This window comes from Mytilus californianus, unplaced genomic scaffold (assembly GCF_021869535.1).
Source record: "Mytilus californianus isolate M0D057914Y unplaced genomic scaffold, xbMytCali1.0.p SCAF_6, whole genome shotgun sequence".
Lineage (NCBI taxonomy): Eukaryota > Metazoa > Mollusca > Bivalvia > Mytilida > Mytilidae > Mytilus > Mytilus californianus.
Window position 1 is genome coordinate 53089359 of NW_026262712.1, and position 144179 is coordinate 53233537.

The 144179-nt window shown below is 32.5% G+C and overlaps 4 protein-coding genes and 3 long non-coding RNA genes across 7 annotated transcripts; 5 read left to right on the top strand and 2 right to left on the bottom strand.

Moving 5' to 3' along the window:
* The first annotated feature begins 30675 nt into the window (after nucleotides 1-30675).
* On the top strand, nucleotides 30676-52104 carry LOC127706227 (uncharacterized). Its single transcript, XR_007984332.1, has 3 exons — nucleotides 30676-30868; nucleotides 31574-31795; nucleotides 51570-52104. It is a non-coding gene; the product is annotated as an uncharacterized LOC127706227 (long non-coding RNA).
* Nucleotides 52105-55535: 3431 nt separating this feature from the next.
* Nucleotides 55536-59231, bottom strand: LOC127704946 (uncharacterized). Its single transcript, XR_007983586.1, has 3 exons — nucleotides 58937-59231; nucleotides 57227-57364; nucleotides 55536-56499 (listed from the first exon to the last, which is right to left on the bottom strand). It is a non-coding gene; the product is annotated as an uncharacterized LOC127704946 (long non-coding RNA).
* An 11565-nt stretch (nucleotides 59232-70796) lies between these two features.
* On the bottom strand, nucleotides 70797-79502 carry LOC127706546 (uncharacterized). Its single transcript, XM_052211202.1, has 5 exons — nucleotides 79224-79502; nucleotides 77356-77434; nucleotides 73268-73423; nucleotides 72417-72523; nucleotides 70797-71013 (listed from the first exon to the last, which is right to left on the bottom strand). Exons 1-5 carry the CDS (start codon nucleotides 79500-79502, stop codon nucleotides 70972-70974), a joined length of 663 nt encoding a protein of 220 aa, XP_052067162.1. The 3' UTR covers nucleotides 70797-70971.
* A 1372-nt stretch (nucleotides 79503-80874) lies between these two features.
* LOC127706954 (uncharacterized) lies at nucleotides 80875-91917 on the top strand. Its single transcript, XM_052211687.1, has 3 exons — nucleotides 80875-81014; nucleotides 88862-89366; nucleotides 90916-91917. Exons 2-3 carry the CDS (start codon nucleotides 88889-88891, stop codon nucleotides 91554-91556), a joined length of 1119 nt encoding a protein of 372 aa, XP_052067647.1. The 5' UTR covers nucleotides 80875-81014; nucleotides 88862-88888; the 3' UTR covers nucleotides 91557-91917.
* Nucleotides 91918-95301: 3384 nt separating this feature from the next.
* Nucleotides 95302-100885, top strand: LOC127706955 (uncharacterized). Its single transcript, XR_007984670.1, has 2 exons — nucleotides 95302-98697; nucleotides 99200-100885. It is a non-coding gene; the product is annotated as an uncharacterized LOC127706955 (long non-coding RNA).
* Nucleotides 100886-107967: 7082 nt separating this feature from the next.
* Nucleotides 107968-116395, top strand: LOC127704881 (uncharacterized). Its single transcript, XM_052209114.1, has 3 exons — nucleotides 107968-108379; nucleotides 114150-114287; nucleotides 116068-116395. The coding sequence occupies exons 1-3, from the start codon at nucleotides 108160-108162 to the stop codon at nucleotides 116259-116261; spliced, it is 552 nt and encodes a 183-aa protein (XP_052065074.1). The 5' UTR covers nucleotides 107968-108159; the 3' UTR covers nucleotides 116262-116395.
* Nucleotides 116396-128842: 12447 nt separating this feature from the next.
* Nucleotides 128843-134284, top strand: LOC127704860 (uncharacterized). The gene is made up of 3 exons (XM_052209085.1): nucleotides 128843-129207; nucleotides 133123-133260; nucleotides 133962-134284. The coding sequence occupies exons 1-3, from the start codon at nucleotides 128991-128993 to the stop codon at nucleotides 134168-134170; spliced, it is 564 nt and encodes a 187-aa protein (XP_052065045.1). The 5' UTR covers nucleotides 128843-128990; the 3' UTR covers nucleotides 134171-134284.
* Nucleotides 134285-144179: the final 9895 nt, after the last annotated feature.

Genomic DNA, 144179 nt, shown 5'->3' on the forward strand with positions numbered 1-144179 from the left:
TAATCACCTTTCAAAATACGCTCATGTGAAGCTAGTCTGACCTATTAACAAATGTACGCTTTTGTACATCCACGGTTCTAGGTAAACAAGGCCAATAAAACCAAAGTTCACAAGTATAGAGAATTATAATACTAGTACATCATTAATGTTCAATTCTAATTGTTTTGTAAGAGAACGTCTTCGTGATTTAGATGTTTTAATTGGACCATACCACAATGCTATGAAAATATGTGCACACTATGCTGTGCAGGAGATCATCTGGTATTCAACTGTAGCGGAGTCTTACCAGGGAGATATGTAAAACTTATGATGAGGAGAACGGAATATCTCCATGTAGCTGAAGTGAAAGTTTTTGCTATGACATAATGAATTGTTGTTTTCTTTATATTATTGTTATCATATTTCTTTGTTATAGATATAAAAAGAAGATGTGGTATGATTGCCAATGAGACAGCTCTCCACAATAGACCAAATGACACAGAAATTAACAACTATAGGTCACCGTACGACCTTCAACAATGAGCAAAGCCCATACCGCATAGCCAACTATAAAAAGCTCCGAAATGACAAATGCAAAACAATTCAAACGAGAAAACTAACGGCCTAATTTATGTACAAAATAAAGAACGAAAAACAAATATGAAACACAGCAAGAAACGACAACCAATGAATTACAAGTTCCTGACTTGGGTAAATAGAGTTTATTAACGCACTAGAGTAATACATGCATGCAAATAATAAAAAGACATATCGTCTTCAAAATTTAAACTTTGCACAACGTAACCATTGTTGTCGTTAAGAAACAAAGTAAGAGTTATTGACTCTTCTTGAAATAGCCTCTAAATGGTTCCATTTTCCCGTAATGATAAGAAAAAGAAAGTATATAGTGTATAATCTATATCGTACGCGCAATTCACTTGACCTGAAACTAAGGAAAAACACTTTTTTTGCTATTCTTCATCGAAAAGTCACAGTGGGAATTTCAAGGATTGTGGCAAAAGCTTGTATCCAAATGCAAGAAAAAAAACGGCAACGATGGGAGCAGGATTCTTTGCCTAATTTCACGGGTAGTCTCAACCTACAAATGATGACACAGACGTCCGGCTAGGGTTTTTAAAAACATCTCCATTCATATATTGATTTATTCGAAAATATTTCACAAAATAATCTCAACCCATTTATACATATTCCGAGTTATCATGACATCTTCTTTTAATGAGATGTTTACCACATAGAATCCGTGATTCATATTATGAGATAAAAATATCAAAACACAGATTATACACACATTGACATATATATTTATAGCCATCGATACATCCGTGAAATTGCACCCCATTGATATACTAGTATTTGACATTCCAAAATTGTGACTCATACAAAGGCCATGTCTCTGTATACCTCTATTTAGGGAGAGACCACCGTGCGCGATTGTATAAACATAATATAAGGGTAAAAAAAGTAAATACTATCACATTTTGCAAGAAACTACAGAAATATTTGGAGAACCACTGGACACATGTAATATTTGGAAGATAACAGGATAATATAAAGATGTCATTTTTTTTTCTTGTGTTGTTGGATCTCATGGACATATGCTCCGCACCTTTCACATATAGTTTTGCCTAACTACGCCTTTTTAATCAGGAGCACAGGTACAAATGGTGCTACAAAAACTTCACTTTAGAAAAGTTTAGATTTATTAATGAATTTATATATCAACAATATTTGTTCCAAATTACACTCTTCTAGGTGAATGAAAGCAATTCACTTTTTTAAATTTGTTTGAAGAAAAGTTTATCATCTATGGAAAAAAAAAAACATTTTTTCATAAAAATGTAGTAACCAAGAGATGTAGCTTTGCTTTTTCAAATTTGATAATTTCGCATTTTCTTGTCACCATTTATATACAATGATATATCTTTGTTTTAGCCTTTCAGTCCAGAATAGTAAAATATCTAAAACTGAATTAATTTGTGAAGTGCTGTAAAATCTCTTTTTTGAAAACTAATCCGGGAATGTTTGCGATGCACTAAATTAAGGCAAAAGTAGATGTCCAAATCTTGTAACTCGATAAAGAAGAGACAAATCAAGGTGAAAAACAAAACATGAGGGAATCGTATCAACTCAAAAAGGGCGAATCGACAGGCATACGTGCTACTGTAGAATCAATAGTTTCACACAATACATGAACAGTAATTACTTCCATTCGTTTCGTTTGATTTTGAAAGTTTTTATTGACTTTCCCCTTTTTGAATTTTTATCTTGAATTTTTTTTTTACTGCTTCATTATCGACGTCGTGAAATCACTTGTGCAACTCAATAGAAAAGTATGGAATGCCACAGCTATCTTATGTGGTACTCTGGTATTACGTTACATTGTTTTATTTTGTCTTTACATACATGTAATATGGTTTTGACATTACGTAATGATGTTTTGATATAACTCAATATGAAATAGTCATTACTTAATGATACTTCAATATTACTTGATATGGTTTCGTATTGAATTGTTATGTCATTACTTAATATGGTTTGGTCATTACTCGGTCTGGTTTCACCATTATTTAGTGTGGCTGTGTCGTTAGGCAATGTTGTTTTAACTTTACATTTTTTAGATTTCTATGTTGTGTTTCATATACTTTAACATTGTTTATCTTTTGTACGCATACAATTATGTGATGAGGCTTTTTATCAACTGGCATGTGTCAAATTTGTGCCGCTTAATATGCTGTAATACGCAAAAGTGCAACTTCGATCTTTAAAAATTCTGACGAAGCGGTTCCGATAGTGATTTACGAGTTGCGTATCTTTGTTGACACTTTTGAAGAACAAAGGTATTTGTACTATTATATATCAGGCTGATATCCATTTGAAGTTAAACAAAAGAAATGGAACTCTTCATTAGAGAAGGTAAAAATGGTCTTGTTGGTATATTTGAATTGTTTAAATCGGTTTCTATGGTCTTTAAAAGTTTAATGTAGGTGCTTAAATTATGATGTTTTGCATCTTATATACATGTTTGCATTTTGTTTAAAGCATGGAGCTTTGAGATATTTGTAAACTTTTAAACTAGAGACAAATCATTAAGTCGTTTATGCTATGTGCAAATACATGTGGATCTTTTATGTGCATAATCAAAAATTCAGATTAAAAAAAAATCCACAGAAAGATAAAAAAAAATGGTCTTTTTTAAGCAAAAAGTTGCATCTCTGCCCCCGACAACATTTTTTTTTTTTTGGGAAACAATCCTAAAAAAAAGTCAATAATCTCATCTAAAAGAGAAAGTTGGGTACACCTTTTTTGTGTTCAGGCGTGTTAGAGTTGGCTGTTTTGTCTTGAAAACGTATAAAGCAACAGTATGTGAGACCCAATCTCGCTTCCGGCTTTATTATTATTATTCATTAAGGCTACATATTTATATAATAATAATAATAATTCACAGTACCAAAGATATATGTATATTGGTCAAGCGAAATACCTTTCTAATGAGCCATGACAACAGAGTAGGTGTGTTTAAATATCAAGTTTATAATACAAAATAACAAAAAGCACTTGTTACAAGTGGATCTTAAAAATGCATAATTTTAAAACAAATTCTCATTTTTTGTGTATATTACCTAGTGTAATTCGTCTTCAACCTCTGAAAGTTATTAGTGTTTCCTTCCACAAAATATTCAGTTACATGTTTTTGATGTTTTTGAACTTTTGGAAATTCACCCTGACAAAAAAAGTAAAATAACAAAAATACCGAAATGCAAGGGAAATTCAAAACGGAAAGTCCTTTATAACATGGCAAAATCAAAAGCTCAAACACATTTAACAAATGGAAAACAACTGTCATATTCTGATCAGACAATAGTTTTAAGTTGACAAAAGGCATACAAGTAAATTACATGATGCTTAAATGCTAGTAGATAAATTTTGTCTTTTTTAAAATATAACTGTCATGTTAGAATGGTAATGATGCTATGTGGACAAATTATCAGTTTTCAAGAGCTAAATTGACATCCCGACAATGCCTTCCATTTTCGAGATTAAAAAATAGAAAAAATAAGTTTGCGTAATAGGGAGATAATTTTGACGAAGTAGAATCCGGACTAATATATTTAGCACTTTATGATGTTAGTTACAAGTAAACATATTTAAAAATAAGTAATTACATTTTAACTGAATATAATTGATTATATTTCTATCCTGCAGTTATACGTAAATCATTGTCGAAAACAATCAAGACAAATATAATAGTATATTGACGTTGACTAATACTGAAATAAGAATAAGGCTTAGAAACAGGGAAATTCGAGACAGTATTTGCCAAATGTTCAAATCGTTTTATTTCAAGTCAATATTTTTGTTGTTGTCATATAATGAATTTTATTTGCTAATTTTCAAAAAAAGAAAAAAATGATATTAGACAGTAGGGTAGATTAATTGTTTGTTTATTGCTATATTGAAAAAAGAGGGAGTTATTTATACTGCACATGTATGATGTCTCTGCAGTGGTCATTAATGTCTGAATCCAACGGCAAGTAAGAAACAGAAAACAGATTTTTTTTTCTGAATTGCCGCCAATTAAACTTTTTCCGCGAAAAAAAACGCAACATTAGAATGGCGTGCTTAACTATCAGTCCCGTTGTTATCTTTAGAAAGTATCAACAACGGTCGTTTCTAAATGTTTGTTTTCCGACTGATCTGGTTATTTGACATATCATTTCATATTTAGATAATTTTTCAATTATCAGTGCTATCCCTTCCAAAAAGCTAATAAGAACAAAAACAAAACAAAACAGAACAAGCAACCAATACATACGACTTGTCATGTTGATAGTTCTGAATTCCTTATGATATGGATTGCCATATATAATAAGTCGCCTTTTGAATGCACACATCAACCTTGCACAAATAATGTTTACATCTTCCAGTCAGCCCTTAAACAATAAAGGATTATTAAGCATTCTTTAATACAATCATAAACTTTAGATTACTTTTAAATATTTTACTTCAGCATTAAAAAACACCAACTTATATAGAAATAACATGTCAAAGACTAGACGAATACCTAATGAGCAGTTAGACATTAGATCACAACGGCTTTTAATAGAATTTCGTGTTGCTCAGTCTTTAGTTTTCAATCTTGTGTTATGTATAATGTTGTTTGTCATTTGGTTTTTTTTTTTGTGTTTTTCAATGGCGTTGTCAGTTTGTCAGACTAATGAATTTGAATATCCTTTGGTATCTTCAACCCCTCTTTTAGACCTTAAAACTGGAAAGTGTGGAATGAGAACTATCGAAAACAACCCTTTCGTCTTAAACTTTAAATAGTTCTCGTATGATCCTCGATGCAAATTGTCGAAACGTGTGTCATTTGTATCTGTGGTAACTTTTACATTGCATTCAATGGGACGAATGTCACCACCAAACGTCAAATAACTTGCCGAGATGACAACATATTTACCGCGGAAGGTAAAGTTAAAGGATAAAACTAGTTTCCGTTCACTACATGTATTTATGAGAAATTCTGTCTGAAGTCTGTATCATACAAACACGAGTACAAATGCTTTTTTCGTGTATTATAACTGTAACTGTTAGGATACTGGTGAATAAAGACAAATATAATTATAGTATATTGACGTTGACTAATACTGAAATAAGAATAAGGCTTAGAAACAGGGAAATGCGAGACTGTATTTGCCAAATTTTCAAATCGTTTTATTTCAAGTCAATATTTTTGTTGTTGTCATATAATCAATTTTATTTGCTAATTTAAGAAAATGAATAAAATGATTTAAGACAGCAGGGTTGATTATTTCTGTTTGTTTATTGTTATACTGAATCAAGAGGGAGCTATTTGTTCTGCACATGTATGATGTCTCTGCACTGGTCAGTGGATCAGTTTTGTCAAACGTAGTTAGTCGATTATTGTTGAGATAAGATAACACGTTTTACGTGTATAGAAATTCAACTAATGACCAGTGCATGATTGGAGTACGTCTTCCTTATTGGTCAATGATTCTTGCGGAGTCAGCACGAGTTCATGTGTATGTATGTACTTCCTTTTATCACCAGTTTTGACTTGTTAATTTGTTATTCCTATCAAGTAAGTTATGTGAAATTTAAATTCCCTACCGTATACCTCCCTTAATGTTCCGTGTAAGATGTCTGTACGGGGTTTACCATTCGGTTTTGTTGTTCGGTTGTTTCCATGTTTTAAACGTAAAGGATCCGCGTTGGTTGATCGCAAAGGAGTCATTTAATGTCAAACTCCGCGTATAGGTTCAGATAGAGAAAAAAATCGTTTAAATGTATACATGTTTTATTTTTAAGTTTCATAAATTTTTTCCCATTTTTTTTAAAGTGGATAAATTTTAAACAATAATAAAATAAATTAAAATTTATCGTTTGCATCACTATGATAATGTTATTTATTGACTTTTTTACGACTGTTTAAATGTCAACCTGTTTACTAGTATTGTAAATCACTGATGTCATAATCTAGCAGTCAAAGTTATACTTTCTAAATGATTCCAATCATGCCTCATATTTTCCGCAGGATTCAGAAAAAAAAGACTTTACTCTTATTTGTATGTGCGTTTATTGTACTATTTTTGTTTACTAAATTTTATCATGTTAAATATGACAACAGAATTGCGTCTACAAACATTGCTGTGGAAGACCATATGGTAAGATCTGGAAAAACAAATATAAGTAACAGTCTGTTTAATCTTCTGAACGAACTAGATATCACAATTCGTAAAAAAGCAACAGAGCGAACGATATACGGGAATATATACAGTGGTAAGGAGAAAGTACAAATAGAAAGTTATATATCAGCTATAAAGAATTTTACAAAAAAAAGTCCTGTAAAGACAATTTGCGAAATTGGATTTGCCGGAGGACACAGTGCAACCCTTTTCCTTTTTTTAACAGATTCCGCTAGTTATACGGGATTTGATATGTGGAATCAACCTGTGTATGAAAACACTGCAATCGAATGGGTAAGAAAGCAATTTAATAATCGCCGAATTAAACTAATTAAAGGTGACTCTACAAAAACAGTTCCTCAATTTGAAGGTCAATGTGATATTATACATATAGATGGCGCCCACCATGCAAACTTCCCAGAAACGGATATGAAAAACATGGCCCGTGTTGCTTCCGTTAATAATTTATTACTGGTGGACGACTGTTCTAAATCTTGGCCTGCTGTACTAAAGGGGGTGGAATATCTGAAGACAAATGATCTATTGAATAACATTCAAATGCATGTACCAGAGGGCTGGATCTACAGAGGCGCTAAGAAAGGGTGGTGTATAGGCAGTTATAATGTAAAATACCAAGCAGATACTATACCAAGGAATTTTACGTTTCTAAATAAAACGTTTTGTACACCGTCATGGTATGGAGACAACTGCGATGTATTTTTTTCCAAATCTTGTTCAAAACTGAGCGATCAATGTTTTTATAGTAACGTTACTGGGACCCTATCAGTATCATGTCAACGCTGGCATGGTGCACAGAACACTGAAAACATAACATGGGATAAACGATTTACTGCCAAAGACAGGAACGATGCACATGCAAAATCATTTAATTATTATAAATCTTTACCCCAAAATTTAGGCAGTATAATTGAAATTGGCGCTGGTCCGTTCACTCAAGCACAAACAATATTACAAGGTAAGACAGCAACAAGTATTACCTTGATAGAACCAATGGCATTCCATTATATGACAAACGTGAAGCGTTGTTTCTACAAGAATGGAAGTTTCGGAAATCTTCCGACCACCATATTATCTATACCTGCGGAGGAGCTCAGTAATACACGGAAATGTGATACTTTAATCATGATTAATGTTATTGAACATGTCTATGATGCTATATCTATATTTAATGCAGCCGTTAATTTGATTAAAGAAAATGGCGTATTCATTTGGCATGAACGAATTTGGAATAACTATCTAGGGGTTGCGAATTCTGAACACGATCGCGAATTTCAGTTGCATCCGATTCGAATCAAGCAGGTTATTGCAAAACAAGTTTTGTCTATGTTTGATGAAAACTATATTTCCTGGGACACAGAAGAATTGCGTCGAATACAAAACCATGGTGTGTATTTCATTGGTCAAAGGAGTAATATGGTTGCAAAAACGTTCATTCCACAACACCGTCCGTGTTTTGAACAGATTGGAGGCAGGCAAACAATCATATTTTTTGTTTCAAATGAAAATGCAACATTCATTCAACTTCAACTGAAATTGGTGAACAATGCAGCTAATACCAAACTCATCGTGATAATACAGACAGATGAATTTAATGATACGGCAATATCAAATGTTCTCCAATTTTCCAAAATTCGGATATTAATTTCACATCAACATTTACGCAACTGGAGGAACGAAGTTAGTAATTATGTTGAGCCTTGCCTTTTCATTATTCCACATTTAACCCGAGCAATGCTAGATGGCTCCGATACTTATTGTGTCGGCAACAGTGGGGTGACAGTTATTCTAATGGGATATTCATCCAGAAGGCTGAATAATTACGGCTTAATTTTGCCAGCATATATACATATGCCAATAATCAACCAAATAATATTTATATGGAATAACAGAAATAAATCGTTCACTCCTGAAATCGATTCGCCAAAATTTACGTTTATAAAAGCAGAAGTTAATAGCATGAACAATCGTTTCAATGTATCACAATATGTTCATACAGATGCTGTTCTGATAATTGACGATGATGTTTTGATTAGTGAATCCTTATTGTCATTGTTGGTATTGCGATGGAGTGAAAATATGGATAGATTAGTTGGAATAAGCAGAGACATGCGGTTTGTTAATTCAAAAAATGAATATCTTGTTCAAGGTAAAGAACCATCCTTGGTTATCGGTAAAACAATGCTTTTTCACCGCAAGTACTTACAAAAATATATTCAAGATAAAGCATTGGTAGAATGGAATGATAAACGGTTTTGCGAAGATATTTCAATGAATGCTTTAATTTTTAAGGAAACAAAATTAAAACCGCTATTTGTTCCGATGACTGCACATAGTTCACGCAGAGATCTCTCAGATATAGACGGTGCTTCTATCATAGATAAAAATTGGTCTTTACGTAGAACCGAATGTGTTCAATGGGTTGCTGGATATTTCCAAATACAATTATACTGAATCAAAAGGTTGAAAAATTCAAAAGATCAATGTGTTGTTTATTATAAAATAACTCAGCGTGATAGCTTACTTCATTGTCTAGTTTTTGTGAGGTGGGGATAAGTAAAATATTGAAATAATTGTTCATATCCCTCTCTCTTTATATTTTGGTCATTTTTTTACTTGATCATAGAAACACTAAAAATCGTTGAAATATGTTACAAAACAAATATCAAAAACTACTACATGCTATATATCAAGAAAGTTAAAATGAATGTATATTTTCATTTTTGGTATTCAGCAAAATATTTCTTGTCTGATCCTTTTTTCCAAACCAAATGAACTGTTATAATAAGCTCATAACATTGACTATCAGCCTTTCTTCTGAACTGTACGACAAGCAGGGTAATTAAACCTCGCCTACCCGAGTCCCTGACATTGCTGGATTTTACTCTAAAGTAATTTACATACATAAAATTGAGAATGGAAATGAGGAATGTGTCAAAGAGACAACAACCCGACCATAGAGCAGACAACAGCCGAAGGCCACCAATGGATCTTCAATGCAGCGAGAAACTATTGAAGCTCTTGTCTTCAGTGTTGATTTTTTGATTTTTTGCTTTTTATTTTTTATGTGTTATTTGGAATGTTGTCATATATTTGTTTGATGTTATAATATTTTGTCGATTTTGCATTTCTTATGTTTGCTAAAATCTTACGACGTGCAAACATAACATAAGTTGTTTTGAAGCTCCAAGCAGGGTTAGAAAAAAACAATTTTAGTATTTAAGAACTATACCGGGAAAGTATGATCTAAATTAATATTTCAAAGTTAAAATAAAATACGAGAAAGATATCTTATTACATACTAGCTAATAAAACAATATTAATTGGGTTGTTGTACTCTTTTTTATACGTGTGCTCAAAACAAAATACAAAATGTTGTTAACTTTCAAGTAACACAATCTGTTCATAAAAACCTTATCATTGGATAATTATTTCTATTTTAATGACTTTTTTTTTTATTTTTAATGAATAAATCCAAAGTTTTCTGTGATTAAAAAGGTTAGATAAAAAGCACATAATTATATTATTTTATTACAAATGTCTTCATGAAAACGAAATTTGTTCAAATAAAATAGTCATAATAACTTATATAGTTATTTATTTAATGGTATATATTTTGATCTGGTTGACAAATATTTCGTGAAAAATAAGTAATTAAGTATTCTTATAAATATTGAGGAACAATTCAATCGAAAACTAATATATATTGGCGCATTAAATTGGAAACCACACTAAACGTGCTTAACAAATACTATTTTTCTCTTTTAAATGATATCACGGTATACAAGTATAATCATGAAAAAAAAATAAACCCTTGATGTATAATTGTTATAAAACATAATTAAGAGCATTTTCTTTTAGATTAATACACCGCACCGTTCGCATTTGGAGAACATTATTGTCAAAAGAATAAAAAAAACATTCAATTATTTGCAGAATCAAATGTTGAGTCTACGAATCAAACATTGTTGTTATTGAAGACAGTTCGTTACATATAATTAAGTAGACTTGCATAGACAAAAATAATAAATAAAATAGAGCACAGCCGTTGACAAAACGATGTCCAAAGCTAAAAACTCTGACACATTTCCATCTTGACGCTTCTTTAATAACATCACAATCAAATCTGTCCACATGGCTTGCATTCAATTCAACATTTCGAATAATCTTTCATCGACATAAGGAAATGCCTGTACTAAGTCAGGACTATGACAGTTGTTTTTCATTCGTTTGATGTGTTTCAGGTTTTGATTTTGCCATTCGATAAACGATTTTCTGTTTTGAATTTTCCTTGCGTTCGGTATTTTTGTTATTTTACTTGTTTTTTTTTCAGAGCTGAAAAAATATTAACATGTAATAACGGAGTCAATTTTTTTTTTAATTTTTATTTTTGTTAATATATATAGACCAAATAAAACTCAAAATCTACCGTCTTTTTAGACTTTAAAAATGGTATTTATTTGATTTTAAGGAACATACATTCAAGTGTTCCCTTGTTCGTTATTCATTTATGAAACAGTCAAGATATTTATCTCAAGAAAAATTGCTTAAATATTCTTATGACTATTATGTGGACAAAAAACTCTATCAAGCAAAAGTAACATATTCACTATGAAATTACGCAAGGTGACTATTTAAATTTTATCTTTAGATTTTGTGTAATAAAGAATATTCTTATAAAGTGACTTATTTCAATAATATTTCATTATTATAAAGGATAAAAAAGTGTTATAATTGAAGTAATCTTAAAACGAATAAAAAACCAGTTATATTTAATCTAGTACATATCTATGATAACTGCGATATGTTATTTTTGTAAAACTTATATCTTTAAATTTTGTATGATAAAGAATAAGCTTAAAAATTAAACAAGAGATTTATTTCAATTTACAAACTTGTTTTTGCATTTTTCATTGTTATTCAACGCAAAATAATTATCTAAGATACAGATACCTGGAACGATCTCATTTCATAAAGGATCGCTTTTGTTTACTTATTGTACCTCGAACTTATTAATTCGGTGTAGGTCTTTAAGTTGAGGTTCTATTTACTAAAAGTTAATCGGGCATGATGAAATTAGACACGTCCTTTTAGAATCAGGGGGTCCAAAATAGGATCGGGAAAAAACAGCCAACAAAATACCATAATTTGCTATTTCAGAGAATCAAAGTTCTTTTGGCTGATTATCTCCGGTCAATAATCAGACGGTATTTGAGTGGAAATACAAATCTGTCCGAAAAAAGAAAAGGGAGGGGGACTAATAGCTTAACCTGCGACTTTAATCATGGTTTAACTTTATTCTAGAACGGCACACGTTTTACCTCTAGCCAACGCTCTGTCTTATTAAATTGTCACTCTAGCATTGTTAACATTTGCTTCAGATCGATCCACTTTGCATCTCGTCGTGAATATGCCTGATATATTTGCCACTGGGCGTTAAGGGAGCAATCAATTAATCAGCTTCATTAAGTGATGTATAATCATTAGTCTTCAGTTGATAATTGTCTAAAATCGTTTTTTAATTTTTATATATTTGATTTTTTAAGCGAGGATTTAAATAAAAATGACATTTTTGAAGTTGCATTTACATGGATAGGTTTAAAAACGTCTATAATAGGGAATGCTACATATGAAAAATACGTTGAATATATTTGCAAATCGATTCGGTTTTACTTGAAATAAAAGATTTATGGTGGTAACTAAACATTCAGCTAAATATTACAAACAACTAAATAAATGTTTAGCTTTAATTCGTATTGTCAATCATACCAATGCTAAAATACAAATGTGAATGGTAAAGGGGCGACACATAATGGGATTGATTTATAATGTGATGTTTGAAGAAAAAGAATGGAATCATAATAAAATAGTGTAAGAACTTTTGATGTTTTATGATTTTCATGATTTTATTTTAGATTTTATTCCACCAATAGCAAGAAGATCTGAAATAAACGTAAATTTTAGAATTTCTTTTCCCATTTTTCTCTTTCCATTTAATTTTAATGTTTTAACATTAAAAAAAGTAGTCCACATCAAGGGTTACATTGTATCCTATCAAGCTAAATTAGGGGAGGGGAGTAGAACAGAAAAAAAAAATGTCATTAAGTGGCAATAAGTCATATATTGAAGCGTACAATGATGGCGGTCTTGCCTAGGTAACAAAATTTGTTGTTTCAAGTTATTTTTATCTGGTATAGTTGTCATAAAAGCAAAAATGGATAAAAAAAATGTTTTAAAGGGCAACAATTTATATGAGGATTCAACTTATTTTGGCCGTTTCATTTAATTGTTAGATATTGTCTTACTGTTTAGTTTTGTTATTTAAAGTTTTCTTCATCTTCAATTGTCTTTGCAAAAGGCGCCAAATAATGTGTTAAAATCAGCCATGCGACTTATTTGAAGATATAGCTGACCTTTCTTGTGGTTTAAAGATTTAAATCATTTAACTTGTGCGTAGATCGTATTTCCCCCTCAAAGATTTATTCAAATGGTTCTGGCACAGAGTGTTGAACAGATAACATGGGATAAACGTGTCACTTCCACCGATCGGAACGATGCACAAATAAAATCTATTAATTACTATAAATCTTTACCCCCGAATTTAGGCAATATCATTGAAATTGGCGCTGATCCGTTCACCCAAGCGCAAACAATAGTAGAAGGTAAAACAGCAACAAGCATTACATTGATAGAACCAATGGCGTTCCATTACATGACAAACGTGAAACGTTGTTTCTACAAGAATGGAAGTTTTGGAAGTCTGCATACCATGATATTATCTATACCTGCGGAGGAACTGAGTAATACACGGAAATTTGATACTTTGATCATGATTAATGTTATTGAACATGTCTATGACGCTATATCTATATTTAACGCAGTCATTAATTTGATTAAAGAAAATGGCGTTTTAATTTGGCATGAACGACTTTGGAATAACTATCTAGGGGTTGCGAATTCTGGACACGATCGTGAATTTCAGTTGCATTCGATTCGAATCAAGCAGGTTATTGCAAAACAAGTTTTGTCTATGTTTGACGAAAAATATTTTTCCTGGGACACAGAAGAATTGCGTCGATTACAAAACCATGGTGTGTATTTCATTGGTCACAGGCGTAATACGGTTGCAAAAACGTTCGTTCCACAACACCCGCCTTGTTTTGAACAGATTGGAGGCAGGCAAACAATTATATATTTTTTTTCAAATGAAAATGCGACATTCATTCAAGATCAACTGAAATTGGTAAACAATGCAGCAAATACAAAACTCATTGTAATAATACAGACAGATGAATTTAATAATACCGCAATATCAAATGTTCTCCAAATTCCAAAAATTCGGATATTAATTTCATATTAACACTTACACAACTGGAAGAAAGAAGTTAGTAATTATGTTGAGCCATGTCTTTTCATTATTTCACATTTAACACTGGCAATGTTAGAAGGCGTTGATACTTATTGTGTCGGCAACAGTGGGGTGACAGTTATCTTAATGGGATATTCATCAAGAAGGCTTAATAATTACGACTTAATTTTACCAGCATATATACATATGCCGATAACTAACCAAATAATATTAATATGGAATAACAGGAATATATCGTTTACTCCTAAAATCGATTCGCCAAAAATTACGTTTATAAAAGCGAAAGTTAACAGCATGAATAATCGTTTTAATGTATCACAATATGTTCATACAGATGCTGTTCTGATAATTGACGATGATGTTTTGATAAGTGACTCCTTATTATCATTAATGTTATTACGATGGATTAAAAATATAAATAGATTAGTTGGTATTAGCAGAGACATGCGCTTTGTTAATTCAAAAAATGAATATTTAGTTAAAGGTAAAGAACCATCCTTGGTTATAGGTAAAACAATGCTTTTTCACCGCAAGTACTTACAAAAATATATGCAAGATAATTCATTGGTAGAATGGAATGATAAACGGTTTTGCGAAGATATTTCAATCAATGCTTTAATTTTTAAAGAAACAAAATTGAAACCTCTATTTGTACCGATGACTGCACATAGTTCACGCAGAGATCTCTCAGATATAGACGGTTCTTCTATTACATGTATTATAGACAAAAACTGGTCTATCCACAGAACAGAATGTGTTCAATGGGCTGCTGAATATTTCAAAATACAAATATCCTGAATCAAATGCTAATCAAAAAATTAAAATGTCAATGTTTAAATGTGTTGTTTTTTTTTTTAATTTTAGTTTTAAGCATTTTTCTTTAGTGTTGTTGTTTTTCATTTTATCAGTCGGTTATATCCTTGTACTTTGAATGTTTGTCCAGGTCTGTTTTCAATATGTAAAAATCCTTGTAAGTATGACGTGTGTCTGTCCCGGTCTATTATCAAGATGTGAAATTCTTTTTTCAATAGGATATGTCCTTGTGATTATGAAGTTTGTCTGTCCCGGTCTGTTTCCATTGTTCGAGGTCAATCTCTTTTGCCAAATTTTCATATCTGAAATCGACAAAATGTGTTGTTTCGTGAAGGTTGCAAGTTATGTTTCTTTCGAATATTGCGTAATTTGGAAACATGAGCTTATTCAAATGTCTTTAAGTAGTATAACAGCAAAAATGGAAGAACTTTTTATAACATGCCAAAAAATATTCTATATCAATGTATCTCCTAAATTCCAATAATGAGAAATATCATGAACATCACACATGTTTTATGCCCCCCGCCGCTAGGCGAAGAGGGCATCAAGTTTAACCCTTGACCGTCTTTCCGTCTGTCCGTCTTTTTGTCTTTCCGTTCGTCCTTCTGTCCGTCTTTCCGTATGTCCTTCCGTCCGTTTAAAAATGTATTATCACATATTATAAGCAAGCTTGAGCGTGGGCATTTGTGTCCTCAGACACATTATTCTTTTATTTTAAGAAGCTGTATGCTACAAGGTTGAAAAAAAAGCTAAATTATGATGTTCGAATTATACAGCCAAAATCACAAAAGCTAAAAAATGCGAATTGTTATTCTTATTAAATAATCTTAAAAACAACAGTAACAATTGGGTCAACGTATCCGTGTTTCAGATACATGTACATATAACAAAATATTTAATGTTGAAGCAATAAAAGCTATAACTGTAAGTACAATTATAAGGCGATTTCTATTTCTATTTTCGATTTTTAAATGAAAATAACTTGAAATTGATGAATGAATCAAAATTTTTCTTTAAATAAAAACACTTCATACAGAAACAATATTTAAGAACATATAAATTGTTTTAAACAAATGTGTTACTATAAACTTTATAGTATAGATTTTGAATTTGTTGACACACACAGGTTTGGTGAAATGATAAGTAATTTGAAATTCTCAAAAACTTATCTATTGGTCAAAAAATGATATTCAATATTTTTTTTGTAATTTGGTTAATGTCAAATTATTAAGAAATATTTAGAAAACGAATATGATTTGGATCATAAAATTTAATTAGACGCCTAAAAATATTAATTGATCTTTTTAAATGCTTACACGATATCTGTAGAGGTATACACGTGATAAATACACAAAATTGTCACTGGAATCGATAATATATATCAAACTATCATTGATTTTCAAAATTGAATGTTGAATCTGTGTACTTTAATAGAATATTGTTGTGTTATGCGTTTGATGCCTTATACAGTCTTATGAGGCAGAATATTAAGTAAAATTACACATGTTGTTGATTTGCACATGCTCAGAAATAATATAGAGCACATTCGATGCCAATAACGGTAAAAAGATTAACTTATTTACTATTAAACTTTTGAAACAGTTTTATTTGGCCATCACAATAAAATTTTGTCATCATGGTTTGCTTGAAAATTAAAAAAATCTTTTCAATGTAATGTTGATGCATATTTTTTTTTCTGTGAAGCCAAAACTCGCCTCCTTAAGTTTTAAAAAGTAAGATAAAAAGAATCTTTGATGAAATTTACAAGCTTTTCCTACTTTGTGATTTTTCTGAAAATCAATAAAATCTAAGATAAAAAATATTTCTTATGACGGTTATGCGAATTTTAAACTTTATCACCCAGATTTACTTTAAAACCTACGCTAAAAAATATTGTCAATTTGATTCGTTCAAAAATATTATTCAGGTGCATAGCTATAACAACTTTTATATTTTGTTTCGGTAAAAGTTATTTCCTTAAATTTTGAATAATAAGAATAGTTTATAAAAGTGAAAACAACAGGTTTATTTCAATGTAAGTTCGTGTAATTTTGTTATGTTTAAATTTGTATTAAATTTTGTGTTTTAAATATATTGCTATGATGATAACTGTATCATTTAATATATTTTAACTGCTATCATAAATTAAATCGTGCATGATTAAGGATATTCAACAGATTATTTCAGTATAAGTTTAGGTCATTTTATTTTTTTATTTTTTTTTTTTTTGCCATTGTGTTGTCCGTTTCTTTTTTACTTATAATTGTTGAATATCCACTTTGTTTTTTCGCCTTTTTTATAGAAATCTTTGATATTTGTGTTAAAGTCTTATTCAAGTAATTATTATACGATTATCAAAATATTATTAATCAGTTCCAAGTTGACATTTCTAAGTTCCAAACTGACCTTTCAATTCTCTATTCCAAGTTGAAATTTCTCATATCCTACTTGGAACTGAGAAACGGTAAGATGGAAGTGAGAAATTCGACTTAAAAATTAGAAATGTAATGTTTGAAATTAGAGATTTTAGCAACAGCATGAGCAAAATGTAGTCAATGCAATACTGATATAGATCATGTATACGTTCTATATATCCTATGTTTGGCAAAATATTGACTGTTTACAACTTCTGTGGAGATCAACTTTACACAACTTCATTATTAAATCAGTTCACATGAAGCATTCAAAAACATTGACATCATAAATAGTTATTTGAATATTTGTATGTTCAAAATCAAAGCTAAATATTTGGAAATTATATATAAATAAAAACAAAAAAGGGGTATTATTCAATACGACCAAACTAAAAGCAGTTTATACTATTGTGTGGAGAGAGGCAATGGCTCTTCAGCACAAATATTCAACATACAGAAATAAACGTAGATATCCACAAGATTTCCCTCATAATGACATGCAATGGCATATCTGCTTCAGATTATCTTCCAGTAGTACTATGCGGTTATCAGTGAACGGAGAGCATTTTTTCCTTTTTTCCTTTGACATTACAAGAAATAATCAAAGTGTGGAAGACCATGATTTGTTTATTAGTTATTATTGGCCTTGAACTATATTGTACTGTTACACCACTGTCTTCGGTAAGGGGGAGGGTTGAGCGCGCATAATCCTGTCTAACGCTGCTAGATGTTTTATATGCCGGTCAAGAACCAGAAGCGTGTAATTCAGTGGTCATTTTTCTTTTATTGTTGTTAGCATTAACCAGTCATTTCGTTTTCTTTTTTACAATTGTTTCACGATCCGTCATGCCGTGCCTTTTATGTATGGTATGGATTTGTTCATTGTTGAAGGCCATACGGTGACCAAAAGATCTCTACATCCTCGTCATTTGGTCTCTGGTGGATAGTTGCCTCTTTTGCAGTCATATCACATCTCCTTATTTTGGATATTTGTCTTTACAAGATGACAAGCTATTAATTGTCTATAAAAGCCGTTTATAAAGGATGAATTGAGATAAGAGTCATTATTTTGCTCCTGAATTACTAATCACTAGCCAGTCAACACTGAGGTTGTGAGTTCGAACCCCGCTCGTGCGGGTGCATTCGACTCCAATCTTAATTGACTAGGATTGTCAGTTTTCCTACCGAATGTCGGTGCTTTTCTCCGAGGACTCCGGCTTCCTCCACCAATTAAAACTAACCACCGCGAAATAGCACAACAGTGTTTAAAGTGGCGTTAAACACCAATCAATCAATCAGTCATAACTGATGTGTGTAAATTTGAGGCTGTAATTATATATTAAACATATGAAAAAGAATAAATTAAGCCGACTATTAAATTTCTTTAAAAAAATCAATAAAAATACAACCACCGTGACGACAGTATAGCTAGCTACCGAATACATTTAATTAATTTATGGTCTATGTATACGCAGTTGTATTTGAGCTGTACTTCATTTCAAGTGTTGATAACAGGTTCCTATATAATTTTATAAGTGTCATAATTCATATTTTATGTTATTTATTCAAAACTGTTGACCTTAAATATCGTGTTTTATTGAGTAACATGAACTTTTCATGTAGTAGTGAAAGTGAGTCAAATCAAAACTGAAAATCAAAATTTATAAAAAAAATCTAAATTACGACCATGTTAAGGGAAGTGTGATTAACCACTTATGTTCCTCTATGATAATATTGCTAACGAATTATTTCAGAATAAAGCAAGTAAAACTCTACACATTTTTTCTTATGCATTTGTTGGAGATTTGAAAATTAAATAAAAGTTTATATCAGCCGATAGGATGTTATGATCATTAACACAATGTGTGTAGTTTTTGTTACGAGAAACAAAGACACATAGGCTAATATGTTACCTTCTCTCTTTAGTCCAGGCATTGGAGAAGGTGTGATAGAGCTACCATTTGGCCCTTGAATTTAAAATCACGTTTTATCAAAATCAATCAAATAAAACCCTTGAGATGTATTTAGGTCATGCATCCATTAGATACCAATGAAAAATCAAATTTTGTCGAAAATATTTGCCATAGGCCTTTTCACACTTGAAAGGTTATGAGACTATTAAAACTGCCAAAAATTCCTCTACCTAGCGTCTTTCGATTATACTTATATACGAGCAACCGACTTTCCTCAACACATGTTTTGCCACAATATTTTCAAAGATACATAACATCATTTTTGGAAGATATGCATCTGCTTCATTTTACCATTAACGACTTGTATAATGCACCTCTTTAGTAATCTATGTTAATTTATGGCAGTTATGCACTAGCACGAGCAAATTGTGTCATCTTTGATATATGTAAGTAGAATGACATGGTATAGTCACACAATGTAGATGGATTACAACAATTACGCATTCACCAAACTTGTACAGAACTAAACAATTCAAAGTGACAAATATCAGATGAAATATATCTCGGAGTCCATAGTCTTCATCTCATATTTGATTTGCATAAAATTTAAACAAATTGGTTCCTTGTTTCTGTTGCAAGATTTATGATATTTACATTTACTTGATTTTTGACTTATCACTATACAAACGTCAATGGTTTATACTTAGTCTATTGTTTAAAAAATTATTAAAAGTAATACAAGGAAGATACCTACATAATTGTGGTCTTTAATTATAAAAGACTTAATGTATTTTTATCCTTTTACGATGTCTGTCGCAAATGTTCAAAAATGTAAACACTGACAAGTACTGATAGCGTTATCTTTATATCGCTCTATTGCCATTCTATATAATATGTAGTGGTGTACAAGTATGACTAGGATGTTCTGTAAAATTAAAAAAAGAAATATTTTACTATTATGTGTATGTGTTATAGTTGTGCTATTTCTGTTCATTAAAACCGAACACGTTGAAATAAGACAGAAACCTAATAAAATTGAAACGTCTAAAGCAAGTATAAGTGATAATTTGTTTAATCTTCTGAATGAATTAGATATTACAATCCGTAAAAAGGCACCTGAGAAAAAGATATATGGGAATATATACAGTGGTAAAGAGAAGATGCAAATAGAAAGTTATATTTCAGCTGTACAGAATTTTACCAAAAAGTATGAAGTAAAAACAATTTGTGAAATTGGATTTGCCGGAGGACATAGTGCAACCTTATTCCTTCGTTTGACAGACTCTGCTAGTTATATAGGATTTGATATGTGGGATCAACCTGTGTATGAGAACACTGCAATTGAATGGGTAAGACAGCAGTTTAAAAATCGTCGAATCACTCTTATTAAAGGTGATTCTACAAAAACCGTTCCCCTATTTCAAGGGAAATGTAATATTATACATATAGATGGCGCCCACCATGCACACTTCCCTAAAATGGATATGAAAAACATGGCACGAGTGGCTTCAGTAAATAATTTGTTACTGATGGACGACTGTTCGAAGTCATGGCCTGCTGTGCTGAAGGGTGTTGAATACTTGAAGACAAATGATCTATTAGATAACCTTAAAATGCATGTACCAGAAGGCTGGATCTACAGAGGTGCACAGAAAGGATGGTGTATTGGTAGTTATAAGGTTAAGAACCAAGCTAAGCATATCCCAAAGAGTTTTACGTTTCTAGATAAAACGTTTTGTACATCATCATGGCACGGACATAACTGTGAAGTTTATTCTACCAAACCTTGTTCCAAGCTGAGTGATGAATGTTTCTATAGTAACGTTACTGGTACCTTATCAGTGTCTTGTGAGCGATGGCATGGTGCACAGAGTGTTGAACAGATAACATGGGATAAACGTGTTACTGCGACCGACCGGAACGATGCACATGCAAAATCTTTTGACTACTATAAATCTTTACCCCCGAATTTAGGCAATATCATTGAAATTGGCGCTGGTCCGTTCACTCAAGCACAGACAATAGTACAAGGTAAGACAGCAACAAGCATTACTTTGATAGAACCAATGGCGTTCCATTATATGACAAACGTGAAGCGTTGTTTCTACAAAAATGGAACTTTTGGAAATCTTCCGACCACGATATTATCTATACCGGCCGAGGAGTTAAGTAATGTACGGAAATTTGACACTTTGATAATGATCAATGTAATTGAACATGTTTATGATGCAATATCAATTCTTAATTCAGCCATTAATCTGATCAAAGAAAATGGCTTATTTATTTGGCATGAGCGACTTTGGGATGACTATCTAGGAGTTGCTAGTTCGGTCAATGATCGTGAATTTCAGCTTCATCCGGTTCGTATAAAGAACGTTATTGCAAAACTGGTTATGTCCATGTTTGATGAAAACTATATTTCTTGGGACACAGAGGAATTGCGCCGATTGAAAAATCAGGGCGTTTATTTTATTGGCCGCAAGCGTAAAATTATTGCAAAAACAAAAGTCCCACAACACCCGCCATGTTTCGAAGGAGGTCATGGTACACAAAGTGTAATATTCTTTCTTTCAAATACAAATTCCACAGAAAAAATATTTCAAGATCAACTGATGTTGGTTAACAATGCAGCTAATACCAAAACTATCGTTATTATACAGACGGACAAATTTAATAATACAGCTATAACAAATCTTCTCAAATTTAGTAAAATTCGGATATTAATTTCATATCAACATTTACAAAATTGGAGGAAAGAAGTCAGTCACTACGTTAAACCTTGCTTCTTTATTCTTCCGTATCTTACATTGGAAATGTTAAAAAGCTCTACGACTCATTGTGTCGGCAGCAGTAGAGGTCACGTGTCTGTTGTTCTCATGGGATACTCATCTAAAAGGTTTTCAAATTATAACGCAATTTTACCAGCATATACAAATATGGAAATAATTGACCAAATAATATTGATATGGAACAATAAATATGAACCGTTTATTCCCAAATTAAATTTGACAAAAATCACGTTCATTAAAGCGAAAGTTAACAGCATGAATAATCGTTTTAACGTGTCTCATTTTGTTCATACAGACGCCGTTTTGATCATTGATGACGATGTTTTAATGGGTGAATCTTTGTTATTATTAATGTTATTAGAATGGAAAGAAAATACTGATAGACTAGTGGGTCTCAGCAGAGACATGCGCTTTGTGAATTCAAAAAATGAATATCTTAGTCATGGTAAAGATCCATCATTAACTATCGGAAAAACCATGCTTTTTCATCGCAAGTATTTAGAAAAGTACATGCGAGATGAAGTGTTGGTAGAATGGAATAAAAATCGGTTTTGCGAAGATATTTCAATGAATGTTCTAATCTTCAAAGAGACAAATTTAAAACCGTTGTTTATAGATATGACTGCAACTAGTACGCGTAGAGATCTATCAGAAATAGATGGTGCTTCTATTGTAGACAAAAACTGGGCCATACACAGGACAGAATGTGTTCAATGGATTTCTGAATATTTCAATGTCCAATTATATGGAAACAGAAGCTTAGTTTAGAAGTCTGTGTCCGATGTGACAACTGTAACAAACTTGTCTTACAAAATATACACCAAGAAAATATTTCATATTTTTAATAATCTAGTTGGTCTACTTTCACGTTTTAGCTACAAATGACACGTCTCTTGTTTGTTTGAAATTCGCTGTCAGACAAATTGGGAAATCATTTTAAATTAAGAAAGATATCCCCTTAATGCATATTTCTAATACCTTGTCTGGATTTGTCTATACTTTAATTCCTTTCTTATTATATTATCAGATCTTCAACTTTTAATTAGGTTTTGGATTTGCAAAATTTTAGCCACGAGCATGCACATCACTGAAGAGACATTAATTGTCTAAATACGCATCTGGTCAAGTCCTATTGGTACTGTTAAGTTTGTTACTACTACTGGATCAATACCTTTACTGTTGGACTGTAAGTCTTCAAGTGTATCACTAGCCCAATAGCCAGTACCTTGGTAATAGCATGAACATACGGACATTGTTTTATTGAAATTGCTGTAATAACATTTTGGAAAAAACATTTTGAATTAAGGAAAATATCTCCCTCGTGCATAGTTCAGATGCCGTGTCCGGATTTGACGATACGTTTAGCCCCTATTTTATTTTATCAGCTCTTCGACGTTTATAAAATAGGTTTGCTTTTGTGCTTATCTAAATGTCATATACGTAATATAAACTATTGTAATTTCTATTGATATCATCATCGGTCTTTAGTGCAATCCACATGTAACTCAATATTTGTTTTGGTTTTTAACTGTTGAATAGATTTTTTTATTTCTTTGTCTGCGTAGCCTGGTTGCCCCCTTCGTCGTTAGTTTACCGTCCAGTTAGCCTAAATTTCTCTATGCTCTTTTGGCGATTGATAAACTTCCTGTTGATTCTTATTTTCATCTTTTTAAAACTTGTATGAAGATTGCTTAGTTGTTTATTTTGCAAGATCTTTGTATCAATTCATATGAATATTTTTACTGGGTTTTCTAGTTTGAAAACACTGACGACACGCATGCAAATCTGTTATTCGCAATTCGCAGAGCTTTCGTGTGAAGCATTGTTTCTGTGCAGACATTTACTTTCTTATCCAAACCCCTCTAAAAACTTAACTAAAACAAATACAAAAACAAATAACAATGAAAAAAAATAAAGATAAAAAAACGATAAAAAATCAGGAAATGCAGTTATGATAATTTGTTTTTCAAATAATAAAGAAAATCAGAAAGAAAAAAAAGCGTTCCAAATGTTAAATTTTGTTTGATGTAGAGAAATATCGCGGTTAAAACATGTCAATATTTATAAAAGCGGGAGGTTTGGCATGCCACAAAACCAGGTTCAACCCACCATTTTTTTCTTAAAATGTCCTGTACCAAGTCAGGAAAATGGCTTTTGTTATATTATAGTTCGTTTCTGTGTGTGTTACATTTTAATGTTGTGTTTTTGTTGTGTCGTTGTTCTCCTCTTATATTTGATGCGTTTCCCTCAGTTTTAATTTGTAACCCGGATTTGTTTTTATCTCTATCGATTTATGAGTTTCGAACAGCGGTATACTACTGTTGCCTTTATTTATAACACTATAATAATGGTTATAAAAGTTTTAATTTATTGAGCCAATAAAACTTAACCATTTTATTATACATGCACTACTATAGCATGAAAGCATAAATTACATCATTAAAAATACACTGACGAGTATTTTGGTATCGAAAAAAAAGGAAGAAAAAAATGGGAAATTGTTGATTATTGAATTAAAATTTAAATACTTCATATATTGACACGAATATAAAATTGTAGTAATACATTCGGCGTTAGGAAACAACATTGCCCTTAAAGATATCCGATATAAAATAAAGAGGTTTGGCCTGATTGCTAATGAGACAGCTATTCAATATAGTCAAAATTACATGGCATTTATCAACTGTAAGTCACCGTACACACTTCAACAAAAATGAGGAAAACCCGTATAGTTAGCCATAACACGTCTCAATATGGCAAAATGTGAAATAATTCATACGACAGAAAGAAAAAATTACGGCATGATCTATAACAAAACAAAACGAAAAGAAAAGAAAATATAGACAGCAAACACAACAACCAATGAAAAACAGGCTGGCACATAAACAATGTGGCGGGGATAAACATGTTTGTGGGCGTTCAACTCTCCCCTAACCTGGAAAGTGTTGTAATAGAACAACATCAGAACAAACTGTAAAAATCAGTTGGAAATGATTTGATCCGTCAGATTGGCGCTTAGCACAAAAACAACTGACATTAAACAAAAGACACAGAGAGTCCAATTTAAGAATACTTACAGTTACTGGAAACAGACAATTATAACTAATAAATAAATCATTCTTTCTCAGACTAAACATATTAGTTTAAAGAATTAAAGCATTGCTTCCTACACTCATATATCTGCGATAGTACTTCTGAATAGATTTCATATCAGTGAATATGTTGAAAATCTTACATAAAACAATTAAAAACCGTGTGATGCCGTTTAAAAATAATTAATCCAGTTTATTTTGAACGTACATTATAAGTCATATGTTAAGACTTGACCAAAAGAAACCATATCCAATTGTCAGTTAAATTGTAAAACAAATTATGATTTATTATATGAACATTATATGCAAAAACTGATATCAGTAATCAAAATCCGCACGAATATTACCCATAGGGTTTCCCTTCAAGTCAGTTGTTGTCTCATCTTTTATATTGTCGGTTGTCATCTAGGGAACCGAAAACTGATGTAAAGATAAGTAGATGTGTTGTGATGATTGCCAATGAGACTTATATCCCCCAGTGGCTAAGGACCAGAATATAAGAAATTTGATAGTCTGTTTAAATGTGTTCAACATTTCTTGTTTAGTTTTGCACTATATAGCGCTTTTGCATAATGTATACATCTTGACTAGTTGTTGAAGTTTTTCAGGGAAATGATTTCTACAGCAAAAAAAAACAGTTGATTGTGTCATATTTAATTTATTCAATGTAAATTGTACAAGCTTAAGTTTTCCTATACAAATAAATCGTTTGAACAACACTCAATCTATCAACCAATCAAACGTTCGCTACACGTGTGTATATATTACCTAAGGACCTCTTTATGTGTTTGTGTCGTTTGGTAGCTGTCTCATTGATTTATACTATTCGTCGTCTTTATTTCATATTTTCATAATATATATCTCCACTCCAACATATTTATTTTTATCCTACATTGTCTGGTTTAGTATAAGGGCTCACAGAGTGGTCATAAATACTTTTTTGTGCAATTGAAAACTCATATAGTAGGTAACATCAGGTTTAGGAAATTAAAATCAAATAGAATCAACCACCAGATATTGGATTTGCGTTGATAAATCAACTGTTCATATAGTTTCTAGCTTGAAATTGTCGTATATTCTGCATGTGTGTTTTTTTTTTTTTAAGTACGGCATGATCTATATATAACAAAACATTAAACGAAAAGAAAATATATATAGCAAACAACAACAACCACTGCAAAACAGGGTGGCACATATAGAATGTGGCGGGGATACACATGTTTGTGAGCGTTCAACTCTCACCTAAACTTGGAAAGTGTTGTAATAGAACAGCATCAGAACAAACTGTAAAAATCAGTTGGAAATGATTTGACTCATCAGATTGGCACAAAGCACAAAAAACAACTAACATAAAAACAAAAGACACAAGAGTGTCCAATCTAAGAATACTTACAGTTACTGGAACCACAATTATAACTAATAAATAAATCATTCTTTCTCAGACTAAACATGTCAGTGTAAAGAATTAAAGCATTGCTTCCTACACTCATATATCTGCGACAGTACTTCTGAATAGATTTCATATCAGTGAAAATGTTGAAAATCTTACATAAAACAATTAAAAACCGTGTCATGCCGTTTAAAACTTAATCATCCAGTTTATTTTGAACGTACATTATAAGTCATATGTTAAAACTTGACCAAAAGAAACCATATACAATTGTCAGTTAAATTGTAAAACAAATTATGATTTATTATATGAACATTATATGCAAAAACTGATATCAGTAATCAAATCTGCACGAATATTACCCATAGGGTTTCCCTTCAAGTCAGTTGTTGTCTCAGCTTTTGTATTGTCGGTTGTCATCTAAGGAACCGGAAACTGATGTAAAGATACGTAGATGTGTTGTGATGATTGCCAATGAGACTTATATCCCCCAGTGGCCAAGAACGAGAATGTAAGAAATTTGATAGTCTGTTTAAATGTGTTCAACATGCCTTGTTTAGTCTTGGACTATTTAGCACTTTTATATAATGGATATACACTTGACTTTTCTTCAAGTATTCAAATTTCAGGAATATGATTTCTACAGCAAAAACAAGCAATACAGTTGATAGTGTCATATTTAATTAATTCAATGTAACTTGTACCAGCTTAAGGTTTCAGATACAAATAAATCGTGCATGTGAACACCAATATATCTATCAACCAATCAAACGTTCGTTACACGTGCATATGCATTATCTAAGGACCTCTATAGGTCTTAAAGTTTTTAGTGTCGTTGGGTTGCTGTCTCAATGATTTATACTCTTAGTCGTCTTTATGTCATATTTAAATAATATATATCTCCAGCATATTTATTTTTATCCTACATTGTCTTGTTGATGATAATTACAGGCTTGTAGAGTGGTCATAAATAACTTTTTTCTTTTTGCAATTGAAAACTGATATAGTAGGTAACATCAGGTTTAGTAAATGATAATCAAATAGAATCGACCACTAGATATTGGATTTTTGTTAATAGTTCTCTTCTTAATATAGATTCTATCTTAAAATTGCCATATGTTCTGTACGTTTTTAAAAAGTACTTCAAAAATTTCTAAATTGATATCTACCGGGAAGCCGATCTCTATTTATGACCTCACAAAATATATAATTTGAATTCGTGATCGTTATTTCAATTTCGAAGATAAACTTCATTTCTCTTATGGGATCAGTGCTATGTGGATTATTAGCTGATATGCATCCTGCTCAAGCATTGAAATAGTTTCCAATAAAATTTGGTTTATGCTTAGTAAAAAATTAAGAGGAATGGATATCCCTTAATTTGGCTGGTGAGGCAAACAGTGCAACTGTATGGTGACATTACCGTTATATGAAATGAACTTTGGCAGAACTTTTTGGAGGATATACTTTTTAAGACTTATTTAATTTAATCCTTTAAATACATAAAATTTGAAAGTTGAAATAAATCATTTTTAAACGTCGAAATAAAATTGATTGACGATCGGTGTAAGTGATGTTCTGTATAATAATTCAAAAACATTTTGTAAGTAAAACAGTCAATATTTTGTTTGATATTCGATTATTTATTCATGTTTGTTGTCACTCTACAACTGCGTATAAAACGTGCAAGTAAGTATTGTATTATATTTTAAATTGATTTGTGAAATAGAAATTTAGAATATCACGGTTTTTTTTTCATTCAAGGGTGCCCAGTACGTAAATCCGTCCATGCGTTACTTTTATAAAACAGTAGATCTGGATATGTTATCAGGACTACTTTCACGTATGCCTTTGATAAACACCCAAATTGCTTTCAAAGTAATGTAACGGTGCGAATTTAATGGGATAGATTTTGGTTTGAAAATAAAAAAAAAAAAAAAAAAATGTACGGAAAAATGGTTGACTATTAAAAATTCCATTCGAAATAATAGATTTTCATCGCAGTCATATGTTATACCATTCCAAAAGGCCTCTATATCTAATTTATTCTTCTATCACACTTTTTACAAACACCTTGCCGGTGTTTTCTCCATGTTGTATGCAGAAAATATATAATAGAAATTTCACTGACAAAATTTGGATCATGAAGTATAGCTAGGTCCACTTGAAAACAAAATCTAAATGAGATCATCTCAGTCTGTAAAACTGAATTAAAGAGCGTATGAATATTTCTATATTTTCGATATTTTACCCAACGGTGGTACGCACACTGTGAAACTCTCATCGAGAAAACGCATATGTGACTCATACTACAAAATAAAACAAGGATTGCCAAAAATATTTGACATATGAACAGACCACACCAACCACCAACAACCAATAAAATAGAGGCACATACCGAACCAATTTGCCTTTATTGTATACAGATATAAACTACATTAGTAAGTATTGTTGCAAGCCTACATGTAGATACTGCACGTGGTTTGTTGTTGACCGTCAGTTATATTCATTAGTGATACACCCGCTATAAAAGTATTTGACAAAAAGGACATTGATAAGCGATGGATGGGAAAACGCAACTTACTAACTCAGTCAGAACAGGCTATAAAAACAAGTAGTCGAGAATAGTTCAATTCAATATAAATGCAACGCCGAAAATATATGAAAATAGAAGATGTGGTATGATTGCCAATGAGACAAGGCAACTCACCAGCAAAGACCAAATGACATAAAACTTTTAACAACTGAGCCTCCTCATAGGGTTTTTGATTATGTGATTACTTGGCCGTTTTTATAGTGATTATTTGATTACCAGACCAAATATTTCATGATTATTTGATTATTTAATAATCTAGGACTGTTTTTTGATTATTTGATTATCTTTTTTAAAAAAATAATTAATGATTATGTGATTATATTGGCAAAAAAATTGTGATTATGTGATTACTTGGACACTCCCATGAGGGGCCGCACAACTATAGGTCACCGAAGTTACACATTTAGTTCGGGTTTCTATTGTGTGTAGAAAATTATTTTTTTGCAATATTTCTATTGTTAAATATTTGTAACTGATCATTTTTATTTGACAGACTGCACATAATGATATAATGCCTGTCCCAAGTCAGGATCCTCTAGCCTTTGTCAGTATTTTGTACTTTTTTAAAATTTTGGTTCATTTGAATGTTTTGGAGTTTTGTGTGGCGACTATTTCGCTGAACTAAAAATAAGAAGATGAGGTATGAGTGCCAATGAGACAACTATCCATCCAAGTCGCGCATACATTGTTGTTTAGCGGCCAATTAAAGCCCGCCTCAGGGTGCAGGATTTTTTTCGCTGCGTTGAAGACTCATTGGTGGCCTTGGGCTGTTTTCGACTCTTTGGTCGGGTTGTTGTCTCTTTGACACATTCCCTTTAGTTTCTGCTTAATATTTTATCACGGTACCCCTGTTTGTTGTAAAATAAGATATCGTAATGATTAGAATTCGTGAATATGTGCTTAGTACTAATGTATTATAATACGCCGAATATTTTCTTTTGGGACGAATATAAAAAAGAAGATGTGGTATGATTGCCAATGAGATCCATTAACTTTCCACCAGAGACCAAATGACATAAAGGTTAACAGCTATAGGTCACCGAAGTTACACATATAGTTGTTTTTTTTTTTGTGTAGAAAATGAAATTTGTGCTATCTTTCTATTGCTAAATATTTGTAACTGTTTTTTTTAACAGACTGCACAAAATGAACTTCGCATATACATATTTCAATCAATTTTACGGAAAATTAGCATGTTTTTGTGATACTTTATTAAGGCAAAATTGGTTTATGGGGTAACCATATGATATCCTGCAGGGGTAGGGGTAGGAGGAGGTGTTGGAAATAATTACCTTGCCAAAATAGGATCGAAATGAATGTATTGCTCAAGAAAAAGCCGGATATATTAAAAGTGAACATAATTAATTTTCCGTCAGATAAAATATAATCTTGGAACCCCTAGAATATCAAAGTATCTTCCCGTTATATAATAATAGTACAAAAATGTTACTCAGCTGATTTTGATATTTCGAAAACACCAATAAATGCAACGATCTATGAAACCTAATTATAGTATTGCGTGTAAATATATATACTAGTATAACTGTTTATCGACTTTGGAAGAAATCACAGAAAAAAATAATAGACGTGTTATCAGTGCAAGCATTATATGATCCAGGAACAGAATGTATACAGGAAAAGTGTTTGTTTTCTTTGTACTATTTGCAACTGGAGTAGTATCTACTCAGATCAATATCTTACAGTGGCTGGAATCTAAATTTAATAAAAACACATCAATGTTGAGGGAAATATTAACAATTCTTTGAAAAGGTAATTTTGATTTTTTAGGTCAAACCTTGCGTGTACCAAATTTTGTACAGCTCGACTATCAATAAACATGTGTTAAGGAAAATGCGTCAGAAGCCAATTGAAAGTAATCTTTGTTTCTATTGAAAATAAGTAAAAATAATAATCATCAATGAAAAAAATGATTAAAGAAAATCTTGTTCAAGCTTGGTATTTAAAAAAATATTTTTCTATTAAAGTTTAAAACAATTATTTGAGATGAGAACCCCACTCCACCACACACGCAATAATACTTGTGTTTTTTTGTTTTTTTTACAAATACAATGTTTTTATGATCACCTTCGTTTTAATAAAGTAGTTGCATTGCAAGATATAAATAAAACATACTTTTTTTTATCTATTGAGCTGCGTCGGGTAGAAATCGACCTTTTGCAAGTGCATGTATACTTGTTCCTGTATAAGACTGATTAATTTTGGAACATTCAGATACGAAATAAAAGAGTAATTTTGGTCTGTTTTGTAGGGTTCTTATAACAAATAAATTTCAAACAGTTACAGACTTTCCGTAGAGATTTTTTCAACCCGAAACATGTTAACAGGTGTATTGATTTCATTTGCATAAGGTCGATTTCTATCCGACGCAGCTGGATTCTTATCTGAAACTTTCTGGTTATTCGTATTAAACATCATATTTGATTTTTTTTTATATAAAACTATATTTTTTTGCAGAGAACACGCCCCATTTGAGAGAAGTTTCCTATAGTAAGACCAGTTACCAAAGTTCAACTGCTGTAGACCATGGTAATCCATATTCATCGAATCTTGCTGTTGATGGCAACATGGATACGTTCATGCACACACATACTGAAAATTCACCATACTGGGAGGTAGACCTTGGAAAGAATTATCAAATCAAACGAGTTGAAATATATAACAGAAGAAATTGTTGTGGTAAGGCATTGATGAATTTATTTGTTTTGCATTTTCTTTTTTTTCTCTCGAAAATTTCATCCTGAGTGGTAATAGGATATGACCCAAACACCAGAGACGTCAAGTCATATGAGAATGCAGAAAGTCTCATACGACGGACAAATGCAAACACCATACCGCAAAAATCTTGTCTATAAAATCTCGCCGGGTATAAATAAAAATAAGGAGTTTGGTATGAAGGCCAATGAATAATTTTACATCAAAGACCAAAAGGGCGAAGATATGAACAACTTCAGGTCACTGTACGACCTTCAACAAAGTACAAAATCAACACCGCTAGCATTACGATATAAAAGAAACCGGGATGTCAAAATGTGAAATAATTCAAAAGGGAAAACTAACTGCATGCATGCTTATGCTAAAAAAATAATAAACAAAACACAATTATGACAGACAGCAATCACAAACAATTACTGGATTACAGGTTCCTGGCTTGGAATATGCACATACTTGATGTGTAGGGTAAAGTAGTGTAATAGAACAGCAATAAAAAAATGTAAAACTCATTTGAAAAGGAGCACAACTCACCGAATCAGTATGAGCACACATAAAAAACTAAAATATGACAAAAGACACATAGTACCGACTTAAGATTACTCGCAGTTACTGAAATAGGTCAAAGGCAAATATCACTTAAAAAATAAAACAGGTCTCCTGACCTGAATGACCTCCAATGGATTAAGAGTACAAACGTAAAAAGCGGCAGTATGAGAAAAGTGTGACCTTGTACAATGCAAATATATTAGTATCGCCAAGATACAGGACCATATGTGTTAAAATTGGTTAGCAGTATATTTTTATATTATATATTTTTTTCTCCCCACCTTTGCTATTCTTTGTCATTTATTCAATTGATATGATATTAGTTGATGTAATTTCGTATTAATTATGTATTAATATTTCATATTAAATATGAACTTTTATGTCAAATGTTTTATTTGCAAAATGTATTTTTTGCATTTTATGATTTTAAATAAATGACCTTTTTTCGTCAGTTTAGTTTTTATATCATATAGCAAATCAAGCTCAGACTCTGGCCTGTGTATACATAGTATGTTTATTATGGCGTACGGAAAGGGTCAAAAGTAAAAAGAGGTGCATAAGCTATAAAATATAGCTTATGCTGCTTTGTAGCATAAGCTATATTTGACGTCCCAAAAGGGTCAATATATATTTGTCTGGTTATGCTGCATTTTTATCGCATATGCTATATCACAAACATTGACTATGCAATATTTTTAAATTGTAGCATATGCTGTACTATTTCAAACACATCATTAAAGGGTCAAAACTCGAAAGTAGCATAGGCTGTATAATTTATTTTGATTAGACTGTATATCTTACTGTTGGAAGGCGTGTTTAACGAATCTAGTCAATTATCATCACTAAAGTCTCCGCCCTTTTTTATCAGTACTTATAGAAATGAAATGTATAATGCGATCATTTGAAAACAAAAAAAACTTTTTTAATGATCAAGTCCGAGTTTATTGAAAAACAAATCATTTTTTAATATTATTACATTTTATATATTCATATGTTTTGCCTGGTATATAATTAGTGGATTTTATCACACTGGCATCGGGTCACTAATTTTAAAACAAGTGGAATTGGAAACGCGGCATAAATGAACAATAATTTTCTTATATCATCTCTGTCTCGGGTGATGTATTAATTATGTACCCAGCAGAGCCTTTTCGCTAACAAATATTCACATGTACGTCCCTGCCGTGGCATTTAAGGGCATATCCAACAATTTATTTCTGACGGTGAGAATTTTTCCCTTTAAGATATATAGGCTATTTTTTACCTGCATAAATCAAATATGTAATAAAAAATATACCTTCATGTGCTACTTTTTGAGTAAAATGAGGTCAAAATTTCAGATATTTGTTCAAAATTCGGATTTGTGGACGTATTTTTCCTCCCGACAGATGTGCATAACTTTTTTGTTTTAAAAGATAAACAGATAAACACAAGCTGTTTTTTTGTTAAATTATTTATAAGTTCTCTTTTATATAAGTATCCTATAAATTTATGAAATATTTTGTTTAGAAATAACTAAAAGGACAAGGTACGATAAGCATCAGAGAACGGCCCCCGATTTCGATTCAAATTAAAAGTGATATGCCATAAATTATAGTACTATATTTTTAAAGTTTAAAACCTATATTTTTGTAAACATCAATAGATCTGTCAACTTTCAGCTGATATTATTCATGCTTTGTTGCTGTAAACACCTCAAGATTCGCGAAAACGGCAGATAAATGGCAGTTTCTAAATGTTTTTCTGCATTTTAAACTATGAGCGTACCTACGGCCCACGATAATATTTAAACCTAACATTCCTTGAATATAAATGTTGATGCAGTTCAAATATCTTAGTGGGCCGTAGGTACGCTCATAGTTAAAAATTAATAAAAGGTGAAAAAAAATCGTCAGTTTTCATTGAATCATCGAAATATTTAAACAAACTGCGGACCGGAGATGATTTCCGGTATTCACTGGATTCGACAAAAAGACTTTTCTTCGTGCTAAAATGGCTAGTTTTTTATGACAAATTTTACATCTACGAGAAAGGAACACAGAATATTCCTGTATTTATTATTGTATGAATTTAAAGTGAGATTATAGCAGATTGTCGGGGTTTGACACAAATCAGAAGAAACTGTGACAAACTGCAGAGAAATTTTGGGAATGTAAATCACTAACTGAAACCAAAGTTATTAAATAACTGGTTCATGCTCAAACAGTTCCTTTTTGACTAAATTTCAATATTTGGAACACTGTGACACAGACGTTGATTGGCATGTCGAAGCATACATATCGTTTTTTTTGTAGCGTAAAAACTGCACAGATTTGTTAAACATGTTATCCATGGAATGGTGTATTCTAAACAAAAACAAGTTTTGACTATATATTCTATACTCAACAGATTGATAATGGCAATGAATGGTGTCAACATTAAATGTTAGTACAACTTTACCCGTCAGAAACTTGTATTTTGTTTTATAAATGACGAAATCGTGGCCCTGGAATCTATTAATCTCCGTTGACGCTTTTGTGAAAAGTCCTTTCTTTCACGTCTTTCAAGATCAAACAAAACTATCCAACACTATTGCGAAATCATATTGTGTAATTGTTTTACCATGATATTTATAAAAAGAAGATGTGGTATGATTGCTAATGAGACAACTCTTGACAAGTGACCAAATGACACATAAATAAATTAACAACTATAAGTCACCGTACGGCCCTCAACTATGAGTAAAGCCCATACCGTATAGTCAGCTATAAAAGTCCCCAAAATGACAAATGTAAAACAATTCAAACGAGAAAACTAACGGCATAGTTGATGTACAAAAAATGAACGAAAAACAAATATGTAACACAGTAACAAACGACAACCACTGAATAACAGGCTCCTGACTTGGGACAGGCACATACATACAGAATGTGGCGGTGTTGAACATGTTAGCGGGATCCCAACACTCCCCCTAACCTGGAACAGTGGAGTAACAGTACAACATAAGAACGAACTATAAAAATCAGTTTAAAAAGGCTTAACTCATCAGATGGATACAAATAGAAATACATCTAACAAAAACACAGAGTGCATGGATTTGTTTGTATTTATTGGACTTATGATTTGTAATTGTCCCCCGCCTCCCCGCTGCTCTTTCAAGTTCAACGACAACGCGTGCAACTTCGTATTTCTTGTCTGAAAATTGTTCTCTACATTACATTCAATCAATCATATCTCCTCTTAATTTGCAGTACTATAATGACTTTAAACATACTTAAATAAATAAAAATGGTTATTTTTTTAATCAGATATTCATACGTCAAAGAAAAGAAAAAAAAACGAATATTGAATATCAAAGGAAAAAAATGCATCATAGTCAAAGATATCATGCTAGTAATTTTGTATGTGTGTTTCGTGTACAAAAGGTCGATTAAAAAAGTCATTAGATCATAAAAGGCCCAAGATTCCGGAACGTGTTGCCAAATACAGATCAGGTTATCTATTCCTGAATATAAAATTCGTAGTTTGTCAAACAATTCAAAGTTTTACTCAACAGTTTATTTATTAATTTGACCATATCAATGATAATTCATGTTTACACAGAAGTGCTGACTACTGGACATCGTGTTAATGCATGGGTTGTTTGTGTCACTATTTTTAATGTGCTGACATATCACCCTAACTGGACACTATATATTCTGACTCCGACCCAACTAGTCTTTGATCTTGCCCCTTAATGTCACGTGATACGGAAAATCAGCAAATACCAATTTTAAAGTCTTTGGTTTGACCCGGCCGGGGTCAGAACCCATGACATCTGACACTCGAGTGAAGACGCCTCCACAAGACAACCGAGGCAACGTTTGTCTCACGAGTTTAACGCTGGGTGAGAAAATGACTAACCCAGCGAAAATGTGCACCTAAATGTGCATGTTGTTTTAAAAGATGAATATTTAATATTCTCAAATTAACTACAATAGACAAATGTGATTATAAGTATTTAATATTTCAAACTTGGAAAAAATTGGACATTAAAACATTGAAACGTCTCTTTCACATGCGTGTGACACACATGTGAAAAAATTGGAAGTATCATTTAGTAAATGTTCAGATCAATAGGTCTAAGTATAGTATTGAATGCTTCTTTAAGTAATTTCATAGGGTTGTACATGTATTAGCGTTGACCGCGCTTCATACAAAATGTAATTCGGTCAACCCTTTGAATTTACACAAAGAAGCATTCAATTCTTAAATAAAATTTTCAAAACCTGATAATAAAATTATCAAGACTGTTGAAGACATTGTCCAAATAATCCTTGAACTTTTGGCTAAGGCCGAAACACGAACAGATATGCCAGTGACAAAAAAGTACGTACATGCAGCAGGAGAATTTGATTTCAGCTTTAAAGTGGGACTAAGTTCATAATTTAATGAAACATTTTTTTAAAGTTTTTAAAAATATTCACTGGCTATAGTACTGCTCTTAATAAGACATTTACAGGAACATTTTGGGGACTACTCTTCAGCTGCCGACGCCAAGTTCTTAATTTGAACAAGAAATATAGAAAAGAGTCTTAACGGGCTATTCCTTAAATTAATTCTAGAAAAATTGCATCCAGGAAACTTACTTTCTATTTTGAAGTGCTACCAAAATCTACGTTTTATCATACATAATTCTATAGTTTTTGGAAATATTCAGAGCTCTCTGTAACATCCATAGACAAATAAAGAACACAAAAAAACCAGAACAGAATGAATTAACTATTTCCTTGAAAATCGGCACAAGCAATAAAACAGAATTTCAGCTTTAGAGCGAGAGCAAGAGGTCATAATTCTATATAACACAATTTTGAAGTTTTTAGCCGGACAGAATCCAGAAACATGGGGAAAAATTAATATATCTCATAAGTGAAAAAGTTCGTGTATGTTTTGTTATAATAAAACACCCATGCAACAACGCATCCCATATTGCATGATAGGACCCGACACTACTTTTATTTAGTGTTTCGGCAGTTAAGCTTGGGATGGTCATTTTAAGATGCATTATTTGAATATAATCAAATATGAAAGTTATTCATGTATATATTGATATATTTATATTTTAATTCTTCTTCAATAGATCTAGTTATTATGACAGATCTGCCATCATCAGGGTTCCAACTGTCAATTTTATGTTAAAGTCTTTAACTTTGATCTACTAAGCATATCTCCAACACTCTTGTGTTTGCTATACGCAACAATTGGTGCTGTATTGAATATTTGTACACAATCTTCGTCTAACTGTAATAAATGCCCGTGTTTCATAATACGTTTCTTTATTTTACGTATATATGGATTATATCTAGTTATTAAAACTAATGGAATATTTTGTTTTTCTTTTGATTTGTTTTGTTGTAGTAATTCAGTACTGTGAATTGATAAAGCATCAGTAATACCATAGATGTATAAACCCACATCTATGGTAATACTATCATCTATTTCCACGTTATCATAACCCCTATCTAATAATTTCACTTTGAAATTAGTTAGTTTGTTTATTAATTTGTTATGGTCACTTGTGTTTCTAATTTGCCGTATTGCTTCACCTTTAATAAATCCTCTGAATACATGCTGTGAGTGACAGCTATATCTGTGCAGAAACAGATAAGAATTGGTTTCTTTAAAATGTAGTCAAGGTCAAGCATGCCATGTGTTGTAAATCTTTGACCTTTGATTACATCAACATCTAAGAACGACATTTTATCGTTTGAGATTTCATATGTGAACTTTAATAAGGGTTATAATTATTTGCTAGACGAAACGAATCTATAATTTAATCTAGATATGCAGATCTGATTAACTTTCATAACTTTGCTACTGCAAAAATATTTTGTCATTGTTCATTAATTTTAACTAAACAAATGATTAACTACGCAAAAATTACTCCAAGTACAGTACTTGTCTGTACTTCTACAAGGAGGGCTAATATTTAAAAAGATACCAAAGGAACAATCAAATTCAAAGGTCGAAAACAAACCGACACAGCCATGGCGAAAAACGAAAACCGACGAGAAGACAAACAGCAGCCAACATATCACAGCATAGAAAACAAAAAACTTAGCAACACGAAACCCATTTAAAAACTGGGATGATCTCAGATGCACCGGAAGGAAATTAGATCCCGCATTTTGGCCACGGAGGATTTTTTTTCAAATATGAAAGTAATTGTGCAAAAACAATCTTTTTTAGAAAGCCTTCAAAGTTTGTTTATATGAACATCAAGATTATTTTTCACTCGTTTTATGGGTTATTTTCTTTTTGACAGTCCGTATTTTCCTTAGATCCAGAAATTTTTGTAGTACAAAATGTATATGTTTCAACACAGGGAGAAAATTTCGCACCCGGTGGCGGGCTACATCTGGCCCCTAAAAGAAAATGTGTACTAATTCATTGAAGAGGCCCCTGACTTGGGAGAGGCACAAACATGCAGCGGGGCCAAATGTTTACAAAATTTTTTTTTCACACGATCTTTTTGACGCAACTTTACAAAAAAATGAGACGAAAGTCAAATGATTTTTATTTGATCTCTTGAAGGATATATGTCAACAGTTTGAGAAAAGGTATCACTCCAAGGAATTGAAATTTCAACTTTTGACCAAATTTTGAGGAAATGTGTGACACCTTTACACCACTTTTAGCAAAAACATGTAGGCTTATACGTCAAAAATACATTCTAGCTTTAACCTTTCAACTTCTGGATATCAAATCTATACAAAATACTGATTACATACATATACACAAATATGACACAAACAGTAGGCTTAATTTGTAAGAAAGGAAAGAAAAGGGGCTGGTAAAATTTATGTGTATTGTTATATAACATAAGTACCAATCTGAGGACAAATCTCATTTCATGATGTCATTTTCAAGAAAAGAGCAACAAAAGCTACCATAACATATCAGCTTCCTACTCTACTGTGAGGACTATTTTATAAACATTTGGGGTCTTCTTTGTTGAACTCCTGCAAGTCTTTCATTTTGCCCATACAGCTGTCATCGTGTCGACCTCTGTCTCACCTAGATTCTTTGGCGCACGTTGCTGTCTACGACTTTTTGTTCGTCTTCTACGCCCTTTTCAAGGTACTTCACAGCTATTAACCTGACATTCTGGAGGACTAACCACATTGCCTACAAATCCAACTGTTTTATTTCGACGTAGATATCTTAAATGTCTGATTTTACTCAGACCTTCTGTAAACTACTGAATCTAACCAAATGAATTAAATAGAGAATGTGTCCATGGGACACAAATAATGGCCCGCTTGCATATATATATAGAGCATTATAAAGGGTCATTACTCAAAATCGATAAAAGTGACGCCATCCAAATTAGCACATGATCTGTGTTTTATGGTAATAAGCATTGTGTATACGTGTCATAACATTTGGTTGGGGCAAAATTTAGAGAGAAGGGAAACTAACTGATTGGACGTACACGTGTACGGACGGACAAGGTTAACACTTAATGCCCCCATTTTCTGATTGCCATTTCTTCCAGCGGAGGAAGTTGAGGACGGTTTTGCTGACGATATAATGTCAGATGTTCCTGATAATAAAAAAATGAAATAAATTTGGCGACTACATAAAAGAAATTTACGTAACTAGTGAGTTGAAATTTCAGTGTGGACGATTGTGTCTAATGAAGTAACAAATCGTACCAACAATGGTCCAGTCTTTTTACAGCTATTACCACATGTATTATACCCATCGCTATCGCTCGGAAATAATCCAATATAAATGCCCAACCCATTGTAAAATGAAAAAAATCTATACGGCTGCCACAAATTATTTCTTAAATATAAGAATTGAAAATGTGGTATGCAAACTATGTTCTTAACAAATATGATAGACAACCACCAACATGTTATCTCATTTTCCTAAAAAAAAAAAAATCATAAAAATCCATAAAATTCAGGTTATTCTCACAATAAAAACTCAGGTGAAAACTCAGGTGAATTACAGGTAGATTCGCGCAAGCGTATTAATACAATTTCTTCGCGCAAACGAAATGCTTGTCATTTTGAATTTCGCGCAAATGGAGTTCGCTCGTATAATACGTTTACGGTCGCGCAATCAAAATCCCAAAACAAGTTATTTTATACATATAAAGTACCAACGGGATTATATGTTTATGTACGTTACAATGTATTCGGCGTAAGATGCTTAACAAATATAAGAAAAACTGCAGTCGCACTATATATCATGACACCAAATATCGAAACGTAGCATCACACAAAATAACTCTTTTGATAATAGCAAAAAAAAAACCTTAAAAAAAACCCAAATGGTATTGTCATATAAACTATTTGCATATATATGTAAGACTCATCTATCTCTAATCGACGGCCGTTCCTCAAATCGACGTTCAAATCCGACGACATTAAAATAACATGCCAAATCGACGGCCAATTTTATACCCCACTAATCGACGTCTTTTTTGTTGTTCTCAAATCGACGTCCACTTTTTAGCTTCTCTAATCGACGTACGCTTTATTGATTTGTGCAATGACGTCATAACTTTATCAAATGACCGATGTTTATACAGGTTGTGATATCAATTTTAAATGTAACAGATTATATAAAACTAAGGAGATTTGGTATGATTGCCAACGGGTCAATTATGCAATAGAGTACAAATGAAGTGGATGTAAGCAATTATAGACAACCGTACGGCCTTCAACAATAAGAAAACCCATTCCGTAAAGTCGGCTATGAAAGGCAACGACATGTAAAATGTAAACAATTCAAACTAGCAAACAAACGGTCTTATTTATAACAAAACAATTCAGAAAAACAAATATGACAGGCATAAACCAACGACAACCACTGAACTACCGGTGTTATATAGACATTCTTCCCCCATGCCAGTTCCCCCCCCCCCCCCCCCGGGAAAACTATCATGATCCAATTTTACCCCCGGGGAAATGTTGTATCATTGCCATTCTTCCCCCAGCGAAAAATTGGCAATACGTATACATATAGTCACTTTTCCCCCATGCAAATCTTTCCCCCACAGTATAGATTTCACTATATACAGTCAAACCTGTTTTAAGAGACCATTTATGGGATAGCAAAAAAGTGGTCTCTTGATAAAGGTTCGATATTTATGAAATGTACTATACAGAGGGATCTAAAATCGGTGGTCTTTTAACACAGTTGTTTGCTTAATACAGGTGGTCTCTTAAGCAGGGTTGACTGTATGTCTAAAAATTAAAATCAGTGTTAGACATAGATTTTTATGTTGACAAATTTTTTGCCCATTTACATTTACACAAGTCTGTCTACATTCTCATCGGTCCGTCTATGTGTCAACAAGTCTGTCTTCATGTTCACCTGTCTATCTACATGTTTACAAGTCTGACTATGTCCACTAGTCCGTCTACATTTTCACCATTCTGTCTATGTGTCCACTCGACTAGTCTGTGTCTACATGTTCAAAAGTGTGACTACATATTAACCAGTCCTTCTTTGTGTCTTCTATTCTGTCTACATGTCCAACAGTCTGTCTCTGTGTTAACTATAGTCTATTAACATGTTTACCATTCTGTGTATGTGTCCACCAGTCTGCCTTCATGTCCAACAGTCTGTCGACATGGATATCAATCGGTCTATATGTCTACCAAGCTGTGTCTACATGTCCAACAGTCTGTCGACATGGCTATCAGTCGTTTTATATGTCTAACAATCTGTGTGTACATGTCCAACAGTCTGTCGACACGGCTATCAGTCGGTCTATATGTCTACCAAGCTGTGTCTACATGTCCAACAGTCTGTCGACATGGCTATCAGTCGGTCTATATGTCTACCAAGCTGTGTCTACATGTCCTACAGTCTGTCGACATGGCCATCAATCGGTCTATATGTCTACCAAGCTGTGTCTACATGTCCAACAGTCTGTCGACATGACTATCAGTCGGTCTATATGTTTACCAAGCTGTGTCTACATGTCCAACAGTCTGTCGACATGGCTATCAGTCGGTCTATATGTCTACCAAGCTGTGTCTACATGTGCATCAGTCTGCTACATGTCCACCAGTCTGTGTATGTATAGAAAAGAAGATTTGGTATGACTGCTAATGAGAAACTCTCCAGAAGAGATCAAATGATCGACACAGAAATTAATAGCCATAGGTCACCGTACGTCCTTCAACAATGAGCAAATCCCATACCGCATAATCAGCTATAAAAGGTCCCAAAGTCACAAATGTAAAACAATTCAAACGAGAAAACTAAAAGCCTAATTAATGTACAAAAACGATCGAAAAACAAATATGTAACACAGCAGTCTGCCAATAGACACAGCTTGGTAGACATAATGACCGACTGGTAGACATGTAACCTTGTGCTGTTTTCTGCTCTTTGTTGGATGGTTGTCTCTTTGACACATTCCCCATTTCCGTTCTCAATTTTGTTGTTTTCAAGATAGAAAAAGGCATAACTTTATATAAATACAAACAAAAAACAATATCCCAACTTCTAATTACGTAGGTTTTCTGTCTCTGCACGGGTTTCTCATCGTTGTTTTTTTTAATTTTTTATTTAACTATTCCTTACTGGCAATTCTTGTTTGCGTTCAAATGCCAAACAGTTTTCGTTGGGGTTCATTATAAGCCAAGGAAAATTTTAATATGTATCGCCAAAAACAATTCACGTTGCAATTTTAGTTTTTTCTGACAACAGGCTAGTATAACTAGTAAACCTGTATTTCAATGATGCAATTAAAGCATCAAAATTAAAAAGCCTACTTATATCCGGTTGACAAACTGTCGTTTCACAACCATAATAAATATACATGTTTTCGCATTTAATGTCTGTCTCTGCATGATTGGTGTCCTTTTTTATATGGAATGTAGCATTGTTTCATAGATATATATCTCGTTAGTAGTTATTTCGTTATTAAAGAACAACCCGTCTGGAAGAATATAGTCATATTAGTTGAAATTGGCTTTGACATAGCTTTCGGTAAATGAGTGTGCTCCTATTTCGGTGCTTTTTTTGTAAGTTAATTGTTTATTAAAAAAACACTTATACTCCCATAATATGAACCTATGGCTTACAAACATTACACATGATATACATATAATACAGTAACGCAATGAAAATGAACAATATTGTAACCCGTACCTCTAAAGTTTTAGTGAAGCAAATTGTAATTGATATTTTACAGTTTTTTCCTATTGTGTGCTGTCCTAGGTTGGAGCTTTTTTGTAATTTTTTTGGGGGGATGGGGTGTCGAGCGCCCACGAATATGTTTAATCCCGCCACATTCTGTATTCGCCATTCCCATGTTAGGTGCTTGTAGTACAGTGGTTGTTGTTGGTTCGTTTTGTTTTCGTAAACTATTTTGTTTTAATAATTAGGCCATTAGTTTTCTCGTTTGAATTGTTTCACATTTTTATTGCCTGGGCATTTTATAGCCGACTATATGGTATGGGATTTTCTCATTGTTGAAAGCCGTACGGTGGCCTCTAGTTACTTATTGCCACGTCAGTTTAATACGTTGGATATTTGTCTCATTTATGCTGGATAGAGTCGACCCTGTGCACGTTTAGGGCATGCGGGATCTTTTTGTAGATCTTGTACAGCTACAACTGATGGGGTAGATATCTGCATTCGATTGACGTAGTTTCTGGTAATTCCTGTACCTCCACGTCTCCCATGCTGGTTTGAGCGGGTATACCGATAACCACTGGGTTTGATGATGTTTCATCCGTATCGGACTTCTTCTGAAAGAAAGCTTTCAGGCGGCGAGTATTTTTCTCTGTCCAGCTTTCGATGTGTTCTTTTTCTTTGTCATCTCTCTTTTAGTTGTTATCTTTCCTAATGGCGGCCATCTAACTGGTAGAGTGTACTGGCCATTCCTCCTGGTTAAAGACCAGTCGGCAGTTGTACTTCCTTGTACAGCTAGTACATGTACCGATGTGACATAATTGGGTAGAGATAGAGTAGGTTCTTTGCATGATTCATATGAAGTCATTTTACCATACTAGTATTACGAGACATCATAAACATGTCTGTCCAGGGGAATGTCTTCTTACTGACCTGAAGTGATGTAACTAATTGTATTCGTCTAGTCATATGATACTAAGGGTTCACGAATGAAAATGGATGTGATCACCACATAAGAATGTGCTTCATGTATATATATATATATATATATATATATATATAAGTATTCTGATATCAAATGTATATTAATACGCCAAAGGTTCGGTACCGCTAAACTAATCAAAAGAAGTTACTATTATTTTTGGATTTCTAACTGACATCGCCGATGTTAATAATTTACAAGGGGGAAAAATTAGCTTCTCGTTCTATTCGGGGGGGGGGGGGGGGGGGATTGGCCTGATCCTGGTTTGTACCCCCTTTCCCATCACGCTGAGGGGGAAAAAGTAGGATCATGCCAATTTTTCCTGGGGGAACTAGATCGATCCAGTTCTACCGCCCGGAAAAAAGTATGGGGGAAGAATAGCAATAGGACACCGGCACATAAAGAATTTGGCGAAATTCAACATGTGTGTGAGGGGGTACGCCCGACAGTCCGATGCCTCTTTAGTCCGACTGTTCAATAGTCCGACGGTTCGAAAGTCCGACAGTTAAATATTCCGACAGTTCGATAGTCTGACAGTTCGATAATCCGACAGGGTGACACATAATTATACAAGTCAAGGGCTTAAATATTCTTGTTTTTGTCCCGCTATCACACTTAGAGTGTTTGTTCAGGCCTTTCAACCCTTCTTAACTTAAAAGCAATTTCTCTTCTCAGTTTACCCCGAGTATGATTTAACGTAACATATTGTAACAATACGCACGTGTCAATGTGCAAAACCAAACATAAAGTGTACATTTTTTTTTGAACTTCTGCCATTAAATGTTTAAAACTATTTGAACCTTCAAAGAAAAGGACTTGGGCCAATTTTCCCGCTATTTGTTCATATACGTACTGGTGTAGTTCGATAATTGAGATAGACAATCTCAAATCAATCAAACATGTAATGAGGTTTTTTTTCTTTTTTTTTAATTATTAAACAGTGCTTTTTAAATAAAAGATAAAACCAAAATGCTGATACTTGGATTAATCATAAATCACATACTTTTTTCGGGAACTTTAAAATTTAAACAATAATACTTCTTCATGGTTGTAAAAATTCTTCATGTTGAGGAATCTGTCATTTAAGCGACTTTTGAAATTGTCATTTAAATTAATTTATATTCTGAATACCAGGGAAAATGGTCTTTATGTATTTTCACAAAAAAAAACAAAAAGTTGTAAAATTCCTTCAGTATTATAAAATACTAGTATAATATGAGACATTCAGATTTGAAACCTCATAGCTGACAAAATTGATGACGTCAGTATAGCGATTAGACGGTATAAAAGGACGGACAGAACCAAATTAAAATGCATGAACTTCAAACTTTTTATGTGAAAAAAACGGTGATGTGTGTTCCCCGGTTGATGATGCAAGCAGATGAAGTGTCAAAACATGGCTCTGTACTATATTTGTAGAAATGTCAGTATATTTTTTGGTAAATTGACATCTTTGGTATGTTGAAAGTTCACATGTACAATACAATACAAAAGCTGAAACTATAAAATTTTCTTATCATTTTCTGTAATAGTCCCCGAATTTTTTCACTATTGGAATAACCAAACCCTTCCGGGCTTGGCTGAAGTGTGCTTCACGCGAATACAAGAACAAATCGACTGAAAGCGGTGTACAAATTGTACCAATGTTTGTTCAAACACAGACCCCAAAATCAACAATATGCTGTCAATTATAAAATCAAGTTTCTTCCATGTACATTTTGTTGGAATTTATAGTTTATAATTATTTTATTTGCTCAAAGAGTCAAAACGGTTAAGACGCAACGGTTTTTCGAACTTCGGAAGTCTTCTCCTGGAAACAATACTACAATTTAGTTTACATGTAAAATATATATGCACTAATGTTGTACAAAAGATAATTTCGAGGAGATAGATTTAAAGCATAACTAGAAAAAGAAGCACACAGGATGAAGAAAAAGCTACAAAAATAGACGAAAAAACGTGAGTGAAGTATATGGATACCGTCACGGAGTATGATGATGTATACAGCATAGTATAGTAATGTTCAAAGTTAGACAATAAGGTATCTTTTAGACCCTCTGATAAATATAATTATAGACATTTTTTTAAATGTTGCAGTTTTCTTCATAACTAAGGTCCGGCGGTACTTCCTTGGGTCATATAAGCAAGATTATCAGTTACTATTTCAAGATTTTGTATATTCATTTTAAACTTTAACTTTCACAATAAATCTGGCCAAGTGTTTCGATATATATTTGTATATATTTTCAACATGTTCGTTCCTTTTTGCATCAGAAGAAAGAGTTACTTCTAAGTGTTTAGGAATATCGTTGAGAATAGTGTAAACAATTTCATCATGAATCAAAATGGTCATAATCGCCTTAAGTTTCAAAATGCTTACAACTTCCAACTTTCTTTCATTGTCTGATTTTTTATTCAAAGTTTTTTGAAGATGTCAATATTGTAACCAACTAGTGTTTGAATTACACCAAAAATAATGGCACAGTCAGGAACCTTATGTTCAGTGGTTGTCGCTTGTTGATGAGGTTCATAAGTGGATCTAGTTTCTTTTTTATATGGATCAGACCTTTGGTTTTCCTGTTTGTATGAGTTTACGCTAGTCCTTATTGGGACCCTTTATAGCTTGATGTTTGGTGTGAGCCAAGGCTACGTGTTGAAGGCCGTACTTTGACATATAATGGTTTAAATTTACAAATTGTGACTTGGATGGAGAGTTATCTCATTGGCACTCATACCACTTCTTAAGATTACCAGTTGCCTTAGTTACAGGGTCATGAGACGAAAATAAAGGGAAAAACAGGTATAATAGACAAACGGAAAAGTAGGGACATACATTTAATAGAGTAGTCCGATGTCGGTAATCTGCATCTTTTCTGCCTGCATGGCCCTGATGCATGTATACATTTTCTGTTGATAATCAATTTGACATTATAATTATAAAAAAAAGAAGATGTGGTATGATTGCCAATGAGACAACTCTCCAAAAGAGACCAAAATGACACAGAAATTAACAACTAACTATAGGTCACCGCGTAAGCATGTCTTACTATGGCATAACATTTTTATGGCAGTGACAATATACAGCTACATCCAGTTTGATGAATCGATGTTACCACTGTGCTACAATCTTGTTGTTCTATTTCACATTTCTTTCCTGCTTTACAACAGTCAAGAGAGAACTGAGGAATGTTGAAAATCAGTTTACCAATTATCATGGTCAATTTGTATCGATTTAAAACTGTCTGAACATCGGAAGATAATGTTTATTCTTTACAGGTGAATCTGGTCACCATAAATCCTTCGAAAATGCTGACAAATACAAACTTTGAATATCGAACACGAATTCTTTGGCAATTACAAAAATATATGTCTCCTTTACGTTACATACTATTAAAAATACCAAATTTGTATATATTTTTATAAAACGTATTGTTCATTTGTAATGCCATATTTTTCGATACAATTTGACATTCAATCTAGCTGGGTATTTGCATAATATTGAAGTAGCAAAACTATTATGCAAACTTGTTGTCTTCCCATAAAGTGAGAACTGTAAATAATACCTTGTCCATCGGATTTCTTATGAGTAAGAAATCCAGGCTTTAGAAAAATTTAAAAAGTGCCTAGAATATCAACCAATGTTAGAGTTAGATTTGATTATTTACTTCCTCCCCAGCAGGGGCTGTATATATATTGACTGTGAAATAAAGACTGGCTAAACTTTTTGGGACATATTAGCAAATCGGTAACCTAATTTTGCGAAAAAAATGGACAGTATACATCCCATTTTAGCGAAATAAGAAAACACGTAGGTCACTTTACGGAAATTGCTACGTGTTCCTTCTATTATTTGTATTTAGATTGTAAGGATACAAAGTGGATGTGTTCATAAAACTTGTTTTTCTTTTTTGTTTCAATTATTTTTATTTATATTTAGTAATTAATACATGACTTCGAACAGTTTAATACTTCATCGTTTCTTGAAAATTCTTATATATATGTAGTCGAATAGACTACGTGCGTACTATAGTAAAACTTATAACGAACACACATTTCGCTAATCTGTGCTATAAAAAAGACATGTAAACATATAAATTCTGATGATTGAATTCAGCATAAAATGAATAGTACATCAATCTCATTCTTGTATTTTTCATCATACAATAGACAATTTATAACTAGTGCTTGCTGTATGGTGTGATTTTTACTAATTTTGTAAAGTCTCACAGCGACTTTAAGACGTTCAAAGGCATTGTTTTTCGTACCCGTACCTTTATCTTGATTGTTTGCCTGAAATGTTGAGGGATTCGGTATCATTGTTCTATTCTTTCTCTCGGTAGCACAATACAAAGATTATTTTACCCCTAATCAGACAACTTTAAACGGATGTAATCTCTTTCATCCAGCTTTAAATTTTATAGGGTACCAAAAGAAAGAAGAAAGATTAAAGTGCCATATCAGTCTAAATGTCGAACTATTTTTTTTATGGTTTTACTTCTTTCAAATAAATTTAGGAATCGATTGCAAAAAACCCGATTTCAAAATTCTGTGTATTTAAAATGATGAGAATTTCATTATGACATAATTATTACATAATTAGTTGCTATATTGTGATGTCCACACTTGAATGAAATAAGCTTCTTTGTTTTTCATTCCATCCCAAAATATTTTAAAGATTCTTGTACAACACAGTTTGAACTCCGAAACCATGTCTCAGATTTTCCCTATTGCATTTCATTCTCTCATAAACCTTCAATGAAGATGTCAACCTCAGTTTATAAGAGATCACTAAATTTAATTGGGTATAACATTTGTTCTATTGATGCTTTTTGGATCTGAGACTATATGTTGAAGATAACTGTTCAAGGAACAACATGTGTGAAAATCAGGCATATAGGGGCACACTTCTAGTACTGTAGCTAATTTCATATAAAACTACATTTTAATGTCAAAAATGAATGTGTCAAAATTGAATAAATAAGAATTTTCCTACTTGTACCCCATTTACTTCAATATAATTCACACATGTAGCATTTGGATACTTCAGGATTGGCCTTTCATCATAAATCAGTTAGGTTTTGACCAGTAAGAAAGCATTTCATTTCAGCAATTCTAAATATACAAAGAAAATGCAAACACCTACGCATCAATATACATCTGGCGGGAGATGTTATATCATCACTGACCTTGCTGTAAGTCACGGTTGCTACTGATATGGTCAAAACTCCGCTTGTTACGATAAACAGTTACAATAAATAATATCAGAAGTTTAATTACACATTGCATTTTCAATATTGATTTTATTCCTCTTAGTACATAAAATAATATATTTTGTTTTTTTGCATTCATTTTTGTTACAAAAAGTAAGTTATGCATGTTTAAACAAAATGATCAGTTGGTCAGTTTAGATGATCTTTATGGGGGATTTCTAGAAATATATATTGTATACAATGACAATATGGTGTTTTACTCCAAGTATATTTTTTTTTTATTTTTGCAGTTTGAAAATGAAATATTTAATGCTTTTAATAAGAATTCATATATATTACATTATCCTCAAGAAATTCTAGTATAAACATCAGCAACATTAATTGTTAAAAGAAGTAACAAAAACAGATGAAAATTAAATTTTGATAAAATTTAGTTGCTTTTGTATTGTGCTACCTTAAATATAATTCTAAGATAAGCATGATATAATTTCATGTAAATATTCCGAATATTTCATTAACTCTCTGAACTCGACTATCAATTATTTAAATCATAATGCTCTTTAATTTTCACCCATCCTAAACAAAATGTGGTTCTGATGGGCGTTATCCTTATTTGTGAATAGCCTTCAAAGTTGAAGAGTGATTGACAGTAAATATATAATAGAATCATTTGTGATTGACAGTAACCCCACCTTATAACCATATGGCACAATACAGCTTATGCTACATTTACTTTTGACCCTTTCGGGACTGTTATAACTTAAATGTAAATAATGTACATGTTTCAACAATTATAGCGTAATCTGTATTTTCTTTTGACCCTTATGGTACGTCAACTGGGCGCTTAAGCTGCATATGCTATTTATTACAGCATAGACTGCATTTAATATAGCATAGGCTGTATTAATTATAGCATATGCTGTATAAATTATAGCATATGCTGTATAAATTATAGCATATGCTATATATTATAGCCTAAGCGACATTAATTACAGCATAGGGTACATAAATTATAGCTTAAGCTGTAGTTTATATAGCATATGCTGTATTAAATGTAGCATAGGCAAAATAAATTACTTTTGACCCTTTCCGTACGCCATAGTTTATGGTATCTAGCTGTCTGTCTTAAAACCAATTTTATTTGCTAATTGAAAATTAAGCTGAATAAAATAATTTAAGACAGCAGAGAAGATAATTCTGTTTTAATTGTTTATTACTCAGACTTAAATAAAGAGTGAGCCATTTATACTGTAAACTTATGATGTCGCTAGTCTGGTCAAAGGGTCAGAGTGTCCTACTTAACCAAACGATAAATTGTTGAAATTAGATAACATGTTTTCACGTGCAGAGAAATTTCACTTATTACCAGTGCATGATTGGATTACATCTTTCTTATTGGTCAATGATCTTGCGGGGTCAGCACGAGTTCACGTGTAAGTGCGTTGTGGTCACTTCCTTTTATCATCAGCATTTGATGTGTTAACTTGTGATTCTTATCAAACAATTTGTTAAAAATTCCCACCCACATACCTCCCTTAATGTTATCTTTTGAAGTAGATATGTATATATGTTTATTTGTGGTGCAGATTTTTCTCCCCACCTTTGCTATTCTTTGTCATTTATTCAATTGATATGATATTAGTTGGTGTAATTTCGTATTAATTATGTACTATTATTTCATATTAAATATGAACTTTTATGTCAAATGTTTTATTTGCAAAATGTATTTTTTGCATTTTATGATTTGAATAAATGACCTTTTTTCGTCAGTTTAGTTTTTATATCATATAGCAAATCAGGCTCAGACTCTGGCCTGTGTATACATAGTATGTTTATGGTATCTAGCTGTCTGTCTTAAATAATTATATTATAGGTGAACGACTTCATGATCTAGATATATCTGTTGGACCTTCCCATAACATGATGTCATTGTGTAAACATTATACAGGACCAGCAAAAACAGGAGCTCATCTTATATTTGATTGCCACAGAACTATAAATGGTAGATACGTCAAGCTGATGATAAAAGGAAAAGAAATATTAAACATAGGGGAGGTCAAGGTGTATGCTATTGTATAGAGAACGAGTATCGATATATAGAGGGTCTGGATGGCGGTCGTTCATTTCTTTATTCTTAAATTTGTATGCCTTTTTCTCTATTCTTCATTGTATTGGTCCATTATTTTCTATTCTTCATTACTTCAGCACCCCAGTATTCTCTATTCTTTATTTATTTGGCCTAATTTTCTCTATTCTTTATATTTTTTGGCCTTTATTTTGCACTTTTTGCCCATTATTCTCTATTCTGTAAATTCCAGTCAGACCCTCATAGTAAAAGTAACACATAGCATGATGATAATTATAATTAGTTGTAATTAAAATTAGATAAATAAACGTTCATGATTTTATTCTTTTTATCTCCCTTTTTATTATATAGATCCTCTCGTATTCGGATTTTTTTTTTACATCTTTGACTTTAAAACTTTTGGGTTTGAGTGTTCCTGGTGAAGGTAAATCCGAAAAAGCGCTTTTGATGAAATTTATTAATTTATAGCATGATATTTTTCAGTCTCATACTTTTATATAAATAAAAAGACCTGGGTAAAGCACGAATCAAACACAACCAAAAAGAACACCTAGAGGTCAACATACGGGTTTCAACAATGGATACCTGCTACTCTTGTTTTTGCGTTTTGTCAGATATTCAGAATCCTCTAGTTTTATCCATGTAGTGCCAATAAAAATTTTGCCAGCTAACTCCTACTTTTCTTTTTATAATTTTATAACATATATATCTAAAAAGCAATTTTTTAAAATGTTATAAAATCCTTTTTATTTTTTCATAGATTTTGAGAGAAAATAGGAGCCAGTGTTAAATGTATGAAAAGTCTACAGAAAATCATTTCCCGCCAAATTTTTAAATGATTATATATCTCAAAAACAAGGACAAGGACATCTAATTTTGTTCTGCTTTTTAAGCACCGTTATTTATAAACTATCAATTTACAATGGTCTTTGAAAAAACTTGTTATTTTGAAACAGAGGAGCACACATCCTTAACAACCGAATCTATCAAATATATTTTTATACGATACTGTTGTCAGGTCATTAAAGATTGCATATTTTGGCTTTAATATTGATTCACTTATAGGGTCTTTGCATCGGAATTAAACACAATTTTATTCTAAAACCAGTTGTTGGCATGACACGGGTTATGTTTTTCTCATATATTTTATGACGGTATAATACTAAACCCCTAACAGGAGGGATTGTGCCTTATATTCATATGATGAAGACATAATCTTTCAATCAGTTTAATTGAGGTCTGGAGCTGGCATGCCAGTAACTGCTAGTAGTCTGTTGCTATTTATGTATTATTGTCATTTTGTTTATTTTCTTTTGTTTCCTATTCTGAAATCGGACTCGGACTTCTCTTATACTGAGTTTTACTGTGCGTACTGTTGTGCGTTTGTTTTTACTACATTGGCTAGAGGTATAGGGGGAGGGTTAAGATCTCAAAAAACATGTTTAACCCCGCCTCATTTTTGCGCCTGTCCCAAGTCAGGAGCCTCTGGCCTTTGTTAGTCTTGTATCATTTTTAATTTTAGTTTCCTGTGTATAATTTGGAGTTTAGTATGACGTCCATTATCACTGAACTAGTATACATATTTGTTTAGGGGCCAGCTGAAGGACGCCTCCGGGTGCGGGAGTTTCTCGCTGCATTGAAGACCCATTGGTGGCCTTCGGCTGTTGTCTGCTCTATGGTCGGATCGTTGTCTCTTTGACACATTCCCCATTTCCATTCTCAATTTTATTTTATAGTTTTATAGCTACCATGAATTTTAATCATTACTTCTTTAAGAAGACCATATAGTGAAAAAGAAGAAATAATATGTATCAAAACATGACACACAATCACTATTCGCACATGAAAGTAAAATACATTTGTAGCTCAAATAAGAAAACGAAGATATCATAAGAATAAACACGCCATAATGCAAGAGCATACATCTCAAGCATGGGAACACCTTTCGAGGCCATCACACAGGACGAGTGAAACACTCTATTATCTTGCCTGCTTCAAGTGAGGAGCCAGTAATTCAGTGGTTGTCATTTATTGCTGTATATGATATTTGTTTTTCGTTTATCGTTTTATACATTAATCAGGCCGTTAGTTTTCTCGTGTGAAGTGTTTTACATTAAAAAAAAAGTCATTTCGGGGTCTTTTACAGCTTGCTATGTGGTATGGGTCTTGCTCATTGTTGAAGGCCGAACGGTGACATAAACTTCTATGTTATTAAGTCTTTGGTGGAGAGTTGTCTAATTGGCAATCATACGACATCTTCTTGTTTTTATACCTATTTTATGATAAAAAAAATATTTTGAAGAAAAAAAATATGGAGAAGTAGAACATGATTATATCTCTTATAATTAACACAATACATTATAATGACAAACTGTTATTCAAATGTCTCTTTATCAATTTTGTTAATATTATAACTAATATTGCAACTCCCTCATTCAAAGTTAACCTTGCTCTAACACACTTTTGGCCGTTATGTTTGTGTCTTTTTGTAATCAACTTTTCAAAGTGAACTTTTATTTGGTTTCCTTAACCCTCTGGTCGCGAATGTTTCTGATGAAAGCAATTCCGATAATACGTATAATTTTGCAAACTGAAATCTATATCACACGTTTATTTAAGCCAATTTTATTGTTTTGCGATCGGAGAACAGTCACTGTGCAGATGGTCCGGTCACTTTGGTCAGTCTAATAACTTTTGGATGTAGGTCAAATAATTCTATTGGAATTGTTCTTACAAACGCAACATCACCCTCTATCAAGAAAAAGTTTGGGTAGCTCTTTAATTATATACAGTACATTAACATTTGTCGAGTTTTGCTTTGTTAGGCCAAGTCTTTTATTACTGTAAATTCAGAAATTATTGCGACGTTTTTATTATTGCGAAAAATGCGACAGGGTTTTAATCGCAATAATTTAATTAAACTCGCATTATTAATTTGTTTTATAGGAATTAAACAGGTTTTTCTCGATATCGCAAAAATTCAAATCGCATTTTAGTCTAAAATGACAAAATCGCAATTTTATTATAATAAATGCACGCAATAATTTCTGAATTTACAGTATTTATTTTGGGTTAGGCCACTGTTTATACATTTATATCTGCTAGTATTGTTTGTTTCTTTGTTACTTTGTGCATTTTGTCATTATGTTAGTTGTTTTGTTTTTCGTGTTCCGTTCCAATCTGATGAGCCAAGTCATTTCCGACTGATTTTAACAGTTTGTTCTAATCAGCGTCCCCGCCTTATTCTATTTGTTTGTCTCAAGTAAATTCAGTGATTTTCGTTGGTTACTGTCTGTCGTGTGACGTTTTTTTTCTTTTCGTTCAGTGTTCAGATCGTTTTTTTTTTTTTTTTTCGTTTAAATTATTTCGCATGTTGACCTATCGAGATCCGTAAAGTTAGTATTTGTTTTGCTGATTGTTGAAGGTCGTTGACTCTGTTGGATACTTGTCTCGTTGGCAATCATACCATATCTCCCTATATTTTACTGTAGGAACACGTTGCTAAATTTCTTTGTAACCAGAATATGTATTCTCAGTCTTGGATGTAACAAGAGTTTTGAGACCTCCTCAAGTTTCATTTTTAAGTAGAAGTTTTAGACGTGGAGGGTAACTTTTTATTATGTGATTATCATGATTTAGTAAAGTAATCAAACGAGTAAAGTAGTCAATTTTATATTAACTGACGGGACTCGGGTTGTTCAAATATAGTTGAATAACCAGACTGATCCTCACAATTTATAGGTAATTAGAAAACAAAATTCGTCATTATTTATTGATTTAATTTACACAAATATGTTATAGAATTTTCTCACAGTTTATGAGAAAACATTGTTAACTAAAAGTCTTGTAAATGTTTTTCTATTCCATTCTATATTTTGTTTTCATGTTCTACCATCAACCATACATTGATGTATTCTGAGACGTCGAATGATCTCAAATTTGATAAATAAGGAAAACATAAATAAATAATTTAATTTTGGATGTAACGCGTCTTTTGATTGGCTGACGGTGTTTTGTTTATCAGCTCATAGACATAATTCTGTCATGTGACCGTGACGTCATCAACGTTTTTTCATGGTTTACTCCGGTTTAAAATGGAATTTAGAATTAAATTATAAGAAATGACTGTAATATTTTTTCTGTCTATTCGAAATAACATAAAAAATGTGGTGCACACTTTAAAATAACTCGCTACGCGGGTTATTCAGTGTGCACCACATTTTTGATGTTATTTCTTCATAGACAGAAAAAATATTACAGTCATTCCTTAAATAAAAAACATTTAAGGTAATGTTATCACTAAAAACAATTTGGACAAAAAATAAGATTTGCATTTCTGAACGCATAATGTTAAGTATACAAATCTGTATAAGTGTGTAATGTCAGTACATGTTATAATGTTTTAATCAAAGATTTGTTGCGCCCTTAACAAACTTTTGGTCTATAGGATCAATTGGTTTGATGGGGGCCATTTCATATTCTCCCAGCTTCTTCGAAGACTGTCTTATAATTCTTTTCTTGGGGTCAATTTTGACTAAAGTGAATGCTCCAACAATACAGCTAATAAAAGCTGACATAAAAATAAAAGCGAGCGGCAGTGCTTGAAATCTTAGAGCCATCGGGTCAAGGGTCAGGCGGTCTGAGTGAGTGTTATAACGATTACCAATTCGTCCAAAAAATCCGATAACCACGAAACCAGTAAGGGAAAGAACTCCACCTGTAAAATCAATTTACATTTGTGAACTACAACATTTAAAATAGCAATTTACATTAAATCTAAATTTACATTAATAGATCATTTGGCTTAACTTATTACCATTGCTCAATAATTTGAAAACAATAGTTCGCGCATGATATTTATTTTAAAGGCAGATATGTTCTCTGTGTTTCCAAAATCTTTAATCATTATAAATTTAAAGTGATTGTTTAACTATGTATATGCTGAAATGTACTTTTTTTCAACTGTCAAAAGAAAATACTTCAGAGACATTCTTCTAAATTTGTTTTTTTGTTTGCAAGCTTTAAGACTTCCTTGATGAGATAAATGGTCAAGGTTAAAACCGACAAGAGAGACTTGAATCACCTATAGAATCCTATAGGGAAATACATGAACATTCATGGCTACAAATTCCCTTCTTACACTATTGTTCGTCGTTTTCTATTACATGTAAGCCATGGTGCAAGTCGGTGATATCATCCGCCTGATGTCTTTATCTTTTTTAATATTCTTTGTAACTATAAATATTTAAGCCTGAATACTAAGTGACAGGACAAATTAAAAAAATATTTTAAATATACATTGTACACGATACAAACAAGATCAATCCTTTTTTCCGTATCTATACTGGTTGTACAAATAAGTTTTGTATATACCGACAGTTAACGTATTTTATATTTTGTATCAAATAATAGAATAATGTAAATGATATGCTTAATATACGTACCAGCTATACCGCTGAACAATAGAGCAGCCATTCTGAACTCCCTTCTTGGTTTATATATAAGTAAACATATGGCTAGTAATGTTGCGGCAAAACAAAATAATCCCACAATTATCATCAATCGAACAAAATTTATCCAACCTGAAAAAGGTACAGGAATATAAATAATAATCTGATTATAAGTTACATAACAATAATAACAACAACAGTAATAAGACAAACAAAGAGACAAACAGGAAAAACTGCAACATACAATAAACAAACAAACGAACTAACAATAAAAAAAGAAAACGAATAAAAATTAACACTTTCGGCATTGTATAATTTATTTTATTATTAATAATTAACCATTTATATAAAAATAAGGAGATGTGGTATGACTGCCAATGAGACATCTATCCACCAGAGTTCAAATGAAGTTGATGTAAGCAATCATAGGCAACCGCCCGTTGAGCCTTCAACAATGAGAAAACCCATACCGTTTATATAGTCGGCCGTGAAAAATGTGCAACAATTCAAACGAGAAACCAACGGTCTAATTTATGACAAAATAATCTACGAAAAACAAATATGACATACATAAATCAAAGACAACCACTGAACTACAGGCTCCTGACTTGTGACATGCACATAAAGAATTGGCGGGGTTAATATAAATAAGAAGATGTGGTATGAGTGCCAATGAGACAACTATCAATCCAAGTCACAATGTGTAAAAAGTAAACAATTATAGGCCAAAGTACGGCCTTCAACACGGAGCCTTGGCTCACACCGAACAACATGCTATAAAGGGCCCCAAAATGACTAGTGTAAAACAATTCAAACAGGAAAACCAACGGTCTAAACATGTTTTTGGCGCTCAAACCACCCCTAACCTGGGACAGTGGTGTAACAGCACAACATAAGAAAAAAAATAAGTAGCAATCGACTTAACTCAAAAGATCAGTACGAGAAACAACTAACGTAAAAGCATCTATAGAAACATAGACCCAAAATAAGAGTTCTCGTAGTTGCTGAATGCTAGTTCAAACCAATTACAACAAAAAAGAACTGTGTATTTCCCCTTTTTCGTTACTCACATTACTCTTTTGTTATATTTTCTTTTATCAAAAAGAGAAATACTATGTATACACGGACATTTTTTTTCTGGTGCACTATTTATATGATCAAATATAAAAATAAAGAGATGTGGTATGATTGCCAATGAGAAAACTATCCACCAGAGTTTAAATGACGTAGATTTAACATAGTATTATTTGGGGCAAAATTGTGCTCCTAGTTCAAAAAATAAACGACCCACCCCACCACCATCCAGACCCTCATACATTGCATTAAAGTTCATGGCCTATCAGAAATTTTCTTTTCGTCTCTCGTTCCACGAGAAGATTTAGTCATGTTCTGGTGTCTGCGTTAGACTTGCATATTTCTTTAGAATAATTCAGACAAAATTCTGTCCACGTTTATTACGTTGCTTCGAAAATTTTGTATTATTATCGTTAAGAGCAAAAAGAGTGACGTTTCAATAATGCAACTATCATTTTCATTCATCTTCTGCAATCGGTTAAACGCATCGCATAAGAACAGTATTCTGTCCATGAAAATTGTGCAATATGATATTAAGACCGAGTGACTAAGTGTACAATTTGCTCTGTAGATCTTTAACCAGATAATAAACTACTATCAATTGTATTTCTAAAAGCAATGTAAATTTACCTGCAGTGTTGGCAGTTGAAACTAGGCAAACTCCGTCGTTACAATCTACCATTTCCCATAGACAAAAATGAGCTTTAGAGTCACCATCTCCTTGCGTCCACCAATTTATCGCCGTTCCAATGCTTAGAAAAATTGCAGCAAGAACAATTAAAAACAAATTGAACTGGTGTTTTTGTGGCTCCAAAATTCGGCTTACCATTTTTATTTAGCTTAATGTGACAACTGGTTTTATTTTGAAATACTGTATTATATTTTGTCGTCTGAGCACAATAAGTTTTAAAAGGTTCTCTCTGGGTATCAATTGACGTATTTGTTCAATTTTCTAAAAAGTATTACATCTAAAGTCGAAGCATATGATATATAAAAAAAGAGGCGGATGATACCCGCAAAAAAATTGAAAACAAATATTTAATTTTTAATTTTACAGAACATTTTATATAAAGGCTTAAACAGGCTCAATTTGATTTATATTCACTTATTTTTCTTTCAATTTATAACAATCCCTTTGAAGAACCTCATTTTAAAAGCATCCTGTTTTAGTGGATCACGGGAAATGTCTACTTAGATATACACGATATACATGTATTTATCTTACTTTAGTTAAATGTGTTTCATAACTGAAAGTTTATCCCTTGTGTGAACCTCATAAAATCTGAATTTCCTGCTTACACTGATTATGCAATGCAACAACTACAGTAAATTGTAAAAACATTAGAATGTACTTGTATGAATATAAAAATAAACTAACTCAATTAACCCCCCCCCCAACCCCCTACCCCCCCCCCCCCCCATTCCCCACACCCCCCTCCCCCCAAAAAAATATACTAGTATTTAACATACATGTAATCGATCGTTAGGTTCTGTGTGCATTTAGGGTCGAAAGGGATAACAAAAAAAAAGTTAAATGTGTTTTGCGCTGTCTGTAGTCTGGATAATACATTAAATGAATGGATTTCGATCAAACTTGATTGTGTTTAAAACAGACACCATTCCCTAATACTAGACTGGAGAAGTTTAAGTGAAAATAAATTAATTCTATACCCATGTGACTCTTGCTTGTGCAAACAGTATGTGTTGGTTGCCCTTTTCCTTAAAACTTCACAGCGTAGACCTTTTTGTTCTTTGTTTAGTTTTAAATATTTCTTATTAACTCACTTTTTCTTAATCATCCCATGACCCCACCTATGCATAACAAATTACATTCATGTAATTTCTACCATGTTTATAGTAGCAATTGTTTTATTTGTCTTGATGAATTGTTCAAACGGAAGAGATTAATCACAGAAGCATATTTTGGTTCGCTTAGTTTAACGAGTAGTGAAAGAAGCAACAATTAAAAATTGGGGCCCGAGTGGTTACATTTTAATGAAGGGAGGAGGAAGGAGCCAAACCTTCTATTATACTAAATTCTAATATTTAAGATATTATTAAGAAAGTAAGCTGGTTAGCAAACTAACATAAAAGATTGACATGCATAGACATCTATTGACTATTTGGGATATTGAAAATTTAAAGTCTATCGGAAATATCGTTTGGTTTGCTTGAATTCAGAAATTGGAATTAAGTGCCTGCTAAACTTCATGGGCGTTGGAGATAGGGGCAAAACTGACTTACTTCTAGACTATTTGACTATTGAAAAGTTTATCTTTTTTTTTGCTCTCCACTTTTAGAAGTAATATAACCCAAATGTAAAGCACTGCGCGAATTGCTTTACATTTGGGTTATATTACTTATTACTACAGTCTCTGCTTCTATTTCCTTACCTTTCTCAACTCTAAAAATGTTTGTAATTATATCAGTTTAAATTGCTTGGTTCTATTCATTTTGGAGGGATGTAAAAGTATCCAGTCACGTTCAACTATTTAACCTCAGTCGAAATTTTATTATTATATTTTTAACTGCTATTTATTTGGGATGTTTAAATACGCAGCCTCTGTTGTAATTACTCTACCGTTGTCAAATTTGAAATATTTACAAACTTAGATCGGTCATTGCTGTTTATTTGGAATGTTTATTCACGCAATCGTTCTTGTAACATCGTAACTGTCGTCACCTTTTAAATTTTAGAATTGTGCCAGTTCATATCGCACATTACTATTTTTATTTGAAGCATATCTTTGCAGTCTCTGTTGTAAATAGCTATATAACCTATTTCATGTTTAAAATTTTTAGAATTGTACAAGCGTCTAAACTATGATGTTCGGTTTAACTGTTTTATTGTATAAATTTCACGATTGTTATAGTTTAGTCAAAGTAGATTGATATGATTCATTTGACATCCATGATCATAATCATACTGATGAAGGATATCTGTTATCCGAAATATTTATAAATGATTACATTTATATTTTTCTTTTTTTTGTTATTGGTGTTGTTTTGTACACTTTTCAGGCGTTTATATAATTTATTTATTGTGTACATGTATCGTTACTCATAACGATCCAGCGCCCTCGTGGGAAAGATCGTTGACTATTATTCAGACGTTTTATATATATATATATATAATATAAGTACATGTGTGTACGTCTAAACAAGTTACAACTCCATCCATTGGATCACCAGTGAAGGTGATACACTGCTGAAAACACATATTATATTCATAATTACTCTAAATATCTGCACAACAATGCTAAATCTGCAGAAGCAAATTTTTATTGTTTCTGAAATTGATTGCAGATTAGCTAAATTATCTATCGTAAACGATCGTAAAATGCAGTACGTCTAAACAAGTGACAACTCAACGATAGATCCATCCATATTAGACCCCTCTACCAAGAAATTTGTTTTGCATGCACACGTATAAAAATTGCTGTTTTTATCCAACGGAATCATAGGTTTGAACGTTGTTTTCAATTTAGACTTATTTATATATATATGTACATGCAAAACAAATTTCTTGGTAGAGGGGTCTAAATACAGCACAAACAACATTTTCCAAAAGACTAAATGAGTGAAAAAGTATATTTTAACAAAACGCATTTGACTAGCAGGTCGAAAAACTGATGTTCTTAAACCCTGCTGACTGCCATTGGCGATTGCCAAATAAACGGATTACAAGATGTAACAAAATAGAACTTATTATTCATTTATTACCAAACAGAAAACAATAAACTTGCGGAAAAGATGGTATACCGCAAACATGAGGTGCAAAAATGTGTACACCATATCCGGAATTCGACAATTAATGTCTCTTCAGTGATGTTAGGAATCGAAACGGTATTTGGAAGGCCATATAATTTACCTCAATTTAGGAAAGACTCTTAAATTTTGAAAGAGTCAAAATAGGATGAACGGATCATATAAACCCGAAGGCAAATATAATACAAGCCCAAACGAAAAAATATGAACAAGTCTAAATTGAAAACAACGTTCAAACCTATGATTGCGTTGGATAAAAACCGCAATTTTTATTCGTGTGCATGCAAAACAAATTTCTTGGTAGAGGGGTCTAAATTTTGCCTTCGGGTTTATATGATCCGTTCGTCCTATTTTGACTCTTTCAAAATTTAAGAGGCTTTTCTGAATTGAGGTAAATTATATGGCCTTCCAAATACCGTTTCGATTCCTAACATCACTGAAGAGACATTAATTGTCGAAATCCGGATATGGTGTACAAATTTTTGCACCTCATGTTTGCGGTATACCATCTTTTCCGCAAGTTTATTGTTTTCTGTTTGGTAATAAATTAATAATAAGATCTATTTTGTTACATCTTGTGATCCGTTTATTTGGCAATTGCCAATGGCAGTCAGCAGGGTTTAAGAACATCAGTTGTTCGACCTGCTAGTCAAATGCGTTTTGTTAAAATATACTTTTTCACTCATTTAGTCTTTTGGAAAATGTTGTTTGTGCTGTATATATATATATATATATATATATATATATATGAACTTGCATATGATAAATATGTATACGAAATTGTGTTTTATGAAACCAATGCGTAGGCAGAACTCCGTGATATGCCCAAGGTCAGCAACTGAAAGCATTCATTAAGAAATGCATCTAGTTTGACCATATCGTCGTCCTTTTTAAATTGTCCGCGTGATAGTAACCATTTCCAAATATGAGCGTTTAAAAACTGAGATCATGTTCTTGAAAATGTTTTTATGTACAACAATAGGTGAGAAATGACTACTCTTAATGAATTAGCACTGATGCACGTGTATTATATATTTACACTAATACATGTACCTTGATATGATAGTTTACACCGTTTTCGGGCATCATGATAATGTGATATGATCAGAATATAAATATAAAAAAGAAGATGTGGTATGATTGCCAATGAGACAACTCTCCACAAGAGACCAAATGACACAGAAATTAACAACTATAGGTCACCGTACGACCTTCAACAATGAGTAAAGCCCATACCGCACAGTCAGCTATAAAATGCCCCGAAATGACAATCTAAAGCAATTCAAACGAGAAAACTAACGGCCTAATTTATGTACAAAAAATGAACGAAAAACAAATATGTAACTCATAAACAAACGACAACCACTGAATTACAGGCTCCTGACTTTGGACAGGCACATACATACAGACCCTGCTTTGTACTGATCTGACACACTCAACCTGACTCTTAACGTGCTTTTCACAAGGAAACAGTCCACAGGTAGACATGTCAGCCTACGCGGACACATTCTTTATTCTGACTTCGAGTCGACCACTCAAAGTTCGAACTCCGAAAATCCCGCGTACCTAGCGTAGAAGCAGCAAATACGTTTTTCCAAGTCTAATGGTTTGAACCGGTTGGGGCTCGAACCCACAACTTCCCGCAATCGAGGTAAGCACGCTACAAAAAGACCACGAGGTGGTCAAAGAAAAATAAAATTAGAATCAATTTTGTAAACCATGTGTTCCATTTGTTTTGTTACTACCTATAATGACCTTAATATCAACTAAGAAAAATGAAATATTTTGAAAGTTCCTTTTAGTGACAACCCCTGAAAAACTTCTAGATCCGCCGCTGTTGCTCCATACAAGCATTTGACAAAAACAAAATAAGGAACGGGATAGAACTTTACTTCTGTTTTCCTAACGTTTGCATGAAATTATTTTATTTAATATGTTATCGAGCATTCCTTCTATAACATGATATAATAAGCAAGCTGTGTATTGACACGGGGTTCTCTTCCTATATAAAGGTGTACACAGATGTGCCGCTGGTATGGGTAACTTTTTAACTCACCTGGCCCAAAGGGCCAAGTGAGCTTTTCTCATCACTTGGCGTCTGTCGTCCGTCGTCGTCCGTTAACTTTTACAAAAATATTCTCCTCAAGACTACTGGGCCAAATTTAACCAAACTAGGCCACAATCATCATTGGGGTATCTAGTTTAAAAAATGTGTCTGATGACCCCGCTCGCCAAAAAAGATGGCCGACATGGCTATAATTAGAACACAGGGGTCAAATGTAAGTGTTGTCTATCATTTTGAAAACCGTTACAAACAGAGAAAATCTGACATGGGCTTAAATGTTCAGAATTTTGAGTTCTACCAATTGTCAATTTACGTCAAAGCTGTCAGGGGACTTCTTATAGGAGTAATTGCCCTTAAATGACAAATTTACCATTTTTTTTAAATTTTTGTCTACTAGTATTATCTGGAAAACTAAAATAGATACTGAGGAACTTTAAAATGCAAAAATGATCAGCAAGACAAGATCTACATATAGGTCTGATGGTCGAAATCGCCAGATGACTCCTTATTAGAGTTATTGCCCTTTGGTGTCGATTTTTTTCATTTTTTTTTTGCGTTTTTGCCTTAGAAACTTAAATAAGCAAAAATAATCAACAAGACAAGATCTACAATTAAAAAACAAATAGAGGAAATCGTCTGACGACGCCTTATTGGAGTTATTGCCCTTAAATGACTATTTTTACCAATTTTTTGCGTTTTGCCTTATATGATAAAAATTAAAATAGATGAATAGAAACTTTAAAAGGCAAAAGTAATCAGCAAGGCAAGATCAACAAACAAGTCAAATTTAGTTAGTCACTGTAGACTGTCACTCTTTATAGGAAATGAGGATTTCTTTAACCTCTTTTGTGTTTTGAGCAAAAACTAAAGAAGGTTGAGAGAAACTAAACAGACAAAACAATCAGCAATACCAGATCAACAAAAAAGAGATTTTTGTCATGAATTCTACTCTCGTCTAAAATGTTGAAAGGTTTGAATTTATTTGTCGAATATTTTTAATGGTTTGTGATTCGTTAAAACTTGATCACATGTTCATTTGTATTTACTCAGTTTGCACTCCAATACTGTTGTTTAGCTTTTCGTAGGTCAAAAACAGCATATTGCACAGGGCATACAGCATGTTACTAAAAATACATTCTAGAAATCCCCAATTTTAAATTGTTCATGCAATAGTTGTTGATAATAATAATATAACAATTGTAGCCTTTGGTTGAGGTCAATACAATGTTATATCGACCTAGAGAAGCAAAACGACCTCGGACGTCGTCCATATGCTTCTCTTATGTCGATATAACCTCGTATCGACCTTATACAAAGGCTATGATTGTATAGTATCTTTTCCTCCGTGATGTATCTGGCAATATATTTTCCTCGATGAAGTATCTAACAATATATTTTTTCTCAATGAGATATCTAACAATATCATTTCCTCGGTGAAATATCTGCAATATCTTTTCCTCAATGAGATATCTTAAAAAATATATTTTTTCAATGAGATATCTGATTATATCTTTTCCTCGGTGAAGGATCTGGAAATATATTTCACTCCATGAGATATCTGACGAATATCTTTTCCTCGGTGAAGAATCTTGCAATATATTTTCCTCCATGATCTATCTAACAATAAATTTTCCTTAGTGAAGTTTCTGTTTATATCTTTACCTCCATGAGATATCTGAAAATATATTTGTCTCAATGAGATATCTGATAATATCTTTTCCTCGGTGAAGTATTTGGTAATATCTTTTCCTCCATATTATATCTGACAATATATTTTTTTCAATGAGATATCTGACAATATCTTTTCCTCGGTGAAGTATTAAGCAATATATTTTCCTCCATGAGATATTTGGCAATATCGTTTCCTCCATGTGATATCTGACAATATCTTTTCCTCCGTGAAGTATCTGGTAATATCTTTTCCTCCATGAGATATCTGACAACACATTTTTCTCAAAAAGATATTTGACAAACATCTTTTCTCCTGTGAAATATTTGACAATTTTTTTCCATCAGAGAGATATCTGACAAGAAATCGTTTTCAAACAGATATCTGACAAGAATTTTTTCTCAAACAGATATCTGACAATATCTTTTCCTCAATGAGATATCTGAAAATATATTTTTCTCAATGAGATATCTGATTATACATGTGTGTGTGTGTGTGTGCGCAAGTTGGAAATTTGTACAAATTATAATATGTAAATAAAATTGAGAATGGAAATGGGGAATATGTCAAAGAGACAACAACCCGACCAAAGATCAGACAACAGCCGAAGGCCACCAATGGGTCTTCAATGCAGCGAGAAAATCCCGCACCCGGAGGTGGTCATCAGCTGGCCCCTAACTAAAGTTGTGTGCTAGTTCAGTGAAAATGGACGTCACACTAAACTCCAAAACATATAAATGAACTAAAATTAAAAAACACACTAGACTAACAAAGGCCAGAGGCTCCTGGCTTGGAACAGGCGCAAAAAATGCGGCGGGGTTAAACATGTTTTGTGAGATCTCAACCCTCCCCCTATACATCTAGCCAATGTAGAATAATGAAACACATAGCAATATGCACAGTAAAACTCAGTTTAAAAGAAGTCCGAGTCCGATGTCAGAATAGGTAACAAAAGAAACAAAGCAATATGACAATGATACATAAATGAAGAAAGGACTACTAGCAGTTACTGACATGCCAGCTCCAGACCTCAATTAAACTGATTGAAAGATTATGTCTTCATCATATGAAAATCAAGTACAATCCCTCCCGTTAGCGGTTTAGTATCATACCATCATAAAACATATGAGAAGAACATAACCCGTATCATGCCAACAACTGGTTTTAGAATAAATGTGTTTATTTCCGATGCAAAGACCCTATGAGTGAATCAATATTAATACCAAAATATGCAATCCTTAATGACTTGACAACAGTATCGTAACTATATCCTTTCCGAATAAGTCTGTTTAAAGGTTTGGTTAGCTTTTGAGGTGAATTCCGACATTTTTGTGCTTTGTAAAGAATATTACCATAAAATATTGGATGTGAAATACCTGAACGTATAAGATGTCTGCATCATGTTGATTTATATTTACGAATGATGTCCTTGTATTGTAATAGAAAAATGCAGTTTATTTTATTTCGTATAGTTTATTAGTTAATGTATGTAAGTTCTACTCTGTAAACTATTTTATACAAAATTATTGTTTAACTGTTCTATACATTTTCAAAGCGTAGGATATTTCAAACATGTCAAATAAATACTTTAACAAACTATTGAACGTATCTGTGCAATGAAACTTCAGCTGTGGCCAAATGGACCTTTGATTATATGTCCAGCAAAGTTAATAAAACATCTTAAAAGTTCAGACAACGGTCAACTCACATCAGCAGCTTTATTGGTGTTAAGCTATAAAGCACACACTAGTTCCATAATTACTTTTGATTAAGATCCGGATTAATATTTATAATGTTATTTTATACTATGTTATATGGATTTACGTTGTAATTGTTTTATATTATAATTAGGGAAATGGTAATAAATATATTCGAAACATAAATTGGCAATTTTAGAATAAGAAATTGAAGAGATGAAAGAAAAACCAGTTTTATGTGACGTGTAATTTCGACATAATCTTAGACCATAACTATATTTGACCATTCTAAATTTTATTGATAACTCATAAATCATCAATTCTTTTGTTTGTTATAGTCAGTTAAGGGTTACTAAAACATTCAAAACTTAGTATATAAACTGATCAAGCCGCTATACAATTAATAGCGAGTTTCTTGATATTTTAGGTGAGTCTCTTGGTTTTGAAAATAATTTAGATTTAAAATTATTTTTCTTTTAATTTAATTTTGAAAAATAAATAAAGTTTATAAGTAACTAATATTTTAATTCAGAGGTTTATTTTAACAGTAATTATCATTGTTATTATTTGGTATTTAACTTGAATTGTTTGTAGTATTTTTATCATTATTTTCAACTTATTGTGACTTCAAAATGTGTACTTTGAAATTATATTGTAATTATTTCAATGTTTTCTTTATTAAATTAATAGCGAGTTTCTTGATATTTTAGTTTGGTTTTCTTTCCCGTTGCTGTTTCCGGCCTCCTACCGTGAGCCTCCCCCTAGATTGTGCCACAGTGCTTTACAATCGTTGGGTTATAAAAACATCTAAAATACCATCACAATACTTGTACCGATGATACAATTTAGTAAATGTTTTGACTAGTTTGTGATATCGAAAACCCTGGTGTAATAATTTTTCAGTAATACAGAGATTTCTTTCGTTGAAATCAAATACGTTGTTACATACACGAGCGAATCGAACAAGTTGAGATATATAAACACCATAAGATGGCGACAAGGGAACGTCACCATCTAAAAATGGATAATTAACAATAAAAAAAAATGAAAAATCATATCTTTTATCATAAATTTTGGTATTAAGCTTCCCGTTAAAGATAAAGATATCAAGATACAGGAAAGGGCAGTGTTCATTGTTAGTATTAGCTTTATATAAATTAAGTTCGGCAGGATAAATCTCTTTAGTGTACATACTGAAGTCGTCATTATTGGGAGCCAATAGATCATCTAAATATCTAATATAAAAGTGTTATTAAATTTTTGAATCAGATGTTGTTTTGATGGGTCTTTGCTGATTTTAGTCATAAATTGTAACTCATAACAATACAGAAACAGGTCCGCAATAAGTGGTGCACAGTTAGTCCCCATGGGAATTCCGACAACCTGACGATATACGGAATCTCCATAGCGAACAAAAATGTTATCTAGTAAAAATTCAAGGGCAGTTATAGTATCAAAGCAGGTCCAATTGACATAGTTCTTTTGTTTGTTGTTACTAAAAAATGACCTAAAAGAGTTTGAACATATATAATCGCATTCAGACTTTTTAAATGCCCATTTAATCAGGTGTGTGAATTTTTTCTTACTAAGATTATGAGGCAACGTGGTATATAGGGTAGAAAAATCAAAACTTTGAACAGATTCGAAATCACCAATATAAGCATGCAATTTATCAAGTACTTCCAACGAATTTTTGACACTCCAAAAGTAATTAATTCCACTATTTTCAAAGGCCTTATTTGAACAATTTATTACCAGGTTTTTGATTGTACCAAGTGTACTAGTAAGTAGAATAGATAGTTTAGTAGTGGAACAATGGCTTGAAGACGAAATATATCTATATTTGTATGGAGTTTTATGCAGCTTCGGAAGCCAGTACATAGTTGGAACTTTCATTGTATTTGGTTCTGCTTGTAAAGAGGTAGCTAAAAGTTTATGTTTGTTACAGATGTCATTTTCCGAAAATGGAGTCAGTTGGAATGTTGGTGAATGCGTGATTTCCTTTTGTAGAACATCAATGTAAAATTTACGTCAAACAATAATGATATTGTTGGCAGCCTTATCAGCCGGGACCAAAATATATTCCTTGACGAGTATTTTTAGCTTATGTTTGATACGGGAAATTGGGCTATCATGGTTGTTGTTAGGAGTAAAATTATCTTTAAAATGTTGAATATGTATATCAACTATGTTCATTACCGACTTAAAAAAAGAATCTAATGATTTCTTGTCAGCTTTTTCTCGTTTTATCCATTTAGAGCAGTAAGTGCGGAGTGAGTCGTGGATGATGTTACGACACTCATTCCAATTAATAATTGACGGGGGACGATATTTAGGTCCTTTACTGAGGAATGATTTCAACTCTCGGTCACGAACGATGTTAAGGTCTCCTGTTATAACATGGGAACTGGGGCCATAAATGTATTCGGATTTACTGCAATTTCATGAGGTAGGTGTATTGTCACTGATATTAAAGAATTTTTGTACAAGTTATCATTATTTTAACATCCGTCTTTTTTTCCACCAGGTGATGCAGAGATGTGGTATGAGTGCCAATGAGACAACTCTCCAGCCAAGTCAAAATTTATAAAAGTAAACCATTATAGGTCAAAGTACGGTCTTCAGTTTATTTTCAATAATTCAGCGATTTTTTTCTCATAAATTTACATACATTAAGAACTGTCTTCTTTGGCATATAACTGCAAATAAGAACACCAGATTGTTTGTTTTCTATAAATATACTTTTGCTCATAAAAACCAGATTCTAGTACCCCAATTTAACTTATGTATGTATACAAATTTTGTATCAGCACTATGTATTGTGTATGAGGATAAAAGATGTAGTCGTTCAAATGTGACAGCGATAAGCTTAACCAATAACGGCGTGCTTGTTGCATGAAATTATATGAGGTTCGCTAATAACTGATAATCTGTACAAACATTGTGGGCGAAAAATAATTTATACAACTTGTACACAACATTTATTTGTCAAGACAACAACAAGTATTGAGGAAAAGACATTGTCAGATATCTCACTGAGAAAAATAGTTTGTCAGATATCTCACTGAGAGAAATAGTTTGTCAGTTATCTCACTGAGAAAAATAGTTTGTCAGATATCTCACTGAGAGAAATAGTTTGTCAGTTATCTCACCGAGAGAAATAGTTTGTCAGTTATCTCACCGAGAGAAATAGTTTGTCAGTTATCTCACCGAGGAAAAGACATTGCCAGATATTTCACGGGGGAAAAGATATATACATATCGACAAGACATTTAAATTAGAATGAATCAATAATTGTATAGATATTTATTTATTTTCTCCATAAAATCTTAATATGTTTGCTGTATAAAAAATTTGTAAGTTGAAAATACATTAAATTTTGATTAAATAAAAAATACAAAAAGCTAATAGATTAAATTTCCGGTCAAATCCATGGTGTCTGTCATTTACATGTTGATATCATCTACTAGTACAACCATGGAACAGTGGGAACACGCAATGGTTTCTTCTGAAATACAATATAGTAAATAAAAACAAAAATGATCAATAACAAACAATACTACTCATATGAAATATAATCTAACAGTAAATAGATGTGAAAAAGCTAGTTTTCAGTTTACGCTGTATAGTTTAGCGAAGCGGGTGTGATTTGACCGTTAAGTCCGTTTAACTTTGAACATTCGTGGGTCCGATGGCACAATCGTTCATAGGTTGCGACTAGAAATACAACGTTTTTGTTGCCATCTATATTTAACTCAGTAAGACCGTGTTGCTGATGATACGAAGTGCAAAACGGACGCATGAATGGAAAAAAACACGCTGATCAACTTAATTTATATCCGCGTCAAAAAACTTAAAACTATACCAGCGTAATCTGTATACATCTTGCAATCAGAATAAATGTTTGAAATTGACCGACAAAATAAAACTGCATGTACCATGTGCATTAACAAAAAAATTAAGTTTTATTTTTGCTAAGAATTTCACAAAATCCGGTGTTTTGGGCCGTCTTAAACTTGCATGCAGTGAGGTGAGAGTTTTTGTTTTTTGTTTTTGCTCCGTGTTTAAGGCCTCATTATGACTTTGAGATGAAGGCCAGCAATAGAAGCGCGGTTTCTGTGCTTTTAGTGTGTTTTTGCTGTGCATGTTCTGATTTTGTGTCATGCATGGATACCCCATATCCTTTGTTTTTCTATTATATATACATGTATATATCAATATACTTTGTCTTAGCCCTTTGTAACCATGGTCGGGTTATCCAATGGAGAATGTCTGTCGTAAATTTGAGTTGTTACATGTTTAGTATACATCTATATGTCTGTCGAAATGGCTTAGTCCACGTTTTGCTTTAAAATTATACATTTTATTCAAAATAACCTTCAAAATATCAGGAAATAGCTTTCTTGTTTGTTGTAAGTCATTTATGAAACAACTGTATAAAATGGGTAGACTTATTGAACTAATCGAAAGGCGAAAGATTTCAAAGGATATTCATATTCATAAGTCGAAAATAAACTGACAACGCCATGTCAAAAAAACTAGAAAGACCAAAAGACAAACAACAGCGTACAGAACAACACACAGACAACTATAGCCTGAGCAACACGAACCCAAACAAAAACTGGAGTTGATCTCATGTGATCCGGAAAGGTAAGCAGATCCTGCTCCACTAGTTGCACCTGTCATGTTGCTCATGTGTGATAAGTGCAATTCGGTATGGCATATTCGAGGAAAAGAAGACAGTATTGAGGCTACGACAATCTGAACATATCCGTTGTCATCTGTGAAACATACATTCTATAACGGTCAATCAACTCGTGGTGGCGGTCCTCAAATTATCGGAGGGAAATAGTTAATTTTTGTTACATAGTAATGATACTCTATTCTCATAATGCTATTCGGTATACATACTTGTATGTGTATAGAGTTCTTCTTGCAAAATGCTGGAATCTGAAAAATCTGTGGATCTATAGGCCCTACTGTAATGTTCTGGTACAAATTAACGGTCGTAACAAAATCTGTAAAAACATGCAAACAAAAAATGATAAGAAAGAATTAAAGCAGTAATATCTTAAAGATTCAATTTGTATCATATTACAAAATGAATTCAATTTTTATTTCACGTTTAAAATCAACTCGGAATGTAATATATTTGTTATTCTTATTCTTCTACCACTTATTTTGAAATCCAAGTACGCACACAGGGAGATGTAGGGTACACGTCAATGAGACAGCAACCCAACGAGACCAAAACAGAAAATTTATTTAGAGGTCACAATACTGTCGTCAACTATTGTAGACCGGACTAATTTTTCTCCACATTCAAAATATCCAGATGTAAATCACCGTGGGTCTTGTGTAATTAAAAACACTAGTCCATTCTCATTTCTAGAACTTCAGTACAAATGGACTGTCATTTTCCCCTGCTCACGCAATCTGTTTCGTTTTAAATATTTCTTCTGTGAGTACCATGTGTTGTCTTTTGTGTTTTTCGTGGTGTGAGTATATTTGTCAACCCAGATTCAAGAGGAAAAAGGGACAGCAGTTTCGAAATCAAATTCAAAAACCTGATAGTATAGCTTATATGATACATCATGCATTTCTAGTCCAACTTGCGGGATATTAAAAATATTCTGTATTTTTTTTTTTTTTTTTTTTTTTTTTTACAAAAACCCATAAGAAGTCTCCCAGACACAAATATAATTCTTAACATGAAGTAGTATTTATATGCTAGTGACTGCAACAACTACTATTTTCATTACCATATTTAGGTTTATCTGTTAGTGCAGACGATGAAACAGGGATACAGTTTTTTTGCGTTAGTGTGACTCGATGTGTGCTTGTCTTCCCAACCTTCATAAACCAAACATCCACAGGTTCGTTGATTAGCATTTCAGAACCGATGTGTGAGGCAAACTCTGAAATCAAAATGAAAACACCCTATAGCTTGACGCATGCGTTAGACATTAGACATATAAATGTAATTCTTAGGGACCGGTCATTATTTATCTCCAAGGGGGGAGGTGGGAGGCAAAATGTAAATTTGAAATGATATAATATGATTGACCCCCCTTTTCAAAATGTGTTAAAAAATTAACTCCCCCCCCCCCCCCTCTTTCAACTACATAAAAACTGTTGACCCCCCTCTCTTTTCTGATTATAATTGAAAGGTTTCAAATAATTCAATTATTATATGTTGCTAATATTCCTAGTAAGGTATATTAATACACATAGTTACACAGAGAATGCATTGAGGACAACATCCGATACAAGGATACCCTTATTGATGTAACTTCACAGTCTTTAACAAGCCAAATGCCCATTGTTTGAAGAAATAGTGTCAAGAATTTTTGCCATAAATACAATGCAATGTACTTTAATATCAACAATTAGTTTATATTAAAATATTATTATAAGACACACTATAAAATATCAATTGGAAGGCTTAACTCAATCAAAAAACGTAAATTAACACACATTGAACGAATAAATTTGATCTGTGATACCCGAATGCAAATACATAGTTAGTAACTAGTATTTAATTATGATTTTGTCATTTACAGTTTTAAAGAGTAAAAAGATTGAACTTTGTTTGATATCTGAGCATTACTTTTTATTGTATTCATACAGAATGTCAGGGTGTCTTTTTTTAAGTTAGAGATGTTGAAATGAAGCTTTTCCTGTCCTTTCATTAATTTCTTATAAATGATTCATTTCCACATTGTCGCTCTCTACTCTGACAGAAGACGGAGTGTCTTCAACAATGAACAAATCATTCATATATTTATTTATATTGGAAATCTAAATGAGGTATATTTAAGATATGGAATAAAAATAAGAAGAAAATGCTTTGAAAATGTCTTTATATAATATTTTTTGTACACATAAAACAACAGTTTGTAAAATACATGAGTTCATCTTGAAAAATAAAAATAGTGTCACCTTCAAAAAGCAAAGTCTACTTTTGCTGTGGTGAAGCCAAGATTATGAAACCAATTTTTTAGTCTCTATTCCTAGTTTCTTAGTCCTATAACATCATGGCTAAGAAGAACATAAGAAAAGTGACTAATTTTGCACATTTTTTTTGGTAATATTCATTAGTCACTTGACAAAACAATTAGTCAAAGAGTAAAGTGAGTAGCTCTAGCTAGATCACTGATAGTGACAGTTTGATATTTGTGAAAGAGTCAAACTAGGAGACAAGTTAGCTCTGAAGGACCCAAACAACAATACATGTATAGTCTATGGTCATGGATGGTATATGGCGATCAATGAATCTATGGCAAATAAAATCATGACCCCCCTACTTCATCAACCTGAAAAAGATAGATCCCCTCTATCAAATTCAATTTTTTTCATGACCCCCACCCCACCCCTGGAGATAAATAGTGACCGGTCCCTTAATTTTACATTATCATATATCTATATAATAGGAAGAACGAAATAATCGAGATAAGAGCACTTTTACAGTAAAGCTAGCGCTAAATATTCTGTTGTTGTTCCTTAGAAATACATTAGTGATTTAATGACCAAACACCATCACATCACCATAATTCGCAAACATTAACTTTAAGAACACTTATATGTCTTCTGTCTACAAACGCGTAAGAATAGTCGTTCACTGTGCAGATGATTTGTATGGACGGCTGTACTAATTGCAAGATCTCAATCTAAGTAAACGATCACATATTCAAAACATCATAAAATATTGGACGTATCTGATACTAAGATTTTGTGTGCTTAATCAATAAATTGTAAAAATAAATGTGGGAATTTGATACCAAATAGAGCAAGGATTTTGAAACAAAAAAAATAAAACAAAATAAGAAAGAGCGAAAGAGATCGTTTCGACTCTGAACCTATGTGTATACATGTGCATGTGCATGTATTTGCCTAACAAATAATGTCACTAGACAGGATAAACAAGTATAATATGTGTACATATGACACCACGCCCCGCTCGACTTTATCTTTATGTTAATTCATGCCCCGCTCACTCTATATTTTTATGTTCAGTGAACTCAAAGTGAAATCCCTCGTTTGATATACAATTGAATGAAGATGTGTACCAAGTTTCATGTTGAAATGACCATAATAACTGCATGGCAACTACCTTAACCAAATACCTAATTTAATCTGGTACTGGATGGACGGTCGGACACACAGATTGGAAAACATAATGTCCCCTTCTATCGTAGACGAGACATAAGGAATTAGATAAGGCCATTCTATAAATTAATATTTCTCCAAAAATGGAGGTAGATCGGGTTGGTGTGTCCTTAACTTTAAAAAAAAGATTCAGCTTCTTTAAGGATGTTCGCTACTCTGTTTCAAAATAACAAGCTTTTTAAAAGACTGTTATAAATTGATAGTATATAAATAACGGAACTAAAAAAGCAGAAAAAATGAAGGGTCCGTGTGCTTGTTTTTTTTAGATATAAGCCGTTGAAAATTTGGCGGGAAATGATGCTCTCTAGATTTTTCATACTATTACCATTGGCACTGTTTTTCTATCAAAAACTACGAAAAAACTGTTTTTCTATCAAAAACTACGAAAAAATAACAAGGATTTTACAAGATTTTCAAATATGGCTTTTTAAACTATATGTTATAAAATTATGAAAAGAAAAGTAGGGTTTAGTGGGCCCGTCACTTGGCGTCCGTCGTCGTCCGTCGTCTGTCGTCGTCGTCTGTCGTCGTCGTCTGTCGTCGTCTGCCGTCGTCTGTCGTCGTCTGTCGTCGTCGCCTGTCGTCGTCTGTCGTCATAAACTATTTAAAAAATCTTCTCCTCTGAAACTACTTGGCCAAATACCTTCTTTAACTAAATGTTCCTTAGGGTATCTAGTTTATAAATTGTATCTGAAGTTTTGATCCATCGACAAACATGGCCGCCATGGCTAAAAATAGAACATAAGGGTCAAATGCAGTTTTTGGCTTATATCTCAAAAACTAAAGCTTTTAGAGCAAATCTGACATGGGGTAAAATTGTTCAATTGGTCAAGATCTATCAGCTCTGAAATTTTCAGACGAATCGAACAACCCATTGTTGGGTTGCTGCCACCGAATTGGTAGTTTTAACAAAATTTTGCAGTTTTTTGTTATTATTTTGAATATTATTATAGATATATATAAACTGTAAGCAGCAATAATGTTCAGCAAAGTAAGATCTACAAAAAAGTTAAAATGACCATAATTGTCAATTGACCCCTTAAGGAGTTATTGCCCTTTAAAGACAATTTTACACAATTTGTTCATCAAGTTTGCTAACATTTAAAAATCTTCTCCTCTGAAACTACTGGGCCAATTGCTTCAAACTTTAACTAAATGTTCCTTAGGGTATCTTGTTTATAAATTGTATCCGAAGTTTGTATCCATCGACAAACATGGCCGCCATGGCTAAAAATAGAACATAAGGGTCAAATGCAGTTTTTGGCTTATATCTCAAAAACTAAATCTTTTAGAGCAAATGTGACACTGGGTAAAATTGTTTAATTAGTCAAGATCTATCGGCCCTGAAATTATCAGACGAACCGAACAACCCATTGTTGGGTTGCTGCCACCGAATTGGTAGTTTTAACAAAATTTTGCAGTTTTTTGTTATTATTTTGAATATTATTATAGAATATATAAACTGTAAGAAGCAATAATGTTCAGCAAAGTTAGATCTACAAAAAAGTTATTATGACCAAAATTGTCAATTGACCCTTTAAGGAGTTATTGCCCTTTAAAGACAATTTTACACAATTTGTTCATCAAGTTTGCTAACATTTAAAAATCTTCTCCTCTGAAATACAGGTGAGCGATTCAGGCTCTTGAGAGCCTCTTGTTAATTTGTAAAATAGATCCAAACCTGGTACACAAGGCGATGGTATTTCTTCAGTTAAGTCTGTGGTAGTACAGTTCTTTCCTTCAATAGTCCATGTCTTCTTCTACATATTAAAGTCAAGGTATAAAAGTTATATAATATACGGGCAAATATTGAACAGAATATATATATTGCACAAACGTGCAAGATTATATTATCAAAACATATGATGTGTTAATGAAATAATTCTGCATTTCCTTTTCTTTTAATTATGTTTAGATTTCAAAAAGCTAAATAAGAAAGAGGACTTAAAAATTCGGTCTGAAGATCGATATAAAAAGGTGAGTCAAACTGCTGTTTAACTACACTCGTTTACAATCGGTTTCTTCTGGTGCATTGCATGCAAATGAATAAGATGAATTAACCCACGCTAAAGTTTGAAAGTGTAAAAAAAAAAATTTCTGGATATATTCGTTTTGATTTTTTTTCAACGAATAGATAAAATGAATGAATATATTACTTTATTCTCTCAACTAGGTAATCCTTTAAATGCATGGTTTTTTTCAAAATTGGTCTATCGTGCATGCATGGTTGCAAAAAGTATAAGCGAACAGTGTAAAGTGGGTATGGTTACTGTAAATTCAGAAATTATTGCGTGCATTTATTATTGCGATTTTGTCATTTTAGACTAAAATGCGATTTTATTTTTTGCGATATAATAGTTGAGAAAAATCCTGTTTAATTCATATACAAAATTTCAAAATGCGAGTTTAAATTATTGCGATTATAACCCGATCGCATTTTTCGCAATAATAAAAACATCGCAATAATTTCTGAATTTACAGTATAATGACCTATAAATGTCTTTTTCTTATATGGTGTTTTCGAGTTGCAGTCTCATTGAAATATAACCATATATATCCAGTTTTCCTTTTTTATATATATATTTGATGAGTCCCATCGACGCTAAAATATAACGAAATGATTCTATATATGGATATCTGCACAAAAGCAAGGAGGGTATATGCACCGAACATTCATATTTTTTCAAACTATTTTTTAATACGATCCAGAAACAAGAATTTATTTTAATTCAAACCCAATGTTTTCATTTTATTATTATTTTCTCCTCGATTTCCAATAGAAACAAACCATTTTTTTTTTCAATCCCTTTCTGAAACTATATATATATATATTTTAGCAGATCAAGCAATTCATTTAAATAAATACCCCCCCCCCCCCTTTCCCCTTTTTTCCCCAAAAAAGACAAAAAAAAATAACAGTTAATATCAACATGAATGGTCGGAGCCTAACTGGTACATCAGTAATTAAAATTTTCCATCCTTTATGGGTGGATATACATAGATAAATAAAGTCGTATAATAAAAAAGCAAAATGAGGATGTTTAATTTGATGTATGCCTTTTTGTGCTTCTTCATTACATTTGTTTGTTTTTATAGTGTTTAAGGTGATAACACAATGTTGACTGCTGTACCCCTATTTTTGACATTTTTACCTATTGTGTCTGTTTGTTTTGTTCACGCATCGTTGTCAATATAATGGAATTTGATGCGACTGTCATACAAGTGAGAGGTTTAGCTAGCTATATATATATAAAACAAGGTTCAATCCACCATTTTCTACATAAGAAAATACATGTACCAAGTCAGTAATATGACAGTTGTTATCCATTCGTTTGATTTGTTTGAGCTTTTGATTTTGCCATTTGATTAGAGACTTTCCTTTTTGAATATTCAAGGCCTCGGAGTTCAGTATTTTTGTGATTTTACTTTTAACACGAATAAGACGAAAAACTTACACATCAAATAATCTCTACACGATATTTATATTCTAAATCATGCAACAAGGATTTTACCTATAGATTACTATACATGTACAAGGAAAATACTTACTAAATTGTAATCCAATATCTGTTTGATGTATGTTATAACAGGCTGGTCACCAGTTTCGTTTGTCACTGTTTGTACAGAAGCAATCTTCTTGTTTTGAAAGTCATAATAAACTCTGTTGTCAACTTCACTTAATCCGTAATAGTCGGCACCTATATTGTATTCACCAACTACTTGGGCCACTGCAGATGTCCATTGTTTAGGTCCGCAGCATCGGGTATAGGCATCTGCCGAAAAAACAAAAAGGCCCGTAAACAAAAGGGCGGAGAAAACAGTGGTCATTCTGTACATAGTTTGAGTGAATTATATCTAGCTAAGTTAAATTGTCTGCATGATGTTAAGATAAATTTATCAGATTTGTTGATTTTATATGTAATTTACTTTTTATCAGCAATTATTGTTTAATTTGTGTAGATTATTTTGATAAAGGAAGGATTGATATCGCATTGTCATATATTTCAACGTCCTAACTGCATGTAGTCTAATCCAAAAAGGTCTCGGAAGAAAATAAAAATATATGATTGTGCAACTGATGTTACATGCACTTCTCGGTCGTTTTTCAACATGATCATTTTTTGTACCTAGAAGCAATTCATTCTTTCTTACGTTTCATATTTCTTTGTTCATATAAGTAATAAAAAATTAAGTGTTTAGTTTTTACCTACATACATATCATTCAGTCACTTCCATGTAAAGTAATTGAAACAACAATTTAGAGTTTAACTTATCAGTGTATGGACATCTGTCTGTTGTTGAAGACTGTATGTTGTCCTATAGATGTATTTTAGTTATTTTTGTCGTTGGTTTGCTGTACAAATGACGATTGTCAAATCTCCTTTTATGTATATGTAATATATAAAAGGTAAACACAGTTTGCGGTTATTTTCTTCATTTTTAGCCATACTTTCAGAGTTGTATATATTTCCATAAAATTCTAATTTTCATTTAGTGCTTCATATTGTTGTTGAAGTTAGTAATGCTAATTTTACAGGTTTTCCCTTAATCTAAAATCGATGGATCGATATCTTTAATAAAAATAAAATAAATAAATTTGTAGATTAAGTCAATTTAGAAAAAAAATATTCCAGAATATTAGTACTTAAGTTTACCAAAATCCGATGATAAAATTGCAGTTTTAGCGGCATCTTTATGCGACCTGGTGAGAAAATCGAGTGCCGGAGAAAGAATATGATTGACGGGAAATTCGAGACCTATCTCAGTAGTGTAATTCAAATATTCATTATTCGAATCAAGGTCCCACAGAGGCATTTACATGGAAAATCGGAAATGAGGCTTATCAAGGAATAGTATATTTAAATATACAATTCCTTGGCCTTATCAGGAACATATATATTGATATACTGTTCCCAGGCCTTATGTAGCCTAAATTTTATAAATCGTGCCGAGTTGCCTGCCCACTGAGTTATTCTCTATTCTTTATTTTTAAGCACCCCCATTATTCTCTATTCTGCTTCTTCTTTTTTTTTTTTTGGCCTATTTTCAATCTTCATTTATGCCGATTTTGTGTAGTATTTCCCCATTATTCTCTATCCTGTTTAAACCACCAGATCCTCTTGTATGCATGTTCAAATCATTGTAAGCAAAATACGGATTTACTTTGCCCGTCAGACATTTTTATATTGTAATCCTAGTCACGTGTTTATTACTGGTACAAAATTTTGAATATTGAGTGACAAAGGAACCAGAAGATGCCAAATTTCAATCTTTGTTCCAAAAGTTACATGTTAAGAGAATTTTTGTTTTGTTTAATATCGTTTCATCAATTACACAACGGTAAATATCCTGATGTTACAATATAGTATTATTACAACATGATCCAATCTATGCATTCGACACCACAGTTATTTGTTACAGTTATACAGGCCAGGAATAACCACCAATTGATGGATTATACCTCAATTCAAGACAATTGACGTATAATCCACCAATTGACATATATTGGTATAGACCAATTGACGTATAATGCAAGTTTTTTGTTTTAAAATGCCAGTGTGAGATAGGAGCATCATTTTGCAACTTACAACCTATTTTATGACCATTATTGACGGTCCTCCGAAAGTTTCAGTTTTGTCAAAGCCTGCTGCATCTCTTGAGAATGCATGTGTACAACAATTCTTTTGTTGAAACATCTGTACTATTGACCATTATTGACAACATGATTGACTTTTAATAATGAAAGTCAAGTATTAACAAAGAGCTCCATTCACCTGTGGAGTTGTACTCATAATCACATGACTGCAGACAGTATTGATGTCCATTGATCGGTGATTAGTGGTAAATTTGCCAATCAATAATTGACAAGATAACAATAGAAGAAACTGCAAATACATTTATTGATTAAATGCAATAGGTTATGTCACTATACTAAACTAGGAATGTTTGACATGTTTTCATACAATAATATGGTTTTACGAAAATAATGCTCCATTTTGGTTGAATAATTTGCTTTGAAAAACAAAGAATTATACGTCAATTGGTCTATACCATTATATGTCAATTGGTGGATTATACATCAATTGAGGTATAATCCACCAATTGGTGGTTATTCCTGACCTGTTATAAACGTGTTGGCTACTTTCAGAGAAGTCCACAGATAATTTGAGATGAAAATGATGGATGACTGCTTACCATCCAGCGGCAAATTAATATGCATATTTAGGACAAGAACATGTTAATGTAATATGAATATTAACCCTGTTTTGTACTAAACCGACACGCTGAGCCAGATTTTTAACTTGCTAGTTGAAGTAGTTCACAAAAAAACAGTCCACAGGAAGACATGTCCCCTTTAATACTCTGACACATTTTTCTGACTTTAAGCCGACCAGTCTTTGCTCTTACTTCTTAATACCGTGTGCTTAGCGGAGAAGCAGTAAATACCAATTTTAAAGTGTTTGATTTAACCATGTTGACCAGGCCTGGGTTCAAACCTGTTACCTCATGCACTCGAGGCGAACATGTTACATGTACCAAGAGACCAACGAGGCGGTTAAGATATTGAGATAATCATGCTGTCTGCTGAGGGTTTTTTGATTTTTTTTTTGGGGGGGTAGGCAGGCCATTCATTAGGAGGCGGTACCCGGTACTTTTACTCTCCTATGCTACTGATATGTACCGCCTGAATTCAGAAATTTTTATATAAGATGTTCATTGAATATATTGAAAAGTACCACCTTCAAATAGGAATGTACCGGTCAACATGAAAGATAATGAAACCCCTGGGTAGGGGGTCATAATTATTTTAACTTCTTTCATAGATGTTGAATTTCATCAGTCCTGACTGGAAAATTTTGACAAGGACCCCCAACAATCTAGATTGCTTTGTAATATACATGTACATAAGTACAGAAAATAGGCTACATGTATTTCTCGAATTATGTCTTTCAATGGAAAAGATCATCAATGACACACTCCCTTATAACGTCATATACCAGATACATATGCATGTAGAAGGTGTGCCTGTATCACTGCACTATCAAGCATCTTCATTCTTCAGGATAGTCATTTCTGCAGGGTAATCTAGAAATAATTGATAGTTCAGTAGGTTCCTAATTTCAATTCAGGTACGACTCCCACATGTCCAGGGAGAGTGATCATGACTATATTAGATTTTAATTTCCCAAATATTCCTCTGCATTATTATATACCATCAAACTTTTTCACCCATTCACTCAATATGTGTTGGAAGCGATGATGCCCACACATTTTGCGAATCCGGGTTCCGTTTGCCCAAAATCATGTCGCACCCCACACATTAGCACCCTGGGTTTGTTCGCTTCCTTTTTATTTGGTTTTGTGTTGAATAATCATGATAATTATTTAACATGTTAAATAGTGTTTTAGTCAGTCTGTTGCTATAAATAAGTTTTTTTTTTATTGTTTCAAAATAAAGTGACATTCTGAAAACATAAACAGGTTTCCTTTAGTGCTGTATTAATCATTTTGACGAAATGAATGATAAATAAAAAAAATGTCATGATGATTGTGGCAAAGTTCATTCATCTAAGGCCAAAAAAAATATATGTCTGTTTACGGTTACCTGACCGACCCTGCTTTTGAGCGCCAACCCTAAGTCATTTTATTTCCAAAAATCACATGTTTTTTTAGGTGTTCATGGTGTGTCATGTCAGCTATCGTTAAGTACGTACAGACATGACAGAGCATTTATTACAATGTATAAAGAAGATTGAAGGTACATACATATATATATATATATATATATATATAAGACAGTCTAAATTGAAAACAACGTTCAAACCTATATTTGGGTTGGATAAAAACCACAATTTTTATACGTGTGCAAATTTCTTGGTAGAGGGGTCTAAATACAGCACAAACAACATTTTCAAAAAGACCAAAACAGTGAAAAAGTGTATTTTAACAAAATGCATTTGACTAGCAGGTTGAACAACGGATGTTCTTAAACCCATATATTTATGCTTATTTGGTGTTGTATTACAGCTATCTTTTAGATATAGAGCATTTATTTCCATATATATGTAAAAAAAGCTTGAAGGTACACTATGAAGATAAAGAAGAATAAGTTATATATTTGATTAATTTTTGTCGAGCCTTCGACTTTTGTCGAAAAAGCGAGACATAGCGATCCTACATTCCGTCGTCGGCGGCTGCGTCCACAAATATTCACTCTGTGGTTAAAGTTTTTGAAATTTTAATAACTTTCTTAAACTATCCTGGATTTCTACCAAACTTGGACAGAAGCTTGTTTATGATCATAAGATAATATTCAAAAGTAAATTTTGTAAAAAAAAAATTCCATTTTTTCCGTATTTTACTTATAAATGGACTTAGTTTTTCTGACAGGAAACATGACATTCACTCTGTGGTTAAAGTTTTTGAAATTTTAATAACTTTCTTTAACTATCCTGGATTTCTACCAAATTTGGAAAGAAGCTTGTTTATGATCATAAGATAGTATCCAGAAGTAAATTTTGTAAAAAAAAAATTCCATTTTTTCCGTATTTTACTTATAAATGGACTTAGTTTTTCTGCCAGTTAACATTACATTCACTCTGTGGTTAAAGTTTTTAAAATTTTAACAACTTTCTTAAACTATCCTGGATTTGTACCAAACTTGGAAAGAAGCTTGTTTATGATCATAAGATAGTATCCAGAAGTAAATTTTGTAAAAACAAAATTCCATTTTTTCCGTATTTTACTTATAAATGGACTTAGTTTTTCTGCCAGTTAACATTACATTCACTCTGTGGTTAAAGTTTTTAAAATTTTAACAACTTTCTTAAACTATCCTGGATTTGTACCAAACTTGGACAGAAGCTTGTTTATGATTAAAAGCTAGTATCTAGAATGAAATTTTGTTAAAATTTTGTTCCATTTTTTCCGTATTTTACTTATAAATGGCCTTAGTTTTTCTTCCAGTTAACATTACATACAGTCTGCAGTTTAAGTTTTTAAAACATTTATTAGATTCATAAACTATCCTGGATTTTTACAAAACTTGGACAGAAGCTACTTACAATCAAAAGATAGTATAGAGAGGAATATTTTTATTAATATTTTTTCCTTATTTTTGTTGAGCCTGCGATTAACAGCAAAAGTAGGCAAGACACTGGGTTCCGCGGAACCCTTACAAATTTTTTTATTATACGACCGCAAAAAAATTTTTGTGGTCGTATATTGGTATGACGTTGGCGTCGTTGTCCGAAGACACATTAGTTTTCGCACTCTAATTTTAGTTTAAGTGAATGTATCTCTATGAAATTTTACCATAAGGTTCAATACCACAAAAGGAAGGTTGGGATTGATTTTGGGGGTTATGGTACCAACAGTTAAGAAATTAGGGGCCAAAAATAAGCATTTTTTTAACTTCCAGACATTACTTGTGTGTAAGTGTATGGATCTCTCTGACATTGTACCACAAGGTTCCATATCACAAAGGGAATGCTGGGATTGATTTTGGGGGTAATTGCCTCCAAATTTTAGGAATTAGGGGCCAAAAAGGGGCAAAAAACAAGCATTTTTCTAGTTTCATGACAATAACTTGTGTGTAAGTGTATGGATCTCTCTGACATTGTATCACAAGGTTCCATATCACAAAGGGAATGCTGGGATTGATTTTTGGGGGTAATTGCCTCCAAATTTTAGGAATTAGGGGCCAAAAAGGGGCAAAAAACAAGCATTTTTCTAGTTTCATGACAATAACTTGTGTGTAAGTGTATGGATCTCTCTGAAATTGTACTACAAGGATCCATATCACTAAGGGAAAGCTGGAATTGAGTTTGGGGGTAATTGCCCAAAAAGTTTAGGAATAAGGGGCCAAAAATAAGCATTTTTCTAGTTTCCAGACAATAACTTGTGTTCAAGTGTATGGATCTCTCTGAAATTGTACTACAAGGTACCATACCACAAAGGGAAGGCTGGGATTGATTTTGGGGTAATTCCCTCAAAATTTTAGGAATTAGGGGCCATAAAAGGGCCACAAAACAAGCATTTTTCTAGTTTCAGGACAATAACTTGTGTGTAAGTGTATGGATCTTTATGAAATTATACTGCAAGGTTCCATATCACAAAGGGAAAGCTGGGTTTGAGTTTGGGGGTAATTGCCCTAAACATTTAGGAATTTGGGGCCAAAAAGGGGCCAAAAAACAAGCATTTTTCTAGTTTCCAGACAATAACTTGTGTTCAAGTGTATGGATCTCTCTGAAATTGTGCTGCAAGGTACCATACCACAAAGGGAAGGCTGGGATTGAGTTTGGGGTGATGAATCATAAGGGGGTTCAAAAAATTTGGGGGGGATTTTTTTTTCCTTTTTTTTTCTTGAAAATTTTCCATTTTAAATTGGTTATTTCTGATTTATTTATAAAAGCAAATAATAATGATATGGTTTGAATAGGTAAATTAAGAAATTTTTAAGTTCTTAGACCACTTTCATTCTGTGTGAGAAACCTATGCTGTGTCAAATATTTAATTACAATCCAAATTCAGTGCTGTATCAAGCTTGAATGTTGTGTCCATACTTGCCCCAACTGTTCAGGGTTCGACCTCTGCGGTCGTATCAAGCTGCGCCCCAGCGGAGCATTTTATTCATTATGATATTATATTTAATCATCCATTTATTAAAAAAATATTTTGTTTAACATGTTTAAAAATTCTGAAATTCTGAATTTATGAAAATATAAATATTTTGATAAATATACATCTAAAACATGTAACATTATGTGAAAAACATCAAATAAAACGTGTAGGGTGCAAACTTGTATTGAGAGCAAATGGACCCGACCACATGGTGATGGAACCCATATGATCGATATACCCAACTACTGTATCTTGGAACTGGCATATATATATGACTCCAATAAGATTTCAAAAACTTTTGACTTTACTTTTACAATTTGTGGGTCAGAGCTGTTTTCTGAAATGAGGGGATGGACAGGGGGTCCCTGATTCCCACTTCCCTACCCCTACTTTCAAATTTCCCTTCCCCTTCCCCCACTTCTGTACCCACTTGCTACTTGGGTGGCGTCACTTTTACCTTTCTAGAGTTATGCCCCTTTACAAATGGAAAAATTGCTGAATTTTTCATTTCCATTCTCTAACAAGTTTGCCTCAACCAAATGTTATGCTCTTCTACAAAATCATGACAATGCTTATTACCACAAAACACAGATCAAGTTTGAATTTTGGTGGTTTCACTTTTACCATGTTTACAGTTCTAGTGTTATGCCCCTTTACAAATGGAAAAATTGTCGAATTTTTCGTTTCCGTTTTCTAACTTAAGTTTGCCTCAACTAAATGTTATGAAACTTATACACAATGCTTATTACCACAAAACTCAAATCAAGTATGAATTTGGGTAGCGTCACTTTTACCGTTCTTGAGTTATGTTCCTTTATAACGTTATATGCAAGTGGGGGCATCATCTGTGTCCCATGGACACATTCCCCATTTTTTAATTGATAATCAGCTGATAATACCAAAAATAACTTTATCTATAAATTAAGAAAGAGTAATATTTCAGCTTTAAAATGATTGAAAGATTTTAAAAATCCATTCAGTGTTCTCAATAAGTTTTTGAAGAAGAGGAAGAAAAATAAAAGTAGCAGGCAATCATGAGGGCCGTAAGGTATCCCCCCTTCTCGTTAAGCTGGGGGTTTGTGGAAAATTTTGAAAAATCTAGATTGCAGGAGGTAGCATCTGGGTTGTTCTGAATAGATTTTTGACCTTTTATTCTTCATGTTAATTTGTCCATTTTTAGTCATGTTAGTACATGTAGCTCATTTAAATTTTCCTCAAAAATTATTTACTGTTGCAAATATCCGTTTACCTGTCTCTGTTACACGTCGCCAGGTAAACTCAATTTGCGACAGTAATACTACCAATGCATGCAATGGACATCTGCAAAGCTTCAAATACAATACAGTTATCTCTTAAATAAGACATAAGCACGTATATACTAACCATTAAAAACAAATTCAAATCAATAAGAATTCATATTCATTTTCAAAATATCCAATTAAGGCAACCACTATATCATGTATATAGTACAATGGCATCTGCTAACAACAACATAGCAGTCCTTTGTACAACAGTTGTCAGCCTCAAAAAGAAGATTTCTACATGTATGTCATGTATGTCTGCTCTTTCACAAATATTCTAAAAAACTGCATAACATGTACCAAGAAATTACATGGAAAAATAATTGAATCCACAGTCAGGGGTACTACTTAAACAAGTGATTTCAGAATCACTTCTTCAAGTGATTTTGGCTGTGAAATATTAAAAACTTTCACAAAAATAGACACAGACTTTTTAAAATCACTGAAACAAGTAATTTGAGAAGTTAAAATGTAATCACTTCAACAAGTGTTTATAACATTTTCTTGATATTTTTCCTACAAGCTTGCCTTTTTTATTGGTAAAAAGACAAGAATTCCATTGAAAAAACAACTATGTACATGCAGAAATTGTCTTTTGCTTGATAAGCCTGTCAGTTTTTACAGTTTATTTAAAAATGCAAAAACTGGAATAATTTGTAGATCAGGACATAACCTTGAAGTAGGTCATTATAACTCTAAAGAAAACCAATCAGGTTACCTAATATTGTTGACCTTTGTCTGATAGTAAGAGTAGTTAATGAATATTTGATTATAGAAAAATTCCCAAGGGTACTTTTAAAAGCTTTAGCGCACTACATGTAACTTACTGTCTAAGCGCACTGGTGAAATTGATATACAAAAGAAAGGGATAATTAGTTCTATGTAGGAAAATTATAGAAAAGTTTGTCAAAATATGGAAAATCAATGAAATTAGCATTTGAAGATCAAAGGAAACACCAAAATCACTTAAATAGGTGATAACTGAATTTATCAAATCACTGAAATAGGTGATAATGAAATCACTTGTTTAAGTAGTACCCCTGACTGATCCGGATCCACAAAAAAGAAAAAAAAATAGAAGTGCCACGTTCTTTCAAATTCCTGGATAAACCACTGTTCATGGCTAATAACATGAATAATAGACTAGACAACAAAGGTATGATTTGTGCCTATTCTTTTTATATATATATGTTGTATATGTATTTTGTTAGCAAACTTATATATTTGTTATTACCCTATTTCAATTTTTGTTTTGTTTTTCAGAAGAACATATACATTAGATTATTCAGGATGATTTTAATTATTAAACTTGTTGTACTGATGCTAGTCATATTCCTGCCACCATCTTCCATGACACAGACATGCGATGAGTACCATTTCTTCAACTTAGAGACATCAGAATGTACTAGATGTAAAACTTGTCGACAATTTGAAGTACTTTTCTCTGAATGTGCCAAATTTAACGACTCTGTTTGTATTAGTCTTAATTATAAGAACACTAGTCACTTGCTTCAATATATCTCCAGCGTAGAATTCTGGTTTGACAAACTACCCAAAGACAGAAACCGCAACACCAAATATAAAGAACAAGATGCAACAATACAAGTTCCTGACACAAAAGTCAACATTGCAAATTGGAAGACACTGTCATATTCTTTGACTGGTGTCCTCGGCTTACTAGGAGTTGTTTCAACATTAGTGCTACTATACCTGTGGAGGAGGAGACAGAATAGCATGAAAGAGTATGATAATCTTCAGAACAGATTAGGTAATATCAAAATACATGACTTGCCTGCTCTGTTTATATAACATACAATAGAAGCAAGCAACAATAATTAGATAACCTTGTTGAGTCAAAGTCAAAGGGACTGGTCGAGAGTATTGGACTCGTCCGAGGTCTAGTGTGTCGTAATACATTTTAATTGCATGAACATGATGAAATACGGTATGAGATTTGTGTAAATTAGATGTTTTGAACATTGTTCCTGTTTTGATATAACAATTTATGATTGTGTATTCAAGCTCCATATTGTTTGGTCCATCATAATAATTAAACACACAAGTTCAGTTTCAAAACATACACAAATAAAATCAATATACAAATATTCATGATATTTACAAAGGTCAGTATCTATAAATTATTGAATCACTTGCGGAAAGAAACAAGTCATGTAAGATCATGGATGAGGGTCGTCTGCTTTGCATTCAATTATTGTAATTTTGTCATAATCATGATAATTGTCTAAATCCTTTCAATTATTGAAATTAATGAATTCCAATTCAAAAGATTCATTTAATCTCAGCTTGGGTCATTTGAATTTGTTTCATTTTTGTATCCAGTTAAATATGTTTATCTCACTAAAGTTCCGCTTGTAGAATCAACAAAGGTTTAAAGAGGGTAGTAATGGGGTACCCTACAAGACAAATGATGGTAAAAAAAATAAAATATTTATTAAAATAATATTAACGATACACATTTTTCCTCAATTGACGCTAATGGTAGCTACAGAATGCGATTTGACGAATGATGAAAAAAATGAAGACTTAATTGACACTAATGGTAGCAAAAAAGGGACGTTTGACGCTTGACGATAAAGGACATTGTCACATTCTTACTTTATAAAGTCTACATTTTTCGATTTTTTTTTACTTTTGAACTTTGAGCATGTTGAGACATCAGGGCCAATTTACATTAATTTTCCATCGACAGGACTAACAAAAATATTCGACTTAACAGAGAATTCGAATCAACCGAGTTCGACTCATTAGAGATTAAAATGCATTGATTAAACCGGAATTTTGCCTGGACTGAGCAATAACTTCATCTCATCCAAGTTTTCCACACAACAGAGTTAGACACAACGAGGTTCGACTGTATATAAATCAACATGCATGTAGATAAAAATATATGTAGGAAACTGTCAACTAGCAAGCAACCTCACAACACTAGATTATCAAATAACTTAGTAGATATCAACAGGTCAAGTTTTAAATTAAGGCTTTAGGGCTATAATATATTCCAGAAAAAATATATGGAGGGGTTGGATGGCACTTTAATTATTTTTGTATGGGTGGGGGCAGGTCACAGAGTTCAAATTGTGTGGTAATGTATGCAAAGTGAAATGCAATTGTATGGGCGATGGCCATACAAAAAGTGCCTTCCAACCCATCAACTCCCATATTATTTTTTTCTGGAATATACATGAACGTGATGAAAGTTAAGCAGAAAATCTAACAACAATATCAATCTATCCAATGAACAACAAGGTTTTATTGTTTCTTTTATCATGCATATATTTATCTTTTTATTAAAATAGGGAATGCTGAACTTGGAAATGAATATGTAGTTTTTCGACGTTTACCTCATCACACATCTTACGATGAAGAAGATGTTAGTGCCCTTCTGCCAAGACCGCCAAGACGAGGCTGTCGTGTGATTGACATCAATGTTAGAAAATACTCTCGCTACTATCGCAAAAGGTTATACAAGCCACAGAGACGGCTTCTACCTGAGGGTGTTGATGATGTTTTTGAATCTGAAGACAGTGCTGGATCTCGTAGCTTGCGTCTCCATACAATACCTGAAAGATCTGACAGCGATATCGATGACGTTTTAAATGCTGACAAAAAACAAAGCCACGATTCAGATAAAGATACCAATAACGATGAATCTGTAAATGAGGTTTGTTGTGTAAATTCAGGGAACATGAGCAGTTCATCAAAAAGTAGTAAATCAAGTATTGAAGGATCTCAAAAAGCTGAAAATGACAAAAGTGGAAGTTATGTCTGTTTGAAAGAGACAGCTGAAGTCAAGGACTCTGACATTGATGTTAAAAATACACCAGATTTTAATCAGAATGACCACAACACAGAAACAGATAATAGGAAACACAGTTCTGTTAGTTCACAAGAGAAAGTAGACACATCAGAAGACTTAGATCATGGTACAAATGAATGATTTGTTGTAATGTGAAATAAAAATAATGTACATCAAGGGTCATATAAAATTTATTAAGTAATGTTCATTTAAGAAGCATAATTTTGATAGTTTTTTTTACGCTTTATTTAAGAAATATTTTAAACTATATGTATGATCCTTTTTAAGACCTTTAATTCATCAAGACTCTTTTAAAAATATTAAAGCTTGCTCGGAAGTTTACAGTGAATCATATTCATACATGTTTTTATATCATCTATACTGCATGTATTTCATTGTCTTTGTTGTGGTTCAGAGTTTAAAAATCCTTTATAGTGAACAGGGTGTAGAGATAAACTTAATATTGATCATTAGATATAAATATTAAAGCTAAAATTTACAATATTACTTAAAATCACAAAAATTTAAATATATAAAAGTTAAAAACCAAAGCTGATGATGGTAGAGAAAAAATTAGGATTGGTGCTAAGAACATAAAAAGTCGAGGACCACAACCTATAAATAGGCTATGGTGATCACAGGGTGTTCAAAATGAATACTTTTCTTTTTCGAATCTTTTTATTTGTTACTCTACAGGATTATTGATACAGCATGGCAATTAAGAAATACAGTTATCTCCCTTCTCCCAGTATTTAATCAGCTATTTTTCACAGCCTTTTTTTTTTTTACCTGAAAGCTGATAAATTGATTTTGTGATGCTTAATTTTAAACAGATATGTTACAAAGAGAATTTCAAATATTATATTATTATACCTCATGCTCATGATGTTTATACATAAACCATTGTAAACAAAGAAATGATGACACAATTGGAATGTATTTGGTTATCTACCCAATCCCATATCAATAGGTGATAAAAAACCTCAATAAAAGACAATTTCTGAGCTTCTAAAAAACTACATGAACATTATCAGTCAAGGGTCTAACTCAAATAAGTTATTAGAGAAAAATAACATACATGTCGTTATTGTGGGCTAAAATATCAAAAAACTGTGATATATGTTTCAAAGAGGCAATATACATCCTTTATTTTGTTCAAGTTCTATTGGTATTATTGTTGTCTTTATGTATACTATACTTTAGAAAGATATAACAGTTTATAATTTGCCAATCATGTATAGTACACCTATGTTATTACAGAAAATATATGCCTGTAATAACTAAAGGGTGTTTTAACAGCTTTTCTACATCTCTTCAAAGCCAATTCTCAGACATATATCACAATGTATTTTAATTCATTGTAAGAAATAATAATCAGAGCATGTAATGAGGTTCTGAGCAAGCTTCCCAGTAATTCCCAAGTGTCTCATTTTATAAGTTACATGCCTATAATAACTATGCCTTGTTATTAAAGCTTAGTGTATCCCTTAAAAGCCTTGTCTCATTGATTTACCATGGTTGATCAAAAATGTATTAATTGAATTGGAAAATTAATTATCAAGGTCATGCATTAAGTTTCTGCGCAAAGTTTCAAGAAATCCCAAGAGCCCACTAAAAATAAAAATATATTTTAATATATTAACTAATAACAAACATATGTTACTACAGATTAAGAAATAAAGAGCAGACAACTCATGAAAGTATCTGTAATAACACATGTATGTTATTTTTCTCTAATAACTTACTTAAGTTAGACCCTTGACTGATTATGAACTATGCAATGTTGATTCCTTTAAATCTGATGCAACTTTCCATATAAAAACCATGACCTACAGTAAGAAATTACATTATAAAACTATTATTCATATGATGAAAAATAAATAAGAAGGTTGTCATTAATAGCAGGTATACATGTATTTGATTATCATGATTATTTAGATTTCAATTCTATTCCAAATAGACATTCAGATAAAAATATCAAATAGAAAAGTTATAAAAAGGGCAGAATCAACTGTACCTTTTGAAGTTTGTAACAAGATTTTTTTCTTGGTCTTCAATGGTCTTACTCTTAGGACACTGGAATGTGTCACAAAAAAACTTACGACTAAAATTGATCGTAAATATACTGAATTGTGTAAGACACGATCAATTTCAGTCGTAAAATTTTTTTGAGAAATTTATTTCTGACACCCATAATTTATATTTAAAATTGTTTTGGGTTTACAACATATATTGTTTTATATTTTGATTATGTATTTAATGTTTGTTCCTTTAGTAACATCATGAAGATTTTGGGATTATATTAAAAAATAGCATGTTCATACATGTATATCAGCTAGTACATGTATTCTTTAAATGAGTATGAGAAATCATATACTTTTATTTAACATATATAGATAGTTAATAAACTCATTTGGAAACCATAGAATTTAAAGGCAGCTATGGAAAATTGTCAAAATGTGTGTTGATTTATAATATTGTTTATGTATATTTGTAAATTTTTGGAATAACAAAGGTAAAAATATTTTTTGAAATCGTTCCTGTAACCGAAACAGGTTGTGGAAGTTTTATTACTTTATTTGTGCTATTAATAATGGTTGTAGCTTTATTTTATAGTCTTTATTTTGTATTAACAAAGCAAATACAATTACATCATCTGATCTGACAATACTTGAAGCAAGTACAAAATTGTATAATAAATGTGTTCAATAATATGTGCAATACATAAGTTATATATGGTTGTTAATAAAGTGTTCATAAATATACATTTTATAGATCATTTTACAAAAAGCTTGTATTTAGAATTCTTTGGTGCCATTTATAGTATTTATGTGTTCATATATATATGTTCTTAAACATTACAGGACTTGGATAAATGTTTGTAGATACAATGTGTTCAAATTAGATGTTGGTTGTATGTGGGTATTTGAAACCATAAATAACACTTTGAAACCCTGATGATGCAGATAAAGTTTTTGTAAATATTTATTATACAAGAATCATTTTCTATATTTTTTTTCAAACATGTCTTGTTTCATAACAAAAAAACAGTTCCATTGAATAGAAAGGATTCTATTGCTCTATATATTTTTTTTATATACTGGTAAATTTAATTAAGAAAAAGCTATAATAGATGTTGAAAAAAAGTCGATCTTGTTCATGCAAACTTTACTTTTCAAAGCACTTGAAGCACTTGCACTAAAAACTGTTTAAGTGCCAGTCTTTGTGAGGAATTGGCAATTCAAATATAAATCAAAACATGGTCAGAAAAAAACCTTCCAACCTTACCATGCTATTTTGAAGAAACCATCATCCTGAGCTAGAAATAGTAAGTCTTATGTTTCTGTATGTCTTGTAATTCAAAATAACTCAAGATAAGTTTTGGTTAGAATGATAGCAAATTAGGGAGTTATCTCGTCTTAACTGTTAATTTATAGTGCATTTCAACCAAATTGTATCTTCTATTACCAGAACGGGAAACGGAAAAGAAAGTTATTTTCATGCATTACTACCTATTATAAACTGAAATCAATGTAAACTTCAGTGGATTTTTATTTGTCATGTTTTCACCACTGCCTGATTCTTAGGCAGACTGGCACTTATTATATATGTATTTATTTATTAATTGTATATGTTTTAAGATCTAAGAATGCTTAGAGGATGCATGTTAGAGATGAAAGGTGAAATTTTCAAAGGGGAATAACTCAATTTTGTTTTTATATGCTACTAAATTGATACTAGTTTGAATGGGCCACAAATTAAATCTTCTGAATCTATGCAATGGCATAAAGCTATCTGGCATACCATTTGTTTGTTCAATAAACATGTACTTCCATATAAATATGCAAGTAAAATCAAGTCTTTTTTTTATTTATTAAAAAATTTTGGCAAAATTGTAGAATCTGGAGTCTGTTTCAGGACTATTCTTTGTCTCATGAATGGGCATCCTTATTCTTCAGAAATCAGTAAAAATGGAACCCATGGACCCATTCATGTAAGATTCTGAAATGTATTCTGTTGTATTCACAATGCAAAAGTCAACTTCATTATTAAATTTATTGTTTTTTTGTATAGTAAAAATCAAATTGCTCTATTGTTGAAATGTGCTAGTCATGGTTTGTTGCATATTTTACTAGTCTATGTTTTGATTATAGCACTTTATGACATTGTTTAACATGTTTAAGAATTGATATATGTCGGCAAAGTATTAATTGGGTGGAAAAACTGGGTCGCAAGTTTTCCCCGGCTGGGCAATACTCTATGAAATGAGTAATAACAGGCAATATGATTACTAAGCTTACAGGTATTTTAACACAAAATGATAAAGAAATACTTTAGTTTCATAGTATTATTGCTAAATATGTACATTTTATAAGGATAAACTATATCCCACTGGGATATACTCATAAAACTGGGGTTTTGACAACCTTAATATTTGTTCATTACAGGGCTTCCAAAATGGTCACATTTGCTGGACAAATATAAATCTATAGGACATTGTTCGTCTGAACCAAGCATGAATTGGACATCCTACATGGGTTTGCCATTTCAACGTTCGTGTAATTCAAAAAAATCAACCATTTTGACTTGACCTTGTGCCTTAATCAGCCACACTTTTCCCATCTTATAAGTGACAGTACTCTATAAACAAGCCCCTACTATAATCCCCTCTCATTGCATTCAAGGTTAATTAAGTGTCAAACAGGTGAGATTTACCAGCTGTGATCACCTGTGTCAGGTTAATTATTTGTACAGGACATCAATTGATTTTTTTGGAAGTTATTTTTTTTTTTTATTAAAATTAAAAACATTACTGGTTTAAATCTAACTAATTTTAACAAAATTGATTTAGACTATCAGAAAAACTTATTTAAACGAAAAGATCATTTATTTACAAAGGTGGTAAAAAAGTTTAAGAGACAGAACCACATCGATTGAAATATTACAAATGTGCACATGTGTGATATTTATTATTTAATAATGCGTACAAATTCATCCAAAACGATAAAAATGTCATTTATATACCATTATTTTAAGTTCATCTCTAGTATTTTCCCTAAGAAATAACGTGGAAAGAACTGCTTAAACTCAACAATGCTAGATAAAAATACATGGATTTTGCACAACTGTCTCTGTTCTGCATTCTTAAACGTGTTTATCAAATAACTAAGCTGGTCCTCGACTGACTTATATGCTTATACACATTGTTAAGTCTGCGAATATATGCCAATTCTAACCATACACTACTATCAATTTGATTGTTAATGTCAAACATGGAATTTATATTAAACTGAAAAAGTATGAAGTCTATGAAGTTTATTGTCCTTTAATAGCTTAATGGCGTTATCATATGGTTATGTCCATCTTTTGTTATGGGGGAACCTGTCTAACGGGATAAAAAAACGGGATTGTTTTTGTTGTGGATATGTTTTGTAATCTTTTGTTATGGGGGAACCTGTCTAAAGGGAAAAAATTGTTGGGCTGTCTCAAATATTTTTTGGAAGCCCTGGTTCATTATGGTGTTTATTAAAGACGAAAATTTCATTATAATTATTTTTATGGTTATTGATAGAGGTACAGGTAAATCTATCTGTTGTTAAGACTCTTTGTTGACCTCTAGATATCTTTTGGTTATTTGTGTTGTTTTCTTGTTGTTTTGCTGTCTCATTGACTAATACTCCGTTTATTCGCATTGTGTTTTGTTTGTAATGTTTTAAATTCAAAAAATTGAATGTTTTTATTTGACAGGATGAGTAAGTATTGCACTATAATATTAATTTTCAGTTTATGATTGCTTATATAATTAATTTATAGGCAGCATTTTCTGAAATCACAAAAATTTAAATAAATTTTGTCCATTGATCAAGAATCTCAATAGTTGATATATGAAACAATTTCTGAATTACAGTTTTTATTTGTAGCCTTTTATTATATATATATTTAAATTTATTATTTTGTATTTAAGGAAAACTGTTTGGTTTGTTTAGCTAGAAAAAAATTTACTAGATTTCATTATTTTTTCTTTGTTATATTTTTAGCTCACCTGACCTGAAAGGTCAAGTGAGCTTTTCTCATCACTTTGCGTCCGTCGTCCTGCGTCCGTCGTCCGTCGTCCGTAAACTTTTACAAAAATCTTCTCCTCTGAAACTACTGGGCCAAATTTGACCAAACTTGGCCACAATCATTATTGGGGTATCTAGTTTAAAAAATGTGTCCGGTGACCCGGCCAACCAACCAAGATGGCCGCCATGGCTTAAAATAGAACATAGGGGTAAAATGTAGATTTTGGCTTATATCTCTGAAACCAAAGCATTTAGAGCAAATCTGAAATGGGGTAAAATTGTTTATCAGGTCAAGATCTATCTGCCCTGAAATTTTCAGATGAATCGGACAACCCGTTGTTGGGTTGCTGCCCCTGAATTGGTAATTTTAAGGAAATTTTGCAGTTTTTAGCTCACCTGACCTGAAAGGTCAAGTGAGCTTTTCTCATCACTTTGCGTCCGTCGTCCGTCGTCCTGCGTCCGTCGTCCGTCGTCCGTCGTCCGTAAACTTTTACAAAAATCTTCTCCTCTGAAACTACTGGGCCAAATTTAACCAAACTTGGCCACAATCATCATTGGGGTATCTAGTTTTAAAAATGTGTGGCGTGACCCTGTCAACCAACCAAGATGGCCGCCACGGCTAAAAATAGAACATAGGGGTAAAATGCAGTTTTTAGCTTATAACTCAAAAACCAAAGCATTAAGAGCAAATCTGACATGGGGTAAAATTGTTCATCAGGTCAAGATCTATCTGCCCTGAAATTTTCAGATGAATCGGACAACCCGTTATTGGGTTGCTGCCCCTGAATTGGTAATTTTAAGGAAATTTTGCTGTTTTTGGTTATTATCTTGAATATTATTATAGATAGAGATAAACTGTAAACAGCAATAATGTTCAGCAAAGTAAGATTTACAAATAAGTCAATATAACCGAAATGGTTAGTTGACCCCTTTAGGAGAAATTGCCCTTTATAGTCAATTTTTAACCATTTTTCGTAAATCTTAGTAATCTTTTACAAAAATCTTCTCCTCTGAAACAACTGGGCCAAATTAAACCAAACTTGGCCACAATCATCATTGGGGTATCTAGTTTAAAAAATGTGTGGCGTGACCCGGCCAACCAACCAAGATGGCCGCCACAGCTAAAAATAGAACATAGGGGTAAAATGCAGTTTTTGGCTTATAACTCAAAAACCAAAGCATTTAGAGCAAATCTGACATGAAGTAAAATTGTTTATCAGGTCAAGATCTATCTGCCCTAAAATTTTCAGATGAATCGAACAACCTGTTGTTGGGTTGCTGCCCCTGAATTGGTAATTTTAAGGAAATTTTGCTGTTTTTGGTTATTATCTTGAATATTATTATAGATAGAGATAAACTGTAAACAGCAATAATGTTCAGCAAAGTAAGATTAACAAATAAGTCAACATGACTGAAATGGTCAGTTGACCCCTTTAGGAGTTATTGCCCTTTATAGTCAATTTTTAACAATTTTTCGTAAATCTTAGTAATCTTTTACAAAAATCTTCTCCTCTGAAACTACGTGGCCAAATTAAACCAAACTTAGCAACAATCATCATTTGGTTATCTAGTTTTAAAAATGTGTGGCGTGACCTGGTCAACCAACCAAGATGGCCGCCACGGCTAAAAATAGAACATAGGGGTAAAATTCAGTTTTTGGCTTTTAACTCAAAAACCAAAGCATTTAAAGCAAATCTGACATGGGGTAAAATTGTTCATCAGGTCAAGATCTATCTGCCCTGAAATTTTCAGATGAATCGGACAACCCGTTATTGGGTTGCTGCCCCTGAATTGGTAATTTTAAGGAAATTTTGCTGTTTTTGGTTATTATCTTGAATATTATTATAGATAGAGATAAACTGTAAACAGCAATAATGTTCAGCAAAGTAAGATTTACAAATAAGTCAATATAACCGAAATGGTCAGTTGACCCCTTTAGGAGTAATTGCCCTTTATAGTCAATTTTTAACCATTTTTCGTAAATCTTAGTAATCTTTTACAAAAATCTTCTCCTCTGAAACAACTGGGCCAAATTAAACCAAACTTGGCCACAATCATCATTTGGTTATTTAGTTTTAAAAATGTGTGGCGTGACCTGGTCAACCAACCAAGATGGCCGCCACGGCTAAAAATAGAACATAGGGGTAAAATTCAGTTTTTGGCTTTTAACTCAAAAACCAAAGCATTTAAAGCAAATCTGACATGAAGTAAAATTGTTTATCAGGTCAAGATCTATCTGCCCTGAAATTTTCAGATGAATCGGACAACCCGTTGTTGGGTTGCTGCCCCTGAATTGGTAATTTTAAGGTAATTTTGCTGTTTTTGGTTATTATCTTGAATATTATTATAGATAGAGATAAACTGTAAAAAACGATAAATGTCGGCAAAGTAAGATCAACAAATAAGTCAACATGACCGAAATTGTCAGTTGACCCCTTTAGGAGTTATTGCCCTTTATAGTCAATTTTAACCATTTTTTCGTAAATCTTAGTAATCTTTTACAAAAATCTTCTCCTCTGAAACTACTGGGCCAAGTTAATTATAGATAGAGATAATTGTAAGCAGGAAAAATGTTCAGTAAATTAAGATGTACAAACACATCACCATCACCAAAACACAATTTTGTCATGAATCCATCTGCGTCCTTTGTTTAATATTCACATAGACCAAGGTGAGCGACACAGGCTCTTTAGAGCCTCTAGTTGGTTATTATCTTGAATATTATTATAGATAGAGGTAAACTGTAAACAGCAATAATGTTCAGCAAAGTAAGATCTACAAATAAGTCAACTTGACCAAAATGGTCAGTTGACCCCTTAAGGAGTTATTGCCCTTTATAGTCAATTTTTAACCATTTTTCGTAAATTTTTGTAATCTTTTACAAAAATCTTCTCCTCTGAAACTACTAAGACAAATTTAACCAAACTTGTCCAAAATCATCATTACGGTATCTAGTTTAAAAAATGTGTCCAATGACCCAGCCCGCGAACCAAGATGGCCGACATGGCTAAAAAATAGTACATAGGGTAAAATGCAGTTTTTGGCTCATATCTCTGAAACCAAAGCATTTAGAGCAAATCTGATGGTATACAATTGTTCATTAGGTCAAGATTTATCTGCCCTGAAATTTTCAGACCAATCAGGCAACCTGTTGTTGGGTTGCTGCCCCTGAATTGGTAATTTTAAGGAAATTTTGCCGTTTTTGGTTATTATCTTGAATATTATTATAGATAGAGATAAACTGTAAACAGCAATAATGTTCAGCAAAGTAAGATCTACAAATAAGGCAACATGACCAAAATTGTCAATTGACCCCTTAAGGAGTTATTGCCCTTTATAGTCAATTTTTTACAATTTTCATAAATTTTGTAAATTTTTGTAAATTTTTAAAAGTATTTTCCACTGTAACTACCGGGCCAAGTTCATTATAGATAGAGATAATAGTAAGGAGCAAGAATATTCAGTAAAGTAAGATCTACAAACACATCACCATCACCAAAACACAATTTTGTCATGAATCCATCTGTGTCCTTTGTTTAATATGCACATAGACCAAGGTGAGCGACATTTAGTTTTGATTTTTTATAACCTTTGAACTCCAATTGGCTATAATATTATACATCACCAACATGGACCTACATTCAATAAGCCAATTGGAATTTTTTGGTGTTGATGGATCGGACTTGATAGCAAACTGTGTAAATTCTAATTCATCCTGTGTGCAACTAAGGGAAGCCGACATTTTAAATTCCAAAATTTAACTGATATGCGATTTCTTCCATCTAAACAAAATAGTCACATTTCTTTCCTGAAAATCTCCATTTTTGTCAAATTTCATTCAAATTTGAATCAAACACTAAGCCAAAAAACCTTGTAGGTGTTTACTTTTGATGCCAAAGCGTATGTGTTACACCAGACAATATAGCTGCCAAAGTCAAAACAAAGTCTTGCAGATTTATATACAAAAAAAAAAAAACAATTTGAAATGAAAAGTTTTGTGCTTGTATTTTGTATTAGAATGGAGATTACTCTTTATTGTAATTTAAGTATGGCATATATATAACTTGGCTATTTGTTTTAATAAGGGCTTAAAATAAAATACTAACATCTCCCTAATGAAGTTTTCACTAGAAGAGCTCAAATTTCAATTTTTGGCAATGTTCAGAGATTTAACCAAACTTTTTGATAGTAAAGCAACATGTTAATATCTTTCTGATGACGAAATTGTTGAAATTTATGAAGTTGAGGAATTGGGTAACATATTGATATCTTTCTGATGATGAAATTGTTGAAATGTATGAAGTTGAGGATTTAGGTAACATATTGATATCTTTCTGATGATGAAATTGTTGAAATGTATGAAGTTGAGGATTTAGGTAACATATTGATATCTTTCTGATGATGAAATTGTTGAAATGTATGAAGTTGAGGATTCAGGTCACTTCTTGTTCAGAAATTCTTATTTTTAGCTGTGTGGTGTTACCCCGAACAAGAAATATATATATAGTTCAATGCAAGCATTAAATTATTGGACATTTTATTTGTATTTATGAGGTAAACAAAGATTTTTTAAGTACTTTTAAAAAATAACTATTTGGCAAATTTTTTTTTAATAAAAACATTTGCGGGGGAAGTTTCCAGTGAGGATCTCTTTTCTGTTGTGTTTTCAAATATTTATCTTAGATTACTCGAACTGTATGCACACCAATCTTTTTTAAATCAAATTGAATTTGATTATTGTATAGAATGTTTGATAAGTCTTCAAAAGCCATGATTATATATTATCATCAGTATTACATAATTATTTAATATAATTTTCATTTCATAATTTGCCTTTTCAGAATCTAATGAACTTCGGGTAATTTCTTTTCAAAATGGTATTCCAGAATGATGTCATTGGTTAACTAAATCCTAAATAATTGGATATCAGTCATATGAAATAAATTTTTTTTTTCATTTTCAAAGTCCTGTAAATTCTGAATTGGCAAAATGTGTGTTTCTTTGATTTTGTTATGTATTTGAAAACTTTTCAATAGTCGGGATGACATTAAATATTTGTAACAAAACGTTTTTATCTTTGAATAGATTAGATTTATTAAAACCGTTAACTTTCCTTTTAGCATTATCTTTGAGTAGTTTAATAATGTGTAGATAATACATAAAAAAGATAGCAGGAAATACCCAAAAATATTGGATAGCACAACAAACCACAGCAACCCCCCCAAACATCATACTTAGACTAGAAAATAGATGTACAAATAAAAACAAACATACAACACATGGTACATATAGCCTGACTTGGTACAGGCACAGCATGTGCTGCATCTTTGCTTGTCAAGGGTTACGATCCATTCCCCTCCGTGCTCTTTTGAGAGGAGGTGATTGGATTGTAACCCTTAGCTAGCGGAGATGCATGTGGTGTTATTTAACCAGTTTTATAAGCACACCCCCTTTTTACCTATCTAGACTGTATGTCTTAAAAGTAAATCAGAGAATAAGAAACCTGCATGGTGCAGCTAAAAGTATGGTATCTGTAACCTTAAGCTTGTAAAAGTATCTTTAATGTTTATGCAAAGTTAGGCTCAATAAAGTCACCTCCATTGGAGCCCATTCTAAGCAAACTATATGTTTTGAAATTTACACAATGTTCCAAGTTTTATCCAACTCTGCATGGCAGCAAACATTTTTTTCTTTCAATTCTACATGGATTTGTACTTTCCTGGATGAGTTGATTATTTTATATTAAATTCTGTAGCCAATAGTTATATCATTTTATTATACTTCACGTAAAAATGCCATATTTTGATTGGCTAATATGAGGGTGTTCATTTTGAATGTCACCCTCTTGTCCAGACCAATCAAAAATCGATAATTTAAAGGACAATGAATTGAAATTACATCAAGTTATTAAAGACAATGCTTTAGTTCTACGTTTTGGCTCAGATTCTATTATTTGACTGTCAAAATAAAAAAATAAAACATCTTGCTTCACTTCTAAACCCTGTAACGTTGTTATGTATGTGAAGTCATAGAAAATACTTTTGAATAAAATTCATCTGTAAAAGACAATAATGATAGGACTTTCAGTATAATAAATTAAATAACACATAGCTGAGAGGGTGAAAGAGCAGATTGGTACCCGAGAAAACATTGTCAACCGCGGAGAAGCCAAGGTTGACAATGCTTTTTCGAGGGGTATCAATCTGCTATGTGTTATTTATATAATGTAGAACTATAGACAAAAATCAGTTGCTTAGTCAAATTTCAGCATCTGTAGATTACTGAGCCCTGTAAATTTCCACATTTTAATTCTATGATTTTGACATGATACCAATATGTCTGAAACACTCAATAAAACATATCCTATATCATCTGCAACATATGTCTGAAACACTCAATAAAACATATCCTATATCATCTGCAACATATGTCTGAAACACTCAATAAAACATATCCTATATCATCTGTAACATATGTCTGAAACACTCAATAAAACATATCCTATATCATCTGCAACATATGTCTGAAACACTCAATAAAACATATCCTATATCATCTGCAACATATGTCTGAAACACACAATAAAACATATCCTATATCATCTGCAACATATGTCTGAAACACTCAATAAAACATATCCTATATCATCTGCAACATATGTCTGAAACACTCAATAAAACATATCCTATATCATCTGCAACATATGTCTGAAACACTCAATAAAACATATCCTATATCATCTGCAACATATGTCTGAAACACTCAATAAAACATATCCTATATCATCTGCAACATATGTCTGAAACACTCAATAAAACATATCCTATATCATCTGCAACATATGTCTGAGACACTCAATAAAACATATCCTATATCATCTGTAACACAGGACATGCTTTTTTTTATCACAATCTGTGGAACCAATATAGAAACAGATTTTACCACTGAAGTTAACTTTGTGACGAAAGCAGATTGTGAGACATGGGGATTACAATGCGGCAGCGTAAACTATTTGTATAAAGCTGTATATTTCAAAAGGTAGAAGACCTGGATGCTTCATACCTTGTATGCAGATACCTTATGTTACGAAGTTTATTTCTGTCGTTTCCTCATTTTCATGAAAAAATAGTTTTGTTGTCATGTGAAATTATCACATATATATTAGTATTATGATTACTATATTTGGTTTATGGCTTCCTTGCAAGGTTTACATGTATGTCAGACAGGGTTCACCTGACCTCGACCTCATTTTATAGATCAGTGATCAAGGTTAAGTTTATGTGGTCAAGTCTGTATATCAGATACTATAAGCAATAGGTCAACTATATTAGGTGTATGGAATGATTGTAAGGTGTACATGTATGACTGGCAGGTTTCATCTGACCTTGACATCATTTCCATGGTTCATTGGACAATGTGTAGTTTTTGTGGATTTCTTTAATTTCTCAGATACTATGCAAAATAGAGCCACTATATTTTGTGTTTGGAATGATTGTAAAGATTACATGTCGTCTGTCTGTTAGGTTTCATACAACCTTGACCTCATTTTCATGGTTCATTGGTCAATGTTAATTTTTCAAGGTTTTATCAGTTTATCAGATACTTTAAGCAATAGGTCAATTATATTTGGTGTATGGAATGATTACAAGGTGTACCGATAAATAAGAAGATGTGGTATGAGTGCCAATGAGACAACTCTCCATCCCAGTCACAATGTGTAAAAAGTTTACAATTATAGGTCAAAGTACGGCCTTCAACACGGAGCCTTGGCTCACACCGAACAGCAAGCTATATAGGGCCCCAAAATGACTAGTGTTAAACGATTCAGGAAAACCAACGGTCTAATCTATATAAAAAAGAGAAACACTTATGAAACATATTAACAAACGACAACCACTGAACAATAGGCTCCTGTCCGTCCGACAGGGTTCATATGATCTTGACCTCATTTTCATGATTTATTGGTGAATGTTAATATTCAAGTGGTATTGTCAGTTTATTAGATACTCAAAGCAATATGTCAACTATATTAGGTGTATCGAATGAATGTAAAAGTCAGGGTATTCAGTATTTGCTTGCAAGTCAGACGTCGTTTGTTTCCGCATGCAAATACTGAATACCCAGACTTTTAACAGTCAATCCACTGGTACGGAATACCTGAGACTATTATACTAATTTGCAATGTTGATTCCAAGACTACAAATGCTGTGTATCTTCTACATTGTAAATGTGGTAAACTGTATGTTGGCGAGTCAGAACAGCCATTCCACAAACGTATGAACGGCCATCGTAGCGACTATGAATGCAAGCCAGTCCGAGACCTTCCTCTCAGTCGACATTGGGAATGTATTTCTACGCAGTCTCTGTTGTAATAACTTAACTTTCGTCACCTATGAAATTTTAGAAAATGTATCAGTTCAAATCTCACATTACTATTTCTGATAGAAGCATAAAATTATATATGCAGTCTCTGTTGTAAATACCCAACCTACGTCACTTTTGAAATTTTAGAATTGTATAAGCGTTGTTCGGTTTTAATTATACAAATTTCAAGATCGTTATAGTCAGTAAATCAGAATAGATTGATATGATTCATTGTACATCATAATCATACTGATAAAGGATATCTGGTATCCGAAATATTTATAGCCTGGGTTCCCGGCCCGATCTAGCTGCACGTCGCAAGGGCCAGGTGGGGAACAAATACCACGTGATCGATTCAGTGCCAGTTGACTCTGAATCTAAAGTGAGGCTGAATAAATATTTGCATAAATTTTGATGTTTGATGTAAACCAGAGATTTCAAACCAATGATTAAGAAACATTGCTTCTGATTCAATACATTTTGCTCTCAGATTGACGAGTCCCCATTGTCAGTAATATAATAAAATAAATATATATTAAACAGTATAAATAAATACTAGTATGTGTAATCAAAAGAAACTTTGAAAAATGTTGTACATTTAATATATATTTTATCAGGAAGGATTATATGGGGTAAGAGTCAACGAAACAACTCTTTATTTACAAAAATCAAATTTAATAAATATTGTAATTGTCTAATGTAATTATAATTTAAAATAGATGTACGATGGTGTATCTTCGCACATGTACACATCATTTGAAATGTAACCCCTCTCCCAAAAAAAAAATAACTGCAATTTTTGTTGGCCTTTACTTTTTATGTTTTTTTCCATATATATTTTGCCCTTTGAGATACATGTGTACATGTAAATTAGGTCGTAAAAGTAAAATCCAATTTACACCTTGGTCATGTGAAATCTTAAACTTTTAACTTTCTCACCAGTTGATTACTGATAAGAATTAACCCTTTTCTGCTTACTAATTATCATCACACTAATAATTAGATATGATAACACTGTACATCAATTCATATAGAAAAATAAATACAGTCTAATTTTTACTAATTGATGTTAAACAAAAATTGATTCGATACAGATGTAAAACAAACATTGCGCGACAAAATTAGTATTAACCAATCATTGACAGGCAGGACATTGATACACGCCTGGCTATACTGACAAGATTAGCCAGGACCCCAGGCTATACTGACAAGATTAGCCAGGACCCCAGGCTAAAATATTTATAGATACTTACATTTAATGTTTCCTTTTTTAATATTGGTGTTTTTTGTACACTTATTAGGCGTTTATTTATTGTGTACAGGTATCGTTACTCGTAAAGATCCAGCGCCCTCGTAAGAAAGATCGTTGACTAATATCTAGATGTTTTATATATATGTCTTAATATATTAGACTTATATAATTTTTTCCTTATCTGCACAGTATCGTCTATTCTAGACGACCCGGTACATAGTAAATTTGCTGGTTGGTCCTTTTTATAGACCTATATATATACATAATTTAGATTAATTTAGGACATCGAGATCTGTATATTGTATAAAAATAAATTAAAGTGTCGGATTTATATTGATACGTATACCGTCGAGTCCTTTTTCATAATTAGAATCTCACATCAAGGAAAATCGTGTCATTTAATAAAGAAAAAATGAAATAATAACGTGTATCACGGTATTAAAACAGAAGTGTCAATACAAAGAACTAGAATTTCAAATATTACTTTTATCATAATTAAGAAATTACGTACTTAAACAGACAAAAATCATAATGCCCTTATATAATATTTGCAATAGATTGTATTAATTTTGATATTTTATTTTCGTACGAATCGAAATACTTAATACATGTATACTTAGTACATGTACAATAACTCAAGTCCTTCACGTAATATTACAGTAGGAGTGCCGAGGGCGCGTGAGTCGTTTACTGAATAATCAAAAATAACTTAAATGTCATATATACGTGTAGTCTTTCTCCATAAAACAGGGTGTATAATTTCTATTGGTTTACTAGTATATAAGATTAAAAAATGACATTGAAATGTCAAGAGTTCAATTTCCCCTTACACTTTTGAGAATGTGCATATTTTCGAATTTAATAATTTTAATTATTTAAGGCTTGCTAAGACGGAAATAATAAGTACACAGCTAAAATCGAGAAGTGACACGATTAGATCATTTCCTTTATACGGAAGTCAGGTTTATGAGAGATAGTTTTCAACGAGGATGTTAAGTATAATACAAATATTGTAGTATTTTTTTAGTGTGAAATTTGTCTTGGTTTATCTTTTTAATATCTAAATATGTCCAAACCAAAGATCCGGATTTTAGATATTGCAGCGTTTGTGTTGACTGTTTTAGCTACTATTGTTCAATTTGCTGGATTTTTTTTACCCAACTGGTGGAGTTACAAGTCCGATACTACTGAAGCAAAATTAGAATATGGAATGTTGTTTTCAACAGAGTGTAGTCCTGCTGGAGAATGCAAAGAAAACACAGCTGTTGTTATCGAGGGAGGAAAAGGTGAGAATTAAAAAGAGTATAATTTTAAAACTGTTTTGACTCTCATGATTCTTCCTGGTATAATTTCACCTGACGTTATTCATTTATATTTTTTTATTTTTCTATTTTTCCTGGTTTACTTGTACCCGGAGTTTCTTAACCAATCAACATATATCAGTTTCATCATTTTACCTATTAAATATTTTATCTGATTTAGATCACCTCTGTAACGTTAGACAAGTAGTAATTCAGTCAAATGAAATGTCTAGTTGTTCAGTCGATTCAAATCAATTTCAAATTTAAAACACGAGAAAGCATGATGGACATTAAAAAAATGAAAACAATACGTTATAAATTTCATGCGTCCGAAGCGCTTTTCTGGATTTACCTTCATTAGGAACGCTCAAAGCCGAATATTTGAAAGCCAAGGTTGTATGAGGACCGAAAACGTTGAAGAGCTATAAACCAAAAAGAACCTAAAGAAATAGTCAAATCCATATAAGGTCAACTTTGCCTGATAGAGTTGAAACCTTAGTTTCTAAATAATTTCAAAATTTATAAACGGGCAATTTTAGATAATTTGTTATAAATCAGAAGTGGAAGAAAAAACCGAAAAAAATCATGACCAAAACAAATATTACTAAAATCAAGTAATATTACAGAGAGAATTATAATGATTGCTGTATAACCTAGATTGATTGTTGTTTGCTTTAAGTCCAGTGGCAAATAGTTCGTGCATAATATTCAGAATGAGAACGGGATTTATTAGGTAATTTCTGCAAAATGGGTCGACCACGATGAAGAGGTGGAATATTTAAACTTGCACTTGAAAACTAAGTTGAAGGATCCTTGAATAAGGGAAGAAATTTAGCCTTGCGACAAAGAACACCTAAAAAAACAAATTCCAAGGGATCTTCAAAGTGGAGACCCTGTCTCTTTCAATACAAATGTGCTATCCAAAACAAGAAGAACATTTTGAAAAAGAGAGAAATAATAATAAATAAAATAGGTGATGCACAAATGCCTTATTTCAACAAAATTAAATCCAATTTGTGATTTAGGACAACAGGATGATGTCCCTTTAATATATTTAGATCTTTATAAAAAGATAAACGGATAAAGATTTAGTAAAAACATACATATAAATAAACAAACACGCACAGTATATTTGTGTGTCTTCGGTAGGAAAACTGACAATCCTAGTCAATTAAGATTGAAGTCGAGTGCACCTGCCCCGTGCGAAATTCGAACTCACAACGGTGAGTGAACCCCAGTGTTGACAGGCTAGTGATGCAGTAGTTCGGCCACCGAGGCCCCTATATTTAATTTGGAAATTATAGATTAAGTTATACATAAAATTTACACAAATGCCCACCATATGAAAATATCACTCAGTCCTACACTTTGCTGTTGTTGATTATATTGCTACATTGTACATGATTTTGTTCAGTATTCGTTATAATCATTTGTATATAAAAAAAAGTTTTTCTTTCGATAGATATTTTCCTTGTTTAACATAAACTCGCAACTTTAATCTATGAAAATTGATGATTTACAATATCAATTAAAATCATAGTTTGACGAACAGTTTAAAAATATGGAAATATTTTGTCGGAGTTTCAAAGTACATATGTTAATTTTAAATACGTTGCGCACGATGTTGGTACTACTTAGCGTTACACGACGTTCCGCATAATGAAGCGATTTCGAAGAATTCAAAGAACGTTTCAAGCGTTCAAGCCTATAATTGATGAGGTCATTTTACTGTTGTGAATTTGGTAACCGATTTCGGTTTGTCTGAAAATGCATAGTTTAACAAATAAAACTCAAAGTGGTCGTACACATATTTTTTTTTAATGAATATTCATTTATAGTTGTCAGTCTTTCCAGGCCATAATTGATCATTTTACTTTTGGAAGCAGTTCGCATTAATGAATCATATATTAATTTCCAAATTTATACATATTTCTTTTTAGTAAAAATTAGATTTTGATTTTATTTTCCCTTTTTAATGCATGTTTATACATACTCCTTTTGTTGCATTTCTTTCCGTTTCCGTTTCCTTTCTATATTTTATCATTTCCCGATGCTTTCTTTGTCGCAAAATTTCTAGGTAGTTAAACATTTTGGATTCATGTTTTTCTCATTTCCGTATTTTTGTGCCATTATGCATATCCTTTGTTTTGTTATAATAGCCAGCAATGGTTTGTCTCTATTTTATTTTATTAACAAAAAAAATATGCATGTTGCTTTTGATGATTTAAAACTTGCAGATAGACAACGCTCCTTGAATAAAACAAATGTCATGAATGTGCTGAAAAAAACTAAGATCCCGATATTTTTTATACCAATCTCATTCGAATTAAACTGGAAACAAATAATTATGATATAAAATTAAAAACCCGAGCATGACAACAATTACGTTTTGCGAACGTTGGGACAAAACGGCTATACTTTTTGAAACGATATAAACATCTTGTTGCCTATCGAAAATATGTTAAACACTAGATTGTTTAAAAAGAAAAAGAAAAAAACTTTTACCGCCAAGTTTTATTTTCTTTGATCTAACTATGCTTATTTAATATACAGCCGGTTAAACCCTCAATTGTAAAGAAAATACAGCGTTGTTTTTTTTCGTTGGGACAAGATGGCTATACTTTTCGAAGTCATTGCAATAGAAACTATACGCATGGTTTCCGGCAAAAAAATATTATGAACCAGGAGAAAAGTAAAAAAACTTTCAAAATATTATAAATATTTTTCCTCTCAGCTTTTCCAATTTCACGGTATAAATGCGCAAACCCGATATATGCTTACCTTGCATATGCTTGGACATTTTTCAGACCGTTTTCAAAAATAACATTATCCGGTTTACGGTTTCAGTGATATTGATTTTGCTTTAAAACGCAAATAACAATAACAATAGCAATAATCTTATGAAGTTTTACGATGGTCAGAAAAAAAAAATACTGTAGGAAAGAAACGGAACTCCGATCTTTTGCACACAAAATGTAACGTTGGACATTACGTTTTTGCGTAAAAATGGGATAATTAAGTGTTATAATTCTTGATATTTTAAATTTCGGTTCCTTTTTTTTCTTTATTTTCAAGTCTAATGTAATAAAATCAACCAAAAATCACTATATTTTTATCGAACTGACCAGTCTACGTATTTATTTTCATGCTAATCTATAGCAAAATGGAATTCGTACCAACATCGTGCGCAACGTCTAAGCATATTAGATACTGTGATTATAGATTATTAGTTCTTTTTACTAGAATTGACCTTGCTATTGAAATGATCTTGATAAATCTTTTTGATTTTTTTGTTGGTGCAGAAATGATATGAAAAAATAATGTAAAACACGGATTAACCCCTATAACTTATCATTTGGTAAACAGGGGGTAGTTTCACGAAAGTTTTTGCCACTTAAAACAAAGGAACAAACCAAATGAATACTTGAAGCCATTTGTATTACACGTTAGTACATATCAAAGTATACTCCTACATGTACTTGTACATGACTTAATTACTAATAACGGATGAGGTCACATTGTTGAGTGTTGCACAACGTACTATTATTCATGAAATCCGCAGAAATTCATTTTTCGCCGTTATCCATTTCTAAATGATGAATTCTTTCTCTAATAACATCGACCGTCGTAATTATGAAATTTGCAGTAAACGTATGCATGTATACACTCGGTCCCCATTATTATGATTTGTCTTGGGACAGGAATTATGTTGTCGAAGTTGTGACAAAATTTAAGACCTGTCTTATTTCAATGAAATTATGTGAAATATTCAGGACAGGATGCATAGCGAAGGCATACATACTTAGTCCCACATACATTTTGTCCTAGGACAACTTCATGAAAGAAACCCCGGCTCAGATATTGCTTCTGTGTATTTTCTTACAAGTAAAGGTAAAACAAATTTAACTTTGTATATGAAACAAGTTTGTGTCTAACCTAATAGCTCCTTCCGGCAAAATGTCAAATCGTTTCCTAAATCACGTAAAAATAAACATTTTTGTTATATTTGTTTTTAAATTATAATTATTTAATAGGAACAATCTTTAGAAATCTTTACAAATACTTGAAAATAGATTTAAACGGGGAATATTTAATATGATTCAGGTTTTTTACATTTCAATCATAATAATCTATCAACATACACAGTCGAATGACGCATTTAGAAAACTCAAATATGCACACATAAACCCGTTGAAAAAAGTAGTGTTAGTTCGCACAAACTTACAATACATATATCATTCAAGGCTATTATTAATTGCGGATATATTAATCTGTATTTCTTGATCTTTAACTCTAGACAACAATATAATTGAATACTAAATAAAAAAAGGCGAAAGATACCAAAGGGATACTCAAACTAACAAGTCGAAAATTAACTGACAACGCCATGGTAAAAATGAAAAATGTCCAAAAAGGCAAACAACAGTATATAAAGACAACATAGAAAACTAAAGACTGAGCAACACGAACCTGCCCGTTACAAAACTGTTAAACATCAAAATGTAATCATCATCCTGCTATATAGACATATCGTTACACGGGATTTTGAAAACAAATTGAATACAGATTAATAAGCTCAGGATGACTTTCGAGGGAGTTCAAAAAATCGTGTCCTGTCTGAAAGCACCTTGAATGCATGTTAAAATAATTTCAAATTAAAAAAGTGATTCAAAGATGACTACTTAAACTTCAATTTGCCAGTAATTATACATATACTTAGCAACTTCAAATTTCATGTTGTCCTGTCGTTTGTTTTCTTGATTACCCGTACACGTCAATATTTGTAATAATAAGTTGCCTTTAATCAGCCTATATCTAGAGTATCACCGCTAAATTATCTATTTTTCCAGACATGCGGCTTTATGTACCATTTAAAATTTTATCCGTCAATATCGTTATAAGGGACCAAGTTTATAAAACAATTTGCAGTTGGAAAATAACCAAACTCGAATGATAGTGAAGTTTTCTGTGACGATCATCACGCTTTGGTGAGATTAGAATAATATGCACAACCCCATGTGTGACTGGGGTCGGGTAAAATGGCCACATTGACCCCTTGTCTAGGCTTTAAGGTCCAGTCTATTTGTTGCACGCGGGAAGCATACTCTCAGTGCTCTCATTATTAACTTCAGAGACAAGGCATGCAATACGATAAATGTTTCGCTTTATTTTAAACACAATGCAGCAATCTTTTTGTGGAGGGTTTCGTATGTGGCTTGTTGTAGGACAAACTTTACCATTTTTCTCTATTCCTTTGTTTTTGTGCCCATTTAATTTATATTCTCTATTGTTTGCCTCATTGTTCTCTATCCTACAAACCCTATCCAAACCATCAAACATCTGCCTCTGGATGTTGAGTCAAACACCTATACTTGTCAATATAGGATCTTTCAAAAAAATGAACTTCAATAAATAGTAACTTCAAGATTTACATATAAATGAAAACGTCGCTTATTTTCTCCCATTATGGAACTTGAAAATGGAAAAACTGACCGACTTTGAATTATAAAAAGGTGATGTGGTATGATTACCAATGAGCATCCACCAGAGATCATTTGAAGTGCGTGGAGGTACCGAACGGCGTTCAATACATGAGTATTTTAAATATATTTTTACGCTCTAATATTATTTTATGAGGGACTGGATGACTGGGTATTCATTTCTGTATCCTTAGATTTTTAGGCCATGTTTCTTTATGTTATTTTTTAATTATTCTGAATTCTTTATATTATAGTATCCCTTTATTCTCTTTTAGAATGGCTGTTTCTTACCAGAATATTTGAAGCATTTGGAGTGATCCTTTGCCTAATTGCATTTATCGTACATATAGTATTTTTACCCACAAGGAAGTACGCAGTACGAGCTGCCTCTATTTATACACTAGGGGCTGCAGGTGAGTCGTTTGTGTTGACACAAACTTAGACACACACATATGCACAATCTCACACACATAGCCCCTCCCCACCACACACACACACATCATTATTAATATTTTAAAAAACTAGTCTAAAATTACAAGGCTAATTGACAATAGGTCTGTAACAGTACAGTGTAATCAACATAAACTGCATCTTGCATGTAATTATTAGTTATGCAATCCACAAATTTCAGAGAAAAAATCTACCTCTGAATAGGTAACGTTAAGGTGGTACCTAACACTACAGGGAGATAACTCTGTAAAAATCAGCTAAACGTTTTAATCATGTTGTATTGTTAAGGAAATATCAAGATTCTCAATGATCAAAATTAGTGTTTGTCAAACTGCTATATAACCAGTGAAATTTTTCTGATAAAGTGGTTGGTTCAAATTATTTGAAATTTTTATATTTTTGTCAAAGGGTCAAAGTAAACATTTTGTCAAATTTTTAGGAAAATTAAACGAGCCAAATTAGTATTAGTCAAGGTGTTGGGTACCACCTTAAATAGTATCTAAGCGTCTTTTTAAAAAGCTTCTTTGACAATTTTGAATTGTAAAGAAAATAATGTTATTATAATTCAACACTACTTCAGAATTTCACATAAAAAGACAATTAAACTAAATACTAAAAAATAAACACCTAGAGTGCAACGTACAGTCTTCGACAATAACTATAGACAGATGTCTGTACATCTGTGCCTATGACAATGTGTGAGGAGTTGAACTAGGTTATTTTAGATCTCAGCCTCTCTCTTTTTAAAACTCGGTCAGTAGATTTGTTTGATGTATTTAAACACCATTGAATCAAATAAAACATAAAGAGAATTATGAGGGTTGGATAGTACAACAGACCACATCAACCAACAACACTAGTTACTTTGAAAATTTAGGCGTTCAAACAATCAAATAGAACAACGAACAACACAAGGTCCAGATAGCCTGACTTGTTTTCCTATATTGCTCTAAAATCTGATAGCTTTTTAAGTGATCATCACAAATTCATCGAAGAAAAAAAGAATTTTTAGACGACAAGAAGCGTGTCTATGGTTATGATAATCGCTGATGGATTTTTTTAATGTGATTATATAATAGACACGACCTCGTTGACACTAATTTGAATTAATTTTTGATATGAAAGAAAACCAAGACAATATTGCTACTCCGTATAGCAAAATGTCTCCCGTCTCTGTATAAATGAGGAATGAAATTGTTTGTGAAATATAGGCGAATAGTTGTACAACAGGAACATATACTTCATTATAAAGTGAATTAAGAGCGTTTGAATTTGTTAATGTTATTCGATAGGCTAAACATGGAAAAATCGAAAGACGAACAAGTCCACAAAACACAACATAGAAAACTAAAGGCTGACCAACACAAACCTCGAAAAAACCGGGGTGACCTCGGGTGCTTCGGAAAGGTAAGCAGTTCCTGCTCTTCCACATGTGGCACCCGTCTTGTTACTCCTATAAGTACAAATCCGGTGACGTCTCATTTTGTGATGTCAAAATAGAGGAAAAGAGAACGGGATAATGCGTTTTACCTTCTGTTCTGAATAATGAAATTGTAAACAAAAAAAGTACTTCAAATTATTTAAGGGGACTTTTCCTATATGCCTCATTCATAAAAGGCCTGTCTTTGATAAAGACACAAATTAATTGAAAGCTAAGATGCTGATTCATGCAAAACATGACAAATGGAATTTTGACAAAAGAAATTACCAACTCCTAATATGAAGTATTTATTTACATTACAGGTCTTTTTGCTTTAGCCGGAGCCTTCCTGTTTGTAGCTAAGTACAGTGACCTTGGTTCCCAATTGGCCACTGGTAAAGAAGGATCGCCTGGTCCAGCCTTTGGAATATGTATATTAGCCGGAGTTCTCTCCCTTGTAGCGGCAGTTGTTACAGGGGTCGCCACTGTTAAGAAAGGAGACGATTATTATGATTAAACAATGTTAAACATACCTTGATCTTGACACGAGATATTATCTTATACAATTGTTAATTTCGTAGTGTATTCTGTTATAAAATTTCTATGATCTATATCATTTAGGACTAAGATAAATAAAAATGTTACAAATTCCTTTATGTATATATTTCAAACACGGAAGAAAATACTTTAAAACGGGTTTATTTCTGTCTGAGTGATTTTGTGTATTTATTGCCAATATTTATTACAGTGACGCTACATGTAGGTATGGAATGTCAGTATGAAAACATTAGAAAAGAATCTGGGAAAGCAGCCATAGATTCGCAGAATGTAAATTATGGTGGTCAAATGAGGGACCATAAGCCCATCACGGAAAAACTGTAGAAAACAATTCCCTATAACGTTTTCACAATTTTAGTATTTTGATCTTGCAAATACGTTTTAGATATGCAATGGGAGCTCGTGTGAGCATGTATTCTCGGAAATTCAGCATAGACCTACAAAAATACAAATAAAGATTTAAGATTGTAATAGATTAGACATGTTAGATTTATAATAATTGAACAACATAGTTTCAATCGAACTGATGTTCGAACTTTGAAATGAAGTCGAACGATAACGCGAACATAAACGCGAAGTCCTTCTAGGAATAAAGGACTTCGGGATGCCCTATTAATGTAGGCATGATGGTATCTTCTTATAATATACAAAATATTAGAGATATTTATACATTTAAAGAGATTGTAGCATAAAGATACTCAGTTTGGATGAAATACAGTTCCTTTGACCACTCTTCGCTTACAAGGGAAGCAAAGTGTAGACTCGGGACCTGTATTTTAATAAGGTTGGAAATATGTTAGTATTGCCTGTAATCTTGCACCTGTCAATTTTATAAATGACTTTGCTTTGCTGAAGTCATAAATTATCTGTTTTGATATTAGGACATGGTTTGTGTATAATAGTTTATAAAACAAATATTCAATAGTGCATGGCCATTGATAGTTATCTTATTAAAAAAACTGGTTATCGAATATAACTATAAAACGAATATAAAACTGACATTTCTATAGCATTGTCATAAAACAGTATTTTTTGTTTTATTTTTGCATTATAATGTTACAACTGATGTATCCTGAAATGTCACTTTACGGATATTATAAAAATTGTCGCATCGGTTTAACTTGTGACACTCGACTTCTCAGAAAAAACAGACGACCAAACAGGCAAACAACAACAAACAACAGATGGTCCAGAGAGAATAAATTGGAGGTGGGGTTTAACCCTTTTTCATTAACGCGAAACATCCCCAATGCTTATCTAGACATGTTTTTATAAGCAAATCGCGCACTGAAAATTCTACACAGTGCAGTTACCGACAACATTACCACTAACTTGAACAAGGAAATAATAGGCGTTTCATAATTTGCAAATGCAAATGGTGTTCAGTTTTAAGGTATTTTTGGCGTACATGTATCAAGTAGTTTAGTTATCGTTGCCCTTTCTATATCTCCTTTCTGAAAACAAAATCATTCATCAATTAATTTCTTGTTCAATAACCATGTTTCGTGGTTAGGCCTTTCAATGAAAGACATAATGATATTTTGTTAATTCGAAGTACACAACATATCCTGATGTAGCCAGTGAATGCCTAATATTTGTATTGTGGTTATATTTTACAATGCAATTGGATGGCAAATAATTATTATAATTGAATATTCTGATATTTCCCTTTCCGTTTTAGTTTACTATTTCTTATTATTACCAAAATCTATGTTTCGCAATTCACAAACGTAGCGTTATCGATGCACGTTCAGGTAAAGTTTGGTAACATATTTTATAAATATTTTTCGTTATGGAATATCTGTTTCTCGAAGGATCAAAGATAAATGTGTGTTTCACTTTTAGCCGCAATCCCGTCCCTTTTTCATTGTGAAATCGCCGAATAAAACTTGCCACGGAATGTATACATCCAATGCGAAATACGACAATTGCCACTAATGGAGCAGGGAATACTTACCCTCAAGGAGCCCCTGAGTTCACCCCATGTTATGGCATTCGTGATGCTGAGTCTATAGTTGTATGTGTAGTGTTTTGTGGACTCTTTTATTGATGACCATGTATTGCTTATTTTTATTTGACTATTATCTTTTGATTGCCCCTAAAGTATCTTCCCCTACTTTTTTTCTAACATGGAATTCCTTTAAACTCGTGCTAAAACCATCTTACAGTGTTTAAACTCGTGTTAAAACCATCTTACATTGTTTAAACTCGTGCTTAACCACCTTACAGTGTTTAAACTTGTGCTAAAACCATTTTACAGGGTTTCAACTCGTGCTAAAACTATCTTACAGTGTTTAAACTCGTGCTAAAACCCTCTTACAGTGTTTAAACTCGTGCTAAAATATAGATTGGTCGTTCCGTTTTCTCGTTGTGTTCTTTTCATACACCTGATTTCTGTGAAATATTATTCACTGGTAAAATACCTTATGATCTATGTTACACGGAAATGCAAAAAAAAAAGAAAAAAAGACAAACAAAAGTCTTGTACAGCCGTACGGTGAACTATAATTGCTTACATCTACATCATTTGGACACTGGTGAATAATTGTTGCATTGGCAATCATACCACATCTTCTTATTTTTATCTTGCTATGTAGTGCTGTTGATTAGTTTTTTCTTGTCAAGACATCTCTTACACGAAAAACAGACTCAAAAAGATTTTCGCAAACAGTACTTTCTTTCACCGTTGGGCTTACTATAAAATATTACTTGTTGAGAAATGTTGAGGAAAAAAGAAAAGAAAAAAGAACTCACAGCTAGTTTCAAGTTAGCAGAATATCAAAGGAATCTTTTTTAAAACGCAAATTAGTTTTATGTAAAAAAACTCTTTTCATTGATACTTCCAAATATTTTAAGATAACACCCTGTTTCTAGCGGGGTTCTTGTTGCTTGAAGTCTTTGGTTTTTCTTTGTAGCGTTTTGTAGGCTTTTATTTGTCTTATCGTCATTTTTCGTGGCTTTGTCGTTTTTTCTTCGACTTGTGAGTTTTGAATTTTCTTTTGGTATCTTCCGTCTCTTTTTTTTTTAACATTCTATATCTTTTGTCTGATGCATACCTGATGAAAGGTATTTGACAAAAGTAAAATTGCAAAAATACCGAACTCCGAGGGAAATTCCCTAAGTAAATGGCAAATTCAAAAGCTCAAACACACCAAACCCTAAATTGCTGTTGGGCGTAATACATGTGTAGGTACCATACATTAACTTAACTACGGTTACTCGTATGGTATCTTTTGATGCACTGCGTTATAATTTGTCAAGTAACCCCGGAGTCAGTGTAGCGGTACCGATTTGATTTGAATTACACGTTTTATAAACTAAATAAATTTGTATTTTAGATAATTATAAAAATACAGTCGTATAAAAGGGAGGCGAAAATACCAAAGGAACATTTAAACGGAAAAGTCGAAAACAAACTGACAATGCCATGACAAAAAAACGAAAAACGACGAAAAATCAAACAACAAATCACAACATAGAATACCAAAGGCTGAGCAATACGAACCTTACCAAAAACCGTTAGTGATCTCAGGTATCTTTCGAGAAAATTTGGCTACAGTTTAATTGAACTTGATACCTATAAGCTGTATTGCTTTTGGAATAAAGAATATACTAGAACACAACCGCGAAATCGCGGGCATTTAGAGCGAGGTTGAAAGTATGTTAACTGTTGTAGGATGAATTTTTGTAAAAGATTTTATGACTTGAGAATTTCAGGAAAGGTATCAAAAGTCATAGGTACTTGGGGATAGGACGATTTTTTTAGCCCTCCCCTTTTTTCCAAAGTCCGTTATTTTTTGTTTTCTGGTAATTTCAATTATTTTCGCGTTTTTCTGTACACTATGAACATACATGTACATAAACTATAAAATAAAGTGTATTTGCTATTTACTATCAATTCCAAGCTTACTATCCACGGCGGTCTATTATATTATATGTATGATCATAGTATACAGAAAAACGCGAAAATAATTGTCCTGTCCCCAAGTTCTCATGAAAATTATGTGTAATTTTAAAACAGTCCTAAACGGAAGTCTTGTTTATGACTTAAAAGTCCGTCCGATGACGGAAATAATATCCGGACGCCTTTATTTTCGTTTTCCTCCCAAAATAATCCAAACTGAATAATCATAAGCGAGGATGACAAATGCGACTATGCATGGTACCTATAGGACACAGAGGCATGATAATTAATTTATTGTGGAAGGAAGAGAAGCGACACACAAAATGAGGTCTTCTCATTTAATAGTATAGATATTATATCTAATATTTATAAGACCCTTTTTGGTTTGCTGTGAAACATGTGATTCATGAGGATTAAAATCAATTAGGTCCTGTACATATATGGAACATTTAATTATGTCTATTTACTGAAAAATGAATTGTTTAGCACTCATCTGATTGGTTAATGGATTTTGAGATCTATAGTTAGTGTCACACAGTGGTAAAATCCTATATTAGTTGATTGCTTAGAAACTTTAAACATTATATATGTTTCAGCATAAAGCAGAAATATAAATCATTCAAAAGAAAGAAAGCAAGAAATGTTTGCACCGTGCTTGACATTAATATGGTTTCTGTTCACAAAAATTTCATTTTCTGCTGCGTTTTTGCAAGTTGGGAAAGGAACTTTTATAGTTGAGACGAATAAAAGAATAGTTTCATGGAACGCACCACTTAAGGCTTCATCAAGTGTAGATTGTTTACTTTTGTGTACCAACAATGGTGTCTGTTGTTCTGCCAGCTACTATGAGAAAACTATGTTCTGTTATTTGAACAATGATTGTCCACCCGAAATGGAAAATGTGACCAATTCCATAACATTTATTAGAAAATCAGGTATCTGTTTTAAATAGTTGTTTTCTTTTTTTTTTTTGTTCACTGTTCTGTTTTCGTGTGTTTAGATTTTTATAAAATTTTGATGTTGTTAAGACCAGCCTGTACATATTACGTTTGAATTAGTATGTGTGAATTCACTATTTCTGTTTAATTTGAAAAAAAAGAAAAAAAGGTTTATTTTTATGTTTCGTATTATTATTGTACTTTATTGGATTTTTATTAATTTGTATTAACCAGGTTATTCTAATTTGCCGTTTCAAAATCTAATGCATTCTGGGTACTATTCTTTAAAACGTGTCACATGATACCAAAACGTTGCGATTGGTTAAAAATGTCATAAAAAATAGAAATTCAACCAATGACGTGACGTTATTTTCATTTCGGGGTACGAATAATTAAATTACCCATAGTCCTCTAGATTCAGAAATTGTTCTATTGCCTTGTATAGACTGGTACCCGGCCGTTATTGAAATTCTTGACAATACCATATTTGTATATTCCGAAGGCATACTAGCAACCTAGCCTTGTACGGATCTTTTTCAAGCAAAGAAAAAAATATCTCGACTGTTAATCATGACACAATGTAAACCAAATGTTAAATGTTAAGCAAGTTGGTTGTTAAAGTAGTGTTTTTTTTTTCGATTTGTTTTAATATATTGTTCTTAGATTATAGTTTTGTATATCACCAATTAGAAAAGATTGTGTTAGACATCACATTTACGAAACAAACTAATAAAACAGAACATCACTCACGGTCATTAGAATTGAGAATGGAATCGGGAAATGTGTCAAAGAGACAACAACCCGACAAAGAGCAAGTTATTAGTCTTGATCCTGTATGAGACTTGCTACAGTCGTATTGGTTCTCGGTCAGCCTTTGGTGGTCATTTAAAGTGAATGGTTAATAAATTTGTCAATTTGTCATTAAATTTGGTTTTCATATTGATCTTGTATCGTACAGTCGTGTTTTGTGTTGAAAAAGCTGTAAAAGCCACTCGGCTTTTAGGGGAAAAATTCACTGTTTTCAAGTCGTGTATAGAAAACATAATCAGATACCCCCCCCCCCCCCCCCCCCCCCCCCCAATTGTATAGATTGTGTGCTTGATTTAATTTCTTCGACGAAAACATATCTACTCCGTAGTCAAAAATTGTTATTATGAAAATAGTGTATTAATTAACAGATATACAATCGCAAATGCAGGTCACAATGTTGACGAGTCGTTAGTATGTCTGCTGTTCAGACCAATAACATTATAAGCTTTGGGGCGTTAAGATGTGCGAATTAAATTAAAATATTACATTTGACGAAGTCTTTGATTTTTGTTGTCAGTTGTCAGCTGTCAGACATTTGACTTCTACAATCATTATTACTTGCATGTAACATATATTATATACATTTTAAACTTTGAATTATATCGCTGCAAGAGATTATATTCATTACCTTAGAATTGAATCTTTAAAGTGAATTTTGTTTACTATGCACTTAATCGCTTACACTTGACAAAGAACGGGAAGCAAAACAAACCACTTAAACATGTCACAGTTATGCATAAAGTATACCTTTTGAAATAAATGCATGTGAATTGTTTCAAAATGATATGAAACAAACTATTTAATTGGTTAATCTTAAATTTCATTTTCGTGAATAGAAAAATACCAACAAAAAGACGATAGGTACTGTTTGCACTGTTTAATGGTTTATCCAATAGAACTATTTTTACAGTTTGCATATAGAGGTATGTTTTAGATTTGAGTGTTTGTTCGATCAGTCCCACAAAACCGTACATGTAAAAAACAAAAGAACCTGTGAGGCATCCGGTTAATTTGAAAAACACAAATAGGAACTGTTACAGCTTGTTGGAACAAGGAATTTGAGGTTCTAAAGGGGACAGACAATAATTCATATGCAAGCGTGCCAGAGATCATGCCATGATTGATAAGCTCCGTAGAGAGCCACCTAGTACACAATCATATCCTTTCCAAAGCTCAACTGAAGGTAGGTATCCTCAGAAAATTTGAAAGTCCAACCTATGTATTGGCTACCTAAACGACACACATACCGTTTGAGTATATCTTCATCACGAATTTTGGCTTTGGATAGTTCTAAATACCATACTTTTGAAAACAAGCAACTTTATGACCAAAATAGAAAAAGAGTCAAAAAAAAAACAGCCCTCCAATACACAAAACTTAAATCTAAATATTGAGCGATAGAAAGAAGCCTATTGTTTCTGGGTTCATGATTAATATGTCATACTTGTATTCTGCCAAACTACAGGTAGAGGGACGGTAGGAGGGGATGTCATCCTGAATTCCCCCCAAAACAAAACATTTTTTTCAGGATCCCGAGAAATAAATCATTAACTCCCCAGTCCCGATAGATCTAAGTGTAAATCCCGAATTAACGTGAAAACAAAGGGCCAATCCCGAATTCCCGCAAAAACAAAGGCCTTATCCCGACGTCCCGAAAAAGATCCTACCGGTCATCCATGTACAGTTTTTGGGATCATCAGCTGACAGTTTCAGTTATTCTTTTGTGTTATCTTTAGTTTTGATTATTTCATATTTAAGAATGCGAACATGACGGATATTTATATTATACGAAAGCTAATGCATGCCTGAAGTTAGGAGAAACACGAGGAATAACATGGATGAATGCAAGAACAGTATGCTTGGACAATGGTGGAGATTTGACAAGTATTAAAACTGTGGAGAAAATGGATTTTATGCTGAATTTTATAAGTGGTATGCAATTTGTTTCATTTTAAAAAATATTTTTTGGTGCTGAAATAGTTTTGAAGAGACAACAGATTTTTTTCTATAGCTCATTTGTTACAAATTTTCTTTACTGTTTTTCCATTTGATAGACTTTATATCTGGTTGTAAGCTACCTGACGATGTTTGTCAACAGGTGTCTCGCGCACGGAAATTGGTATTAACAGATTGTTTTGCTACACTATGGCTGCGTCTGCTAATTGACTATCGGTACTTGGGTTCTATCCAACCATTGCACAGTATATCGATTTTGACATTAAAAGAAAAATAAGATAAGAAATGACCAGTTCATATCTTTTGTAATTGTATTCCAAAGTATGTGTCTCGCAACACCTTAAACCAAATTAACACTCCAGACGGACGAAACTGTAATGTTCATGCCTCTAGTTTTGATGCTGCCCAAACTTTTGGTGTATCAAATGTTTGTTTGATGGTGTTTATATATTTTTTAAATTTCATTTGGTTGATATTGGTGATTTAGAATAAAGTTATAATTTCTCCAGGATGGTTTCATTATTTGTACGTACAGAAAGCGTTTCGCTTTTTCCCGCTTTTGGCATGTTTCGCGGGAATTTTTCCCATGATTCTTTATTGTATTCACTACAATTTCTAAGGCTAACCACTTTATATATATATGTTGTATTTGATTTGATCTGTATTTGTAAACAGACCATTATATTGCTTGGCATCCATTGTATTTAGTCAAGATCATATGAGGGTGTGGATGGGGATTTACAGAATAGAGAATAATGGGCAAAAAATATAAAGAATAGAGAAAAATGGACCAAAAAAATAAAGAACAGAGAATAATGATGTGCTGGAATATAAAGAATAGAGAACAATGGGAAAAAAGTATAAAGAATAGAGAAAATTGCCTTAAAATTAAAGAATATATGGGACCCCATCCAGACCCTCTCATATTTTAATTGTTGGAAGAATCCGGAGTAGCCGGAGAGAAAAACCGACCTTCGGGAGAAAACTGGCCATGATCAATTAAGATCGAAGTCCAATTAAATCCGTCACGCACGAGCGGAGTTCGAACTAACAACCTCAAAGTTGACAGCCTAGTGATTACTGTATGTGAACTAGTTAGAGAACTTTGACATCCCAGTAGTACGTGTGGTGTGTGTATGATAATTGACATTTACAAAACGTATCAGTTAATTAACATTGTAGTATAATTTTTTTAACATAGTTGAACTGAATGTCAATCATAGTATTTCCATCGAATCCTCGTTTTCGACAGCTCCACTATATGTTTGATGAATCTCCAATTTAATACAATTTGACTATTTTAACTGCAGCTTTCCTCCCCAAAAATCATAGAAATATGACAAATAAAAGTTTTATATTAAAAATATGTTTCTTTTTCAATATGGATAGTCACAACAAACTATGTATAAATAATTACAATTTAAAAGCATTTGTTTTATCTTTCTTTGGTTTACATCTTAAATTATTTTCCTCGCGGATCATCAGTTTTATTACTATCGTATGAACGACTTTTGACTTAGATGTAATTTCACAAATAGTTTAAGCAAATGTTGAGGTCGTAATGTCTTCATATTTATTTTTATTTAACATTATTATGATCAAATGAATGAGAACTCATAGAACATGGAACAAACTCTCATCAAGTCCCCCCCCCCCCCCCCAAAAAAAAAAAAAAAAAATATCAAGAAAACCAAAACATATTCAATTTGCAAAAAGCCCTTAACTGTCTTAAATTCTTTTCAATTGAAATTGCATTCAGTATCTGTGTTATATATGGAACAACAATTATTTCAGAAACAGACGGAGTTTGGATTGGTCTCCGATCAGGGAAATGGTTGACAGGAGATATCTTTATGGATGTCTATAATATATCTGTAATATTGAATAATGTTGACACCGGATACAGACAGGACAGTGATGTAACATGTGGTTTACTTAAATCGACAGAACTTGTAGACAGAAGTTGTAACATTCGGAACAAAAAATACTTCGTTTGCGAGATTGTACTCCAAATGTGAAAAACATATTTTAGACATTATATACAGTCTGCCAAAAGTTAAGCACCACCTATTTTTATTGCATCGAAATTTATTTCATTTAAAAAAATCAGTTAATCCTCGAAAAAGAGAAAATATTCATGTAGCAAGTTTGCTAACATATACCATAAACAAACCGTAGACTTAAGCTTGTTCACGTATGCAGGTTCTATGCATTTGAAATTTGCGTTCATAGAAATAGTGAAAATTACACAAATCAGAAACGGAATTTAAGTTTCACTGTGATTTAATTTTTTTACAACAATTAATCACCCAATATCATTAAAAGTCTCTACAAATAATCTTTGGTATGTTCGGCAAATTTAATGAAAACATATTGAGTCAATAGGATGTGTAACACCCTCTCTTCCGGTACAGTTCCATAACACGGAGTCTCATACTCTATACAAGCCTTCTGAACTTTAGTTGAGCAAATTTATTCCATTCAGCAACAATTGCGCTTCTTAAATCGCTAAGATTTTGCAAAGGTGGATCTCTGCGATTGAGATTTCTGCCAATAGCATCCCAGACATGTTCGATAGGGTTCATGTCTGGAGACATGGAAGGCCAAAAGATAGTGTCAATTGCTTCTTGCTCTTTATTCTCTTTGTACTCGGTTACAATATTTGCCCTGTGTGGTCTAGCATTGTCGTACATGCACAAGGGTCTTGAAGCAAGTGGAGGATTATCAAAATGAGGGACTACAATGTTTCTAAGCACCAAATCCCTGTATGTCTGTCCGTTAATGTTACTCTGCAGAATATGCATACCAACCTTACAACAGTATGAGAAGAAACCCCATACTGTAACACCACCAGCAACGTATGCAGTCGTTGGGCAAATGTTGTTTTGGTCATTAGCAGTTTTATTTCCACGACAAACTCGTATTCTGCCGTCTATTGGTCGTAACAGAAACTAACTCTCATTTGACCAATGAACATTTTGCCAGTTTCTTATGTTCCAGCGTCGATGGTCATAAGCCCTTTGAAACCTGATTATACGGTGCCTGGCTGTTAGGGCAGGTCTCTTGACAACACGACGTGCTCTTATGTAGCCTCTATGAAGTAGACGGACCAATGTTCGAACACTAACATGACCACCTTGACGCCAGTGGTGTCTAAGTTGTGGGGCAGGAGTAAATGGGTTGGCTTTAGCACAAGTAATAAGGAGTCTGTCATCACGATCGGTAGTTAAACGGGGTCTTCCGGACCTTGGTCTATCATTTACAGTTCCTGTGTCAACATGACGTTGTAAAAATCTGACAATGATGGTGTGTTTAACATTGGAAATGGTTACCTATGCAACTAGTCCTCCTACCGGCATTTGACATGTCAATTGCTTGTCAAGGTTCAGTCACATATAACTTACCCCTTGCCATATTTCACAGTGACTTAGTGAAGGTCAAATTTCACCTGTACGCGGGACAGTAGGAACATGATTTAAAGGCATAGAAACAGTGTATTCGAAAAAGTGCAGATGACCTTTAATAAAAAATTGCTTGGCGTGTTTATCGGAGTTTATTTGTTTTGGTCGTAATGAATTTTCTTAGTGTATGTTATAGGCAATTCATAACACCAAACATAAATATTGTTTTCGCAATAGTTAAAAAAATATTGCCAGTTATATTTAGGTGGTGCTTAACTTTTGGCGGACTGTATATATAATTATACTCGTGGACACACAGAAACGTTGCAGGAAAAAATACCCTAAAAACAAATTCTATATTTCATCTGTTATATTTTAGGCAAGAAAATACCGAACTCCATGGAAATTAAAAACAGAAGTTCCTTATCAAATGGCAAAATCAAAAGCTCAAACACATCAAACGAATGGAAATCAACTGTCATATTCCTGACTTGATACAGCATTTCCTTATGTAGAAAATGGTGAATTAAACCTGGTTTTATAGCTAGCTAAACTTCTTACTTGTATGACAGTCACATAAAATTCCATTATATTGACAACAATGTGTGAATAAAACAAACAGACATAATAGGAAAAATATAAAAAATTGGGGTACAGCAGTCAACTATTATTATGTTGTGTTATTATCTTAATCACTTTAAAAACAAACAACTATGTCAACAAAGATAAAAATCTGGCGTGGGTCCAGTATTTGGGGGGGGGGGGGGGGGTATGGTTCGTGCTCCTGATAATCTGAGAATTGAAATTTAAAAATTGGCTTTAACTTTACCTGTAATTTTTTTCATCTTTTTTAGGGGGGGGGGGGGGGGGGGGGTTAGAATCTGCGCCTGGTAATAAGACAATCTATAATAAAGAAAGATATATACAATTTGATGTGATTTATGCACCAATTAGACAACAACCACACGACAAAACTAACCAATAGACATAAATACAGCAACATACACATGATACAGGTGTCCATACATAGTCAAGCGTATGATCTTTACGGTATGATAAGTATGTTTATTAAAACTTCGATTTCAATTCAGGAGGTGGCAATCTTTAAAAATCGAAAATAATTATGAGACTACTGCAAATTCAGAAATTATAGCGTGCATTTGTTATTTCTATTTTTGAAGAATGCACATAAATGAGAGATTAGTTATTGCGATTTCATGAAAATATGCATACAGATATATATGTATCAGATATCAGAATGTGAGTTCTTATTATTGCAATACTCACTTAGTCGCATTATTCGTAATAATGAAAAAAACCTCGGTATTTAATGCCATTCTAAAACATCTGTTATTAGAATATTACATACAAATTTTAAAATGACAATTTGATTTTTCCAAAATTATTGTACAGATAAGAAGAAAACATCACATTAATAAAAGCGCATTTTATCGTTTTGGAACAAATCAACTGATATTTACAATTTATACCGTTTATAGCCTCAGTCGATTCCAATGTTTATAAAATAAAGTCTGACATTTTGAATTGAGGAAGTACTTTCTCTTCAAAATGTACATGTATTAATGTAGTTGAATTTAGATCTCATTAAAAGTTTATTTGTGATGGATACATAATCAACATTCTTCATTAAGAAATATCATACAAAAGTTAAAAATAACATGGCACCGAAACCAAAGATCAGACACGTAGATTTAGCAGCACTTGGATTGACCATTATGGCTACAATAGTACAAATAGTGGGATTTGGTATTCCTAATTGGTGGACATTCGAATACTTTGACGGAAGGACATTGGTCATTGGAATAGTAAAATCAGACGGGTGCGACCAGTTAAAAAGGTGTGACAAAACTTTTATTGACGTTGATAATGGTACAGGTATGATGTTTTTATATTGATTACTTTTATTTCAATTCATTTCGAGTTTGTTTGGGTTCGAGATTTTCTCGCTGCGTTGAAGACCAATTGATTGTTTTGGACTGTTTACTGCTTTGGTCGGGTTGTTGTCTCTTTGACACATTCCACGTTTCCATTATTTTTCTCTATTCGAAGGTTTGATCCAACACTATTGTCGTTAATTGATTAACGATGTCTGTATCTCAACTCACTAGCGACATGTTTTCGTGGTCTTAGACGTTTAGATATAAAAATAAGAAGATGTGGTATGATTGCCATTGAGACAAGTCTCCACAAGAGACCAATGGCACAAAAATTAACAACTATAGGTCACCTTCAACAATGAGCAAAACCTAATTTTGTGATCTGTAAATAACCCGATTGTATCCTATTCCGTTTTGATTGAGTATTGATTCGCATAGCGGGTGATGCCTACATAACAGGAGAAGCTTTCTATGAAAATGAACTTCGTTTCGCTCCTTTTAGAGTTCTAGCGATACCCTCATGTGTTGTTTTTTTTTACCTTTATTTGTATGATATGAATTGGATTTAAAAGATGAAACTGCTTCGCTCTAGGCTATAACATAAAGAAGCACGCATATTGCCAATTTGTTTACTTTTTTTTAAATCACTGATAGAACGGCAAGTTCAACAATACGGAATGGCCTCCCCCCCACCTCCCCCCACCTCCCCCCCCCCTTAAAAAAAAAGAAGAAAGAAAAAAAAAAAGCAAATCAACAAACAAATGTAGAAAAGAGCAAGCCCTAAAGGAAGAATTATATAAATAAAAAGGATGATGCCGATGATCAATAGTACGACTATTTGTTTCCCTTTTGTTATCCTAAATGGCTTTAGAATATGACAATACAGTTCATAATATTTAAAAATAATCTACAGAAACAGTTGTAGTATATGCATTTTTCAAGACTAAAATTTAAGCAGTAATGTTTTGGAATAAACTTTTACGAGGTAATACGAAGGTAAATGATATGGTTAATGTCTTCTTATGCATTTTAAATAAAAAGGTAACAGGCATGGCAAGACCATGATTTTTCTTTTAAATTAAACTGCTAATTATTTAAATACTTGCTCACTCATAAGGGCCTGGGTGGTCAAGTGGTCTAAGTAGTTAATCTACAGCTATCACACACCGGTCAGCACCGAGGTTGTAAGTTCGAACCCTGCTCGTGGCAGGTGGGTTCTAATCCTGTCTTAATTGACTAGGGTTGTCAATTTTCCCACAATAAAATCTGGTCGCCACGATATAACCACGAGTGCTGAAAGTGGCATCAAACACCAACAATGTTGATCTGTATTTCCCCGCATAATTATTTTTCTTTAAACTAGTGGTCGAATAGTTTTTATTTAAGAACAGATAATCAATTATAAATTTAGTGTGTAAAATATATCAATTGAACCATATTGCACGAGGAAATAAATATAAACTGGCGTGCATGATTAAAGTATATCCTGTGGTTTTGACCTTGATCTTTAATACTTTTGATTTTTTACCTTTATGTTTGAAAAATGATAGACTGAAAGGAACGAAGACTTGTACAGTATTTTCACCCGGTTAATACATTGTAAAACTTACAGAATACACAAAGTTTAAATATCTTTTTTTAAGTAATTCAAAATTAAAATTGATCCATTACCGGTCTTAGCTTTTGTACTCTTTATGCGTATACTAGTACATACTTTATGCGTATACTAGTACATACTTTACGCGTATACTGTACATACTTTATGCGTATACTAGTACATACTTTATGCGTATACTAGTACATACTTTTTTATTCGTTTGTACATCTGTTTCGTTGTGTTTGACTCGTAATATTGGTGTATTGTTGTAAAGACTTTTTCATTTTTCTTTGAGGTGAGTGTTTCGGTATATTTTTTGTATTATTAAAAAAACAAAAAACACTAAACATCATGTATAGACTCAGGTGCTCCGAAAGGTTAAGCAAAACTAAATATAATTAGTTACATAGTGTGCTAGTGCATGACCTAATACGGTATATATGGGGTTAGTAAATTCCATATAGGGTGAGAGCGAAGCTCGAATCCCCATATGGAATTTACTGACCCCATATATACCGTATTACGTCACTAGCACACTATGTAACGAATTTATCTTACCGACTATCTTAACGTGTGAAATTTAAACTAGTGACCTATCAAAATGAGCAAGTCTTCAATACCGTTAGCATTAAGAAACTACTTCCATTGATCCTACAAAAACAGATGCCAACAATAACAACTTGTTAGGTTTAAATGTGTTTTATGAATTTATTTCAATCTTCATCATCACTTTCTTCGTCTGTTGAAACCTTTAAGATTTTTTCTTAGTACCGTTTTGTTTTTAGAAAGGGACGTAGCACCACTACTAACCGCGTGTATGAAATAAGCACCGCCTCCCTACTAACCTAATATGGAATATACACGGTCTCCACGCGGACGCTTTTAACCAATCATATTCCTAGAAATGTATAGGAGGTAAGATAATATATCATACGCGGCCATATTGGCTTATTAACGGTTTTACACTGTTAAATCCGTTAATTTTTCATGAACGATAAAATGACGAAATTACGACTACGACAGAACTGGTCCATTGTCATTTGTAACATTATATTTCGTATGGATGATATAGGATAAGGAGATATGATATGATTGCCAATGAAACAACTATCCAACATAATCTAAATGAAGTGGATTTAAGCAACTATAATAGCTCACCGTATGGACTTAAATAGGCTAAACCATACAATAAAGTCAGCTATAAAAGATGACATTACATAACATGAAAAAATCTAATCGAGAGAAGAAACACAACGATCTGATCAATGACAATACAACAAACTAAAGATAAATATGACAGATAGCAACCAACAAAAACCACTGAATTATAAGCTTCTCACTTGGGGAAGGCACATATAGAACGTGGCGCGTTTAAATATGTTTACATTTTGTAGAACAGTGGTTTAACAGCACAACATAAGAACAAACTGTTGAAGGCTGCACTTTGACCTGTAATTGTTTACTTTTTACACATTGTGACTTGGATGGAGAGTTGTCTCATTGGCGCTCATACCACATCTACTTATTTCTATGTAAAAGTCAGTTTGAAATGGCTTGGCATGACACAAACTGATTATAAGCAATGCAAAATATAATTTAAAAAAACGTAACGGTGAAATGCGGTGAATCGTTAACCAAACAATGTATTAATTTTTTCAGTTATTGAATGCTAACATGATTTAACTGGTCATTCCCGAATTCCCGCGAATTGAACTGCTCAATCCCGAATTCCAGAATAAAGGCTCTTCCCCTCCCCTCAACAATATGCTACGTCTATGGATAAGGACAGCACATGGTTCCAATATGTATGTTAATTTTAGCCTTGGATGCCGCCATGTACCCATTACTTTATAGTTTTCTAATTCAACAAATAGATTTTCAATTAGAAATCTGTATACTGCGACAATACGGCTAAATTTTGACACTTTTTATACACAACGCTTGGTATATTTGCTACGTGAAGTGTGGAATTGTTTGTTCACCATTTCTCCAGACCAACAATTCACACTGATGCCACGAATTGGTAGAGATGGTCTGCTTTATTTCCCAGAACACTGTGTTCCCCTATGATAAAACAGCCACAAACCTCCACCCTTTAGCAACACCATTTACGAAACCTCAGTAAAACGGAAACGTTTGAACCGAAAGTGCATGAAAATCTGTTAATTAAAAATTTCTTCGCATTCGTCATAGTCACATTATAAAGTAGTGGTTTTATATGCATGACAAAAGTTATCGTTTTTTTTTTTTAATTTGACAAAAAGTACAACAATAACAGTGCATAATATGAATTTGTTTCCTTCCTTTTTCTTTCAGAATGGTTATTTATGACAAGGATCTTTGAATTGTTTGGAGTGATACTTTGTCTATTGTCTACAATTGTCCACATAGCATTTCTTCCCACCAGAAATTTCAACGTTCGGTCTGTAGCCATCTATGCACTTGCTGCTGCAAGTAAGTTTTCATCAATAATTAAAGTATTTTAAAAGTCTATCATATAACTAAATATTGAAGTAAATTTTAAAAACGTATATGCTGACATCAACATTTATATAAAGGTTTAACATTATCATAACAAAGTCGAAATTAGTCTGCAATAAGTTATTAACATGCATGTTCGTGTTCATATTTTATCACAGAAGTTTCACCACCACTGAACGAGCGTACAACACACACACACACACACATTGGATGAACTATAAACGTACATTAAAACTTTTTAACATAAATATTATGACAGTTTTACAACATTACATGTATATTCTTATTATTTTTATCATTCAACAATTATTTGATAAAACATTGTCCTAATTTAAACCAATATTAAAAGAGAGATGAAAGATACAAAAGTTACATTCAAGCCCATATGTCGAAAATAAACTGACAACGCCATGGCAGTGAATAAAAAGAAAAGGAGCAAAAGACAAACAACAGTATACAAAACATAGTAACTATTATAGAAAACTAAAGACCGAGCAACACGAACACTACCTCAAACCGGGGGTGATCTCAGGCGTTCCGGAAGGGTGAGCAGATCCTGTTCCACATGTACAACCCATCGTGTTGCTCATGTAAATACAAACCCAGTGATAAGTCTAATTCGGTAGGTCACATTCGGGGAAAATGTAATAGTAATGTTTGTTTCAATATACCAGGTATTTTCATATTAGCTGGTTCTATCATTTTTGCTGTGATGCATACCAAACTTGTAACTACTGTAAATGAAAATAAAGGCGAACAAACAACAGGTCCTGGATATGGACTTTGCATCTTTTCGGGACTTTTGGCTATGGCAGCGGCTATTGTCACAGGAGCTGTCACCGTACGAAAAGGCGAAGACTATTATATCATTAATGCTGTTTAGAGTTGAATTGTCAAACAAACAAAATATCAACATTTGAAAAATTTTGTTTTGTTGTAGTTCTAAAAATAATTGATATGATTAAGTTTGTAATAAAATTATAGATTTATAATGGTGCCTTTTCATTTTGTTTAATATACTAAATTGTTAAATACATCAATACGATGATACTTGTTTATGGGACATGGTTGTTTTTAACACGTCTTTTTATTTCAGTACTGATTTATTACTATATTGTATACCATCTTTCTTTCTTGCTCACCCCCCTTACCGATAAATCGAGTTTTGTGTTATATTTTGAATCTACTTTTCTAGAAAAAACTTCACAAAAGGAAGTAATATAAAACATTTCTTGTTAATAAAACTGACATACTAAAGGATAATAGCAGATAACTAATTGATGTGCTTATACTGATGAATCCCATGTTTATCAAATATGCTGAATATGATTGTATTTATAAAAAATAAATCCGCATGATTAAGTCAATAATAACAGTCACTAGTGTTCGTTTTGGACGTAACCATATTGGTACAAATAAAAAAAAGTAGAAATCAAAGAGATGATTCTAACAAAGCCGTATCTAAGCTCTCCGATGGGTTTAGGGTCAAAGGGAGGTAAAAACAGTAGTTGGCTCTCAATAGGAGTTAAACAATTGTTATTCTTAAAACTGATTACCACAAACCCTCCACATTGTATGCGTATAACATAACAGGTGTTTTTACCATGCCTAGTTGTTCGTTGCTATTTGTCATTGTTTGTATATATTTTTTTGTTCAGGAAAGTCGCTAATGGTGGTTGGTATTGTCTGCATGATGTTCGGTTCATTTTGTTTGATGATTCTTGTTATCCGTTTTGTGTACAATTGTTGTATAGTGATCAACATGCATTGCATTCTTTAAATGTCAGATGAAAAATCCCAAGACAATCTTTTTTCTCTTATCAAAATCTATTCCAAATGCTTCGATCCAAATAAGACATGAAAAAAACCTTGTATATAGTTCTTTCGATGTTGTTGTATGCTGCATTCTCTTTTTAAAACACTTAATTTATGGCAATGTTATTAATTTGAATCTCAGAAGTAAACATTCTTTATCAAATATATTAAGATAAGCAGAGAACGTGACGTAAGTGATACATTTAGCCTGTATATTAATGAATTGAACGCCATTCGTGATTTATGGGTTCAGTCTAGTTTATATCAGATTTGTAATGTTAGCGGCCGGTTTTTTCAATATTCAGGTTTTCTTTGTTAAAACGTTATATGAGTTTAGATATTCAATAACATAAAAAAAAATGTTAACCATAGTTGAAACAGTTAAAATGAGTATAAGAAAATATTTTGGGACCCTTACAAATTATCGTAAAATTCTCGTTGTCCATAAACCCTTACGGAAATCGCAACTTTCTCTATTTTAGTTTATTGATTTTGAAAATAAAGTGAAATCACAAATGGACTTTTAAAGCATGATATCTCTTTAAAGGAATACAAAAACAAATTCACAATCTAGAAATATGTGAATATATACATAGCTTAACTATGGAAAGCAAAATGGGTCATTCATGTTCAAATAAAATAAAAGTGGTGGAATATCCAAAACTCATATGTCGAAGAGAAACTGACAACAACATGGCAAACAATAAGAAAAAAAAAAACGAGGAAAAAATAACCGAACACAACAGTCAACAAAACACTATATAGAAACTAAATATAGAAGACCTATTGAAAAAGACTACCATAGATCGCTGTATCTAGACAAAGTACACAGATTTATCATAAAAGATTTCCCGGAAGCATTTCATCTTTGATATGTACGGGGGGGGGGGGGACTTAAAGTGTAACTTTTCGATAACAAATCTACAAACATCCAAGAAAAGAGCCCAGGGTGTTGGCTAGACATTCCTGATCTTTCAACCTACATTAAATTTAGCTTACATTTAGATAACATATAGATACAAAAGATACCGAGAGGATTTTTCTTGACATTTTTGGCTTCGATGTGTACAATGTGGCAGTTTGGTATTCAATATATATTGCAAATGAATAAAATCCAAGGAAAATTGCACAGTTTAAGTGTTAGCCAAGTTTTATTGACACTGAAAACCCTGGAAAGTCTCAACAGACATTTGAGTGGTCTTTGGTAGTCTTTTGCAATACATTTTGAATACTATAAAAATAAGAAGATGTGGTATGATTGCCAATGAGACGACTCTCAATAAGAGACCAAATGATACAGAAATTAACTATAGGTCACCGTTAGGCTTCAACAATGAGCAAAGCCAATACCGCATAGTCAGCTATAAAAGGCCCCGAAATGACTAATGTAAAACAATTCAAGCGAGAAAACTAACGGCCTAATTTACAAAATAATGAACGAAAAACAAATATGTTACACAGCAACAAACGAAAACCACTGAATTACAGGCTCTTGACTTGGGACAGACACAATCAGAATGTGGCGAGGTTAAACTAGTTTGAAGGCGCCAACCCTCCCCTAACCTGGGACAGTGGTGTAACAGTACAACATAAAAACAAACTATAAAAATCAGTTGAAAAAGGCTTAACTTATCAGATGGATACAAATAGAAATACATCTAACATAAACACAGAGTGGACGTGGCAGAGTACTTATACAACCCCACAACAAAAGGACACTAAGTATTGATCTGAGAGTACTCGAAGTTACTGACAACAAGTTCAAAGCCAATAACAGCTAAAATAAAAACCATGCATCTAAGACTAAAATATCAATCAGTACACATCCAACATACAATGGATTTAGTGTAAAGACGTCATTAACAGTCAGTATTAGTATTAGTATATTTAATATATTGAAAACCGCCAAACAAATTGTGTTGATATACTGAAATAATCGAATTTTCAAAATGAAAATAACAAATAATTATTGTTTAAAAGTTGCCATTTTATTAAGGAAATTATAGCTAAAAATTATCTGTAACCAGATTTAAGTTTGATATTTAATATATATATTTATTATATACTTAGTAGTGAATACAGATAAATTGTATGTGTAATACAATCATTGGCAAGCGTGCTGTATCAGCCACCCGTGATGATATCGATATCAGCACGGTTGCAAATGCTTTATCAAACCCCTAATCTGTATGACGTCATGTCAAACCTCTAATCTGTATGACGTCATTTCAACCCCCTTATCTGTATGACGTCATGTCACATAAAACACATCTACGTGAGGTATATGTATATAATAAAGTGTATATGATATGGCTTTTTCAATATCACACACCGTATCAACCCTCAACCAATATAATCCCTCGAGCAGAGCTCTTGGGATTATATTGGTGTCTCGGGTTGATACGGATGTGATATTGAAAAAGCCATATGATATTCTCTATTTATTTATATATACATAAATACTCTAAATATCAGCACAACAATGTTAAATCTGCAAATTTGCGAAAGCAAATTTTTGTTAATCCCTCGCCGTGATTCGAACTCGTGCTATTGGGACATCGAGACAACACCGCCTGCACTGTGTCCTGCGCTCTAGACCACTCGGCCACCTAGACTGAAAAAATTTCAAAAGACTAAAATCTAGGGAAAAGGGTATAGTCTAAGTTTTAGCCAATTTTTATTGACACTGAAAACCCAGGAAAGTCTCATGGACATTTAATTGAGTGGTCTTTGGCAGTCTTTTGCAATATATTTTGAATACTAGTATATTTAATATATTGAACACCGAAAAACGAATCAGAGTCTAACTTCACATACATCATCACAACAAGCAACACTGCAATACACAGAACAAAGACAATAAATTCTATATTCCTCAAATGTCTAAGAGAAATAACTCAAATTATCATCTCGCACAATAAAAACTCATAATAATGATCATATAATAACGATGCATAAAACATGTGTTATGGCGAAACTATGACGTTAAGGTGGCTGGGGTGTCTTCCTCCATCTTGGATTTTGAAGTAGATGATAACAATTGGTCTAGATTTTTAATGAAATGTGCAAATTTTGAGAATAGTATGTAATTCAGGTGAAAGACTTTTCATGTTAATATAGAAAATTATGTGTTTTATCATAATTACGGCTGTATTTTCTAAACACAATATTTTTGTTAGATTTTTTTTTCTCAACTTTGCCACATAAGGGGAGATAACTCAGATAAAGTAATTTTTATAATAGAAAGTGTTATGAATTTAACTATTTTAATTTGTAGCAAGAAAGCAAGTCCGGTGACCCCATTTTTTTCTTTTTCTTATCTGAACGCATGTTATAAGAGCAATCTTCTCACATTTTATCTTAAAATTCTATGGACAGGTGTAGTTTTCTTTTTATCACACAAAATTGGATTTTCCATGCATAATCTATTATACAAAATCTGACAATTTTGCACAACCTAGCTGTAGCGTGAAAAAGTCCAGGTGACCCATACTTTTTATTATATTTTGGAAAAAAGCATGATAAAAACTAAAATTCTATGGATTTTAATTAAGACCACCTTAGCCTATTATAGCTATAGACATATATGAAATAAAAAATAATAAGGTATAGATTTTAACTTGCAGTTGCTGATTTTGTTGCATGTAAGATCGTATGTAACATTTGACTTTCTCAACCTAAATTAACAAAAAGTAATCTATTAAGATATATAAACTTTATCTATCCGCTACCCATGTTGAGCTAAATTTAGTTATTGATCTAATTACTATTAAAACATATAAAAAAATGAAAATATTATAGAAATAAACGTAGATAAGAATTAAATGGGTTGACAACAATAAATATCCTATTGGGGAGATTGTGATTCATATGCCTGTAATTTGTCTGCAGGTTGTGAATATTCATAAAAAAAGATTGAGTAATAATGCTTTCCTTGAAAGGTGCATTGTTATGCATAACATATATAGAAATTATGCACGCCAGATAGCTTGACAGCTTGACACTTTCCGCTCCCTCCCTGTTCGTAACTAACTCTGATTTACTTGCATATATATAACATACCGCATGCTTTTCTTTAGTATAAAATATAAAAAATAAGAAGATTTGGTATAATTGCCAATGAGACAACTCTCTACCAGAGATTTAATGCCATAGAAGTTAACAACTATAGGTCACCGTATGGTCTTCAACAATGAGCAAAACCCATACCGCATAGTCAGCTATAAAAGGCCACGAAATTACAAATGTAAGTCAATTCAGACGAGAAAACTAACGGCATGATTTATGTAAAAACAATGAAAGAAATACAAATATGATATACAGCAACAAACGACAACCACTGAATTACAGTATCTTGACTTGGGACAATATGTTTTACTGGTGGCTGATACGTCCGTATATAAATACAAGGAAATCAAGGGAGAACGTTAATAAGAAAGCTACCAAACAACACAAATAACAAAAAAAAACAAGATGGGACAACACACAATCTTCAACACTACACAACCTTCAACACTACACAATCTTCAACACTACACAACCTTCAACACTACACAATCTTCAACACTACACAACCTTCAACACTACACAATCTACCACACTACACAACCTTCAACACTACACAACCTTCAACACTACACAACCTTCAACACTACACAATCTTCAACACTACACAACCTTCAACACTACACAATCTTCAACACTACACAATCTTCAACACTACACAATCTTCAACACTACACAACCTTCAACACTACACAATCTTCAACACTACACAATCTTCAACACTACACAACCTTCAACACTACACAATCTTCAACACTACACAACCTTTAACACTACACAACCTTCAACACTACACAATCTTCAACACTACACATGTGTCTATAAAACATGCCAAACTCTCAATCGTTTTAAATCCAAAATCTGTGAATAAATAAATTTATTATCAAGCTAACAAATATATCTCTACTTTTGAAATATCAATCATGTCCGTAGATAACTGTTATATGAAATAAGATATTTTGATTGGTTTAAAGTGAGGATAATATCAATCATATATAAATGTATAAAATTAACATCCTTACATCACAATTTCACCGGTCTTGTTGTTTTAAAGTGGAAAAAAGATATTTGACATCATATAGAATTTAAAAGCTGTTAGATATGAAAGTAAGACGACAATACACACATTATTGATTTTTGTTTGTTTAACGTCCAGTGACAATTATTTCATTCATGTTCAGGACGCGAACAAATGTACAATAAACACATTAGGTAGGTCCTGTAAAAGTGTTCGACCGGAATAAAGGGCTGGAAATTTTGTCTGTCACTGGAAAGATGTGGTATCAAGGATAGGAACAGATGGACCCCTCAAAGAGTTGTTGCAATAGGTCTTAACGTGCAGAGATTGAATAAACACTTGAACTTAATTATGCTCATGAGTTTGAGGAATTTCCCATCAGAAATGTGTCAGAATTCAAAGTTTATTGTAATCGTTCAATAGTCCTAGTAACATTGAGTGCAAGTATAATATCAAAAAGATGCAACTACCTGTAAAACATTAAAAAAAGACTTAATTCATATTATTTTATGTGCGCGCAATCTATGTTATTTGTGTAAACTTCTGAGGTACACCGAAGTCAAAATAGCTGGGAAGCAAAATACGAATTCACTTCATTACAGAATATACAAGAGGATAAAGAGTGGCAGGAAGCATCGACCTAAGAATATCCAAAGTTTTTGATATCTGGTGCGAAATCTATTTCAACCACAAATTCATGGACTATGATATCATTTAGTAGTTCTAGTCCGATCGATATTAGAATAGCATCCTAATAAACAGTCAACAAAAAGTATAGCCCTGAAGACAAAAAGTTGTTCAAATATTAATAGTCAAGTTTGGTAATAAATCCAGGAGGGGGATATTTTCATTGTCTATTAGGAATAGTAGAGACATGTGTCTACTGTTTAAACAGTAAATTGAACTGTTAATATAGGTATTTAAACCATTTTTTCTTAACTTTTGTTTTAGTTTTCTATATATCTCAGTGAGGTATACATGGTATGGTCCAAATTGACAAAACATTAGGATATGACCAATAACCCTGATAAGTTTCAGACTATAAGAACTGCCAAAATGAACATGTGTTAGGGCTTATCTAGTTTGTATAATTTTATTCTGTATTTTAAAAATGCAAAAAACCCAAATGACAATCTATATGATTTAAAGCAATAATAAAAAAAAACAATCATAAAAGAAAGGCGGAAGATATTCAAACTCATCAAAACTAACAACGCTATGGCAAAGAAAACGAAAAAAAAAAACAACTACAAGACAAACAACAATATACAAAACACAACATAATCACTAAAGACTCAGCAACACGACCCCCGCCAAAAATCCGGGGTACTAAAATAGACATGAACCAACGACAATCACTAAATAACAGGCCCCTGACTTGGGACAGTCATATCTAAAACGTGGCGAGGTTAAACATGTTTGTAAGTGCTCGAACCTCCCATAAACAGCTAGGGACAGTGCTATAACAGCACAACATAAAAACGAACTATAAAATCAATTGGACATGGCTTTTCTCCAACGAAAAGTTTCGAAAACCGTATCGTTTTATCCTGCAATCAGCCAAGTATTGTACAAATAAAATGTACACAAATATGTTTTTGCTTCATTTGTATTATAAAGTCTCCTGTTACTCCGCTTTCGTGTTTAGCAAACGGTAATGTGAATATTTCTTTTGGGATAACAAGTCATTATGGTGTTCTCTTCGAGGTCCACGTTTAAAATATGTCGAATTCTTTGAAAAATCAGAGCCCACTATTTGGATTTTAACCACTAAACCATAAAGTGCCGGGTGTAAATTACAGGATAAAAACAATATATATGTTCATTGTCGGAAATATAAAATGTATTTGTACTCAGTACGAGACAAGAGAAAAGCTCGGCTTGTAAATCTATTTATTGTAGTACTACGGTTATGGTGTTTTTTTTTCTCCATTTAAATCAACTGTGTTTTGTGTAGTTATGAAACTTTTATGTGAATAAATTTTTTGAAACATCTATTGCAAGTTTTAACACAATTCTGATTGGTTATTAGAATACTGAGCTGTCTAAAAGCACACTGATTTATTATTTTATTTCAGACTAATATAAGCCATGTGAATTGTTTTGAAACGTAATACGCTTAATAACTGCAGTTAACACACTTTACTATCAAATTTGTTTTCGCCAAGAAGCAGGAATTCAAATCATTAAAATGAGGAAAACCAGAAGTGATTACACCGAGTTTGACAATAATATGGTTTCCGATAACAAACACACTTTTATTTTTGACTGCATTAAATCAGGTCCAGCGAAGCAACTTTTAGAGTTGAGATATAAGACAAGCGCTTTTAAGTGCAAGTTCAAATGTTGAATGTGCAAATTGTTGTACCAACGATGGGATCTATTGTTCTGCCAGCTACAACATGGAAACTATGGTCTGCTATTTAGATACCATATGTCCACCCAACTTGGAAAATTTGACAAATTCAATGACACATTTGAAATTCAGGTATTTTGGTTTTTCCTTGTTTGAAAATTGTGTTTTTTATGTGTATCTACATGTAATAAAGTTATTAAAGTAGTAATTTTTGCAGGGACGAAAAAAAGTGCAAAGCAAAATCCAGTTAAGTTTTTAATTTTCTGAAACATAAGATGCATTTGATTTTTATATATCTAGGTTATGCCATGCCTTAAACATTTTCTAGATGAACCTAATCTTGCTACAGTAATACTTCCCCAAACAATTATCCTAGTAGCTGTATTATATACTGTTTCTTTTATAATTCTGCATCCAGTATTTATCATATGAAAAACACAAAAGCCATCAATTATTTTTTTTCTATTGAAACACCACTGGAAGACATAGAAAATTATCCGTTCGTTTCCACTAAAAGAAAGACGTGTTTATTCAATGACCGATAAAATAAATGTGGACAAACTTTATTCAAGATCTTTACATAAATACTCCGCTTAGTGAATAGATGGTTGGGCACCCGCAAACATGTCTAACCCAGCCACTTTCTATATGTTCATGTCCCAAGTTAGTAGCCTTTAATCAATTTAGCGTTTGTCGTTTGATGCTGTATATTATCTATATTTTTGTTTATTGTTTTGTACATAAATCAAGCCTTTAATTTTCTCCGTTAAAATTTTTACCGTTGTCATTTTGAGGCCTTGCATAGCTTACTAGAGATTTGAAAATGACATTATTTGACATAACCAACCTATCTGACCGTATCTCGGCGTATTGCATTGAAGGATGACAGAGGGGAGCATAGACTGCATGATTGTTTGGCTCGTTGAATACACATACTTTGTTGGAAAAGATGCTATTTAAAAATTAGCACTATCTGCAATTTTAATTCTTTATATATTTTGTTATTAAATTGAGATGATTTAATTGACAACAACCTTTCAAGGGTATACTTTATTCAGTTACCGGCAATCAAATGCACCGATCATTACTTCGTCATTTCACTTGACCCATATATGTATCTCTCAAACGGTGAATTCTTAAAGCTACTAAATCAAAATTAAGTTTGAAAAAATAAAAATAATGGAATCTGAAGCGAGATGATATTCTCATTTTAGATTTATAAGCTATAAAATTAAAACAAGAGTTTCAAACACGCCGAAATGTAAAAGGTGTACACGACTTGATTCTTTTTTTTTTTTTTTTTTTTTTGCATACTTCTATAATTCATTTCAAGATACTTTTGTCAGAGGTAGAAATTCAGATTACAGATGCATTGGTTTAACTAAATAAGCAAATACGTATGAAAAAACGGACATGTACGGAATATTTGATTGAACATTTTGAATTGAAGTTGGATGATCATTTATGACCAACTTATGATAGCAAGTGGATATCATATTTACTGGTCTGTGCATCCGTCCGTTGTTCCGTTCTGTTCAAAATATAAAACGTTTAATATTATATACCAAATCAGAGTGGGGACGATAAATCTGATGCCTCATGTAGAGAGAATGCCTCGATTTAAATGTACATGAAATA

Bases quoted from the DNA above. Each gene is read 5' to 3' on its own strand.
- LOC127706954 (XM_052211687.1), top strand. From the start codon at position 88,889: ATGATTTTAATTATTAAACTTGTTGTACTGATGCTAGTCATATTCCTG. The intron at 89,367-90,915 runs GTAATATCAAAA...TTATTAAAATAG, and splicing joins TAATCTTCAGAACAGATTAG to GGAATGCTGAACTTGGAAAT.
- LOC127704860 (XM_052209085.1), top strand. From the start codon at position 128,991: ATGGCACCGAAACCAAAGATCAGACACGTAGATTTAGCAGCACTTGGA. The intron at 129,208-133,122 runs GTATGATGTTTT...TTTTTCTTTCAG, and splicing joins TGACGTTGATAATGGTACAG to AATGGTTATTTATGACAAGG. The intron at 133,261-133,961 runs GTAAGTTTTCAT...TCAATATACCAG, and splicing joins CTATGCACTTGCTGCTGCAA to GTATTTTCATATTAGCTGGT.
- LOC127706546 (XM_052211202.1), bottom strand. From the start codon at position 79,502: ATGACCACTGTTTTCTCCGCCCTTTTGTTTACGGGCCTTTTTGTTTTT. The intron at 77,435-79,223 runs GTAAGTATTTTC...TTTAATATGTAG, and splicing joins AGATATTGGATTACAATTTA to AAGAAGACATGGACTATTGA. The intron at 73,424-77,355 runs GTTTGGATCTAT...TTTTGATTTCAG, and splicing joins ACCATCGCCTTGTGTACCAG to AGTTTGCCTCACACATCGGT.
- LOC127704881 (XM_052209114.1), top strand. From the start codon at position 108,160: ATGTCCAAACCAAAGATCCGGATTTTAGATATTGCAGCGTTTGTGTTG. The intron at 108,380-114,149 runs GTGAGAATTAAA...ATTCTCTTTTAG, and splicing joins TGTTATCGAGGGAGGAAAAG to AATGGCTGTTTCTTACCAGA. The intron at 114,288-116,067 runs GTGAGTCGTTTG...TTTACATTACAG, and splicing joins TTATACACTAGGGGCTGCAG to GTCTTTTTGCTTTAGCCGGA.